Raw genomic sequence first — 144,179 nt, 5'->3', positions numbered from 1 at the left:
TGCTAATTCTTTAACTTTGGTAAAGATATTTCTTCGCAGTTAGATCTTCCATCTTTCAATGGAAACGATCATAGTCGCCAGATTAGCATCAAGAGATTTTGTTTGTAGAAGTCGGCTTAGTGACAAAGATAGTTTTAGTATGTGAATCGATGAGATCATTGACACTAGAAACTCAGATGTGCTTAAAGAATTAAGCAAAGTTGAAGCGAGTGTGGCAGTCTTTTGATCTTGGGGTCTAAATTTATATTTTTTCAACGTAGTACGAAGTAAACGCTTCTGTTGTATGTATGTAGGTATATGAATTTATTAAAAAGTCTTGAATGGGTTGCATGTGAGAGTTCATTTTAAATGAAGTAAAAGTCAAACTTACTCTCAATCTTTATTATAACTTCCGACGACCGGTTTCGCTCTTTAAAATTTGTAGAGCATCTTCAGGTCAAAGGTAACAAGTTACAAAATGCTACAAACAAAAACAAGAGTTAGGACATTGTCTGGTTGTAAAAGATGCTAAAGATCCATAAGATCAAGCCAATGTTGAATAACATACATAAAAGTAGCGAAATAGCATACCAATGCACATGCATGCAATCATGGAGGGGGGGGGGTGGTAAAACTTCCCCCAAGCGCACAGACATGTGCAGAAGTATGCTATATATAATCATGCAATCATAACGTGTCGTACTTACATTCGGATACAAGGTGCTACCAACTCAATATTCATTATCATGATGTTTCTGTTGAAGTTATGTTAACGGGATATGGTGGAATAGACGGAGGATGCAGCAAAGTTAAACAAATTTATGGGATTTAGGAATTCTTGAGGGTGATGAGACCTAAAGATCTTTGACCTAAGGACCTTTGACCTGAAGATGCTCTACAAATTTTAAAGAGCGAAACCGGTCGTCGGAAGTTATAATAAAGATTGAGAGTAAGTCTGACTTTTACTTCATTTATTAAAAAGTCTTTAAATTTTTTCCAAACGACAATGGAAAATCACAAAGAACACAAAACGTTTTCGGTCAAAACTGACCATCTTCAGTGTGAACGTCCAGTGTAATGCGGGCCAACCCGGCCCAATAAAAACACACATTGTATATTAAAAGTTTTTAATAAACATTAAATATAAATCATCATACTTATATTTATAAAAACTCAGCTAATTTAAAACAGTAAATTAATATTAATCCTATCGTTTTTCATACTAACATAATTGATTACTTTACTCCAGCAATTTTTATAAATAATGAAAATCAAAAATTTTCTACATCTAAATCTCCAGTCATAATTAAAAACCTTAATATCGAACACAAGAACACAAAACGTTTTCGGTCAAAACTGACCATCTTCAGTGTGAACGTCCAGTGTACAAGTGTAAGTACATGTATTTGGAACTAGCTACTGTAGTATGTGTGAAAACCTTTAAATTACATTGTTACATTAAAAAGTCTTTATATTTTATCCAAACGACAATGGAAAATCACAAAGAACACAAAACGTTTTCGGTCAAAACTGACCATCTTCAGTGTGAACGTCCAGTGTACAAGTGTAAGTACATGTATTTGGAACTAGCTACTGTAGTATGTGTGAAAACCTTTAAATTACATTGTTACGTAACATACTTAACATTATAAACTTTGTGACATTAAGTAGATGTATTAAGATTATTATAAAACATGTGGATGTATTTCATCCTTGCTCTAATGACGCACGTAGTGCTTAGGTGAGAGGCGACGAACAACAATTTATATTTTTGTAAATTCTCGGGAGGGGCCATGGCCCCCATGGCCCCCTCTCTGGATCCGCCCTTGCTGTGGCCTAAAATGGGTTCCAAATTTTGGCCCACCGTGTATATTGTCATTACATATTTTTATTATGTAGATAGTTATTATTTGATTATTAATTGAATTTGTGATATATTTGATATGATGCAGTATATATAAATATGTAGGTTTATGTTTATATAAAATAAAATTATATTTCCACTAAAACCTTATCACCCTGATTTCAATTTCCTTAGCTCTCAGTTGATCAGCTGATCAGTTGATCTTGATTCTGGGTAATGTCCGTATATAAATTATGCGTGATTTTGTTTTTCCTAAATGGCATTGCCACAAGAAGCATTAAAGGGAAAAAATATAAAGTAAACTCTGTGAATCCCGAGGAAAATGGAATTTATTTTGAGGGTGACATCGTATTACCTGAGAAATCACTGCGAAGTGGGATAGTTGGAGATTACTACAGATGGCCTAAAGGAATCATTCCATACGTAATAACTGGAAATTATACTACAGAACAAATAGAAATTCTACATCGAGCATTTGCCACGTTTCATAAATATACGTGTATCAAGTAAGTTTAAAATTGGCTTATAACCCGATCAAAAAACAATCTGACCCCCAAAAAAATAAGGGAAGGATGAAAAGTTGGGAATAGGTAATTGAAACTGTCTGTTATTATATACGAAAAAGTTTACAATTCTACATCCCCTCCATTTTACAAAAATGGAGGGCAAAATCGCCCTCTCGAAGGTGAAAAATATACATTCAAAATAAGTCCGGAATTGGATAAAATGACTAATTGTAAGCAACTTTTGTTCTATAGAGTTTTTTCCTTAAGTCAATACTTTTCGAGTTTTTGCAAGTGAATAATATGTTCATTTTTAACAGAGAAAACATGTTTTTGGACGGTTTTTCGGAGATAACTCAAAAAGTACCTAAGTATTTCAGCGAAAAAAAATATTCTTAGCAAAAATATAGCTTATAAAAAACTGAAAAAAAATGGTGCGTGCTTGAGGTATGTAGACCCAGTAGAAGCAGAGTTGTAGCTAATGAAAAGTAGGTTCTTCTTTATCAAATTCCAAATCGAATATTTCACTGTGAAATAACCCAAAAACAAAGCAATTTTCGGGGAAAATTCATTTCAACTTTTTTTAAATTGTTTAAAAAAAGGTTTACTTTTGTTTTTTAAAAAACTTATAACATTAAAACTAACTTAGTGGCGTGCAAAATATTGCTGGTCACTTTTATTTTTTGGTAAAAAAATCGCGACAGTCACTTCCTAATTAGCATCACAAATAAATTTTATCATTACCACTTCACAAGTTACTTTACTTATAGTCCAGGGCGCATCTGTTTTGAGATGGACGTTGAGAGGTGACTCAAATTTTTTTGCAGAAATTGCTTGAAAATAAGTCAAATAATAATATTTGAGTTATCCTCCTTCTCAAAAAGGTCCGGAACATTGTTTAAATAATGGCAAAATGGCAAAAAATGAAGGAAACATTCGATTTTATTCTTCGTTTTTTGATTATAACTTTAAAAGTATTCATTTCCGAGAAAAGTTGTACTAACATAAAAGTTGAGTAATTAAATTTCCTACAATATAGAATTAGTTAAAGATTTAAAAAATGGTCACCCTAGTTGCAAAATAGCAATAATTGCGAAAAAAACATACAAAATCAAGTATTGGCATTTTACGTTTTTCAACCATTTATGCTACACTTAGGACCTTCATGTTTCACCCAGAAAAACTTTATGATACAGTAAAACAATACTGTAAATTTCTCATTAAGATCGGTTTAATAAATTTTGCAAAATAAATTTCGCAATCCAGCTTTCGCAAAAAAAATTCATTTTTTCAAAATGTTTTTTCAAAATTAATTTTTTGCTTATAAAAGTGTACTGTACCTTTCATTTGCAATTTGCAAAATTAAAATCGATTAATTACCACGGCGTCAGGAAATTTTTTAAATAAACATTAATTTTTGGTGCTACGCGCAGGACAGCGGTGTTCGATTCACACAAGTTGATTTCCACCAAAATTTCTTCCAATCTTTATCTAATATATTATTTTCTTACTCTATATTTTGTTGTATTTTAATATTTTAATTCCACCAAAAATCAAACTAATTTTATTATTGTTTGTGAAATATTGTTTAAACAATTGCATATATTTAAAAACAATAAACTTTTATTCTCTAAGTTAAAATATATGAACAAAGAAAGTTTTTGCTAATAAAAGTGTTATTTCAAAGGATATAGTATGTGTTTTTATTTTGCAATAAACAAATTTATTTATTTATTTACATCGAAATGTAATAAAAATTAAAATGTATCAATCATTATCAAAGGTCATTGGAATGACCAATCAGAGCAAACTATCCGCTGTCCTGCGCGTAGCACCAATAATTAATGTTTATTTAAAAAAAATTCCTAACGCTGTGGTGTTAATCGATTTTAATTCTGCAAAATTGCAAATGAAAGGTACAGTACATTTCTATAAGCAAAAAAAAAATTCAACTTGGTATCTGCTTTATTTTCAGTCCTGTAACATTTAAAAAAAATGAATTTTTTTGCGAAAGCTGGATTGCGAAATTTATTTTGCAAAATCTATTAAACCGATCTTAATGAAATTTATTGTATTATTTTACTGTATCATAAAGTTTTTCTGGGTGAAATATGAAGGTGTAGCATAAATGGTTTAAAAACGTAAAATGCGAATACATGTTTTTGTTTGGTTTTTTCGCAATCATTGCTATTTTGTAACAGGGGTGACTATTTTTAAAATTTTTAACCAATTCTATATTGTAGGAAATTTATATATGCAACTTTTATGTCAGTACAACTTTTGTCGGAAATTAATACTTTTAAAGTTATAACCAAAAACCGAAGAAAAAAATCGATTTTTTCCTTAATTTTTAGACATTTTGATTATTTAAACAATGTTCCGGACCTTTTTGAGAGGGAGGATAACTCAAATATTATTATTTGATTTATTTTCAAACAATTTATACAAAAAAAATTTGAGTCACCTCTCAACGTCCAAATGTACTAATATTTTTACAGATGCGCCCTGGTCTATTATGTATTACTTAAATATGATCTGTAAGTTTCATCGGTTCAAAATGATTATTTTTGAAAAAGCTGTAGTTAAAATGGCTTGGACGAGTAACTAATCACGAGTTTAGGCAAATTTTGAACAGCCATAGCATAACCAATTTTTGTCTAACAAGAAAACAAAACAGCAAAAATATTCAGAAAAGCAAAACGTACATTTTATTACTCTTTAAGATTTTTGGTGTTACTAATAATTTTTAAGTTAATTCCGTTAACAATTCCATTTTTTTTTTCAAATTAAAAAAAATGTTTTATTTTAAACCCAGTTTTTTTTTAAAGTGAGCACTTTGAACTAATGAAACTTATAGATAATATAAACAATAGATAAGTAAAGTAACTTGTGAAGCAGTAACAATTAATTTTATTTGGAAACCTAATTAGGGGGTGATTTTCGCGATTTCAACAATATTTTGAGCGTAACTCACTTATTTTTATTGTTAGAAGTTTTTTTATAAAACAAAAATAAACTTTTTTTTTAAACACTTTTAAAAATTAATGAATTAATAAAAAAGTAATGAATTAATAAAAAAGTAATGAATTTTCCCCGAAAAATGCTCTGGTTATTTCACATTAAAATATTCGATTTGGAATTTGACGAAGAAAAACCTACTTTTCATTAGCTACAACTCTGTTTCTACTAGGTCTTCAGACTTCACGCTTACGCCAATTAATATTTTTTCCCTAGATTACTTACTTTTTGAGTAATCTGCGAAAAACCGTCCAAAAACATGTTTTTTTTTGTTAAAAATGAACATATTTATTCGCAAATAACTCGAAAAGTATTGACTTAGTGAAAAAACTATATAGAACAAAAGTTGCTAAGAATTAGTCATTTTATCCAATTCCGGGCCTATTTTGAACGTATATTTTTTCACCTCCGAGAAAATATTTTTAACCCCGTATTTCCCAATCTTTGTAAAATGGAAGGGATGTAGAATTGTAAACTTTTTCTTATATAATAATAGACAATTTCAACTACCTATTCCTAAATTTTCAACCTTCCTTTATTCCCTGATCGGGCTATTAATATGATCTTAAAGTGCCGTCCACCAATCGGAGGTTGGATATAATTTTCATTATATTTATTCCATTTTTCTCTCCTCTTAAATGTTACGTGTACTCAGTGCTTCTCTACCGAGTAGAAACGTGGACATTGAAGGCAGAAACTCTATCGAATCTTCAGGCTTTTGAGCTATGGTTGTACAGAAGGATCCTGAAGATACCATGAACAAACAAAGTCACCAATGAAGAACTACTACGGAGGATGAACACAATCGCAGATTTAGTCAACATCGTGAAGGGCCGTAAGCTGCAGTACTTGGGACATATAATGAGAAATCAAGGCAGATACTAGCTACTCCAATGCATTTTACAAGGTAAAATTGAGAGAAAAATGGTCCCAGGATGAAGAAGAATATCCTGGCTTGCTAACCTGAGAGCAAGGTATAGAAAGACCTTAACACAACTATTCGGTGTAGCAACCAACAAAATCATTATATCCAGAATGATCGCCAACGTTCGGAATGGACAAGCACCCTAAGAAGAAGATCAGCCCGAGTTGACTGATAAAGCGGGGACACTGAAATAACAGATATATCACTATATACTGATATCGATTCGAACGCGGAAGGTTTGACTAATTTGTACTGCAATGGTTGAATGCCATAATATATTGGCTTTTAATTCGTATATAGTATGGTGCAAATGAAAGGAATAAATTCGTTATTTCGTAAACCAGCGAATTTAAGAAAAAATCCCGAAACAGGTCGATTTTTATGTTTTAATTATGATATTTTGGCATATATGTCATACCCACTAGTGACGTCATCCATCTGGGCGTGATGACGTAACCGATGATTTTTTTAAATGAGAAAAGGTATCCTGTGCTATCTCATTTGAAAGGTTATTTAATTATCTATTCAATATAACCATTTACATAATTATTTATGCCGAATGTAAAAAAAAAATTTAAATCAAATTATTTGACAAAAAAAGAAGTATATTATGTGTAATTTTATTGATTCAAAATTTATTTTATTGCTGTCAGAAATCACAAAAAAAAATTTTATTTCACAGAAAAACATTGATTTTCGGTTAAATTAAATGTTCAAACTTCCAAGAAGCAGGTGGCTGGCGGGAGCTGGCTTCAACATTGAATTTAATTGAAAAGCAATGTTTATATGTGAAATAAACATTTTTTTCTATTTTCTGGCAACAGTAAAATGTATTTTCAATTAAATAAATTAAATCATATTCTTCTTTTTTTGTCAAATAGTTTAATTAGAATTTTTTTTGGACAGCCTGTACAAATACTTATGTAAATGTTTATATTAATGAATAGAGAATTGAATAACCTTTCAAATGACCTAGCATACGATCCCTATTCCCGGAAAAAAAAATAAATTCATCGATTAACGTCATCACGCCCAGATGGATGACGTCACTAATATATGTGAAATATATGCCAAAATATCAATTTAAAAATAAAAGTCGACTTGTTTTAGGATTTTTTATTATGGTCGCCGGTTTAGGAAACACGAATTTATTCCTTTAATTTGCGCCATACGCCATACTGTATATTTATGTATTTACAGATTATATTTATAGATGGTTATATTATATTTAGGTTTATTCCTCGAAGGTCTAATGATACAGATTATATTAACATTACTGATGACGTGGCTAGGTACTGTTTTACTTCAACAGGAAGAATTGGTGGCGAAGACATTTTAAATCTGGGTAAGCGATGCTTTAAAAAATTTGGAACCAGTATACATGAGTTAATGCATAATATTGGTTTTTGGCATGAGCAAGCTAGAACTGACAGAGATGACTACGTTGACATTCATGCAGAGAATATTAGAGATGGCAAGTATTTTTACTTATAATTTATATTATGCACAGTGCACAAATTCTAAAGGTGCCGGTGGGGGATTCTAAAGGGTCTCGGTGTATGAGAGAGAACTTATTCGAAATAATGAAATAACAAATAATATAAAATTTGTCTTTTTTTTCGTTCTTTGTCTAGTTTTTCCTTTTGTTTTTCTTCCAGAGCATCTTTCACAGGTGTGCTGAAAAGGATCAGAGAAGGTAGTTTTTTTTCTACAGCGTCTATTTTTTATGATTGCTTGAGGTAAAGGACGTAATCCAATTGTTGTTTAGATTTTCTTGGTTGGGGTTCGTGACGACTTGTGTGGCGAGGTGTGCTGGAAAGGATCAGAGAAGGTAGTTTTTTTCTACAGCGACTACTTTTTATGATTGCTTGAGGTAGAGGAGGTAATCCAATTGTGGTTTGGATTTTCTTGGAGTTGAAGTTGAAGGCATGGGATGACTGTCTACTAATGGTGACGGCTTAGCGATGTTTACTCCAGAAGTTGAAGGCGCTGACTTTGGCAAGATATTAGCTTTCACAATTTTATGTATTGGGGATACACGGATACAGAAGGAGTAACCGAACCATGAGAGTACTTTGCTACGCAGATGATGCTATCTTAATAGCTGAAAACGAAGATGAGTTACAACGCTTACTACAAAAATTAAAAATAACCGCCAAAAAGTATAGCTGGAGACTATGAACAGAGAAAACCCAATCGATGGTAATTAGCCCAGTAATATGAACGGGAAATACTGCGATACCGTGTAATTTTCAGGGGCAACTCCGAATTGCATGAAAATTTGGATTTAGGTTCTACTTACCAACCCTCCACTTCAAAGTTGAATTTGTGCCGTTGGTTGCTTTTATTTGGTAAGTGATTTTTCACCCCTTCTCGAGGGTGAAAAAACATACGTTCAAGATAAGTCCGGAAATGGATAAATTGACTGATTATAAGCAACTTTCGTTCTATAGAGTTTTCTATGTAAGTAAATACTTTTCACGATATTTACGATTAAAATTGTTTATTTTTCGACAAAATAACTACGTTTTTAAACGGTTTTCCGCAGATACCTCAAAAAACTAAAAACATGGTGTATCAGTCAAGTCTATAAACCGAGTAGAAGCAAAGTTGTAGCTCATAAAAAATACGTTCTTATTCGTCCAATTAAAAATCGAATATTAAAACGTGAAATCACCGAGAAATTAAGCACTTTTCTGGAAAAATCCATTTAAACTTTTTTAAAGTGTTCATTTCACAAGCTTCATTCTAATTTTTTATAAAAGTTTCTAGCATTAAAAATATGCGAGTTACGCTCAAAATAAAGTTGGCCCCCTTTTTTTGGTAAACAAATCATGAAAATATCTCCTTGTTTAGCTCCCCAAATGAAATTAATAGTTACCGCTTTACAAACAATTTACTTTACTTTTCTATTTTTAATTTGTTCTGTCTTAAGTTTTTTGTTTGTCTTTTGTTTCTCCGGTTTAAAGTACTTATTTTTGAAAGGGTTATAATTGAAAGGGCTTAAACAAGTCACTATACACGAGTGTATGCAAATTTTGAATAGCCATATCTTAACTAAATTTTGTCTTACGGAAAAGCAAAATGAAACTAGCATATTTATAACAGCAAAACCTAAATATTTTTTCTCTTAGAGATTTTTCGTATCGCTAGTACTTTTATTTCGAAAAGAAATTTTTCCAAAATTTTTGGAGATTTTTTTTAATATACAACCAAATTTTTTCAAAATTAAGCACTTCAAACCGGTCAAACTTACAGATCATATAAACAATATACCTACAGTCGGAAAATTAAAGAATACCCGTGAACGAACATATAACACACGCTGTATTTTCCTGTCACCGTGTCACACAAAAAATTGGCAAGCGCAAGTACATGTAATAATAATTATTACATGTACTTGCGCTGGGCAATTTTCTTTGTGACACGGTGACAGGAAAATACAGCGTGTTTTATATGTTCGTTCATGAGTATTCTTTCATTTTTCCGACTATACATACAGTTAAAGTAAAGGGTAAAGCGGTAACGATTAATTTTATTTAGTGTGCTCAATAGAGGGAGATTTTTACGATTTTTTTTAACAAAAAAAAGGTGCCAACTCTTTTTTCAGCGTAGCTCGTTTATTTTTGATGCTAGAAACTTTTGTAGAAAATAAAAATAAAGCATTTTTTAGATACTTTAGAAAATTTTAATCAGTTTTTCCCGAGAATTACTAATTTTTTGGTGATTCCACGTTGAAATATTCAATTTGGAATTAGACGAATAAGAACGTATTTTTCATGAGCTACAACTTTGCTTTTACTCGGTTTATAGATTTTACTGATACACCATCTGTTTAGTTTTTTTATAAGCTACACTTTTTCTAAGAATATTTTTTTCGATAAAATATTTACTTTTTAAGTTATTTGCGGAAACCATCTGAAAACGTCGTTTTTTTGTCGAAGAATATAAACATTTTCAATCGACTATTTCACTAGACTGTTTTTAACTGATTCTTTTTTTAACCTGTCAAATTCTGACGTTTTTGCTTTTTCAGCCAATCACCACGCGTCGTTCTAGCCAATCATTGTGTGTAATACTGATAAAACAGCCTCTTCCTTGATAAAACAGTCTCTTCTCTGATAAAACTTAAGGTACCCTAAATTTAAAAATATAAAATAATTTATCTATAACCTACTTAAGACATTGATCCTAGTTGTCTTAAAAATATTTCACAGATGCCCGTATTTACTAATAATACATATTGGTTCACAAAATAATCTTTTCAAATACCACTCGTCCGCTAAATTTTGCTTGATAAATTTTTTCGTTTTCATACTTAAACTTCTTTATTTAGGGTAAAATCACTCAAACAAACCGAAATGGATAAAATCACTCGTCCTTCGGACTCGTGATTTTATCATTCGGTTTGTTTTCGTAATTTTACCAAATAAAGAAGTTTTCGTGAAAACAAAAAAAATTATCGATAAAATTTAGAGGACTCGTGGTATTTATTACCTTTGATAAAACGGCATAGCAACGCATTGTTTTCCACTGACAAAACTCCTTAGCGACGTGATTTCTCAGCGACAAAATTATGACAGATCCGTCACGAAAGTGTCTGGTAATAACAAATAAATAAAGATTATATTTCGTTGATATGGTGCATTAATTGTCTCGTGAAATAGTCTTGTCGAATATTATTCGAGAGAAAATTATTTACCGGCAAAATTTTCTCCTGGTTTCATTCAAGTTCGTTGCCTTTTGGTAATTTTCGCTTATGAAATTTTGACAAAATCACTCGACTGACGTCTCGTGATTTAAGTTAAAATTTAATTCGCGAAAATTGCCAGGCAACAAACTTTCATACCATTCGAAAATATTGCCGGCAAAATTTTCTCTCTTGTGATATTATATACGAAAATATCTCAAAAAGTATTGACTTACATAAAAAACTCTATAGAACGAAAGTTGCTTATAATCAGTCAATTTATTCATTTTCGAGCTTATCTTAAACGTACGATTTTTCACCCCCGAGAAGGAGTGACTTTCACCCCCCAAGTAAAAGCAACCAACGGCACAATTTCAACTTTGAACTGGAGGGTAAGTAGACCCTAAATCCAAATTTTCACGCAATTCGGAGTTGCCCCTAAAAATTACAATCCAAAACGGTCATTTATTGGGCTAAATATCCAAGAACCCAATTAGATGTAAACTAGCAGTGGACGACCATATATAATCGAACAGGTAATGGATTGTAGATACCTGGGGTAGAAATATCTAGCGACAGGCATCTGTGGCAAGAAACAAAACAGCACACAACGAAAGCAGAGAGAATATTTGCTGGTTTCATGAGGGATATAATCTGGCGGAATAAATATATGAGCACGGAAAGCAAAGTTCCCATTTAGAACACATGTGTTAAGTCAAGGGCCGAGACAACAAAGACCAATCAAATAATAAGAACAACAGAGATGAAAACCCTAAAATCCAAAAGAGGTATCACACTCAGAGAAATTGAAGAAAATCTTCTGTGTAAAAGGTATATTTATTTAAAACCCCAATAAAGGGCTACATTAAAAGACAGAACGTTTTCGCTCTTTTAGTTGGCTTTTACCTTTCTCTTTGTGATGACAGACAAATCAACTCAACCACCCACATACACGTGGTATAGTCATATGATGCTTTGAGGTATATCTTGTTTAAATTTCACCCATCGCTAGGGTTTAATATACTGGATGTAACAAAAATACAGGTCATACATTAAATCACATATTCTGGAACCAAAAATAGTTCGATTGAACCTAACTTACCTTAGTCCAAATGAGCATACAAAAAAAGTTATAGCCCTTTGAAGTTACAAGATAAAAATCGATTATTTCCGATATATCGAAAACTGTTAGAGATTTTTTAATGAAAATGGACACGTGGCACTCTTATGGCAGGAACATTTTAAAAATAAATTTTAGTTAAATTTGTGCACCCCATAAAAATTTTATGGGGTTTTGTTCCCTTAAACCCCCCAAACTTTTTTGTACATTCCAATTAAATTATTGTTGTGGTACCATTAGTTAAACACAATATTTTTTAAACTTTTTTGTTTCTTAGTACTTTTTCGAAAAGCTAGTTTTTATCGAGATATTTTGAATATTTGTCAAATCCACCACATATTTGTATACTGTTACGTACGATTGCAGAGACCTGGTAATAATATGATTTTTTTTTATAAATTACAGTTTGAGGTATATTTTGAACCATATTAGAAAAGAAGCCACATCTCGATAAAAGGTGCCTCATCGGAAAAATACTAAGAGGCCAAAAAGTTTTAAAAACATCCTGTTTAACTAATGGTACCGCAATAATAGTTTAATTGGAACGTACACAAATATTTGGGGGGTTTAAGGCATATAGCCCCCATAAAATTTTTTATGTAAACATATTAAAAAAGAAGCCGCATCTCGATTAAAACTGGTCTATCGAAAAAATATTAAGAGGCAAAAAAGTTTTAAAAACATTATGTTTAACTAAGAGTACCACAATAATAATTTAATTGAAACGTACAAAAAAGTTTGGGCGGTTTAAGGGAACAAACCCCCCATAAATTTTTTATGGGGTGCACAAATTTAACTATAAATTATTTTTAAAATGTTCCTACTATAAGAATGCCACGAGTCCATTTTCATTAAAAAATAGCTCTAATAGTTCTCGATATATCGGAAAAAATCGATTTTTATCGTGTAACTTCAAAGGGCTGTAACTTTTTTTGTGTGCATATTTGTACTAAGGTAAGTTAGGTTCAATCGAACTATTTTTGGTCCCAGAATATGAGATTTAATCTATGACCTGTATTTTTGTTACACCCTGTATAACACGCCAATGTAAGACTTTTGGTCGGCGTTTTAAGAGTTTTAACCCATGTATTTTTGGTGGCTTAGCATGTAGAGCTTGCTTAGAACACTGATGATGCTCTCTTTAGAGCGAAAACGTTCTGTCTTTTAATGTAGCCCTTTATTGGTGTTTTAAATAAATATGCCTTTTACACTGAAGATTTTCTTCAATTTTTGTAATTAATAGTATACAGCCAATTACAGGAAAATTTTTCCTTATGGAACTCAGAGAAATAATACGAAACGAAGACACAGTGAGAGAGCTAGGAGTTTAAGACGTAGTAAGATGGACAAGAGCACGACGACGCATGTGGAGAGACCACGTAGATCGGATGGACCCTGAAAGTATGGCGCAATGGGCGAAGACACAGAAGCTTAACACCAAGCGATCCATAGGAAGACCCCCAAATAACGATGGTACGAGAGCTGGAGCTCCGGATCGCAGCAGAGACTATAACAGAAGAAACATGACATAACCATACAAAAAGAAGAAGAAGAAGAAGAAGAAGAAGAAGAAGAAGAAGAAGAATTTCCTACAAGTTGAGTTATGGTTGGCAAGATTCTCCTATTGGCGTTGGAGTTAATTCTCTTTCTGTTGTTTTTTATGCTTCAAAATCAAGTTCGGTGAATATTTTGTGAGTCAAATGGTTCTATACCGGTGGCTCTAAAGTAACTTTGGCATTTGCAACCGTTGCAACTTGGAAGTATGATTTACCAAAAATGGAGGCCATATCATATAGAATAGCTTTACCGGGATTATTAAAACGTTTTTATATACTTCACTTGTTCTTTGTCTGTTTCTTCGTTACTGTGCCACTTTGTCACACTTTGTCGCTGAAAGTTAAAAAAAAAGAATGTGCGTGTACTTTGTACGCACGTAAGAAGTTATACTTCTATTATAATATGATTTCAACGAAATAAAATACTTTAAATAGTTTATTTTTATTAAACTAATTTTAATACTTAGCACTTTCCAAAAATTAAAAAAAAGACAGCAATTATGCGCATTTGAACCCGGGACCTCTCGATCTCTAGTCGAATGCAGTACCAATGACGCTACGAAGGCATTGTTTTTACGGTTTCTCGGACATTATGACAAATCACGGTAACAAATAGACGAAGTGAAGTATTAAATATAAAAATGTTTTAATAATACGCATTATCTTCCTCCCGAGGAAGACAAATCCAAAGACACAAAAATTATAATAAATATATTTACAAAAGCACTAATATACTTTTTCCACGCCTTTTTTGGACTGATACATACTACATACATAACTTAAAAGATTTAGCAACGAATAACATACTCTCTCTGTGCGCATGCGCGCAGAATAATAAAAATTCACTCCCTATCGCGCCTAAAGAAGTATAACTTCAAAAGTTGATTACAATTTGTGGTTTACTTCTAATAAAATTTGCTATAATTTTTTTTATAAAAATTCCTATTACTAATAAACTAATAAACTAATATTACCTATGTATTGTTTTTTTAAGGGATGGAATCTAATTTTGACAAAAAAATTGAAGATGTTAATTTTAATCAACCGTATGATTATGCATCTGTACTGCATTATTCTCCTAAAGCATTTTCTAAAAATGCTAACTTCACAATAGCTCCAAAGGTAAGCGATCTACATTAATACTGAGTAGCAAAAATTAATTACAGATCATACAGATCAGTTAGAAATCTTAAGGGGAGTGAGGCAGGGGTGCATAATTTCACCGCTGATATTTAATTTGTACTCAGAGCATATTTTTGAAGAGGTTCTAAAAGCTATTGATGACGGCATCTCAATAAATGGAGTCAAGCTCAGCAACCTGCGGTATGTAGATGATACAATAGTGTTTTCCAATACTGTGGGGACCTCTAAAAATCTACCCGATCTTAAGACAAACCCCCGAGATTCGAATTTAAATAAAAGACTTTGTACTTTTACTTTCTATAATCAGCTTTAAGAGTTAACAGCTTGCAAAATTATTAAATGACGAAAAATTAACCGTATATCTCTAAAATGGATAGTTCTAACACACCGCGTATAATTAAAATATTAGTAAATACCATAACCCGGAATATCAAACGTGCATTACAGTATTTCTTATCGAACTTGTTATTACCACTCGCAGTATCTTAAAAAGTTCCCTATTTTCCGACGATGAATCCCTGAAATATTCTATGAATAATAAAAAACAACAATTAATTAAATATTTAAATGAATCGAACAAATACCATAGAAGGACTGTAAAACTTAATGAACAAAATAACGGAAACAAGTAGAACATATCGACTGAATATAAACACCAGAAAAACCAAGCTAATGGCTTATCAGATTATCAGCAAGATTATCAGCAAGGAAAACATAACTAAACTACTTTTAAACTACATATAATCAATGAGTCGTGAGACAATACCCAAGAGGGAAGATGTCGCATCGGAAAGGCAAAAAGGTCATTCTTGACTATGAACTCTATGTTCAAGGGCCATGACCTCACCCCAGAAACAAAAATAATGCTCCTTAAATATTACGTATACTAAGTGCTTCTATACGGAGTAGAAACGTGAACATTGAAGGCCGAATCTCTATCGAAACTTCAGGCTTTTGAGCTATGGTTGTACAGAAAGATCCTGAAGATACCATGGACAGACAAAGCCACCAATAACGAAGTACTACGGAGGATGAACACAACCGTAGATTTATTTAACATCGTGAAGGGCCGTAAGCTGCCAGTGGCGTGCTGGTCATATAAATGAATCGGTGCAATCACCGAGAGGCCGCGGCCTATCGAGACCGGTCAAATAAGTTTTTTTCATAAAAAATTTTGGATGTAACCAATTTTTTTTAATTTCTAATCGAATGATATTAACATAACATTTCAAAAATATTTTATTTCCATACATAGTGTTCGAGCCATTTGAATAATGTTGCATTAATTCCAGTTGTCTGTTTTATACACACGCTGTATTTCAAAACGGTTAAAATTAAGACGTTCAATTGAGCCATGAATACGTATTATTCGGCTGATAATATAAACACAGACTTTTACACAAAATTCGACTCAGCAATTGTATATATTTTTTAGATATGTGTTTCTGGGAAAAGTTCCTCCAGTTTTTTTGGATGTTTTCGGTTTTGCTGAGTGGACAGAACCAGGCGATGTATCACGGTTATCTTGAAATTAGCGAGGATAGATCCATTAGAAATATATGTTAAATAGAGATTATATAATACTTTCTATAAATGGAAAAACAACTTAAAACAATCTGCTATGCAGACCATGCAATACTAATGTCTCAAAGTGAAGATGATTTACAACGTATCTCTCTCTCTCTCTCTCTCTCTCTCTCTCTCTCTCTCTCTCTCTCTCTCTCTCTCTCTCTCTCTTGTAGTTTCCACATTACTGAGGATCGTGATTTCTTCCAATATTCCTAACAATTTTATTCCATTGGTCTCTATCTTCAGCTGCTCTAAGTGCTTTGCAGAATGCAAGTGTTTACTATTTGGTATTCCTGTTACATGTTAGTCAGTTGAATAGTGTCGAATCTGTCGACCACCATTATTTTTGTCTTAGCTTTATTGATTTTCAGACCAACTTTACTGCTTTCGTACTCAACTCTTCACAGGAGATCAAACATTTGTTACAACGTATGCTGCACCAATTTAACATAAACGCCAGAAAATTTAACATGTTAATTTCCCCAAAAAAGACAAAATGCATGGTTATAACAGCAAATTCAATATGTAAATTGGAGCTGGAGGGCTAATAGAACAAGTGATGGAGTTTTAATACTTACCTAGACATCACACTATCTAGCTACGAAAGAGTCTAAACAGAAGTGGAAGATCAAGTGAATAGAACAAACAGAGCAGCAGGTTGTCTGAATGACACAATATGGAGAAATAAAAATATCGGGAAAGAAATGAAAGGCAGAATTTACAAAACAGTCATAAGACCAATAATCACATACACGACAGAAACACGACCCGACACAGAGAGGACAAAAAACCGTTCGAAAAATCGATGGTAAGACTCTATGGGACACAGAGCTAGAAGTACAGATATACAGTGGAAATTCAAGGTGGGCAATATTAATAACTGGATAAGAAATAGAAGAATAGAATGGAATGACCACATACGCCGAATGACAACAAATATAGTAGTAAAGACAGCGAGAGACGGTTCCCCAATAGGAAGACGATCAGTGGGAAGACCACGAAAACGATGGAACGACAACTTACTAGAGGCACATTGAAAAAACAGATAGTCATGTTTATACAAATAGAAGAAGAAGAAGAAGAAGAAGTATTTTTGTCTTATAAATAAGAAATAAAAATTCTGATAATAGAAGATAAAATAAGGATGGGAGGCCGCTTTTCTATAAAATCACCGGGCCGCTTAAAACGTTCCAGCACGCCACTGTAAGCTGCAGTACTTGGGACATATAATGAGAAATCAAGGCAGATACTAGCTACTCCAATGCATTTTACAAGGTAAAATTGAGGGAAGAATGGTCCCAGGATGAAGAAGAATATTCTGGCTTGCTAACCTGAGAGCATGGTATAGAAAGACCTCAACACAACTATTCTGTACAGCAACCAACAAAATCATCATAGCCAGAATGATCGGCAACGTTTGGAACGGACAGGCACCCGAAGAAAAAGAAAAAATTAATTTTATTGTAAAGTTGTCATTTTGTAACGTCTCTTCCATATTTATACTTAGATAGTTCTAAGTTCTATACTTTCTCTACCTTCAGCTTTATTTTCTTCATTAAGTAGCTTACTAAAGGCATGCCACCTTTTCAGTTCTACAACTCAGTACCCTACTCTTTCGTTCAACAGAATTGCATTATGAGCGTTGACTTGGTTCGTTTGTGTCTCGAAAGCTTTTTTTTTATGTAAACTTGTTTGTCACATTTTATGTGTTTGTGTTCTCTATTTAAGTTTTCCATTTCTTTGAACTATTTATTGATCGTTTAGCTGTTTTTTTTTCTGTTTGTGTTTGTGTTTTGGTTCCTTACCTTTTACTCGATATTCTTCAACAGTGCTCCTAGTCTTTTTGTTGATCATTTTCGTTTGCCTCATTCTTCTCTTTGGTGACTCGTTTGCATTCCTTGTCAAACCAGTTATTTCGTTGACCTTTGGGCACCTCACCCAACACTGCATTTGCAATCTTTTCAGTTTTCAGTTTATGTATTGTTCAGTGGTATCCAGTGGCGTAACAAACTCCGTCGGGGCACCCCCCGCAGAATAGGAAATGGGGCCCCCTTTAAAAAATTACTAAATGCGACTTGTACAAAAAAAAAACGTGTATGTGTTAGTGTATTTATGCACTGTTTATCTTCTTCTTCTTCTTCTCGTTGTCCTTATGCCCTATAAGAGCGTCGGACTTTGGTATCACCTATCCATCTTTTGGATAGCAAGCTATCGGAGAGGCCTTAAAATCAACATTTCAAAAACAAAGTGGATGGCAGTTGGAAAGATTAATATAGATCAAGATCAGCTTTCTCTTGATGGGGAGGAGTTAGAACGGGTAAATCATTTCAAGTACCTTGGCAGCTGGTTAAATGTAAATTGTGACTCTGATGAAGAGATAATAACTAGGATCGAAATATCACGGAAGGCTTTTATGACCTGGAAACCAGTTTTATGTAATAGAAACCTGTCGATGAATATTCGAAAGAAGGTGCTGAAATGTTATGTGTGGTCTATCCTATTGTATGGTTGTGAGACATGGACGTTAAAAACCACAATGTTAAACAAAATAAAAGCATTCGAATTGTGGTGCTATCGACGAATCCTAAAGATATCGTGGGTTTCGCACACTTCCAATGAAGATGTTCTTCAAATGATGAATTCGGAACGTCTGCTCATAAGCATCATAAAGAGGAGAAAAACAGAATACTTCGGCCATATAATTAGAGGACCTAAATACCATCTGCTTCGCCTTATAATACAAGGAAAAGTGGAGGGAAAGAGATGGATTGGTCGAAAGAAACTTTCATGGCTGCGTAATATTAGACAATGGCGTGGCTGCACAGTAGAAGAATTATTTCGCGCAGCAGCCGATAGAGAGAGATTTCAGGAAATTGTAAACATGATGACGGCAACGTCTGAATACAGACACGGCACCTAAAGAAGAAGAAGATCCATCTTTTACCCATTTCTTCCACGCCTTCCGGTCTCCTGCCATTTCCTTCATCTGTTGCACTATTTTCCCTCTCTTTGTCCCGATTTCCTCGATTTGCTCCATCCTCTCCTTTCTAGGTCTGCCTCTTCTTCTTTTCCCCTGTCTTTTGGCATCTGTTACCTTCTTTACTAGTCTGTTCTCGTTCATCCGCACTGTTTATAAAAACTTATATTTTTGATCTTTATTGGTATAGAATAAAATAGAACAAAAATTGAGAGCGTTGGCGCAAAATTTCGTGCCAATGCTTTTTAAATTCATTTTTTTCGAATCCCGAGAAAACTAGTAAGTATTTTTGAAAAATTTAAACGCAGAATGAAAGATTACATAATATGAACCCTGAACACTTCTATAATGTTTAATTTAATAAGTTACAGGGGTGAAAAAAAGAGAATGTTCAGTATGATTTTTAATTTCAAATATCCCATTCAAAAGAAACTTTTTGTTTATTCTAAGCAACTTTCAGCCCTCGGTAATAATGTAATCTTTCTTTCTGAGTTTAAACTTTTCAAAAATTGTATTACTTTTCTCAGGATTAAAAAAATGAATGCATTTAAAAAGCACTAGTCCGAAATTTTGCGCCTACACTCTTTAAATTATTCCATAGTATTATTCCATGAGATGAACAATTTTCTTTGTGCACTACTATCAGCGAATATATCTACAATTATTTTATTAATATCTATCTGATGGGCAACTTCGTTTTCAATACTTATAAGCGCTAGAGAAGATAACCGTGCTTCTGACATTGTACTACAAAGATATGGTTTTATTAATTTAAGTTTAGAAATATATATCTCTGAACTATCGGTCATAACAAGCATAGGCGTAACCAGGATGATCCTAAGGGGGGGGTTACATCTACCTGAAAGGGGGGGGGGGGTTACAACTACTGGAAATATCTGAGGGATATGATGTTAAGCGTATAGAGCTGAAAGTACATCCCAATGGGGGGGTTACAACCCCCAAAACCCCCCTGGTTACGCCTATGATAACAAGTAAAATTGAAAACAAGGTGTACGCATGACACACTTCTGGTACGCAAGATGCAAGCACTAGTGCAATAAAAATCTATAAGAATAATTTTGGCTGCATCATAAATTGGGTTCGCTGATTCCAACTGTGTCCTTAATGATTTTCTAACAAATTGCAGTTGCTCCAAAAACTCATTACTTAAATCTGACTGGTACGCAGCAACTATTTTACTGGCTCCTGCAAAAACTTCTGAATCCGATTTGAAAAAATATCCATTTCTAAGATCTTAAAAGACCTTAAAATCGTTGTTTACTTTGTACATACTTATAAATCCAGCTTGAATTTGTTCAATGACTACATCGAGATTTCCGAAAAACACGCCTACTCTATAATATTATATTTCTTCAGGGTTTGAGATGCGTTGATTATGTAATAATTCATCAAAATATTTCTTAACTCTACCAAACCTTTTGATTTTAAAAGTACAGGGAAAGTCACAATTAGTAGCAAAATCTTTGGATTCTTGCAAAATGACGTATCGCTTTGCCTAAAGATTTGACAAAAATTCTTTAGAGTTATGTAAAAGTACTACTGTTTTGTAAAATAGATGCGAAGACATATTCAAACTGTTGCATTTTACTTTTTTAATTATTAGTTGTCATTTTCTACTCACGATCTGTGGTAGTTAATATTATTTTAGACAGTGCTTTTAAAATTTTCATGTAGTTCTGCTTTACACCAAGCAGAGTTTGAAATCTGGATGCCCACCTAGTCACCGATAACGTTTTTAGAGTAAGCGATTTTGGTTGGACGTTTTTCTGCATTCTTTGGTAAATCGAATCGAGGAAAGTTTTTGAAGATTTCCAGGCACTGCTTAAAAACGTTGCATATGCATGCGTAAAATAATATATTAATAACACATTTTTACATATATTAGACGACAAGATCTAAGCATATTTGAAAGTTTCCTATGGCATTGTCCTAAGGCAAGGCGCTTACCAACGTGGAAACCAAATGGCGTCGAAGTGGTGTGGTGACTAAGTGGCAGGTTGAATTGCTAAACTTGTATAAACATAATTATGTAGTCTCACGTCGATAGGTCGCATATATGTTTATACAGGTTTAGCAATTCTACCTGCCACTTGGTCACCACACCACTTCGACGCCATTTCCACGCCATTTGGTTGCCACGTTGGTGAGCGCCTTGCCTAAGTGTGAATATATTTTGAATTTATTTTTTTAATTTCAAATTTCTGATTTCTAGGATATATCATTTATAGAATACATGGGTCAACGAAAAGGATTATCGAAGATAGATATAACTAAAGTAAATCTTATGTATAATTGTCCTGAAAAGACCGCCACCATTCTTAAAAATAAAAGAAAATTTTACTTTGCTGGAAAAGATGAATATAGAGATTATTTATATCCTAATGAATATTAAAACTAGTTTATTTTATTAATATTACTATTAAAGTTTAATACAAATTTTGGGTTTTTCTTCTGACTCTAAGGGATAATAAATAAACGGGGTGGGACAATAAATAAATGAAGATTTGCACCTCTTAACTCAGAAAAACAATTTATTGCTTGGACAAAAATCGAAGAACCAGTCGGTATCTAGGGGTACACATTTTTATGAAGAATTCTGGAAAATTTAACCCTGTGCTGGAGCTTGAATCCCCACCAACCCCACACAAATTTATAAATAGATAAATAAATAGTTTTTTTTGGGTAGGTATAAAATAGCTTTAGAAACACAATAAACAATATTAAAGATGTTCTAATTCATGAAGAAATAACTGATGGAACCCTTTAGAGATGTAACAACGAATAAAGGTAAACAGTTTGCAAAAAAATTAACTTGCGAAGTGCCGACAAAAGTGAATACTTCTTACAGATTCGATTATATTCGGTTCCAGTTGGGGGTTTCCATTTAAGATTTTAAAGTTACCACCCACCCCACCTCCAGGATGTGGAGGGGATGTCGTCTTTGGTGTCATTCGATATATTTTGAAAAATATTGTACACGTATTTTTCAGTTTTTCGATCCCATGTTCATTTCGCGAAATATTCGATCGTTTCGCTACTTTTGGGACACTCTATATGAGGCGCTAAGAGTAACAGTGGCCTAAACCCAAAAACGGAAGTTTGAGATAAATGTAATCTTTGCATTAGTATTTCCATTATGCTTATGGAATGGCGCTACAAATTATATAGCGCCATTTACCAAATATAGAAGATTTAATGTTGCTGCTTTTATTGAAATATTAATCTAAAAATGGCCAATTTGTGGCTTAGCGCCACTGTTGCTCTGAGCGCCTCATATACAAACACAATAATTATTATTTGAATATAACATAATTTGTTTAAACAGTATAATTGTTGTATTCAATTTAAAAAATATTATTTTAATATAACGTACCTACAGTCGGAAAAATGAAAAAATACCCATGAACGATCACATCAATCACATATTTTGTATTTGCTGTTTTTTTCCATAAATAACAAACGAGAGAGACAGATTATTAATAATCAGTAGTAATTGTACAAGAGCTCTAAAATTCTATATTAATTTTAGAGATCGAGTGCAATTTGTTGCGATTATTTCATGAATAAAACTGTTTAAAACCAAAATTTTATTGTAGTTTATTTATGTAAGTACAAATTAGTACAATTAAACACACAGTTGTTATAAATATTTTACGGTTGAAAGTCATCACTTTTATAATTTTTAAAACATTAATTGTCATTAATGTCACTGAATGTATTTTTTCATAGCAACGAAGGGCATCTGACGTAATATACTTCACGACGGGAAATAATCAGTAGTAATTGCAAAAGAGCTCTAAAATTCTATATTAATTTTAGAGTTCGAGTGCAATTTTTTGCGATTATTTCATGAATAAAACTATTCAAAACCAAAATTTTATTGTAATTTATTTATGTAAGTACAAATTAGTACAATTAAACACAAAGTTTTTATAATAATTTGACGATTGAAAGTCATCACTTTTATAATTTTTAAGACATTAATTGTCATTAATGTCACTGAATGTATTTTTTCGTAGCAACGAAGGGTATCTGACGTAATATACTTAACGACGGGCAATTATCAAAAATTATCGATTTAATTCAGATTTCTGTAGCTTTCTATTGGTCAGAATCTCCTATGAATGAAATAATCAAAAATTATGAATGAAATAATCAGTAGTAATTGCACAAGAGCTCTAAAATTCTATATTAATTTTAGAGACCGAGTGCAATTTATTGCGATTATTTCATGAATAAAACTGTTAAAAACCAAAATTGTATTGTAATTTATTTATGTAAGTACAAATTAGTACAATTAAACACACAGTTGTTATAAATATTTTACGGTTGAAAGTCATCACTTTTATAATTTTTAAAACATTAATTGTCATTAATGTCACTGAATGTATTTTTTCATAGCAACGAAGGGCATCTGACGTAATATACTTCACGACGGGAAATTATCAGTAGTAATTGCAAAAGAGCTCTAAAATTCTATATTAATTTTAGAGTTCGAGTGCAATTTGTTGCGATTATTTCATGAATAAAACTATTCAAAACCAAAATTTTATTGTAATTTATTTATGTAAGTACAAATTAGTACAATTAAACACAAAGTTTTTATAATAATTTGACGATTGAAAGTCATCACTTTTATAATTTTTAAGACATTAATTGTCATTAATGTCACTGAATGTATTTTTTCGTAGCAACGAAGGGTATCTGACGTAATATACTTAACGACGGGCAATTATCAAAAATTATCGATTTAATTCAGATTTCTGTAGCTTTCTATTGGTCAGAATCTCCTATGAATGAAATAATCAAAAATTATTAATGAAATAATCAGTAGTAATTGCACAAGAGCTCTAAAATTCTATATTAATTTTAGAGACCGAGTGCAATTTATTGCGATTATTTCATGAATAAAACTGTTAAAAACCAAAATTGTATTGTAATTTATTTATGTAAGTATAAATTAGTACAATTAAACACACAGTTGTTATAAATATTTTACGGTTAAAAGTCATCACTAAAGCTCGGATTATAGGCAAAATGCCTTTTTTGCCTATTTTGCCTATTATAATTGTTTTTTGCACTTTTTGCCTTTTTTCGTAAATTCCGCCTATTTGTGCCTTTTTTAAAATTTCATGGTACTACCCATGATATTATTCTATTACTAAACCATTCTATAATATAATTTTGGGTCAATAATAAAATATCAATGGTTTGTTTATATAACACATTTCTAGGAAAATGTACCTGATCGAGACTTGAGGGTTAACTATTTGGAAATCCCTAAGCTTTATTAGTTTATTATCAGTTGTACAGTCGGTTACTGTATCAGAGTTTAGTCACAAATTGCTATATCCTAGTTTAGTTTTGTTGCGTATACCGAAAAGCAAAGAACACGTTTTAAAACGTTTTAGACATTTGTGTGAAAAGATGACATCTAAATTAAGGCTATGGATCGCACCTTATTCGGAACTTTCTCTAGAAGGAGATGGAGCATTTTGTAAACCATGCGGCAAATCGGTAAGTTTTATTTTTTCTCTTTTTTTCTCGTCCCACAACATAACTAAATTCTAAAGCGGTTTTAGAATTCTAATATTTTTTTTAGCTCTCAGATTTCAAGTAGAAAAAAGTACTTTATTGACCAGCATTGTGGAACCCCACTTCATAAACGTAATTTGGAAAAATTAAATTCCTCTAAGTTAGCCCAAATATCCCTGAGGGATAGTTTAAGCAGTTAAAAAAAAAGGAGGAAGACGCATTTAAATTTGATTTATGCCAGATGATGATTGCATCCAACATTCCTCTATATAAAGTTAATAACCCTAGTTTTAAATGCTTTTTCGAAAAATATCTTAATAAATCCTTACCGGACAAGAGTAAATTGAGAAAACATACTGTGGAAAAATGTTATGTGGAATGTATTTCAAAAATTAAGCGGGAGATAGAGGGCAATTTTTTGTATATTATCGTGGATGAAACGACAGATGTATGCGGCAGGTATATAGCTAATTTAATGATTGGAATTTTGAACGAAAACTTTGCGAGAAAACCTTATTTAGTTGCCGTTAAAGAATTGGAAAAAAACAAACCATTTAACAATAAGTCGATTTATACAAGATAGTTTAACAAACCTCTTTTTAACCAACCCTATACCAGTGAATAAAATAGTTTTAATGCTTTCAGATGCTGCGGCATATATGTTAAAAGCTGCTGTTAATTTAAAGATTTTTTATTCTAATTTAATTCATTGCACTTGTGTAGCCCACGGGGTAAATAGAATTGCTGAAAAAATAAGAAGTCTGTTTCCGTTGGTAAATAATTTTATAAATTTTATGAAAAAAGTTTTTGTAAAGGCTCCGTTGAGGGTGCAAATATATAAAGAAAGACCCGGTGTCCCTTTGCCACCTAAACCAGTAATTACAAGGTGGGGAACCTGGCTCGAAGCAGTTTTTTTTTACTTTGAACACTGCAATGAAATAGAATTAGTTATGTCAGAATTTGATGATGATATTTCCGAAGCCATTCGAGAAGCAAAAAACATATTAAAAAATCCCAAATTGAAACAGGAACTAGCTTATATCAATGACAATTATAAATTAATAGTTACCACAATTACCTTATTAGAAAAACAAGAGATAAATTTATGTGAGTCAGTAAAATTAATAAATAATTTAAAGACGAAAATTAAATCGGCACCTGGAAGTAACGGTCAATTAATTAAAAAAAAAAAAAAAATGAAATATGTTTTCGACAAGAATGAAGGTTTTTCGTTTTTATCTAATGTTGCTAAAGTTTTGAATGGGACATTTTCCGAGGAATTACAAATTATGCCAGATTTATTATCCGCTCTGAAATATGCTCAAATTACATCTGTCGATGTCGAACGTTCGTTTTCAATGTACAAATTAATTTTAAGTGATCGAAGACATAGTTTTAAGACCGAAAATATTGAAAAACATTTAGTTGTTTCTATTAATGATAAAATTTTAAGTGGTTACAATGTTTAATCATTAATTAACAGTTATTTAGTTACTAGTTTATTTATACTAATGTGTAAATATACCTGACTTAAGTGAATATTACGTTAATTCACTTTGTACAATAAATAATAAGTTATATTCCTTTCTTGCCTATATTTTGCCTAAGTGTTAATATTCCTGCCTTTTTTAATACAAATCTTTGCCTATATAGGCACCTTTTTCTTCAATTTTTGTTGCCTATAAATCCGAGTTTTAGTCATCACTTTTATAATTTTTAAAACATTAATTGTTATTAATGTCATTGAATGTATTTTTTCATAGTAACGAAGGGCATCTGACGTAATATACTTGACGATGGGAAATTATCAAAAATTATCAATTTAATTTAGATTTCTGTAGCTTTCTATTGGTCAGAATCTCCTATGAATGAAATAATCAGTAGTAATTGCACAAGAGCTCTAAAATTATTGAATTTTTCCCGAGTGACACTTTGACAGTTTTAATTTCACGAGCCGAAGGCGAGTGAAATTATGTCTAAAGTGTCACGAGGGCAAAAATTCTATAATAATTTTAGAGATCGAGTGCAATTTGTTGCGATTATTTCATGAATAAAACTGTTCAAAACCACAATTTTATTGTAATTTATTTATGTAAGTACAAATTAGTACAATTAAACAAACAGTTGTTATAAATATTAATTTGACGATTGAAAGTCATCACTTTTATAATTTTTAAAACATTAATTGTCATTAATGTCACTGAATGTATTTTTTCGTAGCAACGAAGGGCATCTGACGTAATATACTTGACGACGGGAAATTATCAAACATTATCGATTTAATTTAGATTTCTGTAGCTTTCTATTGGTCAGAATCTCCTATGAGTGAAATAATCAGTAGTAATTGCACAAGAGCTCTAAAATTAATGAATTTTTCCCGAGTGAGACTTTGACAGTGAAAATTATGTCAAAGTGTCACGAGGGCAAAAATTCTATATTAATTTTAGAGATCGAGTGCAATTTGTTGCGATTATTTCATGAATAAAACTGTTCAAAACCAAAATTTTATTGTAATTTATTTATGTAAGTACAAAATTAGTACAATTAAACACACAGTTGTTATAAATATTTCACGGTTGAAAGTCATCACTTTTATAATTTTTAAAACATTAATTGTCATTAATGTCACTGAATGTATTTTTTCGTAGCAACGAAGGGCATCTGACGTAATATACTTGACGACGGCAAATTATCAAAAATTATCAATTTAATTTAGATTTCTGTAGCTTTCTATTGGTCAGAATCTCCTATGAATGAAATAATCTGAATAATACGTCGTGATTGATGTGATCGTTCATGGGTGTTCTTTAATTTTTCCGACTTTATATATTATGTTTTAATACCTATTAGATAAGTTTAAGTAACGTACCTAAACGCCTATACTTACGGCGAGGAGTAACCGCAACGTAACCTCTTACGTCACGATTTTTGAGGTACGCCCAATACGATTTTACACCCGCCAAAATTCTCTACCGACCGATAAGAAGTATTCACTTCAAAAAAAAAACAGAAACAATTGAGGCACACACCACTAGCAGTAAAAATCACCAGATTTTTCAAAAGTGGGAAAACATATTAACAAATTAACGAATAATTCACTAAAGACAATTATTCAGAAGTACTAAATATTTGTAATAATGGTTTATTAATTAGGATATCCAGTATTAAACTCAATATGTAAATTGAATGACAATAATCAATTACGCCCATCGATAATGAAGCAGAATAGCAAAATAAAACTAAGCAATAATTGTTGCCATTATCCTTTGATGATACAGGGTGTCCAAACTAAAACAAAAGATAGTCGTTATGAGTCGTTTTTGACAAACATAACAAACGTAATACTAAGATACTAGACCAGTAAGGATCTGTTTTTAAGTGGATGTGAGAGGTGGCATTCAGATTTTTGCGGATAAAGTTAGGTGATCACTTCGTTAATAATAATTGATTTATGCTCCTTCTCAAATATGCCCGAAACATTAATAAAAAAAATAAAATATTTAAAAATTTCAAAAAATTTCGTTTTTTTTCTAATTTTCTTGCTTATAACTTTAAAACGATTCATTTTGGAACAAAGTCGTATAAGAATAAAACAAAGATAATTAAATTTTCTATCAGACGCCATTGGTTAAAAATGTCTTAATTTATCACCCTTGCTGCAAAATAGCAATAAATATAAAATAAGGGGGCAAAACAAGCCTGTCATTATTCAATGATTTTCCATCACTTAGGTTACACTTGGAACCTTCCTAATTCGCTTAGAAAATTTTTGTAATGTGCTAAAACCGTATACCAAATTTCATTAAAATTGACTTACTAGATTTTGAATAATAATTTTGCAATCTGAACTTTTTTTAAAAAATTAAAATTTTTTTAAATCTTGCACAACAAAAACTAGAACATACAAAGATTTGTCAATTTTTTTACGTATAAAGAAGCACTCCACCTATCTACTTCACTTTACAGAATTGAAATCGGATTGTTTAAGCAGCTTCAGCAATGTTTTAAAGTTATAAACAATTTTTTGTATTTACTTACCCAAGATTTTTATGTATTTTTTGACCCGTAGAACACGATTTTTTTGGGTAACAGTTGATCCGGATGTCGATAAGATTGTTATAAACAAAGAACTTGAGGAATTACATAACATCGATTTTTCGCAAAATAAAACTTTTTTTGTATTTCTTGGGTTATTCTAAGCAAAAAATGTTTTTCCTAAAAGTTTTTTCGTAGGATGCATAGTTTTCGAAATAAACGCAGTGGAACTTTCAAAAATTCGAAAAATTGCAATTTTTGAACGCGAATAAATTTTGATTAAAAAATAAAATAGCAATTCTGCTGACAGCATTTAAAAGTTTAAGTCAAGTTATACCGGTTTTAATTATTTGCATTGCTAAAAATTAATTTTTTTATTATTAAACAAAGCTATTTTTTTATAAGCCAAAAAATTGTTTATAAGTTTAAAACATTGCTGAGGCCCCTTAAATAATCAGATTTTAATTCTGTAAAGTGTATTAGATAGGTAGAGCACTTCTTTATATATAAAAAAATTAGCCAACTTCTAAATGGTCTACTTTTTGTTCAAAAAGATTTTAAAAATTTGAACTTTTTTAAAAACATTTATATTGCAAATTTATTATGCAAAATCTATTAGGTCGATTTTAATGAAATTTGGTACACGGTTTTAGTATGTTACAAAGAATTTCCTAAGTGGATTACTAAGGTTCTAAGTGCCACTAAAGTGGTTAAAAACATTGAATAACAACAGGCGTATTTTATAAAGGTAATACGTTAAGGGGTCATTCCATTTCAAATCACTCAATTTTGGAGCAAAAAAAATTTTGGCCCTCCGATTTGTCTGAAAATTGGTATATAGCTTCTGCGGGACGTAAAAATAAGGTATTTAAGGTCAAAAAATCTTCTTCAACTTTTTTTCTCAAAATGTTATTTTATGCGATTTTACAGTGATTTGGTCTTTATTTATACTTTGCATTTTCTATGGTAAAGTATCAATGGAAAACATAATATTTTAATAGAAGGGACTCAAAAATGTCATTATATGGCATTATAACAAGTTACTTTGATTCAAAACAAGCTTTTGATCAAATTTTATAGTGTAGAAAACGTTAAAATACCGTTTTTTACATTTTTCTCCGTTCCCAAAATACATCATAATCAATTTGGCTGAAAATTTTCCCACAAATAGACAAAACATAGGACTTTAAGTGGTGAGAAGGATTTGAATTATATTATAAAACCAAAAAAGTTACATGCAATATTATAGTCAAAAATATAGGCGTCTACTGTAAGTACAATTAACTCGAAAATCTCGACCTCACGACAAAAATTGTTAAAAAGAAATTGTAATAATTGTAAATACGACTTATTTGGAACAATTTGAGTTCCTACCATTTTTGTCGAAAAGTTAAAAATGGCGGATATATTGAGCAAAACAGGTTCTCCTTTAAAATCAAGATGGCTGCTAACGTAACGGAGGAATTCATTCGTGATTTTAGATTTAGGCTACTATTGACTCCCCCAAAAATGAGAAAAATAAAATTTTGGGCAGCTCGGCATTCAAGGTCAAATGCTATCCCGACTTGACTAATATATACTTTTGAGTCTAATATTACTGCATGTAACTTGTTTGGTATTGTAATATAATTCAAATCCTTCTAACCACTTAAAGTGCTATCTTTTGGGTATCTGTGGGAAAATTTTCAGCCAAATCGATGATGATATATTTTCGGAATGGAGGAAAATGTATTTTAACGTTTTTTACACTATAAGATTTGATCAAAAACTTGTTTTGATTTAAAATAACATGTTATAATGCCATATAATGACATTTTTGAGTCCTTTCTATTAAAATATGTTTTTCAATGATACTTTACGACAGAAAATGCAAATTTCTTTAAATAAACACCAAATCACTGTAAAATCGCATAAAATAACATTTTCAGAAAAAAAGAAAAAGAAGATTTTATGACGTTAGATATCTTATTTTTACGTCCCGCAGAAGCTATATACCAATTTTCAGACAAATCGGAGATCCAAAATTTTTTGCCTGAGTGATTTGACATGGAATGTACCTAAGACATTTTTGACCAGTCGTATATCATACAAAATTCAATTATCTTTATTTTATTTCTCTACGACTTTGTTCCAAAACGAATCGTTTTAAAGTTATAAGCAAAGAAAGCAGAAAAAAATCGACGTTTTTCGAAATTTTTAAATATTTTAATTTTTTTATTAATGTTCCGGGCATATTTGAGAAGGAGCATAAGTCAATTATTATTACTGAAGGTGTTACCTAACTTTATCTGCAAAATTCCGAATGCCACCTTTCACATCCAAAAATAGAGGTTTTTTCACAGATCCTTACTGGTCTATACAGGCTCCCATATCTATGGAAGGAAGCTCATGTAAACGTGATACCAAAGGCAGAAAAGAACCACATATTTCTGCAAAATTACAGGCCGATTAGCTTAGTTGCAGCAGTCATAAGACAGTAGAGCCAGACATCCAAACCAGCAGACAGGTTAAGATTAATACCAGAAGCACAATTGGGATTCAGAGCTCAACAGTCCAGCGAACTACAAGCACTCAGACTTACAGAATACATATCAGCTGGATTCAACGACCAGCAATAGAAGCAGTCTTCCTGGATGTAAGCAAAGCCTTCGACAGAGTATGGCACGAAGGGCTAATATACAAAATGAGAAATTATGGATACAGCGGGGCCATGATGAAACTCATCTCCTTCTACCAAAGGAGTTTTAGGATTTATTTAGAACCATTTCTATCTGAAAATGGAATCTCAAAAGCTGGAGTACCACATGGAGCAGTCTTGTCGCTCACATACATAAACTAAAACAATATTAAGATAAGTAGGGCGTAATATTTTTATTTGACATGCTTTTATTTAAGCTATGGAATAAACATCAATGTAAAAAAGTTTCTTTTTCACTGCAATAAACTATTTATATGGAATATAAATATAATCGTGACCCATATCCAGATGCAGAGCTTCAACTAAATAGATAGTCTGGGCTGATTATCGGAGAATAGGCCATTTTTGGGAAAAGTTATTTACCAGCAATTTTATTGCTGGAATCGAATTATAAGATCCTATATATTAATAATATAGGTATGCAAAGTCCTCAGATAGTGTGCTACTTTTTTTATAAACAAAATGGCGCCCGAAAATCGTGTTTTTTTCAATTTTTGCTCTATAACTCCGAAGATTTTAACTTTACAACAAAAACACTCAAATAAAAATTCACCATGATTAAATTCTGCATAGAGACGTATTTTTCCCGATCTGCTCCGACGAAAATTTTCCTCGGAAAATGCGGGATTTCCCAACAAAATCTTTAATTTTCAAATAAAGTTTTAGATAAGTAATTATTTACCAATAATTAAATAATTTGGTGACTTAAAAGCCTTCTTGGTTTAGATTATAGTTCCATAAGCTGGTGAAAATTAAACGAAGATTTTAGCAACAATTTAATTTTTAATTATTAATTTCCGGTCGCAATAATAACCAAAATAATTATGATACACTGATCAAACTTTGAAATCTTATAAAGATGAGATACCTATTTAACATTTTGTCGACAAAATATAAATTTTTTATTTTTTTGCCTAATCTTTAAATGTTTAAAAAAAATAGTTATAAACAAATTAACGTTTCTCAGAAAGTTTTTATTATATTATAATTTTAAAAAATAGCTAAAATGCGCATTTCAAATATCTTGAAAATGAATGCTTTAAAACTTTTTTGCAACCATTTGCAAAAAAGTTATGAAACAGCAAAGTAAACATACGATTACTACGGTGTTAATAATTTTTTTAATTCTTTCAAAGCGTAGAAGTGAGTTTAAAGTACAAGCTAATTAATTAGAAAACAATGTCGATTATCAGCTTAATGGTTATATTTTAATTAAAGATTATAAATATATTTTTTTGTAATTTACACGCGCGAAAGTAGAATAATACAGTACCGTAGCTAGCCGCCCACATACACAACTCGCGCGAGTTTAAGCGTGTCAGTCGCTTCGAGTGAACATTTTATCTCCGGCTCTGTATCAAGCCTACTTTCGCGCTAAAAATTACAAAAAAAAGTATTTTTTCCGCAAATCGCCAGGAAATTTTGACATTCCTGTCAAAATTTCTTGAAGAAAAAGTCAGGACTTCCTTACTGTAAGGAAATGTCATTTCCTTACGGTAAGGAAATGATATTTCCGTACAGTTGTTAGTGTTCTACATAAATGATAGAAAATTATTAATAATCCATAAAACGTCTGTATGCATTTTCGTACTTTTCTCTTGATTTCTTTGGCAATAATTCTAATGAAGCAGTATTCACTGCCTCAACCAGCTCTGGAGGAGTCCCAGGAATGGAAATTTCATCATCACTTATCATTTTACTTTCGAGAACACCAGCAATTAAATTTATAAGCGTCAAGTTTGACAATTCAACCTCAATACGTTTCCATAGTAACCCAAGTAATTTTATTAGGAATTTCAAAGCACCATTTATTTGGGAATAAAATTATCGCGTTTTTTTTAAATCAATCAATATCTGTCGAATTTTAAACGATTTGCGGAAAAATAGTATGTTTACCTCGTAGGAAAAGCCACATTCCTGGACTCTGTGTTGCTAAGTCTCGGCTTGCGCCTCGACTTAGCAATCTTCACAGTCGTCCAGGAATGTTAAGCTTTTCCTACCCGGTAAACAATGTACTATTAATCTTTGATTAAAATATAACCATTGCACTAATTTTTGACATTCTTTGTAAGTAATTAGATTGTACCATAGACTCACTTTTAAGCTTTGAAACAATTAAAACAAATTATAAACAATGGAGATATCGTATATTTATTTTGCTGTTTCCTAACTTTTTTGCAAATGGTTGGAAAATTTTTTTAAAGCATTCACTTTCAAGACCTATGAAATACGCATTTTAAGTATTTTTTTAAAATTAGAATATAATAAACAATTTCTAGGAAATGTTAATTTGTTTATAACAATTTTTTTAAACATTTAAAGATTATGCAAAAAAATGAAAAATTTATATTTTGTCGACAAAATATTAAATAGGCATCACACCTTTATAATCTTTTTAAGTTTGACCAATGTCTCATGATTATTTTGGTTGTTATTGCGACTGTAAATTGTTAATTAACAATTGAATTGTTGCTAAAATATTCGTTTCATTTTAACCGGCTTCTGAATTTATAATCTATACCAAGAAAGCCTTTAGTTCACCAAGCTATATAATTATTGATAAATAATTACTGGCCCAAAAAAATTATTTGAAAATTCGAGATTTTGTTGGGAAAATCCACGTTTTCCGAGGAAAATTTTCGTCGGAGTAAATCGGGAAAAACATGCCTCTATGTAGAATTAAATTGGGGTGAATTTTTATTGGAGTATTTTTGGTGTAAAGTTAAAATCTTCGGAGTTATAGAGCAATAATTGACAAAAATACGATTTGTTGGCGCCATTTTGTTTATAAAAAAAGTAGCACACTATCTGTGGACTTTGCATACCTATAATAATAATATATAGGATCTTATAATTCGATTAAAGCAATAAAATTGCTGGTAAATAACCTTTCTTTGTACTTTACTAATTAGACCAACGTATTATAACTATTTTTTTTTCAAAATTTAAAGATTATGCAAAAAAAAGAAAAATTTATATTTTGTCGATAAAATATTAAACAAGCATCTCATCTTTATAATCTTTATAGGTTTGATCAATGTATCATGATTATTTTGGTTATTATTGCGATCGTAAATTGTTAATTAACAATTGAATTGTTGCTAAGATATTCGTTTAATTTTCACCTGCTTCTGGAATTACAATATATACCAAGAAATCTTTGATGTCACTAAGTTATTTAATTATTGATTAATAATTTCTTACCTAAAACTTTATTTGAAAATTATAGTTTTTGTCAGGAAATCGTGAAAAACATATCTCTATGCAGAATTTAATTGCGGTGAATTTTTATTTGGGTGTTTTGTTGTAAAGTTAAAATCTTCGGAGTTATAAAGCAATAATTGAAAAAAATACGATTTGTCGGCGCCATTTTGTTTATAAAAAAAGTAGCACACTATCTGCGGACTTTGCATACCTATATTATTAATATATAGGATCTTATAGTTCGATTCCAGCAATAAAATTGCTGGTAAATAACTTTTCCATGAATTTTGCTAATTAGCCCAGAGTAAGAGTCCAAGTTCACAAAATGACAAACTAGATCCAAACATAGAAATAAAACGTAGAATAGCAATGACGAAAAGTACTTTTATGAAAATTAAGTCATTTCTTTGCAATAGTCATCTCAGTTAAGAACTAAGACAAAGAATGGTTACAGTTCACCAAGAATAGCTGAAAGTCTGAAATTCTAACTGCCTGCGCGAACAATGAAGTGAGAACGCATTCGGAAGGAAAAAGATAGCCTGTACGCGCGGGTGAACTTTAAAATATAAGTACAATCGGAGACACAAATATAGAAACGTACAGTTTGAATAGTTTCTAATAGGTCCCGTACCCAATTATTATTACTGTCATTACTTTTCTTCAGTATATTTGTAGTATTTTTTTACAAAGTGAGATGTAATAAAATAGATCCAACAAAAACCGCTTGTGTTGCTATAAATTATGGCATTATAAACCAAAAATTATATTTTTATATTGACTATTTATACTTTATATTAAGTACCATTATATTGACCAAAAGGTTTCGGAGAAAAAGGGCGTAAGCAGTAGGGTAATAAAGTAGTAATAAAATCGTTTATTGCAATACTAATAGAAATTAGATGTTCGGTCCCGGTGAAGCATAAATATGGTGTCTTTGTACCAGTACCTTTTGTTAAAAGAGATATTTATAAACTTTCACGTATCCATTTCCATAGCATTTGTCGTCATCGTTTTATTCAGTCCACACAAACTTTCCACTAATTTAAAATCAAAACTGACATTTTTTTCAGCGACATATTGCTTCATAGAAGCCCATACTAACTCTATAGGATTCAAATCCGGATGATACGGGGGTAACCGTAAAACTGAATATCCTCAAGTATTTTGTCAATTTCATAGGTTTTAAACCGAGGTTTGTGTAATTGTATAATGTCGTATAGTTCAAATTTCAACATGTCATCTGTAAAGGAAATATTTCGCGTTGTCAGCCACTGCTGCATTTCTGCTTTCCTTGAAGACATAGTTGGACATTTCTCAGTTTGTACGTTGTGATACGGTGCATTATCAATCACTAAAACGCTGTTCGGGGGCAAATTTGGTATCAGTTTATCCTGAAGCCAGTTTTTGGTAATTGTCGTAGTTCATTGCATCATGATAATCTCCTGTTTTTATAGTAGGTTTGTAGCGCAGATAAGCGTTATTAACAAAACCACTTTCACCTCCAGCATGCACTGTTACAAGCATCTGTCCTTTAGATACTGGTTTTTGTATGCCCTTTGTTTGAACTATCAGACCAGCTCTTTTGGTAGGTATGAGATGAATGGACGTATGTTTCATCCATGTATATAATTGGGCGATTTGCGTTCCTGTAACGTTTTATACTATGCAACAAATTCAGTCTAAGATGTTGAATATTGGGCTTTTCCATTAATAATTTTCTATTAGGTCTGGTTTTTCGCCAACGAAATCCCATCTTTCTAATTACTGTTCGTAGGCTTTCTATGGAACCTGAGTAGTTGTACTCCTCTGCAAATGTTCTATGTATGCGTTTCACAGTTGGGACTTGTTTTTGTGTTATACAAAAATCCATTATATAACGTCGAAGACGCCCTATATCATAATCGTCCAAGCACGTTTTTGAAGCGCTTTTTTTTCTCTTTTTGTTTGGAGTTGCAAATGAGGAACATTCGCCATCTTCAATTAATTGCATTTCCCGAGCAATTTTTGAACGCTGCTTAAACTAACACCTGTTGCCAATACCACACGTTCCTGCACTTTTTTCAAATCTCTACACGGTTCATTGTTTTTCGCTTCATTTCTCATAAAATGTATCACGTTTGCTATCACTTCCCGTGTCTGATTATTTAAAACTTTTCCCTTCAGATTCGATTTAAACTCCATGTCTAATATAGGTACACACCACAGATTTTCAAATTTTAAATTGACTCTCCTTTGCGGTTCGTACTTACAAAAATGTTTCGCAGACTGTACTGACTTGTTCTCCTCACAAACGGTAGATATTAAGTGAACGCTCAGTGCGAGATTCGTCTCGTCGGATGACGAATGCGCATCATGGGCGTGGTTATTTTCAGACTTTCAGCTATTCTTGGTGAACTGTAAGTGCTATGTTTGGTCCGTACTTTTGTATAGTGCAGAAGTGTGGACGCTAAAAGTATCGATCATGAACAGAATTAAAACATTGAAAATGTGGATTCATAGACGGATGCTGAAGATATTTTGGACAGCAAGAAAAATTAATGAAGAAGTACTAAGGAGTGTAAACAAAGATAGAAAACTGCTGAAGACTGTTTAACACCGGAAATAGTATATGGAAATAGTATAATAGTAATTGTAATATAGTAGTCACGTGGATAATAGCTCATATTAGCCTTGAAAATAATGAAAAAGTAGATCAGTTGGCAAAAGAGCATTTTCAGTGGCGAGGAAACATTGAATGATATTGGACTTCAAGAATGTACAGTGCAATGCAAAAAAATCGATCAACTAAAAACTTGGTCATGGTGAATATAAAGTTCTTAATTGTATGTCAAACAATGTGCAATAACTACGTCTTAAAACCCACCAAATTTGATTTGCATATCTCAACTGGTTTTAAAGCAATAAATAAATTGTCAGTTTGTAAAAAAATATTGAACATCCCGTATCTCGGAAACGAAGCGTTTGCGGACATATGATTATAAAGCAAATTGTGATTATTTTCTCATGTAAAATTACCCCTTAAAGTTTGTCACACTTATTTAGAAACACCCTGTACTGATGACGAATATGACCAGTTGTTAAAGTACCTAACTTTTCATTATCCAATATAAGCGAATGAATCGAGAGTAGGGAATGCAATCCCGACTCGGGATCGTAAAGTCGAGATCCCTCGGGATTAGAAATGTCAATCCCGCGGGATCCCGAAATTTACGGGATCTGGTCTAGGTAAAAAAATATCTAATAATCACATGACTGAATACGATGAAAACTGCTTATTTGTGATAGTGAGGTTAATTAAAAATATTATTTGAAAGAAAACAAATGCCTTTATTCTTTAACTTTTACTAACTAAATAATTAAGTAACAGTTTTAGTAACACGAAGAACATAATCAAAACAAAAGTAAATATAGTGCTCAAGGAGATCAAAAAGTAGTTACAAACTTTCAAAAGAGAGAAGAAGTTACTTTCAAAATCACCCGTAACTTACGGGTGATTTTGAAAGTAACTTCTTAAAAAACAAAGTGTATCTAGAGTACTATCTGCTAACCGGCATCTAATATCCGTTGCAATGTAGCCAGCTGCTGAGAATGCCCTCTCAGACTCAACACTGGTTGGCAACAGCGTGATTAAGCAATTATATGCAAACTGCAAAAATCTCCCCCTTGTTCCTCCACACTCAAATAAATCCATTTCTTTTTTTATTACGGACTCTAATTTGTCTACGTGTAAAAGGACTTTTAGACGCTCGCAGAGTTTCTTCTAATTCCTCTTGAAGTGAAGTAGGATTAGTTTGTGTAGCTACTGCTACTGCACTTAAATTTAAATCCTCTGCAATCATAGAAAGTGGCAAGTCATCTTCGTTTAATACTGTGGTATTAATCTCTACTTTGTGTTCAGTTCAGGGTCTTCAAATTCTTCCACTTCATTAGATTATACATTCTTCTTATAAATGACATCTGTTATACCTAATTGTACACCGTGGGCGTAGCAAAGCTGTTGTAGTGGTTCAATCAGTCGACCAACTTTCTTGAGGACGCTGGCTCCATCGGTCGTTATACCGACTATGTCGTTATCCAGGGATAAATTAAATTCTGATAGTTTTTCTTTCAGAAGCTGAACACAAGACTCCGACGACATACTTCCAAAAATGCGCGCTAGTCCAATATTCCATTGAGTAGGCTCACTGTTAATAATTGTGTGTATATTAACATTTAAAAATCGCCGATTCATTCCAGATGTCCATTCATCTAACGTAACTGTAAACCTATAATCTTCATTCTTCAACTTTAAAAGATCTTCCTTCACTTTCATTTTGAGCGTCGTTCCATAATTCATCACAATTTGTTTAATTGTATTTGGTGAAGAAGGCAATTTGTAATTGTTACCTTTCGCAGCCAAAAGACTCTTCATGTCCTCGGAACTACAAAATACGCTAAATGGTAAACCATCTTTGGCAACCATTCGGGAAATCATTAAGTCTTTTGTTACGTTAGATTCGGATGGAAAATAATCACTGATTTTGATTTTCTTCTGTGGTATTTGGCAATTTTCACGATCTTCTGGTGTAAATTGAGCCTCAACATCAATAGGCGACCGCGCAGCTGACGACGATGCTCTAGTAGACGCTGAAGACGTCGAAGGTAGTGATACATTTGACTCAGGTGTACTTGATGTTCTTCCGACTCCCGCAATTTTTGTGTCGATTTTATAGATTGCCATCATATGGACGTGTAAACCTTTTGTAGACCCGGATGAGGTTTTGAGAATAGATTTACATAGTTTGCACTGAGCAGTTAAATTATTAACGGCTTTCTTGAAATATCTCCATACCGGTAAACGACTGCTAAACTCCACGTAGGCTTGATCTGGATTGTTTTTCGCCATTTTAAGTTACTGGTAATCACTTATTACTTATAGGAAACCAAAAGTTATATTATTATGTATTTAACTCACATAAACAACATAAAAATGCGTAATTTAAGGAAAAACAATTACTAAAACTGCACGAGCATAACTTAAACAATTAGGTAGGTAAACAAACAAATGGCTGCCTGCCCGCGCACGCATGCATGATGCATCCCTTTCTCCCTCCCTCTGCAGTGCTATTCGGCACTGCACTCCCGCCCGGCCGTCAGTCAGTTCAGTCGGCGCACCGCTCGCGTCCCGAGCAGATGTGCGTAACATCGCTGACCATTGCCGCCCAATAGGGCTTTTCATTCACAGTCATTTGTTTCGAGCTTCTGTCATGTGTCACATAATATTAATATATCTACGTCGTACGTTATTGGTATATACCCATGATACAAACCAAAGACGTATGACGTAGATATATTAATATTATGTGACACATGACAGAAGCTCGAAACAAATGACAATCGATGAAAAGCCCTATCCCGTCAATGTCGAACGGGATCTCGTCATATTATGCTTCGGGATTGATCCCGAAAAATTACACGGGATCTCGCGAGATCGGGATCCCGCGAGATCGGGATTGCATTCCCTAATCGAGAGACAAAATGTTAAGAAAACCTGGGGCTATAGTTAGGTTTTAATTTCAGTATTTAATAAATGCTAGAATAGTCCACAGGGTGATGCGAACTTTGAGAAAAAGGCACAGTTTGATTCGTACACCCGGTATACAATGACAGTTTGAATGTCTAGCAACAATATTATTACAGCGATATTGTCAATGAATAAGGCTATAACGTGGTAAAAAAAAATCACTTAAATCCAACAACAGGTTTAGGAAATTCGAAACTTCAAAAATGACCAAATTTTTAGTGGATCGATTTTTTGCATCGCAGTGTATAACCATAAGTAAAACCAGACTACATGATAACTGGAAACTTCAATGGAATCAGTACTGTATAAGTTGTCCGACAAAGTATACTCTTTTACATCCGAAAATACCGACAGTTTATTGGCATAAAAATTTAGATTTTTCAAGACACGATATTGTTACTATCTCTCGACTAAAATGCCTGCTATCCCGCACATCTATATAAAATCAATATAATACGGTCGGATTTGTGCGAAAATTGCAATACAATAAGTGACTTGGATCATATATTTTTTGCATGTGACAAATATGTGACACAAATAAATCTATTGAATATGCAGCTATTGCAAGAAAACGTTTATCCCCCATAATATAATCTGATGAACTTACTACCTTTGAATAAACCGTCAATCTGTAGGATTCTTCTAGATTATGTTAAGTCGTGTAAATTGAAACTTTAGATCATAAAATTAGTCGTGTAAATTAATAATACCCCGTATCCCTACTTAGTCTGTGGTTAGTCACCCTGAACGACATGGGTGCGAAAAGTTTTTTTTTTCCCTTCCCTACCCTTGATTGTTCGATTGGATTTGATTTTAAGAAGTGTTGCTGGATAAATGGGCGCAGTTCCCAAAGGCCAATAAACGAAAACAAATGTCTTATCTGGGACACATAGTGAGGGGAAATCGATACAAAATATCACAACTGATCCTTAAATGCAAAATAGAGGGCCGTAGAGGTGTGGGAAGAAAATAAGTTTCTTGGTTAACATTCGTGAATGGACTCAGATATCAAATGCAGGACAATTATTCCATATTGAAGGAGATCGAGAAGCCTTCGCAATGATGATCACTAACGTAGGATAATTCTGATATGGCACGTGAAGAAAAGGATGGAATATGGGGTGGCCAAGCTCCTTGATAGCCAGAGCCACTTTTTACAAGTTAAAATTTTTCGCGAGCCGCAATTAATAACAATGTTTTTTAACAGAACTTTTATTTATTGAAAACAGAAATAAAATTACGAAATATTAAAACTTAATTACATTTGTTTTCCTTATTCTTCTTCTCGTTGTCCTTATGCCCAATAAGAGAGTCGAACTTTGCTATCACCTATCCATCTTTTACCCATTTCTTCCACGCCTTCCGGTCTTCTTCCCATTTCCTTTACCTGTTGCGCTGTTTTCTGTCTCTTGGTTCCGATTTCCTGGATTTGTTCCATCCACCCCTTTCTAGGTCTACTCCTTCTTCTTTTCCCCTGTCTCTTGGCATCTGTCACTTTCTTTTAAGTCTGTTCTCGTTCATTCTAGTTATACATATGTCCAAACCAATTCAGCTTTTTTTTTCAATTTTTTTCTCTATTAGTCCCTGTCTTAGCATGTTTCTAATGTTTTCGTTCCTTTCCCTGTCCAACATTTGTTTTCCTTCTTTTGGTAATTCTTTAAAATTTGGTGAATAATTTGTGGTAGCACTTCTCAGTAAATTCTTTCAGATGCTAATTAGTAAATACTGATATGTGTTAGGATTTCACGAATTTTAAAATGGAATTAAATGGTCCATACAAGTACGTTGTTTCTAATATGGAAGTAATTCGACAAGCATACTATTTTAATTTAGAGTAAGTACTTCGATTTTGGTACAAATTTACAAAATTCGGTAATCGGCGTCGACTTATAGTTTTATTTTCAAGCTTGATCTTCTTGCGTCTCTATTAATTTTAATTCTCCAGATATTGTTTGGGTCATATTATGGTAATAAAAAATTCACCTTATGGACCATGTTTATTTCAAATTAATTCAGAAAAAAATGAAGAGACGATTTAAAATATTTTAAGTCTTGAAATAAATTTTGGACTTCGGTCAATATTCCTTCTGGCTTTATTATTTACTCGTTAATTTTTCTAGTTTAATATTGTAACAAATTTTTTTAAGTCGACTAAAATGACTAAATATACAAATCGGTCTGGAGTGGGCTGATTACTGACTTTTTTGTCGCGCCACTCTTAATATTCTTTCGCGCAGATTTTCTATTTGTCATATCACTCTTAGCTTTAATGGAAATGGAATTTGTTATAAAGTTGCATTTGGTCTTTCATATTTGTTGTCAGTAATTTAAAAAACAGTCTGAAACACACATGGGACGATAATAATTTTTATAAATAATAACACAAAATTGAAAAGGATCTCGGGTAAATTTATCGAGAGCCACCAGTAATTCTTCAAAGAGCCGCATGTGGCTCGCAAGCCACAGTTTGGCCACCCCTGGAATATATTGTTATATACCAAATAAAAATAGACGGTTTCGTTTTGATTCAATTCGAATCTCTTGCCATCCCTTGACATGTGTTTCTAGGTTTACCCGTTATCAAAGAAGACTGAAGAACCCTTTTACCCGTTGCAAGAAGACTGAATTAAACTAAAATGCACCGACTCGTTGGTAAATATATTTAAATATTCTACCAACGTATGTAATGGCTTTAGCGACCTCTAACAAGGTAAGATGAAGTGAGTGTCGATAACGATTCAAGTAAACTGTAAACCTAAGGCAATTAATGCCATCGGGCGATGTTGGGAATTTATTCCACTAGAACATCAGCAGTTTACCCATCTTAATCGCCATCATTTTGTACTCTGCAGCCGAGTAAAGCGTGAAACCAAAAAAAATGAAAAGAATATTTTTAAGAAACGCTTTTCTTTAGTTACGAGTGACTAAAATTAAATATATTATAATAAAATCAACTAAAAAGCCAAAAATAAAAAACAATTGAAAAAATCTAACACACTCGTCAAAGAAAAGCGTGGCGCGTCTTCATCGAATAAACGGTTTTCGCACCACCCTTTTCTTTAACGAATGTGTTAGATGTTAGATTTTTTCGTTTTTTTTTTATTTTGGCTTTTTAGTTGATTTTTTTATAATATGTTTAATTTTAGTCACTCGTAACTAAAGAAAAGCGTTTCTTAAAAATATTTTTTTCATATTTTTTTTATTTTTTACTTTTTAGTCTTACACTTTTCAAACATTAAAATATATCGTCATGTTTATTAAAATATGTATAAAACATATGATGTACAAACATGAAAAGTAGTCGGAATCAGCAAAAAATTTGAAAATTTATTCTTTATTTATGAAGCATAACGTAAACAATTGACGTAAAAAGTGAAATTATGTATAGTTCATATAATTAGCTACAATCTGTAAAATTTTCAAGTTTCTACATTGTAAAAAACAAGAGAATTTAAGCATTTTCCATTAAAATCGTTTTTTTTTATTTAAACAATTGATAAACATAAATTTTTTTTATTGACTATTCGTGTATTGTTCCCGCGAATGCATATGTTCTGCAAATTTTCATTCATTTGCATTTAAGAAAAGTCAGTCAAATTAACGTCTAAAGATTTGATGAAAACTATTGAAATAAAGAAAAGCGTTTAATAAAAATAGACGGTTTCGTTTTGATTCAGTTCGAATCTCTTGCCATCCCCTGATATGTGTTTCTAGTTTTACCCGTTATCAAAGAGGCTTTGCAAGAAGACTGAATTGAACCAAAACGCACCGATTCGTTGGTAAATATATTTAAGTAAATATTCTACCAACGTATGCCTTTACCGACCTCTATCGAGGTAAGATACATGTATATTTTTATATACAGTTCTGTTCTATGAGACAGAAAAATTTGACCAATTTCTTACAATTTATAATATTCATATTTTTTGAGTGCACATATGGAATATATAGTATGAAATTATCAGTTAATTGCAATAATAATTTTTATTAATTATATTGTATGATTATAAACAATTATGTTAATTAAAATTTTAACTATTCATAACTTTTAAGAATAGTGTGTAGGTTAACATTAAGTTAAAGCAAATAATTATATTGGCAATAAAAACGTTTTCCCGACTTTAAGAATCTCTTTCACTTAAAAAAAAGAATTTGCTTGTATTTCCGGAACATGTCGAAATATATGTTTTTATTGATAGCTTTGATTCTAGTTAGGGATATTGCTAGCAAGACCGTTAAAAAAGCTTCAGCAAAAAAATATAACAATCCTGAGGAAAGCGACGATTTTTATGAGGGTGATATAGCAATGCCTGAGAGCTCATTGCGAAATGGCATAGTTGGAGAAATATTTAGATGGGATAAAGGAATTATTCCGTATGTAATAACTTCAAGATTCACTGCTGAAGAACAAAGAATTATTCGTCTAGCATTCGCCACTTACCATAAATACACGTGCATCAAGTAAGTTTAAAATTTATTTACTTTTTTGTTAAATATTACGAATAGTTGATAGTCAACTATTCCCCTTCGGTCATGATGGTTGGGTGATATGCCCACGCCATGAACAAAGTTTTGATGTGTTTGTAACGTTTGTGTCACCATTTTTTCATATTTTTTATGTCTAGAACTTTGCTTTCATTATAGTAGATGTTTAAAGATTCTGTGAGAAAGTAAACACAAAGGCTGTAGATCTATTTATAGTAGGAGAGAATTGGATGCAAAATTTGCAGTTACTAAAGCGTCATCTCTCTCTCTTTCTGGATCTGTATAATAGAGGGCGAGTCAAGTCTCACAGCATTTAGGCCACGATTGACCCATTGTACATCCTTCTCAGGGGGTTGTCGTCCTTAGTTCATTATCCATCCTGCCATTTCCAGGAAGGCGGACAAATCACCAGGGGACATCTCATGTCGGCAGGCAGTGGCGTACCGATAGATCAGCGGGCCCTGGTTTCAGTTGGGATGCGGGCCCACCCACCCAATAAAAACTCACATTGTATAACACGAGTATCGAGCATCTAGCCTATTGTATTGGGATTATTTTTATGACCCACCGTATAAAACTTGCATTGAATATCTCATTTTCCGAATTTCTGCAAGTTTGTAGTTTACCTACCACTTATTCATGGATCGTGCTAATATAAAAAATACAAGTGTTTGAGTTAGCACGTTAGGCAGGCACCGGCCGTTAGTCTTTAAACAAGGACTTCGGCAAGCAGGTAAAACGAGCAAGGAACCTTACAAAAGCGTTATCTGTGTTTCTTAATAAATTTTGATTTCAGATTTTTTGATGAATAGTTATTCTTCGTTTTTATTAATAAGTAGTGTGTACTTGTGTAGTTCAAAATGTCCCCATCAAATTAGAAACAAAAGAAGCAAAAAGCGCTTAAGAGCGGGCCCCTGCGGGGCCCTGGCCCTGGTTCCGCGGAACCATGCTCAGTACGCCACTGTCGGCAGGTTAGGCCCAGACTCGCCGAACGCATACTCTCATATTGAGGATAACTTTGGACATTCACATAGGACATGCTCGACAGTTTCGTCATATCGTTCACACTTCCTGCACAGAGGTGTGCCTATTAGCCCCAGCGTGTGGAGGTGTTTTCTTAGTTGACAATCGCCAATTAAAAAACCAACTGTCAAGCATAAGTTTTTCCTGGTCGTTCTCAAGTAATTTTCTGACTTCCCAAGGATCCTTAGTGTTACCTTGGCAAGTCTACATCCTGGCCTTTCTACCCATCTTTTCACGGTTTGCGTTTGGAAGTGACATTTGGCAATTTCCGCGATTGTTGCAGTTGACCAGCCAAAAAGATAACTAGGTCCGAAAAGTTTTAGGCCTGTTGCCTTTCTAGGTAGCTGGTCAGCAATGCGGTTGCGTTTATTTCCGTTGTGTCCTTTAACCCACCTCAGGATGATGTTGTTACCATAAGCCTGGGCTAGTGATTCATGACACTCCATTATTAGCCCTAATATGACACGTGGTCTGTTTAGGGTTAGTAGCGCTTGTCTGCTGTCTGTGCAGATTATTATGATTTTACATAACATAGTTTATAAATTTTGCATTATTTTTGACGTTGTAAAATATGTATAAGTATCTTTTAGGTTCATACCAAGAAGACCAAACGATAAATATTATCTCAATATTACTAATGAGGCTAAGTCGTTCTGTTTTTCCTTCATAGGAAGACAACCAACCGGACCACAACTCTTAAATCTTGGAAATAAGTGTTTTAAAAAATTAGGAACCACAATACATGAGTTAATGCACGCTGTTGGATTTTGGCATGAACAAAGTAGAACTGACAGGGATAAATTTGTTAACGTTATTATGAGAAATATTAAAAAAGGCAAGTATTCAAGTTCAAGTGTTACGAATTAAGCAATAGGTTCATCATTCAGCCTATACTAATCCACTGCTGAACGTAGGCCTCCGGTGTGTTTACCTCACAAATTCCTGTCCTGGGCCGCTTGCATCTAATTGTGGCATATCCGCTTTAGATCATCTGTCCATCTTGTTGATGGTCTTGTTGGTTGTCGTCCTCTGCTTCGAAAGGTATTCTGTCCGGGTTTCCACTCGAGAATACGTTTTGTCCATCCACCGTCCTTCGTTCGCTCGACGTGACATGCCCAGTTTCATTTTAAGGTCGATATTCTTTTGATTGCGTCGGTTACTACCAATCTACGACGGCGCAATTCTGTGTTTGCTATTCGGCCTCTAAGGGTTAATCCCAACATGGACCGTTCCATTGCGTTCTGTGTTGTTCGAATGTTGTTTGCGGACGTCTTAAGCCTCGGTTTCCTCGACAGCGGCACCGATAAACTGCGAGCGTAACACTGCGATGAATGACGTCATAAAAAACTGTACCACGCAAAATAATAGCGGTGGTATCCAAGGATGCGTTGGAAGAAACCGCTTGCTGAGTTTGCACATTCCATTGCCGCAGTGGAGAACCTTGAATTTTTCACCGTCATCTGACGTAATTCATCGCAGTGTTACGGTCGCAGTTTGTCGGTACCGCTTTCGAGGAAACCCAGGCTTTAGTGAGTGTAAGCGGTTCCGCACCAAAGGTTAGAACCGGCAGCAACCATTGATCAAAGACCTTTCTCTTTAGGCAGATGGGAAAAACTGATTTAAAACGTCTTATAGCTTTCCATAAGCCGCATAAGTCAATTCTATTCTACGTATTAGTTCGTTGGTCTGGTTGTCTCTATTTAAGCGAATTTCATGCCCCAGATATTTATATGCTGATGTTTGTTCCTTGTTGTTGATGATTCGATGACTTGTTCCAGCTATGTTGATGTTCTCACCCAGAACGAGGTTTGTCATCACTTGTGTTTTTGAGTGGTTGATCTTTAAACTCACTTGTTTAGACGCATGGTGGAGCCTTTCGCACATTTCGATGGCATGATCAATGCAATATGTTATCAATAATATGTCTTCCTCGATCCTAAGTTGACTAATTTGCTCTCCATTTATGTTTATGCCCTTTTCGTCTAGGTTTGCACGCTTACACATGTATTCCAATAATATTGTGAACAGTTTTGGCGAAATGGTGTCACCCTGGAGTACTCCACGATGAATGTTGAATTTGTGTGTACCTTCATTGAGTCTTCTGGTTGGCACCAGAGCAGGGACCACTGTAATGATCTCGGGCAACACATTCAGTTGAAGACGGGATTCGTTTTTATAAGACATTTATTTTAAAACCAAACATACAAAAGATAAGGTAATTAGCGTTAATTAGTTGTTAATTTCGTTACCAAAATATATTTACAATCTACATATCGGACTTACCAGTAACTGAATTTGTACAGACAAATGGGATACTAACTGAGACATGGGAAAAATATTTCAGAGAACTCTACAAAGGTAAAGGCGCCAATGACGAACACGATTACAATACAGAAGACAGATATCTCACTAAAGAAACTGAAGTAGAAGTGAGAATGAAGATCTTAAAGAATAGACGATCGCCAGGTACTGATGGAATACCGAACGAACTGCTGAAATACGGCGGTAAAAAACTCACTAATTGTCTCACAACATTGTTTAACAAAATCTTAGACAGAGCAGAGATACCACAAGATTGGCACAGTATTACAATACCGATTTTTAAGAAAGGACAAAGATCATGCCCGGACAACTACAGAGGAATAACTCTCTTAAATACGACAATGAAGCTATTCACAGGCATACTCAAATTGGAATCACAGATAAAGAACAGAGAAGAACAGCAAGGATTCAGAAAAGACAGGTCGACGACGGACGCAATATTTGTCATGAAACAAGTGAAAGAGAAGTCGATAGAATATAGCAAACCTGCATATATTTGCTTCGTAGACCTAACGAAAGCATTTGACAGAGTCTGACTTAGCAATATAATAAAGAAAATTAAGCAAAAAACGATACCGGCAAACATTGTTGAAGTCATAAAACAAATGAATAACAACACGACAAAAATTAAAACAAACGACACCACTACGGTCAACATACCAACACCAGGAGGAATCAGGCAGGGAGACAGCCTCAGTCCATTTCTATTCAATATGCTAATGGATGAAATAATAGAAGATGTGGAATCGCTACAACTAGGGTATAGTGTGCTATGCGGATGATGCAGCCCTGAATGCAGAGAACGAGGATGACCTACATAGACAACTTTATCGATTCTATCAAGCATGTCGACGACTCAACATGAACATATCCACGCAGAAAACAAAATGCATTACCATTGCGAAAGACCCAATTAGATGCAAGCTCGTGGTAGAGGGGAAATCCATAGAACAGCTAAACCAGTTCAAATATCTAGGTGTAGAGTTATCAAGTTATCATGACCCAGCCAGAGACCTAAGAGGACAAATTAACAAGGCTGCTGTCTTGTCCGGATATTTCAGAGATGTGGTTTGGAATAACCCATATATGAGAATGGACAGCAAAGTTAGAATTTATAAAACTTGCATCAGACATGTTATGACCTATGGCATTGAATCAAGAGAAGACACTAATAAAACCAAAAGCATGCTACGAACAGCCGAAATGAAGACACCAGGAGCAATCGCAGGGAAGACAAGAAGAGAAAGAATACGAAACAACATCATCAGGGAACAATGTGGCGTGCAAGATGTAGTCAGATGGGGCAGGCAAAGACGAAGAGAATGGTTCAGTCATGTAAAAAGAATGGAGGAGCAGACTACCAAGAATTGCTCTAAAAGGAAAACCAGCAGGCAAGCGTCCACCGGGGGACCACCAAAAAGATGGAGAGATAGCTGGCAGTCTAGCTCTCAAGAAGTACTTCAACGTCGGAATTAACAGATCGACAGATCTACAACAAGTATAAGAAGAAGCGACATATCGGACTTACGTAAATCTCGGGTCGATGTGACGATATTTGATACACGAATACATGATATCAAACGACAATCGAGTGGATTAGGAATTGCATTTTTTTATTAATACGGAATGGATATATAAGGAGAGAAAATCTCGCTCAACTCGCGAGATGGTACGACTTGTAAGGATCTGTAGCTCGGGTAGCCTGAGATTGGGTTGTGATTAGTCGAATTCGCTCAGTTCGCCAAGACGACGAGGTTCGGAAGGTTTCCGAATATGGTCGGGATACGGATTATACCTAGTTGGGCATTCTTCGTTCAGCACACAGAGGATAATCAAATGGTTTTCCGTTCCGTCTTTTATACTGTAAGAGACGGTATAAAAACATGTTTTGCTTAATACATTGGCGTTCTCTAGACGATAAAATTATATTATCGTCACAAATCCATTTCAAATATCTTCGTAGCTGGTTCGATGTAAATTATAACTTTGACGAACAGATAATAACCAGGATCAAAATATGACGTAAACATTAACTTTTTTAGGTATGGAAAGTAATTTTCAGAAAAAGCCAACTGATGTTAATTTTGGCCAACCTTATGATTATGAATCAATATTGCATTATAATCCTAAAGCATTTACCAGTAACGGAAATTACACACTAGTTCCAAAGGCAAGGGTAAGTAAATATTTTTTTGAAACTAGTAAGGGTAGGGTAAGTATCATGGCAACATCAACAGTTTTAAATATGGGGTTTTTCATCGATTGTCATTTGTTTCGAGCTTCTGTGAAAGTGTGAAATGTCGTATAATCCGTAAATAATATTAATATACACGGATTATACGACATATGACAGAAGATCGAAACAAATGCCTGTTAAAAAGTCGAAACTTTTACATGTACTCCTATTATAATAAAATATGAATAAAATATTACTAACAAATGTTTCAAAAGCTTTTTTCATATATTTTGAAAATGTTAATCTTTTAAATAAATGTGAAAAGTACAGTTAGTATTGTCTGAAATATTTATACTTCCGTTTTTGAAATGTGAGGAAATGCTGTTCAAAATACTACTATACTACCGACATTCTCGGAAGCCAATGAGGTTGTACTTCCATTAATGTTACTCCCAATAATGTTTGAAACATTCTTCTTACTTATAATACTCTCTTTAACGTAACCAGTCGCCACAGCTGCGGATTTCCATCCTATTTGTAGTTGGATTTGATCACATTGTCATACCACTGTTTGCCATAATAGTCCAGTCGGATTAGACGAATAACAGGCCTAACCTTGCATTAGGAGCTGCCCCAAATTTTATTTTTTTAATCTTTAGGGGGGTCAATAGTAGTGTAAATTTAAAATCTCGACTGAATTCCGCCATTGCGTTAGCCGCCATCTTGATTTTAAACGAGAACCGTTTTTGCTCAATATCTCCGCCATTTTCAATTTTTTGGACAAAAAGTATAACAACCAAAATTGTTGAAAACGTAATTTTCGATCATTTCTATTTTTACAATTTTTTCGTGCCATCGATATTTTCCGAGTTATAGCGGAAAATAGTGACAGTTATATATAAATAGAGCATAATTATTGAATTATCTCGTTTATTGTTAGTTTTACGACAAAAATGTTCCTATACAAAAATAGAGACAATTGAACTCTACACAATTTTGGTTTCTTTCATTTTTTTGCTAAAGTTAGTATTTAAGGTAGTATGTATGATATAATGGCGCGAGCGTAATACCTGATTGATTTTGTAGCAATTGTTTTTGTTCAATATCTACGCCATTTTCAACTTAAATTGTTCCAAATATGATTTCCTACAATTTCTTTTTAACAATTTTTTTCATGCGGTTGATATTTTCTGAGTTAAGTGGGAAAATAGTAAAAAGTGGTGGGGGAGCATAATTACTGATTTGAATCTTTTTTCCGAACTGAACCAAATTTTATAATTCTATCCTTTAGGGAGATCAATAGTAGTGTAAATTTAAAATCTCGACTGAATTGCGCGGTTGCATTAGCCGCCATATTGATTTTAAAGGAGAACCGGTGTTGCTTAATATCTCCGCCATTTTCAACTTTTCGACAAAAACGGTAGGAACTAAAATTGTTGGAAATGCAATTTCCTACAATTTCTTTTCCACATTTTTTTTATGCCATCAATATTCTCCGGGTTAAGGAGGAAAATAGTGGAAGCGGAGGGGAAGCATAATTATTGAATTGTCCCATTTATTATTAATTTTACGACATAATTGTACATAAACAAAAATAAAGAGAATTATATTTTATACAATTTTTGAAACTTCCAATGAAACACCAACCAAACTAAGTACATAAAAGACATAAATAATAACTTATATGCATTAAGTTCACTTAATTTTATTAACTAGCGGGTTTAATTGGTTGAATTTGTCTGTCGATAATTAAGTTTCATGTCAGCTAACATATTTTAATATTTCAACATTTTTTGGGGGGAATTTTCCCATTCCCCCCTCTTAGATCCGCCACTGGTTCTCTCGAAAAATTGTAGTAAATCGTAATTGCAACAATTTCAGTCCTTACACTTTTTGTCGAAAAATTGAAAATGGGAAAGATATTGAACAAAAACAGTTGCTTTAAAATCAATCGGGTCTTACGCTCGCGCTTTTACCGCCTACGTACTACCTTAAATATTGATTTTATCAAAAAAATGAAAGAGATCAAAATTGTACAAAATTTAATTTTCTTCATTTTTGTATATGTTAAAATTTGTTGTATAAGTAATAATAAACGAGATAATTCAATAAATCAATAATTATGCTTAAAACTGTCACTGTTTTTCCCCATAACTCGGAAAATATGGACCGCATGAAAAAAATTATAATAAACAAAATTATATAAAATCGTATTTTCAACAATTTCAGTTTATATAATTTTTGTCGAAACGTTGAAAATGGCGGAGATATTGAGCAAAAACAGTTTTCGTTTAAAATCAAGTTGGCGGCTAACGCAACGGTCAAATTCAGTCGAGATTTTAAATTTATACTACTATTGACCCCCCCTAAAGATTAGAAAAATATAATTTGGGGCAGCTCCTAATGCAAGGTCAAATGGTATCCCGACTGGGCTATAATTTTTAGCGGACGTACGTCGAAACGCATGTCCCGTGTATTTCTCAGGATCGTCCAATTTTAGATATCGTGCAATTCAATTAATTTTAGATTCTGCTTTACTATTTAAGTAATAAATATTAGAACTCATGGTTAAGCAATATATCACCAGTAACAACAATTTTGGTTTTTCTCATTTCCATAATAACCAAAGGTATACTGAAGTACATCACAAATTCAACCATTTTACATTATTAGCCCTTATTTCAATTTTCGATTTCAAAATGTACCAATAAAAAAATAGTGAAAATTATTCATGGATAACTGGTCTTTAAAACACTTGCTCGATTTTGAAAAATCGCGGGTGTTTTAAAGACCTCAATATCCACTTATACTTTAATATACATACCTACTATTTTGAAACTACAATGATTTTGATTTGCAGGATCAAAAGCTTCTAAAAGACATGGGTCAACGAATAGGATTGTCGAAGATTGACATAGCTAAAATAAATCTAATGTATAATTGTACTGAGAAAACCAGAAAAATTCTGAACAGCCCTAAGAAATTTTTTGTTGTAACAGGAAAACAATAACTAAGGCACTACATTGGCTTTGACGCGAGAATGCAAATATTGGAGTTTAGAAATTACATATAATTGAGGCGTTGCCATTAAAAATGGAGTAAGTGCCAAAATTTTTAAAACGTTGTTTTGCAAGTGACTTTCTTGTCTCTGTTAGTTATAAAAAACGCCAAGATAGAGCTCTGGTAATAACATCCTCGTAGTTGGAACAATAATTTTTTGCTTCTCTTGTGAAATGTTGTTTTTGGCACTTACCTCCTTTTCATTGTCAATACCTCAATTATATTAGGTATATAGATATACTTTATAGTTTATGAAACAATTTTTTGTTACTCAAATCTCATTAAAATATTTTTTATATTGAGCATATCTTGAATATTTTTTGTTTTTTTTTTATATTATCTTGAATTCAAAATATAATTTTGTTAGATTAGGTTAGGTTCAATGTGAGTGGGCGCTTAACAACTCCACCCAATCGACCCAAACCTATTGTGACTCATCCCTAGGTTAAAATTATCCCTGCAGCCCAGTGTTCTTAACAAAGTCTATTATGGCTTTAGGTGACACTTCTACGAAGTCATAGAAATCAAGTTGATAATGCTCAAATGAATAATTGAGCTTTATCCTAACCAAATGTTACGAAAAAATTTCTTTAAACGAAACTGTTACGGAAACTGAATTCTTAAAAAAAAATAAATGGTACGCCACTGAGATATTTCAAATTATAAATCATTTTTGAAGTCATCGTTCAATTTGTGACAAAAAATCTATCTTCCCTTTTTTACATATAGTCTAAGAGCTAGTGAACCCTCCGACTAACGGTCTTCCTGTAAGGCTAGAAATTTGTATAGTGATAATTCATAGCACACCAAGACTAAAAGCCATTACCTGGCAGGCATCAGCCCTGCACGTGTATCTACAGGGTGAATCGAATAGTGTATAGTTTAGGTTTAGGGGAAAAATAAACTTTCTCCTATAAAGTTTAAACTTTAGTATGTGTTTAAGTAAGTCATTTAGAAGAAATGTGTACAATGCCAGGCGATTCTGAACAGCATAAGACCTTGCCAGGCGCGGGGAAAGATTAGGGTTTTTTCTTAAAATTATTATTTTTGCATCGAACAAAGTTTTTGAAGTTACACTTCTTTAGGCACGAGGGTGAAGTTTTACATTCCCTGGCGCATGCGCACACCGACAGTATATTAGTCAATTATCGTTATAATATGACAGTATTGTTATGCTCTACTTTTTCTATTTATTTAGATTAATTAGCAAATTCTTAATTTAATTGATTATTAAATTATTTCATTTCTTGCCTATGTAAAAACACAACTAAATTCCAATTAAATTTTCCAATCAATTTTAATCTCAGGGTAATCTTGTATTTGATGCAATACCTGTGATCTGTGGCTTCTAGTATTTCTGGTTGCTAACTTCTTCCAGGGTAGAAACAGGGAAATTGAAAACACTCAAAATCATATGAATGTAATCTATTATTTTTATCAAATAAGCCGTGTACATAAGATTCAAAAAATACTAAAATTTAACTTTGTTGCAACAATCTCTAACTTAATAAATTAAACTCTAACTCTGATATCTCCTTGTTTTGACAAAATATTTATTTGATTAGTTTCTTATTTACTCATACTAAATTAAATGAATTTAACTTTTCTTCTTTTGAATTGATTTCTCAAATTTGAAATGACTACTGCGTTAAAAATTGTTCAATAAACAAATATGGTTTTGATATAAATAAATTTTCTCAATTCCGACAAATGATTGGAGTAATCTTTTATTCTTCACTCCCTCGTTTTCTGGATTGCGCCGTCTTTGATTCTCTCAACACGTACTCTCTGGATGTTGCGAAAAAGTCGCTCTCGTCCAAACTGCTCCCAAGAAAAACACACAGGACTTGCTCGAATATCTTGTGCATAAACGGATAATAATCAGCTACTCGTTCTAGACAAAACAAAGGAATCTCCCTCGGACCAGGAAAATTAACTCTTCAACCGGTCGACGATTTGGTTTTAACTTGATTCTGCTCGCAAAGGCCGATCACACCACTCTACACTGATTCTACACTTTATAAAAAATTGGACTGCTCTCTTCCGATGTCAATTACACAGTGTCTTTATTTTTCTCTCAAATCCATACTCTCACGTACATTATCCCTTCTCCTGATATTTTCCATCCAATAGACAACAACCTCTCTCAAACCATTTATTTCTTAAGAAATCCAATATTCTTCCAACAACTTTTACAATTTGTCAAATTTCAAAGAATATCATAATTAGTTCTTTACTACTTTCTACTTTTAAAACTAAAAGCTAATACAGTTTGTTTACCACATTAAAATACCTTCCCGGAAGGATCTTAAAAACGTCTTTGTTTTCGTCAACGATGTCCAACTCTCTAATCAGCGAATTTGTTTGTTCATGTCCCGTGCATTTCGTCGAATCACTTATTAGTCGTTTCACTTTTTCCCGAAACACTTGCTTAATAGCAAAATTAAATTCTAAACAATTTTGGTGATATACAGGGTGATGAAAAACTATGATTTTATGGTCGTTGATATAAATTTATTTTTTTTTTGAATTTTCTTAAAAAAAAACAATTCCACAACAGTATATTTAGTCGTTCAAACGTTATACGGGGTCGTGTTGGGTGTTAAAATCATCTGTCAATAATTGTTCAATATGGAGATTATAGATAAACAAAAATGTTGTGTATATTAGTTTTTATTGTTGTGATGGCAGAGAAAAAAAAAACAAGTTTATAAGTGTAGTGACTTTTTAAATAGTTTTTAAAAGCGACAGGTACGTAATAATTGTAAATGTTTCAGTATCCTAATAAAATTACATAGGTACCTACCTACCTATTTGGAAAATTTAAAATGAACCTTTCAAAATAGCATGTAATGCTTTGATTTACATAATTTGATTACCATCAAAATTTCTGTCAATATTCACCTAATATATTGTTTTCTTACTCTATGTTCTGTTGTATATCAATATTTCAATATTCTACAAAAATCAAAATAATTTGGTTAAATTCAGAACTGTCAAAAGTTTAAACCGTTCAGTTTGTCGATCTTCCCACATGATGCAGGTGTCTCCGTGGGTAGAAGTGTAAGATGAATGAATTCCAATACTAACTGTACCTACCCCAATAGAAACTTTTATTTTTTTGTTTTTTTTTATACATTTTATGATTGTAAGTGTATTTTTTATATAATTTTTTTTTCAAAAAATACGTATTTAGTTAAAAAATTGTCCGACAATTATTGTTCAGAAATCATTTGTGGCATTTTTCAATGTGTTTGTGTGTGTTTTATTCTTTAATTTTTTTAATTTTTGGTACTGTTTTATTAGAAAATTTTGAAAAGTAGTAAGTATTAAAATTCGTTTAATATTTAAATTAAACATAAATAAATTGTTTAAAGTATATTAATTTCGTAGAAATCATATAATAGAAGTATAACTTCTTACATGCGTACAAAGTACACACACATTCTTTTTTTAGGTTTTTTGAATCATTCCAAACCGAAAAGGTCTTTAAGGTCTTTCTCTTAAGTTAATAATTTTTGACATGTAAGCGATTAAAAATTTAAAAATCGCGAAATCGGCCATTTTTAACCTTGAATCGGACATTTAACTGAAAATTTCAATGTTGCCAAGGTAGGTAGATATTCTTTAAATGTCTATTGATGAAATCCCGAAGAGTTTTTTGCAATACAATATCGAAAACCCCCTTGTTTTTTAATTGCTAATCAAGCGGGCGCGACACCAGTGGCGGCTCGTGGCCTTAGAGACAGGTCGGCAAGATTTTTTTGTCTCCTCATATAGGTATACCATGAAATTAAAAGACTTAAATCATCATAGGAGATTTTTTTGTTTTTTTTTGTTTGGTTTACTTGACATTCTCTCTTGTCATAGTGTTTCGACAATACGTTTTGATTATTTTGAGACAAGAGAAATCCCGTTCATTTGAGGTAGAAATTAGTGGTAATAAGAGAATTTATGAACAGTTTGTTGTAGTGAATTGCAGTACTTACTATATAAAATTATACATATTTGTAACTTATCCTACTTTCCGAAAATATTTGAATCAGCATAATTTTTAAGTAACTTGTAAATAAATATATTGGAAATTTTTTGGCAAAGGTAACTTTTAAATTTTTAATTATCAAAGAGGTCAAAAATTTGCAAATCATCAAAATTCGAAAAACGAGTATCTATTTGCATAATAGCAGGTACCTATCCAAAATTTCAAAATATACTCGTTTTTCGAGATATGTATCATGCCTTTGTCTTTTTTGGGGTGGTTCGAAAATATCAAGCGAATCCAAAACGTCACTGCGTATATATTGGAAACTTGTATCATTACGAAAATCTCTGAATGAATATCAAATGGGTTTGGCAAACACTTTCTTAAAAATATCTAAAAGAATATTAAAAGAGTAATCATTTAATAAAGTTCTCAAACCGATTGCTTCACGGATCGAGATATCACTGCTTTCAAAATCGTCGCCTTCGATAATAAAATAAAAAACTTCCAAAAAGCCGTTCACGAAAATTTGCTACAGTGAAAACTAACCGAGATTTAAAATTTCATCGCGTCTGGCAAACTGTTTGCATTTTTTTTTAAACAAATTTTTCTAAAACAGTAGTCCGTTTAGGCGAGCTAAAATGGCAAGAAAAGACGATATTCTTTAATTTTTTACACGTATCCTGCAAAAATATATTCATTATATGCGCATGACAGTGAGTAAATAAAGCTTGTGGTGTAATAGTTTTAACTCTTGCCTGGAGACCATTCAATTCACCGGACATCACGGCAGCGTAGTCGTAAATTTGCCTTACCAATTTATTTTTGATATCCAAAAATTTTAATCTGATCTCTGATCTGTCCTTTAAAACACCAAAAATATATTCTGCCTTATTGCTTTACTGACGTCTGTAAAACCTAAAAACCTCTCATAAATATTACCACGTAACGCCTATCGAACAACAATTGATAGTTGTGAATGACATGATAATTAGAAGTTTTATCTACTTCTAGCGAAAAGCAAATGGTTTTCAGAATCTCAGATTCAATAACGTTATTCAAAATGTAACTAATTGATTAGATTAGTCCATCCTGTTCTGTTTTAGACGTGCCGCTAAATATCTTCGAATCAGAAAAAAATTGGAAAATTTCAAATCGTATTTCTTAAACAATTTTATTAGTTCTCTATAATGACTTTGATTTAACGAATGCTCCGATTCATAATGTCCTGTAAATGATAATTCCTGACAACTTAAATAAATTACAATATCAATTAAACGACGTAAAACGGCGTGATTATTTTTTACAATTTCTGCCGATGCTTCCAAATGAAACATCGGCAGATTTAAATGTGCCGGACCTACCGCTTAATGCGTACGGAGAGAAATATACGTTTGGTTGCTCTTCGACTCGTATTTCGAAGAGCTTTACGAGTAAATCGTCAAGCTCCAGATGAGCTGCGGTCGGCTTGCCGAAAACAGTCAAATGAATGGTTCGGATCATTCATTTTTTGAAAAGTCTCTTATGCGCAGGGATCACTTAACGCTCGGATTGGCCGAATCCTTTTAAAAACCACGAACAAAATCCAGTCTGTATTGTCTGACAGATTTTTTTTATTTCACAGATACAAATGACAGATACATGATTAAAAAAAATCTATATCTATAAATGTATGGATCGGCACTGCCGACCCTGCCGACCCTGACCGGCCGCCACTGATGTAGCGATCGAATAAACAACGTAAGTCAATTTATTTATATAGGGTGTCCCAAAAGTAGCGGAACGGTCGAATATTTCGCGAACTAAACATCGGATCGAAAAACTGAAAAATACGTATTTAGTCATTTTCAAAAATCTATCCAATGACACAAACACCAATTCCCACTACACCCCCTGGAGGTGGGGTGGGGGGTAGCTTTAAAATCTCAAATAGAAACCCCCAGTTTTTCTTGAAAATTTGGATTTGTTACGTAAAAGTAGTCAACTTTTATTCAAGACATTTTTTCGAACTGTGGATAGATGGCGCTATAATTGGGAAAAACGATTTATCCTGATACCATAGGTAAATTATAGAAACGGTCTAATATCTCACGAAATACACTTCCAAATGAGAAACCAAAAAACAGATTTTTAATCTTTTTCGAAAACCTGTCGAATAACACCAAACATGACCCTCCAACCCACCCCCTGGAGGTGGGGTGGGGGTAACTTTAAAATCTTAAATATCAACCCCAACTTTTTATTGCAGATTCGGATTCGTCATAAAAAACTAAGCAACATTTATTCAAAACATTTTTTAAAATTCCTGATAGATGGCGCTAATAAATCGTATTTTTCCAATTAAAGCGCCATCTATTAACAATTCTAAAAACTGTTTTGCATAAATGTTGCTTAATTTTTTATGACGGATCCGAATCTGTAATAAAAAGTGGGGGTTGCTATTTAAGATTTTAAAGTTACCCCCCACCCCACCTCCAGGGGGTGGGTTGGAGGGTCACGTTTGGTGTTGTTCGAAAGGTTTTCGAAAAAGATTAAAAATCTGTTTTTTAGTTTCTCATTTGGAAGTGTATTTCGTGAGATATTAGACTGTTTCTATAATTTACCTATGATATCAGGATAAATCGTTTTTCCCAATTATAGCGCCATCTATCCACAGTTCGAAAAAATGTCTTGAATAAAAGTTGCTTACTTTTACGTAACGAATTAAAATCTGCAATAAAAACTGGGGGTTTCTATTTGAGATTTTAAAGTTACCCCCCACCCCACCTTCAGGGGATGTAGTGGGGGTTGGTGTTTGGTGTAATTGGATAGATTTTTGAAAATGATTTAACACGTGTTTTTCAGTTTTTCGATCCGATGTTTACTTCGCGAAATATTTGACCGTTCCACTACTTTTGGGACACCTTGTATAATTATTTCTGACTTCTGTGAAAATCATTGAAGAAAAAAAGACTAGTTCTCCCCCTTTTTTGAATTTATTACTATTTTTCATTAAGGGTAACCGATTTAATTATTTTTAGCCAGTTTTATCTTCATAGAAAATTATAATCTAATTTTTTTATTAATATTCTCCCGACCTATTTGAAAAGAAGGGAATTCTATTCTTCTTGTTTTGATGTTGTTTATCACCTCGCAATCCTTTTGTAGCCTTCACAATCCACCCTGGTCTAATTATCATTGGATTCATCATGTCATCCTATTAAAAAAAGAGTGGTTGTATTTTTATATTTAATATATGAATAGTATGTAGGTTTTTGGTTAAATAATAGCAATTTATATTTTCAATAAAGTTTCATATACAGTATTGAATTCTTTATCTTTTAGTTTATATGCAAATACTTATTGTGGGATATGTCGAAACATATATTGCATGTGGTAATACTCGTAGCTTTGGTTTTCGTTGAGGATATCGCTAACAAAAGAATTAAAAAATCAAGATCTAATGTAAACTATAAGAATCCAGAAGAAAATGACGACTATTTTGAAGGTGACATCATATTGCCACAGGATTCACTGCGAAATGGCCGAGTTGGAGAAACGTGGAGATGGGATCAAGGAATCATTCCATATCAAATTGATGAAAATATTACTGTTACACAAAAGGAAAAGATTCATCTAGCAATTGCCACGTTTCATAAATACACATGTGTCACGTAAGTTTGAACAATTTATTTATATTTATTGGCAATAAATATTCTTTCCATCAAATTAGCCCATAACATCCATCTTCTCCCTCTCCTAATTTTCCAGATTTCTCTATCTAGTACCATTTATATAAATCTAAGTCTAGCATGTGGTTTTATTTAAGTACTATTTTTATTGATTCAGTGAATTTGTACTCTACACTCTACGAGCTCCCTAGTGGGAAAGTTTTGGGGTAGTTCTGATTTCTTTCATTATATATGGATTTTGGGCTGCTGAATCCGAATGAGGTTTTCGGACAAAATTTCTTGCCGGAACATTGAAAAAATCGCAAAAAAATCGAAAAATTTCAGCTTTTTTCCGCTTTTTTGCTCAAATCTCGAAAAACAATAACTTTTAGTAAATGGCCTGTTAACAAAAATTAAAGTACTTAAAATTATCTACAAAAATCACTATTTACTTTTTTTTTCAGACGAACAGTTCGGTCTAAAGTGCAAGTTGAAAATTGCCAATTTTTAACGGTCTTGGCAAAACCCACTTTTTAATTCCAAAACTTTATTTTTTATTAGAATGCTGTCATTTGATAAATTTCTCCTAGTTTTCTGTACAAATAATAAATGTTAGTTCATAATATGAATATGGTATGTCTCTTCTCACAGCTTCCATGAATCCATTCCATCCTAAAATACCGATAATGTCTCTGCTTTTCCCTTAGAGTCACAGATCAGGCACAAATGGAGTTACAGTTTCAGTTGGTGTGAACATTCCCTTCGGATTTTGATTTCTGATAAACCTTGAGGTTTTGTCCTTTCAAAATGTTTTAGTTGAACAGCTGTCTGACTTCCATAAACCTCAGGTGCGGGTTTAGTTTTTAGCCGAGGAATGGATTGGTTAGGAGCTATTGCATGTTTTGGTGCAATACAATAAATGCCATCCATGACGTAAAAAGTGTGGTATCTGTCGATTGTATGTACGTTAACCCTTTCTGTCCCAACGCTGCATATATATGTTTTTGAAAAAGTGGGTCTGTATTCCCAGCCGCCGTATATATACGATCAAGGTGTTATGGTATCAATTTACCAAAGCCGAAAATATGCGTTGCTTATAAAATTTTAGACTCATTGGTGTCCCAATGCCGTAGAAATATGTCGGAAAATGTTAGATTATTGTTCCCAAAGCCTCAAAATGTTGGCACCTAAGACAGGTCATGCGGACCCATTGCCGTATATATTTGTTCACATATTTTAGATATATGCTATATTGTAGCACTGGTGGCAACGCTTATAGGTAGCTGCTAGAAGGTGAAGCGTTTGTAGCCACAGAAAAGACCAGAAAAAAAGAAGCGGATCGAGATACATGTGTGCAAGATGCGGAGTCTGCCTTTGTTGCGTAGTGTCACGTTTTGAGGAGTACCACACAAAAGAAAACTTTTAATGTTAATTTACATTACATTATCTTTTTTAAGTTAGTTACATTTTTTCAAGTTGGTTTGCTCTCTGATGAGTATACTTTTAAGAACTTTAAACTTTAACGAAAACGTTTAAGTTGGTTAAAAAAAAACTCATTAAAAAACCTGTTTTGGTCATTTATTTGTTTATTTATATTCGACGTATATATAAGGCAATGGGACTCTAAGCATGAAAAAACCTTTGGGATTGAGATACCAACATGCAAATTAAGGCCTGGCATAGAAAGGGTTAAAATCAGCGTTTTCGTACACCTGTTGTGTAAAGCGCGGCTGGTCAATTTTCTGCGGATCGCCTGCGATTGCTCAAAGTCTTGTAGCGGCAGTAAGGCCCTAATAGTTGGTCTCACCATTCCTTGCAGGGTTGGCCGTTTTCTCTAGAAAAAGTACGGCTCAAGAAAATAGGTTGATGTAGTTTTCTCTTTGGGGTTTTGTTCATCCTATACAGAAGCTGTTCGCCTGGAAGTGTCAGTATTCGCAGGCGATCCGCAGAAAGATGAGGTGCCGTGCTTTACATAGCAGGTGTACGATAACGCTGATTTTAACGTACATGCCAAAACATGCAGTAGCTCCTAAGCAATCCATTCCTCGGATAAAAAAGAAACCCGCGCCTGAGGTTTATGGAAGTCAGGGAGCTGTTCAACTAATTCATTTTAAAAGGACGAATACCTCAAGGTTTATCAGAAATCAAGATAATAGATCCGAAGGAAATGTTCACATCAACTGAAACTGTGACTCCATCTGTGCCTGATCCTTTGTGGCTCTAAGGGAAAAGCAGAGACATTCCCGGTCTCTTAGGACGGAATGGACTCATGAAAGCTGTCACAAGAGACATACCATACCTATGAACTAACATTTATTATTTGTACAGAAAACTAGGAGAAATTTATAAAATGACAGCATTCTAATAAAAAATAAAGTTTTGGAATGTAAAAAGTGGGTTTTGCCGAGACCGTTAAAAATTGGCAATTTTCAACTTGTACTTTAGCCCGAACGGTTCGTCTGAAAAAAAAAGTAAATAGTGATATTTGTAGATAGTTTTAAGTACTTTCATTTCTGTTAACAGACCATTTACTAAAAGTTAATAGCTTTCGAGATTTGAGCAAAAAAGCGGAAAAAAGCTAAAATTTTTCGCTTTTTTCGCGATTTTTTCAATGTTCCGGCAGGAAATTTTGTCCGCAAATCTCATATTCGGATGCAGCAGCCCAAAATCCATATATAATGAAAGAAATCAGAACTACCCCAAAACTTTCCTAGTCAAAACACAATTTTATTGAATCATATTGTAAATAAGCCACTGCTACTACTACATGTCGGTTTATAACGTCCTCCGCCGTTCTTTGACTTCCAATCGCCACATCGTCCGGTTTTCCATAGGCTATCTTCTACGATTCTTTCTCCCAGCTCTTTGTCTATTCCTTCGCTCCTTCCAACTCGTTCTCGGTCTATTTAGTTTTATCTTTCCTTCTAGTTGCCATTTTAGTATTTCCCTTGGTATTCGTTGTTCATCCATTCTTAATATATGTCCAAACCAGTTAAGTTGTTTTGTTGATAATTCATCTATGATTATTCGTTTATTCCCTTTAAACAGGGTGTTTCATTGGGAAACGGAAATACTTTAATGGTGAATAGAGATCACCGAGGCGGTTCTAGATAGATGTACTATATTTTTTGCCCTACCGACTTTTATAACCGAGTTACAGGGTGTTTTATCGATTTTGCTCATTTCTTTTCTAAGCCATAACTTTAGAACCACCCTGTATATGTTTTTTGATATTTGGTACAAATATGTCTCATTCAAAACCCAAACGACCGACATACTAATCACTGGAAAAATCCAGGTCCGGATTAACAAAAAATTATAAAGTAATTGTGACTAATCAACACCCTGTATATTGAAATTTTGAAAATCTGTTTGCATATTTGAAAAGAGCACAAAAAACTAAGTTTATTGATTCGCTTCAATTTTTCGGCCAGACAATTTTTTGACTTTAAATTTGAAATTATATTGAATTTTTTAAGAACTCTGAAAGTAAAAAGCAGGTATTATTGACTTTTAATTATAAATTATTAAAGTTAATGAATAAATACTCATTTTAAAAATAATCAATAATTATTTACCACATTGAAACGACCCAATTACTAATAACAAGAAAAATCCAGGTCCGGATTAACAAAATAATATAAAGTGATTGTGACCTTGAACCAACACCCTGTATATTGAAATTTTGAAAATTGGCGCATTTTAAAAGAGCATAAAAACTGTGATTAATAGTTCATTTTAATTTTTTGCGCAGATGATTTAATTACATCAATGTTGAAATTATATTGAAATATTAAAGAACTGTGAGATTAAAAACCATGTATTATTAACTTTTAATAATTTAATGTTAACCCTCGTAAAGCGGTGCTTAGATTCTTACGTAAACGACGGTGCGGGGTGCAATTGCACCCCATCCGTATATCCATTGTTTTTCATATTTGAACGTCGGGGAAATTGATTTGAAAGATAAATAGGACTTGCTTATTAAACTATGAAATATATTTTTACAAACAAAGTACTCATTTATTCTTTAAAAAAATTATTACCGTTGCATTACAAAGACATCAAATTTTTCACAGAGTGAGCAACACAAAGTTTTTGCACATAATACAGTTATGTCGGGGCTTTCTGTCTTTTTCTGTGACATAAGTAACACCGACCTTGCCCCTTAGCTCTGTTAGCTCCAGGTGGAACATCAGAAACGTAAAATTCAGGATATGAAATTTTCATCATATTATGCACCCTACAGTCATTTTTCCAAAAAAACACTTAAATGCAAAGAGTTTTAAATGCTGTAATGGGTGGAGTGCGTTTAGAATTGAATTTAATGCGAATAAAAAAATGGACAAAAATAAAAAAAAATATTAAAAAAGATAGGTGAGAAAAACGAGGTCTGGGGTGCAGCTGCACTCCGCACCGTCTTACGAAGGTTAATGAATCAATAACATTTTAAAAATACTTTATACTTATTTACTACGCTGGCTTCATGGATTCTCTTAATTTGTAGCTGTATGGACATCATTAAAAATTTTAATCATTTAGTAAAGAATCAAAAAAACAGCTATGTCTAATAAAATGAAACTCGTTATACAATTCAACAATTTAACATAAATTATAAATATTTGAACTATACGCTCTGAGCTTCGCTGGTGTCGTTCCGAGCGGTTACTAATTCTACTTTTACTGGTAATTTTTAAATTTATTATTTTAATTGTTATCGCTTAATATTTACAACGCAAAAAAGTAATTAAATTGTAATCGATTTTTTTAAGATTTTTCTAATCATTTTGACGTTCTATTGATAAAATATCAATTTCTTACTTCGGATACTTTGACAATAATCGTGTAGATGGCGCTAAGATTATAATAGATTATTTATTTATAATTAGATATTACGGAACATTAAAAAAACTTAAATTCAGTATTTAAAACGTAAGTATATTTAAGGTAAAAATATATACCACAGCTTTGACCAACTAATATTGTTTATAATTAATGTTTTTAATTTTAATTTTAAATTAATCACTTTGACATTTATGTCAAATTTCCGGTAAACGTTTACAAACTTGTCACTACTGGCGTTCGCGAATTTGTAAATATCCCCTCTACGTACGAGCTCACAGCGTATACCAGTTGCTTAAAACGTCCGACATTTTGTTCGATGCATTTCCTTGCTCGTTTTAAAAAATTTCGAATGGATTTTCTGATTACATTGGGATTGTTCTTAAATTTTCTGGCAGCTTCTTGTCACCTTGACAGAATTAATGAATATGATTTCAAAACTGTCGTAATTAAATTATTTGCTCAAAAATGTGACATGCCCCTTTTAACGCAGTTTTTTATGCTCTTTTAAAATGCGCCAATTTTCAAAATTTCAATATACAGGGTGTTGTTTCAAGGTCACAATTACTTTATATTTTTTTTTGTTAATCCGGACCTGGATTTTTCTTGTGATTAGTAATTGGGTCATTTCAATGTGGTAAATAAGTATTGATTATTTTTAAAATGAGTATTTATTCATTAACGTTATTAATTTATAACGAAAAGTTAATAATACCTGCTTTTTAAGGTCAGAGTTCTTAAAAATTCAATATAATTTCAAAATAAAGTCATAAAATTGTCTGGCCCAAAAATTGAAGCAAACCGTTAAACTTAGTTTTTTGTGCTCTTTTGAAATATGCAAACAGGTTTTCAAAATTTGAATATACAGGGTGTTATTTTAAGGTCACAATTACTTTATAATTTTTTGTTAATCCGGACCTGGATTTTTCTCATGGTTAGTATGTCGGTATTTTGGGTTTTGAATGAGACATAGGTGTACCAAATATAAAAAAAATAAACAGGGTGGTTCTAAAGTTATGGCTTAGGAAAGAAATGAGCAAAATCGATAAAACACGCTGTAACTCGGTTATAAATTAAAATATATTTTAAAATATATTTCTTTCTTTTCTTTAAAATATATTCTGCGTTTAAATTTTTCAAAAATATTTATCAGGTTTTTTCAGGATTCGAAAAAGTGAACACAATGTCCGTGGTAATATTTTCCAAATCTATCTTTGTCTTACAACGCACTCAGTCGAATATAATGTCAGTCAGACAGTGACAATCATGCAGTGACAATTTTAAATATTTGACATGGCATCGGGAATATTTTGAGTTATTGATTAAATAATATTAATATATAGGGCCGGTTATTCGAACGTTAATCAACAATGATCACTATCAAATATTTAATTACTGTCACCAACTGTCAATGTCAACTTTGATTGGGTTGCTAAAAACATAATTGATTATAACTATAAGATTAGTTAATCAATTACCATAACAATTATTAATATAATTTTTTAACTAATTTCATAATTGTAATCCATAATTATGTTTTCAGCAACCCAAACAAAGTTGACATTGACAGTTGGTGACAGTAATTAAATATTTGATAATGATTATTTTTGATTAGCGTTCGAACAACCGGCCCTTGTGTATTTGATAATAAATAATTGATTTAAGACGTGAACTTAATAAAAAGTTATTTATTGTGTATTATTTGTGAAAGATCCAAGCAGAGAATACATCAGAATAATATATTCTGTGATCCAAATCCAAGTATTTTGTTGTTAAAGATGTTCAAAATTGTAAGTGTTCCATCTTCTTCTTTAGGTGCCGTGTCTGTATTGAGATGTTGGCCATCATCATGTTTACAATTTCTTGAAATCTCTCTCTATCGGCTGCTGCGCGAAATAATTCTTCTACTGTGCAGCCACACCATTGTCTAGCCATGAAAGTTTCTTTCGACCAATCCATCTCTTTCCCTCCACTTTTCCTTGTATTATAAGGCGAAGCAGATGGTATTTAGGTCCTCTAATTATATGGCCTGTTTTTCTCCTCTTTATGATGCTTATGAGCAGACGTTCTGAATTCAGCATTCGAAGAACATCTTCATTGGAAGTGTGCGAAACCCACGATATATTTAGGATTCGTCGATAGCACCACAATTCGAATGCTTCTATTTTGTTTAGCATTGTGGTTTTTAACGTCCATGTCTCACAACCATACAATAGGATAGACCACACATAACATTTCAGCACCTTCTTTCGAATATTCATCGACAGGTTTCTGTTACATAAAACTGGTTTCCAGGTCATAAAAGCCTTCCGTGATATTTCGATCCTAAATATTATCTCTTCATCAGAGTCACAATTTACATTTAACCAGCTGCCAAGGTACTTGAAATGATTTACCCGTTCTAACTCCTCTCCATCAAGAGAAAGCTGACCTTGATCTATATTAATCTTTCCAACTGCTATCCACTTTGTCTTTGAAATGTTGATTTTAAGGCCTCTTCGATAACTTGCTTCACTGACTAGATTTAGTAGTGTCTGAAGATCTTGTAAATTTTCAGCAATAATGGCTGTATCGTCAGCGTATCTAATATTGTTGATTACTTCTCCGCCTAGCCTTACTCCCTCTTGTCTGTCATCCAAAGCCTCCCTAAAGATTTCTTCAGAGTACAGATTTAAAAGGGTGGGTGATAAAACACAACCTTGTCGTACTCCACGTTTTATCGGCAGATTTTCAATACGACTGTCTCCAATTTGGATAGAGGCTACTTGATTGTAATATAAGTATTTCAGCGGTCTTATATCGTAGTGGTCAAGTCCTGCTGCCTGCAGGCAATCGAAAAGTGTATCATGTTGTACTCGGTCGAATGCCTTCTCGAAGTTGATGAAACAAACATAAACGTTCTTTCGGAATTCACAACTTTTTTGTAATAGAACGCGCATACAAAATAGTGCTTCTCTAGTTCCTAAGACCATTTCTAAATCCAAATTGCTTATTACCCATTCTAGTTTCGCACAGAAGGAATACTTGATTTTGTATAATACGTAAAAGTATCTTAAGTGTGTGACTCATCAAATTGATTAGTCTACAATCGCTGCATTTGGTGGGCCTGCTTTTCTTTGGTAATGTTATAAACAGTGACTCCAACCAATCATCTGGTATTTTCGTTCCTTGTAAATTTTGTTAAAGAAAGTAGTCAAGTAGGTAATGTTTTCCTCATCTAAAAGTTTAAGTAGCTCAACAGGGATTTGATCTGGTCCAGGTGCTTTATTGTTTTTGACTTGTTGTATTGCTTTTATGACTTCTGACTTCAGTATACTGGGACCTCTGTCTAATTGGTCGTCACAGGTAGTATTTGGAGTATTTTCTCGAGAAGCATCGTCAAAAAGGTCACTGATGTGTCTCTCCCATTCTTTGCACTGTTGTTCGTGATCACAAATTTTTCCGTCTGCGGTTTTAAGTACGTGAGCATTTTTCTGTTTTCTAATTCCGGAGGTATATTTAAGTTTCTTGTGGAGGTTGAAAGTGTCATACTTTTTTTTGGAGGTCTTCTATTTCTTTACACGAATTCTCGAGCCAGGATTCTTTGGCCTGTTTAATTTTTCTTTTTATGAGTTTGTTGATTTCACGGTATTTGATAATATTTCTATTTTCCATAGTATTTCTATGTTCCATAGTAACGATATATTATTAAAAAATCACTTTAACACTTTTCCTTTTCTTTTCTTTATTGAGTATTAGTTTTTTTGTACATATAAATTATTACAATCACTGAATACATAGTTAGTGAAAACATTATCACATTTATTAACTGAATTAATAATTTGCAATTATACAAATATAACAGTTATCCAAGAACATTCAAAAACCATCTCTTTAAGTTAATGATGACATTTTCAAGTAAAATGACATTCTAGTAATGTTTACATATCCATACTAGTGTGAATATTACTACACGTAATTTGCCGTGTAAAGACAGAAAAAAAGAGGGATAGCCGTAAAATATTTGCGAATTATGTACCGATAGCCTTAAGAGACTTTTCGCTTTTCTATAAGAGATGTCGTCGGAAGCGTCCCAAAAGTGGATTTTAAACTATTTTTAAAATTCCGCTTAAAATAGACAGTTTTTGATTCAGAGGTGTGCAGGCAGCTCTACTGAAGAAGTCTGTAAGACAGAAACAGCTATCTAGAGATTTTGCATCGCCTCTGAATCGAAAGGAAATAGAAATTGTCTTTTTCATTGTTAATATATATTCAAGTATATTCAAATGGGAAATAAGCCACAATTTTACCTAAAAATGATTTTATTAACGTTTCGACGCCTATTTTTTGTATTTTGACAACGACACCCGACTTGGGCGTCGAAACGTTAATAAAATCATTTTTAGGTAAAATTGTGGCTTATTTCCCATTTGAATATACTTGATTATAAAAATGCCACAAGAAAATAGCTTCAGAACAACGTTAATATATATATTTAGATTCAGACCTGCTCAGCCTGATGATAAGTATCGTATCAACATTATACACGAAAAAAAGAAGATCTGTGCTTCTCCCGTAGGAAGGCAACCTGCTGGATACCAAAACGTCACTCTAGGCGACAAGTGTCGATTGGGGAACATTATACATGAATTTATGCACGTAATTGGTTTTTGGCATGAACAAAGCAGAAAAGACAGAGACGACCACATCAATATTATACTCGATAATATAAAAGAAGGCAAGTATTCCATTCTGAAATAAATTTTAAATACACATAGTAGTACGTTCTTTAACGGTAAAATATTCCAAAACCTCTAAATTTTAAAGAACCACTTGTATTGACATGAAATTTGGCACACACATATCTAACAAGTCAAAGAAAAAAATGGATATTGTGCCGATATGTGCTTTTGCCCTGGAGGTGGTTTTCACCCCCTTTTGGGTGTGAAAACTATTCGTCCAAAGTAAGTCTGGAAATGGATAAACTGACTAATTCTAAGAAACTTTTGTTCTATAGAGTTTTTTCACTAAGTCAATATTTTTCGAGTTATTTACCAGTGAATATGTTCATTTTTTCAACAAAGTAACCACGATTTTAGACGGTTTCCGCAAATAACTCCAATAGTAAGTATTTTGTCGAAGAAACATTCTTAATAAAAATATAGCTTGTAAAAAATTTAAAAAAAATGGTGTATATATCACGTCTTTATATCTAGTAGAAGCAGAGTTATAGCTAATGAAAAATAGGTTCATATTCGTCAAATTCCAAATGGAATACTTTAACGTGAAATAACCAAAAATGAAGCACATTTCGGGGAAAACTCATTACAACTTATTTAAAATGTTTAAAAAAAGCTTCATTTTTGTTTTGTAAAAAAAATTTCTAGCATCAAAAGTAAACAAGTTACGCTCAAAATAAAGTTAGTCCCTTTTTTGTTGGTAAAAAAATCGGGAAAATCACCCCCTAATTAGTATCTCAAATGAAGTTAATCGTTACGACTTCACAAATTACTTGACTCGTGTATGTATTGTTTATATGATCTGTAAGTTCCATTGGTTCAAAGTCCTTATTTTTGAAAGGGCTGTAGTTAAAAGGGGTTGAACGAGTCACTGGTCACGAACGTATGCAAATTTAGAAACACCAAATCTTAATCAATTTTTGTCTAACATAAAAACAAAAAAATACATGATATTCAGAAAAGCAATGCTGACTTTTTTGTTTTTCGAGATTTTTGGTATCTCTAACAATTTTTTTTAAGTTATTTTGAAAAAAAAGCATATTTTTCAAAATTAAAATTTTTAAAAATTTTACTTTAAAACCAAATTTTTAAAAAAATAAGCATTTTGTATCGATGAAACTTACATATCATATTAACACAACATAAGTAAAATAATTTGTGGAGCGCTAACGATTAATGTCATGTAAGTTGCTAATTAGGGGGTGGTATTCCTGATTTTTTTGCGAAAACAAAATGGGACCAAATTTATTTTGACTGTAACTTGCTTAAGCTTAATGCTAGAAACTTTTTATAAAAACAGAAATAAACACTTTAAAAAAGTTATAATGGATTTTCCCCAAAAAGTGCTTAATTTTTTGGATACTTCACGTCGAAATATTCTATTTGGAATTTGGTGAATATGAATCTATTTTTCATTGGCTATATATAACTCTGGTTCTACGAGGTCCAGAGACCTAACGCGTACACTATTTTTTTTTATTTTTTTTACAGGCTATATTTTTGCTAAGAACGTTTTTTTCGACAAAATACTTACTTTTTGAGTTATTTGAGAAAAACCGTCTAAAAATGTGGTTATTTTGTTGAAAAATGAACATATTCACTCGCAAATAACTCGAAAAGTGTTAACTTGGCGAAAAAGCTCTAAGGAACAAAAGTTACTTAAAATTAGTCAGTTTAACGATTTCCGGACTTATTTTGGACATATATTTTTTCACCCCCAAGAGGGGGTGAAAGTCACCTTAAGGGCAAAAGCACACATCGGCACAATATCACTTTTTTTCTTTGACATGTAAGCTATGCGTATTCGAAATTTCATGTCAATCCAAGTGGTTCCTTAAAATTTAGGGGAAAAACCGTGAAATAATGTACTATAGGGGACTTACATAGAATTTAAAAAAATGCTATAAATCACAACGGAACATAATTTAAAACATATACCTATCAAAGAAAACTATTTTTTTTGTCTTTCGATTAAAAATACGATTCCTAAAGACGATTAAAAATTCAAATTATAACAGCCAGCCCAAAACGCACCCTCATTGGTCGTGACGTCATATCATTGTGTTATTGGATGTACTCGCCATTAATTCATTAGGTTTGACAGTCGTTTTGACACTGACACTCAGTTTTATATATCTATATTTTAATATGTAGTTGCTAATTCTGACTAATATTTGAGTGTTTTTGCTGACAATTTCGAACTAATATTTTAAGCGCATACAGTAGCGATCAACAGGTAGCAACAAACGAGGTCCAAGATTGCGGCTGTAATTTTGAATATTTTGTCGAGATATTTGGCACACATATTCGTAATATAATAAAAAACGGCGGTACAGAGCCCAATTTGAGAAATATGTTAGTATGTTAAAATTACTCTATAACTAAATACAATATTGCAAAAAGGAGCCTGTACCGCCACTAAGAAGAACAAAAAAATACTTTCTTCAAATAAGCTTTTTTATCCCATGCCTAGATTTTGTGTCACATTGGATCTACTAAAAATCGATTTTTTATAACCAGAAATCGAACGTGACTGACTCGGCAACATTTCGCGCATATGAGTACAAAAATTATTGTGTTTGATAGTATAAATGTCACTGTCAGTGTCTAATTACCGACGCACTGTTGTCTCACTGTTGAAAGTTTGCAGAACTTTAGAAAAACAAAAATATTGATGACGCGCTACTGTCTACTCTTAGTGTTTTTGTTAAGACAATTTGTAATTAATAGTTGAGTGTTTTGATTACTTAAGACAATTTTTTTAAAATTACCGAAGAGGATTTTTCGAAAGGCCAGTCTGATAACTTACCTATAGTAAATATGTGTATGGTGGCCACATATTTTCAAAAGGGTGAAAATTCTTCCGTTGGAGAAGTTGGGGAGTTAAAGCAGATAAGTAAATATGTAGATATATTATACGCCGTTTTTTATCGGCTGGTAATCCAATGAATACTTTATTGGGGTTTTTAATAGTTGTACTTTTACAAAATGGCACTAAACGACACTTAAATATAGTGTTTCCTCTTATTTTCCAAAGTATTTCAAAAGTAAACCTTCTTTCCTTTCCTTCAAAAACTGTATCAAACTAAAATCTCAACAATCTGGTATTTATTATTACAATGACATACGATAAATATCATTAAAATGTAAATATAACCATAATCATAAATAAAATAGAATTATGTTACGTCACGGGTCGCTTGAAATATACACAGAAGATTTTAAATTTGTACTTCTAAGTTATTATGAGTTTTTGAACCGTGAAATTTTGGAACATCATTTTTAAACAACACTGAACATCATTATTTTTATTAAAAAAGTGTGCAAGTTCTCTATTATGTATATAAAGTATGTCAATTTGAAAAGGTGGCATCCTCTATGATTTAGTCCCTATAGAAAATCTAAGAATTTGCAAAACCTCTTCAAATTTATTTGTGTGGAGAACATTTTTTGGATTAGTTTTCAACTAAATTACATCAACCCTCTAGTGGGGGCGGACGCAACCACCAAAATATTTAATGGAAAGGGGGTTGAGTGATACCTCATTTTAAAGGTCGTTTAACCAGGCCCGGACTGGCCCGCCGGCCCACCGGCCCTTGGGCCGGTGCGCCTTTTGCCTTAGTATCTATCCATAAAAAAATTAAATGCTGAAAAAAAAATTTTTTGAACCATTACACAAATATGATGCAGCTATTATTCCCCTAAAAATGTTTTCACTTGCCTCTGATTTCGCCGTTTAGCCCCGAGGGCGCACCAGAAACCTACACAATGAAGCCAGTCGGTACAACAAAATACCAGGTATCAGGTATCAGATAATCAAATAGCTTAGATACGGCGCCCTCGAAGACCATTTTTACGATTTGGGCGCCTTTCGTAGCAATCAATATCCGCTGTTTCTTTTATAATAAATATGTAGCTTTGATGCAAGGAGCGGCGCCCCAGAAGAAAATTTTTAGGATTCGGGCGCCTTTCGTAAGTATCAGTTTCAGCTGTTTCTATTCTAATACATAGCTTAGACGCGGCGCCCTCGAAGACAATTTTTACGATTTAGGCGCTTTTCGTAGGTATCAATTTCCGATCATTCTATTATAATAAATAGTTTAGATGCAACGTGCGGCGACCTCGAAGACAATTTTTAAGATTCGGGCGCCTTTCGTAGGTATCAATTTCTGCTGTTTCTATTATAATAGAAATAGCGAATATTTATACCTACGAAAAGCGCCCAAATCGTAAAAATGGTCTTCAAGGGCACTGCGCGTCACATCTAAGCTATTTGATTATCTTATATCTGATATTATTGTAAAGAGTGTTACATTCCACAATTGGCCTAAAATATATAGGTGTAGTTTTCGGCGCTCCATAACTACATAGATACATTATACATACAGGATTTTTGCGCCCCAGAATCCTAAATATTGAAGCCAGACAATGAACAAAATACAACTTGTCAACTTGTATCAGGTATCAGATAATCAAATAGTTTAGATGCGATGCACGCCGCCCTCGAAGATCATTTTTGCGATTCAGGCGCCTTTCGTAGGTATCAATATCCGCTGTTTCTATTATAATATAAGAGTGTTACATCTCACAATTGGCCTAAAATGTATTATGAGTAAATTCATCTCGTATCAGGTATCAGATAATCAAAGTCTAGAACACATAGCTCGAAAATGGTACCCAGGGCTTTATGTTAATAGTCTAGATGCAACGCGCGGCGCCCTCGAAGACCATTTTTACGATTAGAGCGGCTTTAGGTATCAATCTCCCCTGTTTCTGTTATAATATAAGAATGTTACATCCTACAATTGGCATTAAATCTACATGTGCAGTTTCCTGAGCTGGTTAACTACATACATTATACACATAAGATTTTCGCTCCCCAGAATTTTACATAACGAAGTCGGTGAGTACAAGCAGCGCCCTTACACTTTAGGTTTTGTGTTAAAATAGTTAGCGCCAATTAGTATAGTGTAACCAAAACCGTGGACCCAAATCCTAACAATGTTTTCTAGTACGCTGCTTTTTGTTCTCAATACGATATACCTGTATAAAAAAATAATAGCTGTGAATTTTAAAGTTTAACACATGGGTTTAATTTAGTCACCATAGGATTTTTCTTCTTCTTTTTGTATAGACATGACCTTGTCTGTTTTTTCAATTTGCCTCTAGTAAGTTGTCGTTCCATCGTTTTCGTGGTCTTCCAACTGATCGTCTTCCTATTTGGGAACCGTGTCTCGCTGTCCTTACTACTCTATTTGTTGTCATTCGGCTTATGTGGTAACTCTATTCTATTCTTGTTTCTTACCCAGTTATCAATGTTATCCACCTGTCCACCTTACATCTCCGTCGTATATCTGTTCTTCTAGCTCTGTCCCATAGAGTCTTACCATCGATTTTTAGAAGGGTTTTCATCTCCGCTGTTTCGAGCAAACTTTTTGTCCCGTCTGTGTCGAGTCGTGTTTCTGCCGCGTATGTCATAATTGGTCTGATGACTGTTTTGTAAATTCTGCCTTTCATTTCTTTTCCGATATTTTTATTTCTCCATATTGTGTCATTCAGGCAACCTGCGGCTCTGCTTGCTCTATTCACTTGAACTTTCATTTCTGTTTCGAGCCTTCCGTAGCTAGATAGTGTGATGCCTAGATATTTAAACTCCATCACTTGTTCCATTATCTGACCATCCAGCTTCAATTTACATCTTATTGGATTTACTGTTGTAACCATGCATTTTGTCTTTTTGGGTAAATTAACATGTTAAATTTTCTGACGGCTATGTTAAAAATTGGTGCAGCATTCGTTGTAAATCAACTTTCGATGTCCATCTGTGTGGACACGCTTGCCGTCTCCTTAGTCGTTCATTCCTCGCCGGATTTTTCCACTATTCTATCTCGTTTCTCAATTCTGCTGAGGGCGACTTGTCTGAAAGTGCCCTCCATGTCTTCGGTGACTCTCTTAAGGTTTTTACCGCATTCTTGATCTCGACCTTCGTGTCTGTATTTTTGGGACATTAGTTTCACTAAATTATTTGTAACTCTGGTAAGTTTCTCCATTGCTGTTATCATAGCCTTATGTCGGAGCCCTCTTCCTTCTCTCTAGATCTTTTTTTCCCAAATGAGGAGCTCCTTTCAAGTTTGCCTCCTTGGAAGATCCGTCTTGGTCAGGTCCCTACCCCTGACCGACGATCTTCTAACCGAAGACCCCCTTCTCCGAAGATTATAGTCTCCTCCTTCCTCTTTTCCTCTTCGCTGAGTACTTTCCTTTTGTACATTCATAGTTTGTTCCAGCTGCACCACCACTGGTGACTCGCTCCATTGTCTCTTCGTTTTGTTTTATTTCCTGCGTCAGTTCTCCGAGGGCTCCGTTTGCGGCCGTCTGACGCTAGACCGCTAGACCATTCATCACTAACACCAATCATCATAATTTTTGTCAAATGTTTTTGAACCAGTAGATTATTCTGTAAAAGCAGTTGAAAAATTATTAGCACTTTTCAAAACCAAAGAGCGTAACGGAGTAAAAGGAATACTTGAAAACTGAAGCTATATGTTTGTGGCATCTTAATATAATTTACTATTCCCAATAAAAATAGTAAATTACTTTATGGATTTAAATTTAAATTACATTTAAAAAAATTCACAAGTAATATTGATTTACTTGACATAAAAAGTTTGATGTAAAATCTTAGGAGGGGGGTCTGGCGCCTTTGTTTAGAGATTAGGTTGGCGCCTTTTTAGGATTTGGGTTGGCGCCTTTTTCATGAGCCAGTCCGGCCCTGCGTTTAACTACCTTTTCAAAAATACAACATACATTATATTTCTGTAAAGTACCTTTGGAAAAATCTTGGACTAAATACTCCAAAAAATTCTACTTGATTTTTCCAAAAATACGCCAAAAATACTCAAAATAATCCAATACTCAAAAAAAAATTCAATTTGGAGGTCATTATTCCAAAAAAACTTTGGAGTTCTGAACTCTACGCTTAATATCTTTACAGTTTTACTTGATTTTTACAAAAGTACTAAAAAGAAATATAATATACGTAGTATTTTTGAAAGGGAAGTTGAACGACCTTTAAAATGTGGTATCACTTAACTCCTCTTTCCATTTAAGATTTTGGAGATTGTGTCCGCTCCCGCTAGAGGTTTGATGTAATTTTGTTGAAAACTGGTCTACAAAAAGTGTCCCTCACAAATAAATTTGACGTTTTTTTGCATATTCTTAGATTTTCTATAGGGACCAAATGATAGGACATCCTCTATTTTTGGAGTTCCGAACTCGATACTTAATATCTCTACGGTTTTATTTACTTTTTCAAAAATACTCTAAAAAATACTTAAAATATTTCAATAGGTACACAAAAAAAAATTCAATTTGCAGTTGAATACTTCAAAAAAAAATTTTGGAGTTCTGTACTCGATACCTAATATTTGTACGGTTTCACTTGATTGTTACAAATAAATATAATGTATGCGGTATTTCTAAAAAGATAGTTGAACGACCTTTAAAATGAGGTATCACTCAACCCTTTTTCTATTAACGATTTTGGGGGTTGTGACCGCCCCCGCTAGAGAGTTGATGTAATGTAGTTGAAAACTGGTCTACAAAATGTCCCCCTCAGACGTGTCTTTACATATTTTTTGATTTTCTATAGGAACCAAATTATAGAGGGTGGTACCGTTTCAAATTGACACTGTATATGGGTGCATGCAGGTCTTCAGCAAAAATCTTGCCGAACGCTATAAATGCCGTAAGAGCACAAATCGTTAAACCTTCTGTATGTAAACGATTACCAATAAGATATAAGATATACATGTTTGACTATGCCCTAGCTCGTCAGTATACGGGTAGGTGCGAATTCATAAACAAACAGTTTAATGAATTTGTCTTCAAACTTCACATCTCAGATGAAAAAGTGCTATCTGATGGCGAGGTACTCAAAAAGCAACTTGAATGGAGTGGTTTTCAATCTCTTGTCCTAATATGAAAAGTTGCGTTCACGCAGGTCTCCGGCAAAAGTTTGAAGACACATTCGTTGAACCGTTTTCTTATGAATTTGTACCTACCCGGATACTGACGAGCTAGGCCATAGCGATAAATGTGTACCTTATTGGTACCCATTCATTTACAGAGGTAAATTAATTACTTACGTCATTTTTATTTGATTTTAAAATCACATGAGGAAAGCCATATAAAAGCACGAAGACAATTTTTATTAATACTAAAATTTGTATAGAACGCTTATTTAATACTGTTTTAAATTAATTTTTTGTAGGAAGCCAAAGGAATTTTGAGAAAAAAGATGATATTAATTTTGGCCAAATGTATGATTATGAATCCATTATGCACTATCATTCGAAAGCGTTTACAAAAAACGATAATATTACAATAATTCCAAAGGTAAGATAGGTATACATAATTTCATAACCTATTCTTTACAAATAAACAAATACAATGCTACAAAGTCACAAACTGTGGCAACATCGGCTAATTCTAAATAGTTGTTGCCATGTACAGTTGTATACAGTTGAGTCCGCAATTCTTTACCCGTGCGTCATTAATACCTGGCAGATAGAACACATACTTTTTATGTAGCATCATTCTCTTCCACGCATGAAACTAATGACAAACCAGCTGCCGCCTGTTATTAAGTAAAAACACATGTTATTTTTATGAACGATCTAGACTCAGTGCATTGAAAAGAGATAGGTACAAAAGAAGACGATTCGGTAGGTTTTCACATATTTTAAGTACAATTTCTGGCGTTTTGGTTTATCTACTTTTGTGGCTGTCAGTTTGTTGAATTTTTTGTTGTTATTTTGTCGAATTTTTGGTATTTGCATGAAGTTTTTTTATAGTATACAAACAATTGTTTTCACAACTAATTTTATATTGGAGTTAGAAATTTTATGATAAGTTTATGTTATTTTACGATAAATTTTGACAACGTACAAATAACTTCATTGTTGACAAAGTTAAGGAATGTTTGTGTTTAATGTTCTGCCAAAGTGAATAAAATAACAAAAAGAAAATATGTTATCGAATTTTTTTATAAATTGTTTATTTATTTATTAATCAATGATAATAAAATAATTTATTAGCACAATTACAAGCTGTAATTTTGCACCAAAATTTTAAAGCAAAACTTAAATTTGACATTCTATTTATTTGATAACGTCAAATTTTATACTATAACCCGTGATCGGAATAATACTTATTTTTTGTCACTTACTGTTGCGTTTAGTAAATTTCCGACTTGTTTCGTATGCTTTAAATGATGACGCACGGGTAAAGACACGGGGACTCAACTGTACTAACGGTTTACCATGAATGTGATTTAATGCTTGAGAAATTTCGTATATCCAGTCCCACAAAACGGATTGCTCAAACATATATCTGCAGACAAAATCAGTCAACTGATTTGCAATATCTAATGAAAGGTCGTACGAAGATGATATTGCTGAATAAAGCATGATAGCACGACGATACTTTAGTAATAAGAAGACATAAAATCTCAATAGTATATAACGCGCTATAAGAAGTAGTCACTTCTGTCGCAAGTGCCACGTGACGTTATTAATTGTCTTTAAAATTTTAAATATATCTATAGCATGTATAGTAAAAAGTAAATTAGAGTGAGCGAGAAAAAATTGGCGAGAGTTAGAAAAAAATGGAGGATGTGAGATGAAATTGGTGGGTGCCAGAAAAATAGGAAGGAGTCAGAAAACATAGGAGGCAGTAAAAAAATTGAGTGCAGTGACTGTAGGGGGCAATTGATTGTATCCCCCGTCACATAGCGACTGGTCTATTTTGTTTATCTCATATATTCTTCTATTTCTACTATATTATTATATTTATTATATCTATTTTCTGAGCATCTATTCTTATCTTCATATTGTCTTTTCTAGTCGTCATCACTATCTACTTTGATCCACTGTTCTTTGACAGGCATGCAAATTGGCCGTATCCATCCTTGAGTGTCAACTTGTCGTTCTCTTGCATATATCGCTAGCCTAACTTCCTTCAGTTTGCCTCTGTTTATTCATACTTCTGTTATTAGTTTATCTATCTTTTCATCTTTGCATCTTCCTCTACTAATACTACTGCAAAAGTAGTATTTTGTTACATCGGCATCTCAACGTAGAAGCCACGCATTTTTGTTACTTTTTAGCTACATTAGCTGATTAGTTTTTTCTTTTTCCTTACTTATGTTGGAGTTTATCATTCTCTTTAGTTTCACTTTCACTCAGGAAAAAGAAAAAAAACTAGATGTAACTTATGGAACAAAAAATGAGTGGCTTCTCGTTGGAGAAGCCGATGTAACAAAATAACGCTTTTGCAGTAGTATTAGTAGAGGAAGATGCAAAGATGAAGAGAGGGAGATAAACTGATAAAATTAGTGTGAATAGATATATGCAAACGGGATGGAGTTAGGCTAGCGATATGTGCAAGAGAACGACAACTTGTCACTCAAGGATGGATACGGCCAGGAATATAGGAGATAAATAAAGTAGACTAAGTTTCGGGCGCCAGAAGCTGGGATCGACCAATCTCCCAGGTGTCTTACACTGCTGTCAAAACTATATCAAATCAATAAGTAAATGTAAATATAAAGGAATAAGAATAAATGATATATAAAATAAATAAATTGATAAGTTTCCAATAAAAATACAAAATTCAACCTAAAATGTGAGCTGTACAACTAAACTAAAATGAGGTACCGAAAATAAACTAATCAAAAACAAAGAAGCAGTATAAGTCTACCTGTTTATTATTAATAAAAAAATAAAAGACAAAAATAAGTCAGAAATAACATGTATACAAATATGTCCAAGAAGTAATAATACAGAAAATTTAGATAAAAGAAAAAGAAATGGACTAATAGAACTACTGTCTTAGAACCATAAGGTGGGCACCACGATGGGCACGCCAATGTAACAAAAAAGTCACTAGTTCTAATAATAATAAATGTCACTAGCTCTAATAATAATGTTGTGATACAGTGTTTTCTTGTGGCATGTCTAACTTAGGGCTTGTCCATATGTGGGCGGTTTGTCAACGTCGACTGCGAAGTTTACCTGTTTTAAGGTACGATTCCGAACAAGACCGCAAACCGCAAACTGCAAACCGCAGACCGCAGACCGCAGCGACAGACCTACTTGTTCATATGGCTTCTTATGAGCTTGATGTCGAGTAGAGCGGCACTGTCGCTGCCGCACGCAGAACGTCGCCACCGCAGACCGCAGTACTGCACCAGAACCAGTAGGGTCGCCGACCGCAGAGCGACAACATGTATTTTTATTGTTTCCAAATTGACTGAAAAGTGAAAAGAATTGAATTTCTTTTAAAAATGAGTATTTCAAATGAAGAAGAAGAGCAATTAATTAAATGTGTAGCAAAATATTCAGTTATTTACGACGCAAGCTTCCTTCAAATTGTCTATTTTTAAATAGAGACCTAGTTTACTTCCTTTTTCTTTTATAATGTAAAAGTAAAAGATCGTCGTCATCTTCTTCTTCCATCAAATAAGATATAACATTAATTCATCGTTGTTCATTGCGTCTGATATCCTACTTATACGACTTTTAATATTATACTATTATTATAAATTCCCATCGTGCAATGCTGTTGTCGCTATTATGTAGATGCAGTGCAGTTCTGCTCGGAATTGATCTGACCGCAGACGACACTGTCGCTGCAGTCTGCGGTTTGCGGTCTGCAGTCTGCAGCCACTTTCGGAATCGTACCTTTACTTGATTTCACACTAATGCCGCGGTTGAAGTTTCACCCTAAAGGCAAGCGTCCACAGACCCGCATCGTACGCATCGGACGCATCGTACGCAACGGATTTTAGTTTGCCTTGTACAGAAACTTATGTAACCGCGTCAACTGATCCGCATCGTACGGATCGCATTATCGGTAATCATTGTAAGGCAAACTAAAATCCGTTGCGTACGATGCGGGTCTGTGGACGCTTGTCTTAATACTAAGAAAACAAGGGCAAAACAGGTAAACCGCGCAGTCGACGTTGGCAAACCGCCCGCATATGGACAAGCCCTTAAGTATTATGTTTGTAGGAATGTGCCACAATTATTGGTGTAATGAAAATTACATTTTTAATTAATTAGTGCTTGATGTTTCGATTTCCGGAGTGCTCAATAAACATTATTTTGAAAATTACTGAATTTTCAGAATAATCTTTTTAGTCTGTAGGCGCTATATTTAAATGCTGTATTTAAAAATCTACTTTTTCCGGTGGTTTTTGTTGTAAATACTCGATTATTTCTGTAATATTAGACAATTTTTAAGTGACCAGTGACCACTTGTTTTTTTGGAATGTATATCTTTACTTTTATATACATTTTAATAAATCTGCTTTGCAGGATACGTCATTCAATAAAAAGATGGGTCAACGAATAGGATTGTCGAAGATAGATATAACTAAAATAAATCTAATGTATCATTGTCCTGAAAAAACAAAGGCAATTAGTGACAGTCCTACAAAATATTTTGTCGTAACAAGAAAGGAATACAGAAAAGGTTTAAACCATACTAACCAAACTAGTTGAATTAATTTTGATATTAAAGATTAATCAGAAATTTACCGGATCTACCTTTATTTCTAAATAACCTAGATATACATGCTCTAAATCCTGGGGGGAGGTGCCAACACATGGCATTCTTCCAAATCATGTATGTCTTTTTAGTTCAATGCCTCGTTGGTAGGGATGGCGGTTGTTGACAAAACACCGGTTTCGGTAATACCGGTTTTTTTACTTACGGTTTAACCTGGCGGTTATAACTGGTCAAAAAAACCGGCTATTACAAAAACAGGTTTTCGGTTTTTTGAATCAATATCCAATACCCAATAGGTTACAACGTTACATTTTCATTGCATTTTAGTTTTCGATGCTCCAGTCGAATCGATATCAATATTATTCATATCCATACTACCGATATCGATACCGCGATAATTGATCGTTATACATATAAACGGCGTCAACGTGAATTGGGTATTGCGTAGTGGAATAGGAATGGTGGAACTGGAAGTTCAAACTAGCCAATTGGGATCGACAATAGAAATCAGTCATTAGTGTTGTCAAATCGGTTTCCGATTTGATTATTTTTAGGGCGAAAAATTTCCCATTTTTTTCTAGTGATCGGGTTCTCGAATACTAAAAAGCGAATAGTATTATACTATAGCGAATAGTCTCGAGACTTAAACCTCTAGCTGGCGAAGCCTCTAGTTTATATAAGGTTTAGCTAACAAAAACAAAAACCGTAAAATAAAAGTGAGAGATACCTCAACCCAAGTAGTCAAGCTTAAATGGAAGTTCGCAAGACATACCCTAACGCAGAACGATGAAAGATGTACTAAGATCCAGGAACCACAAACCAGGAAGATGTACCAGGAGACGAAGGAACCACAAACGAAAAAGGGGAAGGCCACAAATGCGATGGTCAGATGACCTGATGAAACAGGCTGGGTTCAAATGGATGCAAAATGTCCAAGGTAGAGGGGCATGGAAGAAGGAAATGGAGGCCTATATCCACGGATGGACGTTTAGAGCTGATTAGATAGAAAGCTAAGATATTCGGTCTCGGTACTCGGATGTCAGCAGCTATTTTTAAAAGCGGATGCCGATTTTGTGACAGTCATTACCGAATATAAACATTAAACAAATCAAGAATATCGATTAATTTAAAACAAACAATAATTTTTCTCCGAATTCGTTATTTTTTTCGGAGGTATAATAACTTATCCGGTTTTTCACCGGTTAGGTATTACTTTAAAAAGAATAAACCGGTTATAACCGGGACAAAAAACAACCGGTAAAACCGGTTATTTCGAAGTAAAAAACAGGTTTAGGTTATAATCGGTCGGTTTTTCCCATCCCCACTCGTTGGCTAATATGTAATCAATTTAGTTTTTGGTTTTCCCGTCTGGGCTTATCGAGGTCAACCTTCTATTTATTTACTAAAAACTGTGTCCATAAAAATAGGTTTTGCACCTATTTTTTACGGGTAGTGGCGGTTAGTATCCGTTCTCCTCTTTTGTTTGTTATTTCTAGACCATATATTCCTCTATTTGTTATGCCAGTGTTATGCTTCCCTACTTTGGCGTTAAAATTTCCCCTGTTTATTATGAAATGAGATCTTTCTGTCATTACCTTGAAAATGTCTTGATAAAATTAGCCTATTTCTTCATTTGTTAATTGGCTAGGCTGCAGGGAGCTACTACTTGAATTATTTGGATGCTGCACCTTCTGATAAATTAAGAACAATGTATAAGACCCTCTTCGGGAATGCAGCAGTTTTGTGACCAGATGTTTGATTCTTTTATTGGCCAATACTGGGTAGACCAATGGACCTTCTCCTTGTGGTGCTGTTTCCTTTAGTAAAGGTTAGCAATCACATTGGCAAATCTGTATCTGTCCAAAGCACCTCTAAACAAAGAAGTATAATCAAGGCCGGTCCAGTCTCTCATATTTTTAAGCCATGATATCTGGCGTCTATCGGGACCCTGCTTTCCTTAAATCTTCGCCTGGATGATCAGTTGCGTGAGGCTGTACTTTCCGTTTCTCATAATATGCCCGATATAACTAACTTTTCTATGATAATCTTAAGCAGTTCCCTGTCTGTACCTGTTCTCCTCAGGACATTTTCGTTGGTGGTGTAGGTTTCTCCAATGTATTTTCAGGATCCTTCTATAGAGCCAGAGTTCAAAGGCTTCTAACTTGTTCATCAGAGTTAAGTTGAGTATCCAGGCCTCCGTTCCATACAATAGTATCGACTATACACAACAATGGAGAAAACGATGTCAATGCTACTGTAGCTTTTTATAAAAATAAGCGTTTCATTTTGATAAAGCCTTATCAGGCTACCTCTGTTCTCGCTCTTATTTCTTGTTTATAATCAAGTTGATTTTTAAATCAGTAGTCAAGATATTTGTATTTGTCTACGTATTCAAGCTGTTGGTTCACATATATTGGAAGGGGTAAACTTTTGATCTTTGATATTTTCATAACTTTGGTTTTTTTAGTATTGAGCTTCATTGAGCAGTCATTAAAACAGAGTGTCATCTGCATGGCGGATGTTAGTTACTCTTTTTCCGTGTATCCTGATACCTTCTGTAGAATGCGATAAAGAGTTTGCAATATTACCTCCGAATAGACGTTAAACAATATCGGTGATAGCACACAACCCTGTCTGACACCTCGTTGTACCACTAATGGACCAATAGATCATTATTACTTATACTTTATTAAGGTACTAAGAAAAATCTGTGATTTCTGTTTAATTTACTTTATTTCGTTTACAAAAATACAAAAGTAACGTAAACAATGAAAAATAAAATGGAGGCAAGTATTACAAAGCGTGTTTATAAATTAGTGAAACAATGAATAAACTTTGAAAATGCATATTTTGCAATAATTTAAATATTTAACAATTTTTTTTAATATGTAGGTTACTTCATATTGTTTCTAACAGCTTTTTGGCGCCTGCGCAATAGAACATAAACTGTATAGATACTTTCGACACCAAATTTTTACTACCTGCTGCTAAAAAGATTTTCTGTGAGCTTTTTTAATCAGTTTTTGAGTATAGAAGGGAGAAAAAATAAGAAGGAAAATTTAGTTGATTCTAGAAATTAAGCTTTGGTTGTAGTTGCTGCAGCGTCTTCTGGGACTGGTGCAACGGTTGGAATTTCTGGGTATTCTAATTTGGCTCCTTCTTCACAAGTAAATTGTGGACAGCAGTAAGGGAAGGCTGCGGTTTTGTTGGTTTTTTCTGAAATAAAAAATGAATATTACAAAATGATAAATATGTATTAGAAATAATCATTTCGTTGTAAAACGAAACAAGAGCCGTTTTATTTTATCTATGAACCACTAAATTCGGGCCGCCGGTATCGGTTTACAACGAAATAACACGATGGAATGGATGCCGTGGCGGCATCTGCTAAAGACGAATGAAAGTTTTACTTTTAATATGAACAATATCAAAAATAAAATTTTATTAGAACTAGTCTTCTGGTTACACCATTCGTGGCTTCTAAAATTTGCAAGCCAAAGAATTGCTGGAGCTGAGAAGACCGAGGGAAATCTATCAAGTTGCATTTCACTTCCCACCTGTCAAGCACGGTAAAATTCCAACAAATTCCGGCAACTGCACTCTCTGATGAGACCCTAAGAAGGGGTGAAACTAGTTAGTGTGCTTTTGGCGCTCTCTGAACTAACTAAAATAAGACACCTCTTGTTTCGCTTCACAACGAAATGATTATTTATTATTTTTAGTTCTACTCCTAATCTGAGTATTGGGAACTAATTTTTGTTGGAATTTTACCGTGCTGGATAGGCGGGAAGTGAGATGCAACCTGATAGATCTCCCTCGGCCTTCTTAGCTCCGACAATTCCTCCTCCTCAGTCGTTTCCTCATTGCTGAGTGTCGTGATTCCCTATAATACGAGCAACTATCTCTTTCCATCGGCTTCTGTCCTGAGCTTCCCTCATGGATTCAGAGAATGTTTTTCCACTGGCTTTCTGTACTTGATCCGTCCATCGAGTAGGTGAGCGACCTCTACTTCTGCGCTCTTCAACGTTTCCCGAAATTATAAGTCTCAAGATTAGCATCACTTCTTCTTGCAATATGGCCGAAAAATTTTAAGACGGTGGAGAGGCAAATAGAGGAAAGTCGAGTCTGAATATTAAGCTCTTCGAGGATTGAGTGATTTGTTCTGTGTTCCGTCCATGAGATTCGAAGCATTCTTCTCCAGCACCACATTTCAAAGGCGTCAATCCTTTTTCTGTCGTCCGATTTCATTGTCCATGTTTCGGATTCGTAATTAAATATGGGAAAAATTAAGGCACGTACTAATCTTATTTTGGTGTTCTTCGACAAGGAGCGATCATTCCAGATTTTCGATATCGACTCGTAGCGTTTTTGGCCATGCCTATTCTCCTACGTATTTCTGTTTCACAAGATCCTGTATTACTGATGTAGGATCCTAGATAATTGAACTCGTTAACCACTTCAAACTGGTCTAAGGCTCCTGTTGTCTGAAGTGAATTTGAATAATCTACAATAATAATTTTTGTTTTTTGTTTATTGCTCTTGAGACCACATCTATTGCTTTCGGCTTTCACTAGCTGTAGCAGACTGGACATTTCTTCTTCGGATGCAGTTATTAATGTTTTATCATCTGCATATCTGAGATTTGAGATCTTCCTTCCTGCGATAGAAAAAACTTGTAAGTTAATTGATCTTATTGAAAATAATGGTACACTAACAAACAGTCAGCGTCAATGGAGCGATGTTGTAAAAACGAAAAAAACAGAACCACTTATTATAAAACCAAAAAATCAAAATCAAAATTGTCTAACAACAAAAACTGTATTAGCACAAAAATTTAGTCCAGTCGATATAAATGTGTCGGTTGAAAATGTTAAATCTTGTGCTAAAGGGTCGATTGCAATTCATTGTAATAATAAGGAGTCTTTGGATAATTTGAAAATTAATGCTGAAAAAGTTCTTGGAGCAGATTATGAGATAAAAATTGCAAGTATATCTAAACCTAAGATCAAGATCATAAATGTCCACGAAAAAGACATTGAAGATATTGACAGCTTTGTTGATAGTTTTAAAAAACAAAATTTGATTGACGGTATAGAAACTTACATTAAGATATTACGTAAATATAAATCGAAAACTAATAACCGTAATGCACTTAATGTAATAGTGGAAATTTCAGCAGATATATTTAATTATCTAGTTAGTGAAAAGGAAAAAATACATATAGGATGGAATAGCTACAGATTTTTTGAACACGTAAATATTATTCGTTGTTTCCGGTGCTGGAAGTTTGGACATTTTGCAGATAAATGTACTTCACAGGATGTTTGTCCATTATGTGGAGGTCAACACAAAAAAGATGAGTGCAGAATTACTAACGATAATTTTACTTGTGTTAACTGTAAATATGCAAATGAAATTCTTAAACTTAAACATGTTAATTATAACCATAATGTATTTGATAGAAATTGTAGTAGTTATCAAAGACAGTTATTAAAAGCCAAAGAAAGAATAGGGTATAATATCTAGCCATCAAAGACGCCTTCAAATATTACACGCACAAATAAAAAGTGTATAGATAATCTTCTTCTTTCTTGTATTAATGCTGAAAGTTACTATAAACATTGCGATGAAATCAAACTTTATGTTCAGGTATATGACCCACACATTTTATGTTTAACGGAAACTTGTATCACTAGCGATTTTTCAGATTCTGAGCTACAGATCCCTGAATATGTAATGGCACGTTGTGATTCTAGTAGTCGTCATACAGGAGGAGTTCTAATTTATACGAAAGAATACATAAAAGTCAATAATATCAAAACATTTATTATTGACAAGAGTTTGTGGGTTTTGTCTTTGGATGTTGTAATTAATGGATCATATTATGGAATAGTGGGTATTTATAGATCGCCAAGTGGTAGTATAAGTGAATTCATTGATGTATTTTTCAAGTGGATGGATGATTATTATGAATCACACAGTAGTTGTAGTATAGTCATTGCTGGAGATTTCAACATACATTATGATAAAAATTGTCAGGGTAAAAGTAAATTGAAAGAATATATAGAAAATAATGGAATGCAGCAACTTGTAAATGAATATACAAGAATTTTTAAAGATTCAAAATCTATGATTGATCTTGTCATAAGTAATGACTATACGTTAACTGCTCATGTAGAAAAAAATTACATAATATCTGATCACTGTATTGTCCATGTGCTCAATAATAAAGTAACTAAAAGTGACGTCATTGAAACAAAACAAATTCGTTCTAAAATAATATATGATAATATGGTAAACATGTTGATTGAAAAAGATTGGGCATACTCTTCGGTAAGCATCGATGAAGTTACTGATACTTTCGTCAGTAATGTCGTAGATGTTTTGGATAGAGTGTCACCAGTTAAAACTGTGGAAGTTAAGAACTTTGGTAATAAATGGTTTGACAACACTTGTAAATTGGCAGTTAAGAATAAAAATATTGCTTATAAAAGATTTTTGTTTACAAACGATTGCGTAGATTGGAATAACTATAAAATTGAAAGAAATAACTGTGTTAGAATTTTAAAACAAGTTAAAATTAGATTTTATGAGTCAAATATTGATAGGAATAGGGGTAATTCTAAACAAATGTGGAAACATCTGAAACAGTTAGTAGGAACTAATAAAACTATATCACAATTTCAAAGTCTTGAACATGAAGGTGTAACATATAGTGTAAATTTGGCAAACATATTAAATCAATATTATGTTGATAGTATTAAAGATATTATTGTAAGTTTTGACCAAAATAGTGATATTAATTTAAATTTGCAGACAGTTGTTTCATCTGATGTAAATTTTGAAACTTTTGAGAGCATATCACTAAACCAACTATATGATATAATCAAATTACAATATAAAAAAAATAGTACGGATGAAGTAGGTCTTGATATTATCAAAAATCTATTTCATGTGTTAGGTTATCCTTTATTAAATTTAATTAATATGAGTTTAGAGAAGGGTCTGGTGCCCAAGCAATTTAAAATATCAACTATAGTTCCTGTTCCAAAAGTTCCTAATACTAATAAACTTGATCAATTACGTCCAATAAATATGCTCCCATTTTGTGAAAAAGTTTTAGAAATTGTGGTGTACAATCAGCTGATTAAATTTATTACTTCAAATAATATCCTGTATAATTACCAGTCTGGATTTAGAAATTCTCATTCATGTGAGACCGCATTACAGTTAGTTGTCTCAGATATGAAAAGTATTTTAGATACGACAGGGGTCGGCATATGCGCAGTTTTTATAGATCTCAAAAGAGCATTTGAAACAATAGATCGTCATATACTTCTTTTGAAATTAAAGAAATATGGTTTTAACGGGACAGTTTTTAATTGGCTGGAAAATTATCTGTCAAATAGGTACCAAAGGACTAAATTAAATAGTGAAATGTCACATCCACAGTTAAATGATATTGGTGTGCCGCAAGGCAGTGTACTTGGACCTCTACTTTTCATATTATACATTAATGATTTGGGAAACGTATTAAGCAAATGTAAAATTCATCTTTTTGCTGATGACACATTAATATATTTTTATGGGGAAGATTTTGTTGATGTAGTGGACACGATGAATCGTGAATTGCATTTATTAACTGAAAGATTTAAGTTAAACAAATTGAAAGTCAATGAGTTAAAATCCAAATACATGTTTATTGGTAATAATACTCTTTTCGGGAAATTCTTAAGTTTGGATGTTCACATTAAATTAAATAATGAAAAAATTGAAATGGTTCAGGAAATAAAGTATTTGGGATTCATATTGGATAGGGAACTAACTTTTAGTAAACATGTTGATTACATTTGCAGAAAGATAGGGAAAAAAATAGGTTTTTTTCGAAGAGTATCACCATTTTTGACACTTCAAACTAAATTAACAATTTATAATTCGTTAATATTACCTCACTTTTTATATTGTTGTTCATTGATTTACACAGGATGTTCTAATTATGACAGGCTTCAAATTCTCCAAAATAAGGCTATGCGAGTAATATTGACATGCAATCGATATACTCGAATTCAAGATATGCTGAAAACTTTAAATTGGTTAAAAGTTGAACATTTTATGTATGTCCAATCTATGACATTCTTATTTAAGATGGTAAACCATTTATTGCCTGAGTATTTGAACAGTCAGTTGGTCCCGATAGCAAATGTTCATGAGCATAGCACTAGAGCTGCAAATTCAATAAATTTTTATGTTAGAACAACCAACAAGTCCAGTTCAATGAAAAGCTTGTTTCATAAAGGAATTGTACAGTTCAATAATATACCTTATCACATTAAAAATAGCCCTAATGCAACTATCTTTAAGAGATTATTAGTCCATTATATTAAAACTAAGACCTAGAAACCAATTGGCAATGTTTGTTGTACTTCCAGTGTTTTTATTTTTATTTTATTTTTTCTTTTTTTATTTATATATTGAATGTTTCTGATTAATTGAATTTGACAATGCTTATTTCTTTATTTGTTTAGTCTCATGTTTTTAATTTTTGTAAAAATTTTTTGTAATACTTTATGATAATTATACAGCGCTCCTTGCCTTGACAATTCTTATGTAATTTGTACAGGTGTGGAGTGCAATGTTTCTGTTTTGTGTATTATCTATTATGATAAATAAATAAATATCTATCTATAGAAATACCGCCATTCCATTTGTCGAGTGCTTTTCTCATTATATATTCCCCATAGAAATTAAAAAGACTTGGAGATAGAATATATCCTTGTCGGACTCCTCTACCTATTTTAAAAGGATCGGACTTATGGTTTTCAATTCTTATTCTGGTTTCACTGTTTTCATATAGGCTTTTCACCAGAGCTGACAGATGATCAGGAACCCCCATCTCATGTAGAACTTTCCACAAAACTGTCCAGTCTACACAGTCAAATGCCTTCTAATAATCCAGAAAGCAGATGATCATCGGAATTTTGAATTTTCGTGCTTTCTCAATGAGTTGTCGCATATTAAGAATTTGCTCCCTTGTGCCTTTACCCTTCACGAAGCCTGCCTGTTCTTGTGGTATTTGTCTATCCAGGTATGTTTGCATGCGACACTTGATGATTCTCAACAGAATTTTACTTGGGTGTGAAATTAGTGAAATGGTTCGGTAGTTACTACATTTTGTGGTTACGCCTTTCTTATGAATGGGAGTAAATAGTCAGGCAATTGATTGGCTTGCAAATTTTAGAAGTCACGAATGGTGTAACCAGAAGATTAGCTGTAATAAAGTTTTATTTTTGATATTGTTAATAGATATTAAAAGTAAAACTTTCATTCGTGATAAATACGTATTTATCATATTTATCTTATAAAAAATGGAACTGTTAATTTGACCAAATATATAATCTTAACTTTCAATAACTACACAAATGGTGAAAACATACCAGAAAATTGGAAAAAGGATTGATAACCCCAATTCATAAAAATAGGGTAGTAAGGAAGACTACAAGAGCTACCGCTGTATTACTTTAACTAGCATCTTTAGCTGATTATATGGAAAACTTTGAAAACTCTAATAGAAGATGAATAAACACCTTTAGAGATCGAACAAAAAGCAGGATTCCGAACAGGAAGAGCCTGCATCGACTACATCTTCACGCTCAACCAACTGAACGAAAAAAAAAAGTAGCCAGAGACAGAGAAATACATTTACTATTCGATCTGACTAAGGCATAACTACTGTACCATTGTGTAAATTATGGCAAGTCCTCGAAAAATCCCCTATTAATATAACTTTAATAAAAGCAGTGCAAAAGTTCTATAACAACACCCCATCAAACATAAAAATCAACAACAGATTAATTATCCGATAGCTTCATGGTGAAAAAGGTACTACGACAGGGATGCAGCTTATCGTCAACACTGTTTAAAATCCATAAAAATAAGGTCTTAAATAAATGGCCGAAATCATGTTCTGGCATGGGGATCCAGCTAAGCGACGACTCAACTCTATATACACATTTCGCTGATGATCAGGTGGTAATTGTCCAGGATAAAGATGATCTTATACATATTTATGACAAACCGGCTATTTCGAGAATACAAAAAATGGGGCCTATACGTCAATATAGAGCAAACCAAATATATGTCTATATAAGGAGAGCAAAATGAGTCACAACTAGAGGACGATAAGGTTAACAAACCAAGCTCTGATTACGTAGGTATACCTTGGAATGAGAATCCAACAAAGTTAAGGGACAGAATTTTAAATAGAGGAAAGAATTATGAAAGGAAAGAAATAATAGGATCTTTGAACTCACTACTTTGGTCAAAAACCATATAAGCGCGGTACTGTATGGATGTGAAACCTGACAACTTAATAAGCGAACAGAACAGAAGTAGCTCGCACTTCAAATGGACTTCTGGCGAAGATCTCTAGAGTCTCACACATAACGAATAAACGATTACGAGATATTATGAATAGGAAAATAAGCATAATCGACGAAATCCAGCAAAAACAACTTTGTTGGTGTGGCCATGTACAAAGAATGGAATAACATCGACTCCAAATGCTGATAATGGAATGGAAACCTCCGGAAAGCAGGAAAAGGGGCAGACCGAAAACTACCTGGATACATGAAATCCAAAAACCAATGTCTGACAGAAATCCGTGAATTCTCTAAATTCCTCTTTATCTTCAATTATAAAAATGTACTTTTCTTGATCTAAATATATCATTGATTGAATAGTACATACCTTCGTCAAGTTTGCATTTGGGGTTAGCCAAAGGAAGTGGTCCACAGTCTTCTACCAATTCCAAGAGACGTGGTGGTTTGTCTTCAGAAACGACGCAGGTTGAGCGACCGCAGAATGGTGTAAGGTCCCATGATTTACCTGGTTCAACTGTTGCGCATTTGGTGGAGGCGAAGCACATTCCAGGGAAATCTAAAATACAATAGTTTACAAATTAGTAATGTGCTTTTAAAAATCGAAGAACGAAGATAGAAAAAGCTCAATCCAAGTTTATTCTTGATGTTGCTCAAGCAAAAAACAGAGGGAGCTAAGCTAAGACCAACATAAATTCCACTCAGTAGTATATGAGCCACTTGGATGAGACAGTCAGACATGGTCAGATGGACATGACGCCAATGTCGATAAGTATTGCATCTGCATTACCGGCCGAGCTTGGTCAAAACATGAACCCAAGCCAAAACCGGAACCAGTTGTAAACTAATAGCAGGCCGAATCAGTGCCGGATTAACCATTAGGCACAGTAGGCAGTTGCTAGGGGCCTCGCAGGGCACAAGACGAAAAAATAATAATTAGAATTAAATAAAAACTATAAATCATATTATGTTTGAAAATTCAAATATCGCGCAATACAATAAAAGTGATGGACGTATAAAACTACATTACAATGCATACTTTTGTTCACATAGAAAGTCTATGTTGTGAGCATAAATCGCTAATAAATGCCCTTTGGTAGAATAAGGAACTACAAATGGAAATAAGAAAAAAGAACGAAAGTGTAGTATAAAAATACAAGAAAAAGCAGAAGAAAGAAAAGATCCTTAAGCAAGATCTAAAACGGATGCAAAACTTATTTAAACTCAGTTGAACACGGAAATCCATAGCGAGTGAAACTGTAACCAATGAAAATGCACATGAAATAGTAATAACTGAGAGAAACATAGCTTCCGTAACTGAAGAAGATGAAAAAACAGATAACTACAGTTCTATTCCAGTTGAAGAAGTTAAAGAACCAGAAACCGAAACCAAGTTAGAAATTGAAGTTAAAGATAAATTGGGTCCTAAATTTGGAAAACGACATAGGATTACAGAATACAATAACTGAAGAAATAAGGAAATTTTGGAGTGGGAAAGGTCTTCAGATTGTAACAGAATAAAAGTGTTTCAGCATCAAAAATAAACTTTGAAGGCATTACAAGATTTTTACACAATCTATGGTTTTTCGAAAACAAATCAGTGGAACAAAAATTAAAAGAGATTGGCTGACGTATTCTCCCTCAAATAAAATATCGTATTTTGAGTTTGTTCAGTCCGTGTACTACTTTTTTTCAGCCCCTACTCACCGTGGGAAGTTATGATCAAATGCTGATATGAAACTCCACTAAGCGATCTCATTCGCCACGATCTAATCCTTAAAAGAAACAGCAACACAAGATGGACTGCAAGGGCACATACAACAAGACCTTTGTCTTAAAGATTACAACGCTTTCAAATCTGCTCTTCATACTCTTGCTGAAGACACTAATCAGAAAGCTAAAACAGTTCATGAGGCTAAGTGTTTGAAAATAAGAAATAAGAAACATTAATAATGAATGAGTTTTGGGCAACAATTAACACATCTACGCTGTCAGTAAATTAATACAGAGAAAAGAGATTGAAATTCAAACTGCAGTTTAGCTTCTAAATTCATTTTTGGAGTTCTTGAAAATCCAAAGAGATAATTTTGCTTACTACGATCAGAAGACCTGCGAGTAAACGAAAGCGAGCAAGAAAACTATATTTCGATGATAAACTAATTCCAAGTTTTTCTTCAGGGTGGACAAAAGTTAAAAGTTGAAACTTTTCTATAACCAATGTTCTTTTGTGTGTTTTTACAGAATTGAGTGTTACTCAAATAAAGGATTGTGTTTCAAAACTACATGAAAACTATCCTGATGATATTGAATCTGAACTTGAAGATGAACTAGAGAAGTTCAAATATTTTATAGTCCAGATTTAAGACTTGCAGGGAAAAAATTATTCCTGCTTCACAGTCGTTTTGGGTTATTTCGCAACATGCGAACGGACATTTTCAAAAATGAAAATTATTAAAAATTGAGAAAGCCTAGGTCTCTTAAGGAGCCTCATAGCTTGGGTTGCATAGGGACCTCAAGATTCTTAATCCGGGACTTCAGGCCGAAACAGCACTTTTATTAGAATATTATACAGACTGTAGTTAGAAATATACATTTAGGCTATTCAATAAATTTTGGCGGTTCGAAAAGAGAGGGAGTTGCTTCTAGCCTAAATGTTTGTTATGTTGGTACACTTTTTATATGAACGTATGTGAATCATATAATAACACAATAAATTAGGCCAGGTCCGAAAAATAGCGTAACGCGGAGCAGTTCGGGTCGGTGGTCTATCTATCTCTCTCTACGGGCGCTTAGCTTTCTCTCTTTAGCATATGATGGCCGCTGCCTCTGTGTCTGTGTCGTTCCATTACTCCCACCCCTTGGTAGATACGCTCACAATAGTACGACAGACAAAGATAGCTAGACCACCGTTCTTGATATTGGCGTTACACCCCGATGCATTGAGTGGCATTATCCCTAGCCTGGTCTATCGTTAATATGTCTATGATGTGAAGTCTCACTTCAATCTGTCAATTCATTCGTTGTATAGAAGCCATTTAGGATCGACGTGCCACAGTATTCTTTTACAGTGGAAAAATCAAGTATCGTGCAGTGCAGGGCGGCGCCAAGGCTTTCAAGCGCCCCGGGGCAAGTAATTTTAGGCGCCCCTTTCCTCCTTCCTTTGTACGTAGGTTTTTGTAGCTTAGTGAATCGTTATACGGTATACCTACAAACTATTTTTTATGTGTTTGGAAAGTATCATCATCATCATAATCTAACCGTTAGCTTCCACTGCTGAACATAGGCCTCCTCTAAGTTTCTCCATCTCTCCCTATCTTGAGCTACCAGCTATCCAGTTCCCGGCAGTTCTCTTTACATCGTCACACCAGTGCGTTGGTGGTCGATCTCTGCTTCGTTTATCCGATTGTCCGCCCGCGGTCGCTATTCCATAATCTTCTAGTCTAGCTGTTATTTGGTATTTTGTCTCATTGTGATTCTTAGCATGGCCCTCTGGGTAACCCTTATCTTCTGCTATTATATTTTCAGCAGCAGGAAAGTAATATACTGATAAGTTATGATGAATACTATAAATATTTACAAAAAACAACGATTACATTATCAGAGAACAAATAAATATATAATTATTATTATAGTCCATTTGCTCACGGTTTTTGCTCCGTATTTTAAAGAACCGCTTGGATTGACATTAGATTTGGCATACGCATAGCTAAATTTATAACAAAGAAAAAAATTAATATTGCGTCGTCGGAGATGAAAAAATATATTATGTTAAAATTAAGTCCGGAAGTGGATAAACTGACTAATTCTAAGCAACTTTTGTTCCATATACAGTTTTTTCACTAAGTCAATATTTTTCGAGTTACTTGTGAGTGAATTTGTTCAATTTTCAACATAAAAACCACGCTTTTTCGCAAATAACAAAAAATGTGTATTTTATTGAACAAAATGTTCTTAGCAAACATATAGCTTATAAAGAAATTAAAAAAAAAACTTGCGCACACATGAAGTCGGTAGATCTAGTAGAGGAAGAGTTCTAGCTCGAGAAAAGTGGGTTGTTATTCGTCAAATTCCAAATCGAACATTTCAACGTGAACTAACCAAAAAATTAAGCACTTTTCGGGCAAAACTTATAACTTTTTTAAAGTCTTAAAAAGCTTTATTTTTGTTTTTTAAAAAGTTTCTAGTAGCAAAAGTAAGCCAGTAACGCTGAAAATAAAGTTCGTCTCTTCTTTTTGGTAAAAAAATCGTTACAGCTTTACAATTTACAGTAAAACCTCGATATAACGGACAAATTGGGAGGACGGGTTATCCGTTAAAGCCGAAAGTCCGTTATAAAAAGATACGTTTAAAATGAATCAAAAAACTTTTTAAGTTTTGCTTGCACTTTTGAAGTTTGGTCTTTTTTATACTATGATTAGAAATATGTCCGCATTATGCTATAATAAAAATTTTATTGAAATTCTTTGTAAAATACAGAGACGCTTTAATTTTTTTCACATTTGAGCGGATTTTTTTGTTCGTTATATCCGAAGTCCGTTAAATAGAGGTCCGTTATATCGAGGTTTTACTGTACTTCACTTATGTATATTTATACAGGGTGTCCAGAAACTCTACCAACAAACGAAGACAGGAGATTACTCAGATAAATTTAAGACATTTTAACCCAATTCTTCTAGTCTGAAAATGCTTCCTTTCTAGAGTCTTGTAATTAGTTTTTCTTAAAATAAAATCAATGGGAAAATCCCAATAGTTTTTCTTAAAATCCCAGTAGTTTTTCTTAAATAACTCCAGATCGCTTTTATTTAGAAAAATGAAAATTGGTACGTATATTTATCTTCTAGAGATAAATGGATTACATTTATTGTGAATTTCTAGTACCGCTCATAGGCGTCCGTTTTGGGTAGGGTAACGGTTATTTTATCGCATAACTTTTATGTTTTTAACTTTTAAGCATTTTTAATACTGGATTATTAAATTATGAGGTATGCTAGTACTAAAAGGTACTCTTGCTTTAAGTCGGTAGAACACACCGTTTTCTAGAAAAATCGATTTGAAAATTTTTCGTTTTTTGAATTTCCAAAAAAAGTTTCAAAAAAAAACCATTTAGAAAAACGAAAACTGGTACGTTTATTTATATTCCAGAGACGAATCGATTTCATTAATTGCGAATTTCTAATACCGGTCAAATGCGTCCGTTTTGGGTAGGTCAAGGGTTATTTTATCGCATACCTTTTTTGTATTTAATTTTTAAGAATTTTTGACTTTAGATTATTAAATTGTGAGGTATTCTAGTACTAAAAGTTACTGTTTCTATAAGTTGGTAAAATACACCGTTTTTTTTAACTTTTTTCCATTTTTTTTTTCCAAATTCAAAAAACGAAAAATTTTAAAATCGATTTTTTTAGAAAACGGTGTGTCCTACCGACTACTTAAATCAAGAGTACCTTTTAGTACTAGAATATCTCATAACATAATAATCCAGTATCAAAAATGCTTAAAAGTTAAAAACAAAAAAGTTATGCGATAAAATAAACGTTGCCCTACCCAAAACGGACGCCTATGACCGATACTAGAAATTCACAATGGATGAAATCGATTTATCTCTGGAAGATAAATATGCGTACCAATTTTTGTTTTTCTAAACAGAAGCGTTCTGGAGGTATTTAAGAAAAACTAATTACAAGACGCCATCTTCAAAGAGCTCTAGCTCCCTTAGTAAGCATTTTTGGACTAGATTAATTGGGTTAAAATTGTCTTAAAATTGTATGAGGAACCTCCTGTCTTCGTTTGTCGGTAGAGTTTCTGTACACCCTGTATGATCAGGAGTTTCACCATTTCAAAGTGCTTATTTTCGAAAAAAAAAAATGGTTTTAAATTAAAAAAAAAATAATTTGAAATTTTGAAGTAAATGCCTTTTTTTCAAAATTTTTCCCAAGAATATATTTTCGATAAAATACTTAATTTTTGAGTTACTTGCAAAAAACCATCTAAAAACGTGTTTTTTTTTGTTGAAAAATTACCATATCTATTCACTCTCAAATAACTCAAAAAGTAGATATTGACTTTATAAGTAATATAAAAACTTTATAAAACAACTTAACTTTATAGTTACTTACAATTCGTCAGTTTATCCACTTCCGGACATATTTTGAACGTGTACTTTTTACCCCCGTGAAGGGGTGGTACTCCTCTAGGGCAAAAGCACACGTCGACACAATATCATTTTCTTCTTTGACATGTTAGCTATGTGTATGCAAAATTAATGTTAATCCAAGCTGTTATTTAAAATTCAGAGGTTTTGCAATATTTTACCGTGAGTGAATGGAGTAATAGTTCAGTTTTATGAGAGAAATAACGGTTTGTACACATTGGGGATCAAAGTAATAATATCTGCTATTTTTATATCTACATACGATTGGTAAATTTTCAATTTTACAAAAGAATAAAATATTTCTGGTAATTTCGGTATTACCAAATTTCTTTTTGCACCTACCGGCCCCTTTTTCGTTCGGCGCCGGGGGGCACCGCCCCTCTCCGCCCTTATGGACGGCGCGGCCCTGGTGCAGTGGTTAGATTGTTATTTTTGAAAGGTTTAAAAAAATGTTGAAAGTGTAATAAAAAAAAACAAAGAGTGGTTGAGATTGGTTCTTCAGCTCCAAAACGAGTTCGTGTCCAAAAATCGGCCAAGAAGTTGTTAGCATCAGTTTTTTGGGATGCGAAAGGAATTTGGTTTGTAAACAATAAATTCTGAATATTATTATACCATAATAACCTTTTAGATTAATTGAAGGAAAAAAAATCGAAAAAATATGCCAAAAGGGATCCTTCTCTTCTGATTTTTGCCTTAATTAAGCTATTACTTTATCGCAAGAGAGTAAAATAATTTTACATTTATTTTTAGCCAACTCTTCGATAATTTTACCTGTCTTCACTCAAATATAATATCCTGAAATCCACTTTGGAGCTTATCACGTGATTCCAATGCTGAACGTCAACTGACGTCATGCTGATTTCAATGCTTTGACTTATAAAATAAATTATACTAATCTCTTGTCTCCGGTATTTAAGTCTTTATTAAAATTACTAAAAAATTACATCACTTCTTGTGGTTATAAATATCCAAAAGGATATAGACACAATTTCATTTTTCTAATTTTATTTATAACCAGTTATTTGGTAGTCTAATTCACCTCAAGTTGACAATATTTGCACAACGTTGAAATATTTATAAATAATTCATAAACTCTAATATAAAGATATTAATATTATCGATATTGTACTTACAGTTCTAATTCTGTTTAAAGTCTAATCAATCAGAAAAAATGTTTATTTCGTCCTTGAGCTCAATGACGGTTCTAGACCAAAAAAACTGGGGGGGCAAGGGAACATAACCGGTGAATAAACAAGATAACGTGCCTTTTTAACGAAGATTATAGTACAAAAGTCCTCTAGAAACTGGGGGGAAAGCTGCCCCCTGCCCCAAGCTAGAACCGCCACTGCTTGAGCTAGTTGCAAAAATAAATAACATAACAAGGTGGGACTGTACGATGTAATAGAACCGCTAAAAGAGAAGAAAACCCGCATTATAAAAACAATCTTCTTCTTTAAGTACCATCTACCAGTCGGAGGTTAAATTTCATCATTATATCTTATTCTACTATATATACTCTATCTACTGCTGCTCTCGATGGTTCTATTGAACTTCATAAATGAGTCTTTTAATTTTTCAACCATGATACTCAGCTTCGCTTGCTTAATTTTGTATTTTATTTGCTTATCCACTTTTTGTTTCATGCATCTGTTGTTCTTCGTTTTAATGAGTCATTTTGAGTCTCTGTCGCCACTCAGATGTTTTTGCTGATATAATTACGATCATATTCCATTGTTTAACTACACATACTCTATTGCGGTTCTTACAATTCTCCTGTTTTATACCTAAGGTCCCTTTAGAGCCTATGTCTCTTGACCAGTAACTTTCGTTTGGAGTTTACGTTCCCATGAAGTGAATCTACTTAAAATTATAACATCCTATAAAATTATCAATCATGTAACTTAATACCAATTTAACAACATTTAAAGGGTTTTCACCCATGTAGGTATTTAGTGGCTTTAATGTATAGGTATCTAATAGTATACGTATACTTACATATAATAGTAGTTAGTAGCAGCCCTGAATGGTCCTCTGGACCTTTTGCCCGCTACCCGTACCCAACCAGTACGATGGTCAGACCAAATAAAGGATATGACTGGTTATTTCTCCTGCGTGTTAACATGACTGGTTAACACGCACGGAAGAGGGATAATTGGACAGAAATAGTCAAACAAATTACATAACGCCACTACATCCTTACGAAGGAGAAAATATAGAGGAGGAAGATGGTTGCTAACACTGGTATGAATATAATATAGCCAATTTTTCAATAAAACATAAAAATCAAGGAGGAATAAGTTGAAATATATTTTGGCATACTCTCTCTTCCTGTTTTAATAACAAAATTCGTTGTAATAAAGCACTATTTATAGATTTTCTATTTACTAAAACATAAAAGAATAACCTGATTACAAAATATCTTTTTAATTACGGATATTAATCAGTAAGGGGAAATAATAGTAACAAAAAGCAGCATTGAGTAACCGGCGAATTACGAAAGCTACTGTCTAGTTTTAAATTGGTTTAATTTCTCGATTAGTATATAGGTAGGTATATAAAGATAGTGTTCTTTGTCAAAATATTACATAAGTTCAGGTAATACTGCAACGAATGTCTATTTGCCATATTACGGTGCAACATATGGTGGTGTATAATATAACCGTAAACGTTGGATTATTTATCTCGAAATATAATGTTTAACAGCAATTTCTGGTTTTGTTATATAATAAATAAAAATTCTAAATAAATAACTATAAATATTTTGTACTAATAGACGGAATTTTTCAAAATCAGTTTGGACATTTTAATTTGAATTTTGAGAAAGTCTTCGGAAAAGGAAATCAAAACTTCAAAATAAAAGTATTTTTACGATCATGTCTAATGAATATCTTAGAGGTAGCACCATTTGATGCCAAAAGGAGAGAGCATAAATGGTTCCGGCATGTTCAACCTCGACATGTTACTTCCCACATAACAATGATGTTCGCATCATGTTCTAAGCATATACTACCAACATTCGTCGGAGTATATTCTTTTTAGTATATGTGTAGTACAAGCATAGCATCTACCTTAAAAAACATTCTAAATTTCATGTTCTTTGCATATACTTCAGAGTATATTCTCGTACCGAATATACTAAGTATATTCGTGTACGTAGGATCTCGGAATATTCGTAAAGGTTTATTCTTAGAATATACCTTTATCGAATATTCTTAACACATACTTATAAGTACATTCTTAACACATACTTATAAGTAGATACTTTTAAAATATCTTAAAAATAATTTGTATGTATAGGAAGTATAATATTAGCCTTATAGATTATCAACTTCGTTATTTTTTAGAATACATAATTAATAAAATTTATGTATGTAGGTAGTATTGGACGAATTTCATTTCAAAATTGTTGTAGGGTAAAAAAGTTTAAACATTAATTGTATTAACGTTTACATAGATACTATTAAAAATTCGTTTTCATAATTGAAATGACTTTACCATTTCGAGTTTATCATGAATCATTAGTATTTTTACATCCTTGGAATTTGAATTTAGGTACATTCAATTCAATAGGCCATTCGCAGAACCAAAACGTGCCAAACTGCACAACCAAAGCAACCAGAGGCTTTGGCGTTGCCAACCGTCGAGTAAGCTTTTTCCGTCAACTTACCTTAAAAATTCCGACTTTTATAAAAAAAACTTCCCTCCTGTTTACAAAATCTGAGAAGATATGTTGAATTATTTTCAAATATTTTGATTTTTTCTTAATATTTTACAATTTGGACTGGAACAATAATTCCCTTTTGAGTTAACTTTTTCCCTTTATCACCTTTTATGTTGAAAATTCCCGCAAAAAGGGAAATTTCTCTCCGTTTGGCAACACCGATTTTGTTATTCCACAATACATTCATAACCCCCCCCCCTCCCCCCCATCATATTCTGACCATTTCTATTCTTATTACATGAATGGATCAGGGATAGGAAAAAACCGTAAAATATGAAAAAGAAAACAGGCATTATTTCATTATTTGTATCATCTATGGATCTATGCAGATGCAGTGTTAAGGATGAAGGCGAATGATGTAGTAGTAGGACTAGGACTAAAGAACATACATAATCTGTTTATTTTGTTTGCGGTGCTTCAAAATACATATAATCTATTTTGATAACTCAATATTACTTAAATAGGTAAGTACATATAAGTATTATATAAATTTTAGTTACTTATTATGCATAGTTTAGTTTAGCTAAATATTATATAATGATTTATATAAATAACTAAAATTTATAAATATGTACTTACTTTTTAAGTAATATTGTAGAATGTAGGTACTAACTACATTCTCATTTGCAATTAAAATATGTAAATAGATATTTGGTAGAACCAGTAGAACCTAAGACGAGATTAGGTGATGCTGAAAACATACTTCTAAGCAATATAGCACTAGATAGCACTTTCTTAGAATATTCTTAAAAATATAATATTCTTCCCATACAAAGATGTGCGGTAGTACGTTCTTAGTATATAAATAGAAGGTTTATAGCACTTCCTTGGAATATTCTAAAAAGTACCTTCTTGGTATAAACTAAAAAGATGTGCGGTAGTATGTTCTAAGTATACACATAGAAGGTTTATAGCACGTCCTTGGAATGTTCTAAAAAGAACATTCTTGGTATATACTGAAAAGAAGTGCGGTAGTACATTCTAAGTATATACATAGAACGTTTAAGTACTGTAATGTAGTATATACTCAGTATCTGCTCTGCACATTCGCAATGGTAATTACGCACATTCTCAGTATATACTTTTTCTGAAAAGTATGTTCTATGAATCTACTAAGAACATGAAATTGTTATGTGGGTTATTACTTACCCAATAAACATCAATTAAAAAATTTGAAAAAAAAAAGTTGTCGAATTATAAGAATAAATAAATGTCCGCTAAATCAATTTGTCTGTAAATGTTTAAAAGAAAATTAGAAAAATAGTTACACAAAAGGGTTTCAAAAGGAAAGAGTATTTGTTACTGGAGGATTATCGCACCACCTCCCATCCCCCGATGAAGTAACAGTGGATTTATTATTGGACCTATGGAGCCATTTATGTAATTATATCGATGCAGATGATATTTTAAGGAAAAAAAGGCTTGATTATCTAAGGTTGCATGAAGACATTATAATAGATTCTCCCCACACAGTATTTTTACCATTGCTGGCACACATAGGTAAGCTTCAAAACTTGTTGAAGAATATGGTTTTGTACAAGTACAATCACTCACTGTTACAATTCTATAGTGGTCAAGAAAAATGCTGGAAAATAAAGTAAAATGATTGGTCTGGTAATTCACAAGACCTAAATCATATTGAGAGTTCATTGCATATTCTCACGAAACATTTAGCTAAGATGCATTGCACTACAAAAGAGCTATGATAACAAGTGCTATATAAGTATGGATCCACGATGATGAAATCAAGAACATGTGGAGCTCATGCCAAGACGTGTTGTAGAGGTCATTTCTGCTAAAGGAGGACACATTTCGTACTAATATATAGATTTTTTAGTCTACTTATGGTATGCAATACTTACTTACTTTCTGTGTCCGGAACACCAACAACTTTAAATTCTATATTTCCAATGGTTGGCCACATAGATGGCCTTGACATTTGCTAAAATTAAGTCTTTTTCTGTGCAGGTCTCTCATCTCTGTGCATGATAGTAGATGCCGGCTGGTCTGGACCGCGCCACAGTCGCAGGTATCGTCCTCCTGGTAACCCAATTTTTTCAGGTTACTAGCACAACGTGAAACGCCGGTTCTTAGTCTGTTTAGCGCTTTCCAAGTCGGATACGGTAAATTGTGTCCAGCAGCCATTTCCTCTGAGGGAGGAAAATGTGTTGCGGTAGCTGACGTTTGCCATAGGCGTATTCGGCGCGTCTCTGGAGCTTCGTGGACGGATCTTAAAGTTTTCAGAAAGCTTTTTCGAAGATCTTAGTCTACTTGGCTGAGTTTGGTGGTCATATAAGAGGTGTCTTCGGTCCGTCTCCTGCTTTTTTCGTTCTACCTGTGATGTGACCTTCCTCCTGATAGGTGGTGGAGCAATGCCAGCTATGGGGTATACCTCTTTGATAGGTGTCGGTTTCAGGCAACCCGATATTATACGAACCGTTTCATTTAGAGCCACGTCATGTTGACGTTCTTTGCGTGAGTAGAGTATGCCCATGGTATGCAATGATTAAAGGCTAAGGTTTTATAAAAAAAATATTTTTTTATTTGTCCCAATTAATTCGTAAATTACTAAGTAGAAAATCGTTCAATTACATGACTAGCTTTCCTAACAAATCCAAGTAATAATTCTTATTTATCGTCTACTGTAGCTTAATTAACTTCAATTATGACTCATAATTAATATTGTGCAGTTTTTATTGTACATTTTTATATGCTATATTGGTAATCTCACACACTTCTTATTTTGTATTAACTTTCTAATTAAGTGTCGTCCAAAGATGATTTAATATCCTTATTTAACAAATATTTGATATTTTTGTAAAAGTACATGTTTTAATTAGGTCTACAAGACATTCACTATGCCATTATACACTATAGAAAGTAACTAAATCACGAAAAGATTGCACCCAGTCAGTGGCGACGCGTTACTTTTTCTAAAGTGTTACCAAAACCAGATGCAAAAAATCTTATTTACAAAAATGAAGATATGGCTAAATGTATATATGACTTTAATAATATCATTTTCTATATCACTTGAAACTCTCGAATAAACAGTTGATGTTTCTAGATGTTGGCAAAATTTTTGATCTTTTTTGGCAATTAATGTTAACAATTCCGTGCAATTGCCTCGATTGTCAGAGTCGTCTCCCTCAAAATGAACACGAAGCACTAGTTCTTGTTTGGCCCAAAAACATACGGTATCTATTATAAGTGTGCAAAGGATATACCTATCTATTTTTTTTAACAAACTTATTATGTTTAGCAATATTTGCTTTAAAAGCTTGCTTAAGAAAACTTTCGATTCTTGTTTTCCCAAACTGAATCAAATTGGCTATACATCTTACATGTAGGTAGCGGAGAAATTTCATGTCTCCTTTTTAAAACTCTAAAACTATTTAAATCGTGAACTCGGCTACTGGTCCACCCATTTTTTCTGTAGAAACAAGAAGACATGGCCAACAATGCAGTCTATTTTTCTGGAAAAACCACATAACCAAGGATTTTCACTGTACCAACTAAATTTAAAATATCGAACTACAGTCAAAACCGTTTATAACGAACTTCAAGGGACTGCCGGTTTTTGTACGTTGTAGCCAGTGTTCTCTGTAAGCAGTTCTATCTGTTATAACGAACAGGTTGCTATAAACGATATTACACTGGTAGCAACAGTCAGTTCGTTGTAACTTTATGATGCAAAAATGTGTAACTTAATCTATAGGTACTTATGATATGTTATAACATATTACACATATGTTAATATGTTATTAATATATGTGTTTATTGTACTTACGTAAATCTAAATATGTACATACATACATACATATAATAAATATGAAGATATTGGAATTAGTACAGGTAGTCAATAAACAATACTCATAATATAACGAGTTCTCAAAATCGTTGTATTATAAAACTATGGGCATACATACAATATTTATTTTTAAAAAGACCAAATACTGTCAATTACACCATTGGGCCTTTTGGGCCAAATGGTGTAATAATGTAAACAAAATCTTGTGATAATGGACTAGGAAGTCTAGTGTCTAAAGGACTTACATGTGAACCCTGCCCGGATGTACCATCATAACCATAAATTAATAAAAATTTTGTTTTCATTTCGTGGTAATATCGGTACCTCGGAGAAGTACAATACAATGCCCATTTTCGTAACTTTACAGGAAAGCAATTTTAAATTTTTTTCAACAGAAAGTGTTATTGCTAAAGTTATTTATTGGAATATGGAAACAATAGTATATTAGGACATTGTCTAATCTATTGGCATTTAAATCATGCATTTGTTATAATTGTTTATTATATAGTGTGTAAAAAGGTCATAATTGAAAAAAAATGGATGTTGTATCTCTCCGAGGTACAGATATGTATGCTGTAACCAATATTTCAACTGCTAGTGTTCCAAGAGATATGTTCGCTTTAACCGATTTGTTCGTTATAAGCAATGTAAATGCTTTTTTTATATGTCATTTCACGGGACCTACTATTGTGTTTGTTATATCCGATTGTACGTTGTAGCCGGTGTCGTTGTAAACGATTTTGACTGTACTTTTTTGGATTCCTTTTTTAAATTGTTTAAAATAGGTCTTCCATTTTCAATAATCTCATTTTTTTTCTTCAAAATTATACAAGGAGAATTACTTTTCAAGTAGTTGATCGATTACGTAGCGACACTCATCTATGGTTAATTGCACGCATACTGTAATAGGTACTGTAACCAAATCAAAATCTGGTAACAGGCCTACTGATAATATACACAGCGCACCTACGCCGCGCCGTCGGTCCTTCAAAATTTTCAGCCACTAGCCGGTCCCGACCGGCAGCGAGGATCACCAGGGCCCCCGCTACCATATGTGCAAAGTGTGTAATGCACACGGGCGCCATCCTTTAGGGGAGCCAAAACCGAGAGTCAAAAATTGCAAAAATATTTACGAAAAAAATCAAAAAGCAATAATTAATTTTAAAATAAAAGTTGGGAAATCAAATAATTCAGTTTTAGTTTGTTTGGATGACATCTTTCTGTAGATATACCTAGAATAAAAATCCCCGCTATAAAAATAACAAACACCCATTCCGTAGACAAAACTGTAGATAAGAAATACCTAACTATGCCCTGATTTCGTGGAAAAATTCCAAACATGTAGGTACATTAGTTCAGCAATAGTGCGTGGGCGGTAATTTTATCTCATCGATAAGCAAACGATTGTGTGGCGCATGGCGCTCAAATGATGAATCGACAAGATTTGAAAATCGCGTAACTCTGGGTCGTCATCTACAAAAAGGTTGGATGTTGTGAGAAAAAATGTTCTCGGGTTAAGTTTAAACCCTATAAGGGTGACAAGATGGTCCAGCAGAATTGATTCAATAAAGCCCCTAAGGTTTGCGAAAGTCTTCTAGAAGTAACTGAAGATAATTCCTTTCACATTGATGCAAGACATATTTCCAAGTTCCCTCTTAACGGCTGTACGGAATTTTCAATTTATTTGTGGAATTATTATTTAGCATGACGTTTCATTTCATATAAATATTGTCAGCAAAACAAATGCAAAGTGTTATAATTCAAAGTATGCCAAAACTACCTAAAAAATTTATTAACCTGGGAGCAGTCGCGCCGTTACAAAAATCTCACATTTAATCATTTTCCGTGATAACTTGATGACAAATTTTGCAACATAACTTTCCACTCGTAAGTGCCTCGAGGAAGATTGTAGTAAAACGTGGGAAGTTTTTTTATTTTTTTTTTTTGTGGAATTTATGGCTTTGGTGAGCACCAATTAGCTTTAAAATTACGTGACAGAATTGAGCGCGACTGCTTCCGGGTTAAAGACCGCAATGAATTAATTTTTTCTTAAAAATCATAGATCAAACTTTAAGCTCTCTAAAAAACCAATTTGACCAATAGAAACCTACAAGAATAAAAACTACAGCGGGAATTTTTTTCGATAATTTCCCGTCGTCAAGTATTACGTCAGATGCCCTTCATTACTACGCAAAAATGAACATTCAGTGACATTAATGACAATAATTAATGTTTTACAACTTGTCAAAGAGAACACCATTGACAGGTTTAACAAATATTCAGGCGAAGATATCAATAAAATATTAGTTAAAATGATTTAAAAAACAATTTTATTCATGAAATAATCTTACCGAATTATATTCGAGCTCTTATAAATTACCGATTTATTTTGTCCTCGTGACGCTTTGACATAATTAAAACTGTCAAAGTGTCACTCGGGATACAAGTCGATAATTTTAGAGCTCTTGTGTAATTATTATTGATAATATTTTCGGGTTTTTTAGTGGCATTGTACCTATGGTACCTAGATGTCGTTTTTTATTTTATAACGAAGTTACCTAGCTAGTTTTTATCAGAAGTATCTGCATATTTTCTAAAATATCTAAGTATAATAATGTATGAATTTAATGTATGTAGACATTATGCAATATCTGTGTTATTTGTTTCTATTTTGCTTTATTTCAAGCACTTACCTACCTACCTTCAAAAAATAAATAAAAAACATTATCAAAATGCCTTAAGGGGCCCAAAATCCTTTTTTGCACACAGGCGCCAGTAGTTCTTACGGGGGCCCTGAGGATCACCACATTGTACCACATGTAACCACAGCCGAAAGTGGTAACAACGTATAATAAAGTGCAACTGAGCCACATAAACTCGTTAATATTTTCGTGTGTTTACGAGTAGTTGGCTATTTACTGAATTAGATACTATTAACACATATATTTCTATTGGTAAAAATTTAAATGGAATTATTTCACAGTAGTCATAACATATTTATTTGTAAGATTTTTAACTGTTACTAACGGTAACAGTGGTTACATGAACGCTTCGCCAGTGCACCCAGTATCCATTCACTTTGTGGTCTCCTCTTCAAAAGTAAAAGAAAAATTGTGAATGCAAACTGATACTGAAACTGAATTTCAAGAACTGATAAAATTTTAACAAGAGATAGCAAACTAAATCCAAGAAAGACAACAACAGGCCTTCGAAGAGTTGAGGTGAGCACTTAAACTGTGCAGAAAAGGCTTCTGGAATTTGCGTAAAAGGCAGGTTGATGAATCGCATTTATTTGTGCAGGGATATAAATCAAGTTTTGTTAGACGATGCGAAGATGAACCCCTGCGATGAGATCATATCCAACACACTGTAAAATACCATTCTAAACATATTATGTTTTTGGGGTTTTTTCACAAGTGGCACTGGAAGCTTTAGTTTCTATTAAAGACATGATGAATTCTGCCAATTACATTGAAATATGCTGATGGATGGATTGTTCCATTCATGGAAACATTTAATAGAGCATTTAAACATGACATGATCGACTTGTCACAATTCGACAGTGGTTAGGAAAAATGCAAGAAAGTAAAGTAAAAGTGCTTGATTGGCCTGGTAATTCATCAGACCTAAATCCCAATGAGAACTTAACTTACGGTATGTTCTCTCGAAAGAACTACAATGATGAACTCAAGAAAATGTGCGCTAAACTAGTGATACTAGTCGGGTCTACCCCAAAATCCCGACAGCCACAATCTGGCAGGCCAGAATCCCGACAGGTTTGATAAGTTTCTTTTTAACATATAATTACATTTATTTCTTGTTTTTTGTTTATGGCCATCTGTTTTTATTTTGTGTTACTAAACAAAATTATTTACCATTTAATATGAACTAATTTTCTAAATAAAATTTCTGACATGGGTATATGAATTAAATTTTTTTGCCCATATATAATCCAATAATATATGTATAATCAAATCCTGAATTCAAGTTTACTTTCATATAATAGATATTATCATGTCACTTACAACTTTACATTTCAGTAAGTATAGCTTTTATATTATAAAATAAAGTGTTTAAGTATTTTTTTTCTTTTAAAATACATAATAATTAGTACCCGTACTTATTAGTAAGTAATAATTTTTCAATTTCAATACTCTATAATATCATTTGGTATTGCATTTGAAAAGGAAACAATAAATATTCAAAATGTAGTGGTCGGAATTTTTACTTATGCGAGGATTGTTGCATGTCGGGATTTTGGCCTGTCGGGATTCTGGCGTGTCGGGATTCTGGCGTGTCGGTATTTTGGCCGTCTGGATTTTGGCTGTCGGGATTTTGGCTGTCGGGTTTTTCAGCGGCACCGATACTAGTCAATACCAAGACTTGTAGAAGAGGTCATTGCTGCTAGGGGAGTAAATCCATACTTCATACTAATATATAGATTTCTCAGTCTACTTATGGTATGTAATGGTTAAAAGCTAAGGTTTTATAAAAAAATGTTTTTTTCATTGTCCCAATTTGACACTGATTAAGAAAAATGCAGGAAAATAAAGTAAAAGTGCTTGATTGGCCTGGTAATTCACCAGACCTAAATCCCATTGAGAACTTAACTTACGGTATATTCTCTCGAAAGAGCTACTATGATGAACTCAAGAACATGTGCCCTAAACTAGTGGATGAGTCAATACCAAGACATGTTGAAGAGGCCATTACTGTTAGATGAGTACATACTTCGTACTAATTTATAGATTTATCAGTCTTCTTTTGCCATGTAATGGTTAAAAGCTAAAGTTTTATAAAAAAAAATTTTTTTTTTCATTTATCCCAATTAATTTGAATAGTTCAAAGTGTTGTCAAAAGATGATTTAATATTCTTCTTTAACAACTTTTAATTAAAACTACAAGATCTTCACTTCGCTATTATAGAAACTGCCACTATAGAAAGTGATTAAAAAACGAAAAGTAAAAACGATTGCACGGAATACTCATTCACTTTCTGGGTCTCCGACGAGTTAAGGGCCTTGATTCACTTTCGCTAACTTTTACTTAAATCTTAATATGTACCACACCGCATGTGCATCACAGCTGTAAATGGCACACTTATTTTTTAGCAGTGAGATTTTAATACCTTAACATTTATGCATGCGATTTTACATGCAAATTGTGTTGCAATTTTTTGCCGTCCAACGCAACAGTTCACAGGGAGAAAGTAGAGAGGATTCGTTGTAGGTGTGTCTGAAATCAGTTGACTTTTATTTACTACCAGAATGCTACCAGCTAAACGATGTTTCATGTCACACCCTTCAGTATTACCCAATATGTTATCACGTGTACATATGGTTTTAGTGGATTTCCTCAATTCCATATAGACACCGAATATATTTCTAATTTTGCACTGAAGAATATCAGTTAATTAAAAAAAACAGATGATATTATCCTAGCTATTGTATCTGAATTACCTATATCCATTCTTAAAATTCCATTAAATACCACTAAGCTATCTTTCATATTATTTTTTTCTGCTTCTTTATTAAGTGCCGTTAGTCCAGAGTAAGGACACTAGTAACAAGGACAGACTAAGGATTTTCTCGGGACACTCAAAGATCCAGGTTGCTGACTACTTTTTTAGTTATTGTAGACCTATAGGAAGAAAACCTACCTGTTTCCTGACTAGAGATCGCGTCCTTTTTTTTAATTATTAACAATTTAGTGAAAAAATCGCGATTTTTTTCGATTTTTTGCACTCCATTCAAAAGCTAAATAGTTGACATAAAATTACAAAATTCAGTTTTTTAGAACATTGAAAAACCTTCAAAATGCCGATTTTTGAAAGTTAAAAGTTAATTTGTTGCTACGCAAACTGCAAAATAAGTGAAAATCGTTATTTGTTAATAACTTTTACTAAAACTACCTTAGAACATACTTAGAATAAATAGTCCTGTCGCCAGGGGGGGTACAACGGCCTCCTTTATTCAGATGGACTTACCCAAGTTTTTTCATGTATTTTGACCCGTAGAATACGAATTTTTTGGGTAACAGTTGATCCGGATGTCGATAAGATTGTTATTGACCAAGAACTTGAGGAATTACATAACAGAGGTTTCTCACAAAACAAAACATTTTTTTGTATTTTTTGGGTCATTCTAAGTAAAAAATGTTCTAACAAGTTTTCCCGTAGGATGCTCAGTTTTCGAGATAAACGCGGTTGAACTTTCAAAAAATCGAAAAACTGCAATTTTTAAACCCGAATAACTTTTGATTAAAAAATAAAATAGCAATTCTGCTTAGCGCCTTTGAAAGTTCAAGTCAAATTATATCGGTTTTGATTATTTGCATTGCTAAAAATTATTGTGTTATTGTTAAACAAAGCTACAAACACCTAGTGCGTGAGTGATGTTTTCTATGATTTCTCATTTAAAATCTAACGAGTAGGTAGAATAGGTACTAGTGCAATCGAGGCTATTTCTACGTAGCATGCGTTAAAATGCATGTAAAGGCACGGGAAACACTATGTGTTTATAGCTTTGTTAAACAATAAAAAAATAAAGTTTTTGCAATGCAAATAATTAAAACCGATATAATTTGACTTAAACTTTCAAATCCGGTAAGCAGACTGGCTATTTTATTTTTTAATCAAAAGTTATTCGGGTTCAAAAATTGCAATTTTTCGATTTTTTGAAAGTTCAACCGCGGTTATCTCGAAAACTAGCCATCCTACGAAAAAAATTGTAGAAACATGTTTTGCTTAGAATGACCCAAAAAATACCAAAAAATGTTTTGTTTTGCGAGAGATCGCGGTTATGTAATTCCTCAAGTTCTTGGTCAATAACAATCTTATCGACATCCGGATAAACTGTTACCCAAAAAATTCGTATTCTACGGGTCAAAATACATGAAAAAAACTTGGGTAAGTCCATCTGAATAAAGGAGGCCGTTGTACCCCCCTGGCGACAGGACTAAAACTAACTTAGAATAAAAAAATAATTAATATAGTCAAAAATCCTAATGCCAAATTTTTTAAATTTTGTAGTTTATAAACATTTAGAATAACTTTAAAAATGTTTTCCCTAGAAACAATATTTTTATATATTCGAAAAGATAGTATTTTAACACGAATTTTCAAATAAAAAAATTTAGCCTGGGTACATTTGGAACAAAGTTGTCCATATGTTTTTTGAAATTATACTTCTTTACGATCGAGAGTGAAATTTTATAATGCCGGGCGCATGCGCACACAGACAATATGTATTTCGTTGCTAAACTTTCAAGATATGTATGTATCAGCGCTGTCAGCGCAAATAAGTAATATTATATCATATAAAAGGATATATTAGTGTTCTTAGTAAATGTATTATTTATTATAATTTTTGTAAAATAAAAATGTATACCATTTTTATTCAGTTGCAATGCGAAGGCAAAACAATCTTACTTTTCAATTAGAATACGGAGTGCAGTCCAGTCCATTGAATCGCGATTTTCGGCTCTTATTGGAGCCTTCATCGGAAGGAACGTAGGCACTGTTCTCCATTCCTTCCTACGTTCCTTCCGATGAAGGCTCCAATCAGAGCCGAAAATCGCGATTCAAGGGACTGGACTGCACTCCCTATTCTAATTGAAAAGTAAGATTGTTTTGCCTTCGCATTGCAACTGAATAAAAATGGTATACATTTTTATTTTATAGTCGTATTACTCCGTAGAGTAACTAGGTGCATTTTTCCGTTGGAACTTTACCATCTGCAGACGGGGGATGTGAATTGCATAGTGTAGAATTCCTTCCCTCTCGTCTTCACTGCAGCATCCATTTGACTTGCAAATTGTAGAAGTCTTGGAGGTGTCACCAGGAAAGTGTACCAATAAGTTTTCAATTTAAAAATCTTTTAGTAACATTTTTAATATTTTCAATATTAATAATTTACTATTAGGATTGAAAACTACTTCGTCTATAATTTTTGTGTCTTTGGATTTGTCTTCCTCGGGAATAAGATATTTTATAATAATACTAAGTATATTAAAGTATTTTTGTATACTTCACTTGGTCTATTAAATTTGTCAGTATGTATGAGAAATCTTGTAACCTGTCAAAGCAAAAGGAATATAGCTCAGTGGTAGAGCGTGTGACCGGAGATCAAGAGGTCCAGGGTTCAAATCCCGGACGATTCATATTCTTTTTGTATATATTTTTGGTATCGTTTTAATAAAAAAATTTTAAAAGTGGTAGGTAAAGAAAGTTAGTTTAATATTTAAATAAAATACAAATAACCTGTTAAGTATATTAATTTCGTTGAAATCATAATAACAGAAGTATAACTTCTTACGTGCGTACAAAGTACACACACATTCTTTTTTCTAATTCACAGCTAATTTGTTTATAATAATTAAGGAATCTCATTAATGCCATTTTAAAGAATGGGATTTGTATTTTTTCTTAAAAAATTTGCTCAAACATTGTACCTTCACAGCACCCTCTACGATTTTTCAAAAATGTAGTTCAAACGATTACTAGGGGGAACCTACAAATCCACCGAGTTAAAATACCGAAAAAGCAATAATTTCAAACGAATTAATTTTCTGTATCTCCGGATCAACTCAATGGATTTTGATCTTTCTTTTTTTAATTTGTATGTAATTTCTACGTAGGTACATTACAAATATGCAATTTGTTTATAAATTTATTAATTAATAAACAGTCTAATTTGTTTAAACAATACTTAAAAAAATATGTTTTTTCAAAAATCTATTTTTTTAATCATAGTATAATTAATGATCATAGAAAAAGTTAAAGTACACTTTAATAAATAAATTATTTTTATTAGATAATTATTTATTAAAGATAATTTATTTACTAAAGTATACCCTAACTGTTTCTAACGATAGAATGATAAAAATCATGGATTTTTGGGAAAAAATTATTTTTTTCAAAAATTGTTTAAACAAATTAGACTGTTTATTAATTAATAAATATCTAGATAAATTGCATCTAGTCTAGACAAAATATATTCAGTAGATCCCAAGATATAGAAAATGATAGTAGTTTTAAGTTGCCTTTTTTAGTTTTTCAACTCGTGCATTTGTCGGCTCCCAGCTCCCCCTTCACTTACCACGACTAGTCACCAATTGAACTACATTTCTAAAAATTCGTGTAAAATACCAGCTTTTCTAATATGAAAAATGATTCTTTTTACGGACAATATTTTTAAAGTTATTCTAAATGTTTATATACTACAAAATTTCACAAATTTGTCATTAGGATTTTTGACTATATTAGATAGTTTTTTTATCGTTTGTAGTACAATTTGATAGCATCAGTTTTTTACTTTCATTTGGCATACGCAGAATTGCCCTATCTTCATTATTTTCTGTCTTATGTTATTGCAAAATAAAGGTCGCTGGAATAAACAATTAGAATCGGTCTCAAATTTTGAGGGTTTGTTAAGTACCTCAATACCCAACTTTGGGTGAAACACTAAAGTTCTAAGGTAGTTTTAATAAAAGTTATTAACAAATAACGATTTTCACTTATTTTACAGTTTGCTTAGCAACAAATTAACTTTTTAACTTTAAAAAATCGGCATTTTGAAGGTTTTTTAATGTTATAAAAAATTAAATTTTGTAATTTTATATCAACTATTTAGCTTTTGAATGGGGTGTAAAAAATCGAAAAAATCGCGATTTTTGAACTAAATTGTTAATAATTAAAAAACAGACGCGAACTCTAGGCAGGAAACAGGTAGTTTTTCTTCCTATAGGTCTACAATAACTAAAAAAGTAGTCAGCCATCTGGATCTTTGAGTGTCCCGAACATGGTCTATTTCTAGCTTATTTCTCTGGAGTATATCGAAAACACGTAACATCTTAAAGCTCTTAGTTCTAATCTACTGTTAGTTCTAATCTAAGGTATTAATTGCAGAGAATTGTTTTCATTTTTACAAACGCATTTATTTCGATTTTTATCCTGCCCCTTATTTCGGTTGTTTGATTATTATTTTCTGAAATCCAGATTTTCAGGTATTCGTATTTTTCACTAATAACTTCGAGACTAAACCTGTAAAATATGATCTCTGTTGTTTCTTCCTCTAAATTTTCTCTAATCTCACAGAAAATGTGTTGGAAATCCTCGTCTCACTAATTAATGATTCCTTCGAAAAAGGTCAATTTCCAGAGTGCCTAAAGACAGCCATTATTATTCCTCTTCATAAGGGTGGCGAAAAATCTAATGCCTGCAACTATAGACCTATTGCCTTACTACCGGTACTCTCCAAAATTATTGAGAGACCCATTAAAACTCGACTTATGTCTTTTATCGTTGATAACAACATTTTATCTCAAAATCAATTCGGCTTTTTAACTAATAAATGTACCACTGATGCCATGTTTTCTGTACTACATGAGGTTTATCAAGCACTAAACAATAATTTTTATACTGCCACTGTTTTCTGTGACTATGCCAAAGCTTTTGATTGTGTAAATCACGACATCTTGATTAAAAAACTAAATTTCTATGGAATTAGAGGTATTTCTTTGAATTGGTTCCAATCCTACTTGAATAATAGGAAACAACTAGTTAGAGCAAATGATACTGACTCTAGTCTCAAAAACATTGTATGTGGAGTACCGCAAGGTTCAGTATTGGGTCCTCTTCTGTTCCTTATCTTTATAAATGACATCACTAATTTAAAAATCGATGGAAAAATTTTTCTTTTTGCTGATGATACCAGTATCACTTGGAGCAACTCAACTATAGCATCTCTTCATGAAACTATAACTTCGGATCTACTGACGATAAAGACCTGGTCTGACTCTAATTTACTCTCTTTTAATGTAGATAAAACAGTAGCATTATCCTATAAAGGAGCTCTTTAACCTTTGCCTCTTAATAACAGTCAGATCAGTACCGTTGATTCTGTAAAATTTCTTGGTATTTTTTTAGACAGCAACCTCAAATGGTCCCTTCATATCGATTCGTTAAGTAAGAAACTGGCCTCAGCTTGCTTTGCAATAAGATCTGTCTCAAGGGAACTCAATTTAGCATCTTCTAAAATAACATATTTTTCATTATTCGAGTCTACCTTCGGTATGGTCTTCCTTTTTGGGGTTCTAGTACAGCCGCTCAATTTGATGTTATTTTTAAATTTCAAAAAAGAGCAATAAGGTATTTGTTTGGCCTCAGAAGATCTACGCATTGCAGAAGTTACTTCAGGAATCACGGAATTTTAACACTTCCATCTTTATATATTCTAGAAACGGTTTGTTTAATTCGTAAACACCTTCATGCCTTTCCAGCAAGGCCCAATCATCTTTACTCCACCAGAAATTCAATCTTTGATATTTATTTACCGATCCCATGCACTGAGTTAGTAAAGAAATCTATATTATATTTCGCAAAAAAACTTTACAACCATCTGCCTTTACAACTTAAATCTGCAACATCTTTCCCAAAATTCCGTAAACTGACAAAAGCCTATCTATCTGAAAGACCATATTATTCAATAGAAGAATTTCTTAATGAATAACTAAGAAAATTGGGTTTGATACGCAGTAGCTTAAACTGTCAATTCCTAATGTTGTATTTTAGTTGTTGTAAGTATGTTCAACTTTCAATTTGCAATGTATATAAATTTTGCAATTAATTGTTTTTGTCTTTGGTTTTATATCTTATTTACTGTATATTGACGATTTATCTAATTTTATTGAATTGTAGTTGTTATTTGTTATTTCTTGTTGATATTATTTTTCTTTTGACTGTATGTAAGCTTTGTCCATAAAATTGTAAAAATTTTCAGTGACAATAAAGCATATTTCTATTCTATTCTAACTTCAACTGTCTATTCAGCTTATAGTGCCCTGCTAGAAGACCTACTATGGCTTTGACTGTTTTTCTGTCTTTGCTTGTTAGGTGTGCCATTTTTGGCGAATATTCTATAATCAACTGTTTCGCATGTCTTTGTCGTCATGAATTCCTACATCATTCCGGAGATTCATTTATTAAAGATTTATTAATATTTATTAAATAATGTTTGAATTTTTTTATTAATTTAATAGTAACCCAAAAAGTGATGGAAAGAATAATGCAGGGGATAACACGACGATATATGACACCAAACAGGATAGGAAGAAAAACAGGGGACCTATGTCCAACAGTGAATGCAAGAGGTTGACAGATGACTTGTGTTTATATGATTACTCGTACTTATATACGAATATCTGTCAGTTTCATTTTACATTTTAATGATAATTTAACCGTTTCTTCATTTCTATTTTAATTTTTCTACTTAATACTTTATGAGAATATCAAAAACCCAAAGAAATAACGACAATATCGAACGAGTCGACCAATATGCATACCTTGGAACAATGATCAACTCCACATGAGATTACTTAAAGGAAATCAAAATCAGAATAGAGAAGGATAGAGCAAATTTTAACAAAATGAGAAAAGTACTCTGCACAAGAGATTTGAAGTTGGAGCTAAGAGTTAGGTTGGCTAGGTGCTACGTTTTCTCGACCTTTTTTTATGGAATGGAAGCTTGACCTTGAATGCTGCATCAATAAAAAAACTAGAATCATTCGAGCTGTGGGTCTACAGAAGAATTCTCAAAATATCATGGACAGAACACGTCACAAACAAAGAGGTTCTGAGAAAGATGAATAAAGAAATGGAGATCTTAAATACATGGAGATCTCAAAACAAGAAAATTGGAATATCTCGGACAAATTACACGTGGAGAGAGATACAACTTGCTCCAATTGATTATGCAGGGAAAGATTCAAGGAAAAAGAAGCATAGGAAGACGCAGAATGTAGTGGTTGTGCAACCTGAGAGAATGGTACGGATGTACATCAAATGAACTTTTCAGAGAAATCGTCTTTAAAATCCGAATAGCTATGATGATGGCCGACCTCCGTCGCAGAGATGGCACTTAAAGAAGAAGAAGACTTTAATGCAAAAATCCTCCCATCTAATAATTCATGGAATTTTTCTCACTGAATAAAAATTATGAATTTATTTAAAAAATATATTTAATTATTTAATACTACAATTTGGATGTAAATTTTCATAATTTATTACTATGTTACTATTAACCATAGAGTTATATATTAGCATAGAGAGAGTATCATTCAGAGCGAAGTGACGACACCATCTTTTTTATTTGGATTAGTGCTGTTTCACTCTTACGCATAGTAAAGCTGCTATAGTTGTCCTCCTCTTCCGTGCCTATATTCACACTGAATGTCATCATAGATTTTCGATACAATGTGTTAGAAAGAGATGCAGCAAACCAGTCCAAGAGATCTTGTCGTCAGGAAGCGCGGAAGGTAGGCTCCCTCTATGTTAATATATACCTCTATGCTATTAACAGCATTTATTCTATAAATATATATTTCTACAGTATACTGAGATATAGAGATATAAATTATGTAAAGAATTTATAAAAATTACCTTCACCTTGACACTTGAACATTCTCTTTGAAAACCTTTCGCTGAAAATTTTAAATATCACAAGTTTAGTACTCGGAGATTCTTTTTTAAATTATTAGTTTTTATCTATTACTTAAACATGAGATTAAAATAATTTATATCAATACATATATTTGTCTCATCGATATTTATTCTTAAATGGGTATACTCGTATTATTATGTATTACTTTCAACTAAGCTTTGACCTGATATTTATTGTGTTTTTAATTCCATATCCAACCTATTGAAAAATGGCATCGAAAAATGTTAAAATTTTTTTTTCGGCATTTTTGATGATTTACGAAAAAATTTCAAAAATAACATTCGTCTTAAAATTACGCAAATTATTAAAAAAATGGTTTTGAAACGAAAAAAGAATTCGTTATCATTTATTTCAAAAATTATTAAAAATAAATAGGTTGCCATGGAAAATTTTCGGTAAACTTTGAAACATAACATGGCATTATAACGGCAGGGCAGAGGCGGCTTTACCTATTGTGCAGGGTGTGCGGTGCACACGGGCGCTGGGATGTTGGGGGCGCCGAATGCCAAAGAGCGAGTCCTTTACTTTGTTTCAACATAAAATATACTTTAAAACGATTAACTATGTTCAATGGGAAATAAGCCACAATTTTACCAAAAAAATGATTTTATTAACGTTTCGATGCCCAAGTCGGGTGTCGTTGTCAAAATACAAAATAATACTGTAATAATAATAATACAAAATATACTTCAGTATTATTTTGTATTTTGACAACGACACGCCGAAACGTTAATAAAATCATTTTTTTTTAGTAAAGTTGTGGCTTATTTCCCATTGAAAATAGTTGATTATAAAAATGCCACAAGGAAATAGCTTCAGAACAACATTTAAAACGATTAATGAAAAATTACATTGGCACTTAAGCGCGATTTGTTAAAATTTCTAAGTCATAATGAACATACTTCATATTCTCTTACTCTCTATGTATCTCAATGATATTGCAATTATCAGTAGTAATTGCACAAGAGCTCTGAAATGATTAAATTTTTCCCGAGTGACACTTTGACAGTTTTAATTTCACGAGCCGAAGGCGAGTGAAATTATGTCAAAGTGTCACGAGAGCAAAAATTCTATATTAATTTCAGAGGTCGAGTGCAATTTGTTGCGATTATTTCATGAATAAAACTGTTCAAAACCAAAATTTTATTGTAATTTATTTATATAAGTACCATTAAACACACCGTTTTTATAAATATTTGACGATTGAAAGTCATCACTTTTATAATTTTTAAAACATTAATTGTCATTAATGTCACTGAATGTATTTTTTCGTAGCAACGAAGGGCATCTGACGTAATATACTTAACGACGGGAGATTATCAAAAATTATCGATTTAATTCAGATTTCTGTAGCTTTCTATTGGTCAGAATCTCCTATGAATGAAATAATCGTGAGAATGTGAATTTATCGTGACAATGTTATAGTATGTGCGTCCTGTAGTGATTCGTTAATAAATTATTATTTTTTTATTAATCACAAAGTTGTTCTTTTTTATTCATCTAATCAATTCCTTCCTATAAGTACTACATATTTACTCGTGTACTCAAACCCAAACCTCTCAAATTTTCTCAACCAATTTTCAACCTTACCTCACAGATAAAAAAGTTAATTTTTAATTAAATATTTTTAACAGATTTGGGTAGGTTGTTCTGATGCCGTGAATACATATTGGCTCCCGACATCATTTAATATTGCACTATTTGCATCTGGATTTTTGTTTACCTTATAAGCGTACCTAATACCCTCTAATACCCTATGTACTAGTACTAGGTTGGTACCTATTCAACTATTCCATTTTGACTGCGAGTCTACCAAAGGGCGCCAGGGCATCGACTGCACACGGGCTCTACATGGGCTAGAGCCGCCTCTGCGGCAGGGGAGCCCAAGCGGTGATTTTTGCAGTTACTCGAGCACGTCAGATTATTACATGGGGAGATACCTTGAACCCTGAAAATGTACCTCTACCATATATTAGCTCTTAATGCAGGGGAGTTCGTTAAGGGGGTCTGAAAAAAATCTATCCTTAGAAAAACTCGAAATCGTCAGATTAAGATAAGGTAAGTTAAGTAGGTACAGGAGTTCTCATTATATTTTGACCCCCACTTATTTTCCTTAATTTCGAAAATACAAACAAAAAGTTTCAAATAAAAGTTATATTATTTTATCTGTACCGACCAACAGTGTAGCAACAGACCAAATTTTGTATACAGGGAGTGCCCAATAAAATGCATCTTCAATATTTCAAATGGGACACCCTGTATTTTTTATAGTTTTGAGTAGCCCTGCATTTCCTTATTACAAATATATAACATAGTGTAGCATTAGTTTTGTTCTATAATGGAGTATGGTACTACAAAAGGGTAACCATAGGCTATGCAACTGACATGTCAAAATGAAACAATTATTCATTTATTATAAACTGTCAGTCCTCATACCGAAATGGGTCATATTGCAGATGAAAAAGTAGATATATTTTCGATTTATGTAAAAAATAATAAAAACAAGCAAGCGGCAAGAAGAGAATATAGGCTGATTTATCCAGATAGACAGACTCCTTCTGCAAAATCTGACGCATTAGAAAATTTGAGACGAAGATATTACTTGTGCATTGATAACAATGGAGGGCACTTCGAGCATCTATTGTAATTCTAAATGTAGTATTGTATCTTAAATGTAGTATTGTATCTTAAATGTAGTATTTAAGTCATTAATTTTGTTGACTTTCTAAATATATTTTTTTTTTATCTTAGTATAGTATAGTAGTACCATACGCCATTATATAACAAAACTAATGCTACACTATGTTATATATTTGTAATCAGGAAATGCAGAGCTACTCAAAACTATAAAAAATACAGGGTGTCCCATTTGAAATATTGGAGATGCATTTTATTGGGCACTCCCTGTATATAAAATTTGGTCTGTTGCTACACTGTTGGTCGGTACAGATAAAATAATACAACTTTTATTTGAAACTTTTTTGTTTTTCCAAAATTAAGGAAAATAAGTGGGGGTCAAAATATAATGAGAAACCCTGTACATGCAAAACAGTGTATATTTCAAAAATCTGACGATTTGAGCTGGGCGTAAGGAAATAGGTGCGTCCCAAAGTTTCACAAGAAAAATGCGAATATTTCGAGAAATTAATGACAGATCGAGAAACTAAAAAATAGGTAAAAAAGAAAATAATCGTTTCGTTTTGATTCAATTCGAGTCTCTTGCCATCCTATGATACCTGATGTTTCAGAATCTATTCCTTATCAAGAAGATGGTGCTAATATTAAAATATTTACACCGGAGTATGGCTAGACTGTCCTCTAACGAGGAATAATGAAATGAGTGAAAAGTAATTTCGACCACGAATTAAGTAATCTGTTAACCGAGGTACACAGTACCAAGCGGCACCGCTAGGAGAACACTCCAATAATGCGTCGCAGATTACTTATATGAAACGTGGTCATTTTTTACTCTAATACAGAGTATGGTGTGACAAGAAAGAAAATAATCGTTTCGTTTTGATTCAATTCGAGTCTCTTGTCATCCTCTGACACCTGATGTTTCGGAATCTATTTCTTGTCAAAGAGGCTTTGCAAGAAGACTGAATTGGACCATAACGAAACGAAGAATATGGTGCAAATATTAAAATATTTGCACCGGAGTATGGTTAGACTGTCCTATAACGGGGAACGATGAAACAATTATTTTCTTTCTTGTCATACCATACTCTGTATTAGAGTAAAAAATTACCACGTTTTATATAAGTAATCTGCGACGCATTATTGGAGTGTTCTCCTAGCGGCGCCGCTTGGTACTGTGTACCTTGGTTAACAGATTACTTGATTCGTGGTCGAAATTATTTTTCACTCATTTCATCGTTCCCCGTTAGATGACAGTCTAACCATACTCCGGTGCAAATATTTTAATATTTGCACCATCTTCTTCGATATTCTCCGATATTCTCACTAATTTTGTCTTCTTGACGTTCATCGCTAGACCGTATTCTTGTCTAAATTCCGTTATTCTTGTCACCAGCCTCTGAAGATCCTCAATATTTTCGGCTAAGATGACCTAATGTTGTTAATGGGAACTCCATTTACCTTTATTCCAGTTGTTTCACCCATTAATCAATAAACAATCTTAACAGTTTTTTATTCAAATATAGGTACTGTTAATCCTATTAATTTGATTGTATAAAGAGTAGAAAGTTTGGGCTCATTAAAATGATTATTCAATATTAGATATGGAGATAATTTGAGCAATTTTTAACTTTTCGAACTGTAACATTTGTAGCATTAAATGCACTAATTATAAAATTTTATTGTAAAATAACGGTTGCGGGACTGCCAAATAAACTATCACTAAAACTAACATACTAGAGAGCCACATGTTCCGCTTTGGTGCATTTGATTGTGTGTTTAATCTGTATTAACTCTTTTATTTCGAATGTACAATTTCCCGTTTTGTATTGTTCTCGTTGTTTCAGCAAGTTTGATTTTAAACAATGCCTTTTATGAGCACGCCCACACGTGATATTTGTACTACAAACGACAACTTAACTTTTAAATAAATTGGCAATAGAGGTCATTGTCATTAAGGTGGTTAAAGTTCTGCTACTTGATTCCTAACAAGATTTGTAAATGAGTATAAATAGTATTTAATCAAGTAAAACAGTAGCTGCAGAAATTTTCAAATACTTGGGAGTCCAAATAACATCAAAAGCAGGGAGTAACGATGAAATATAGTCCAGGATTGGCCAAGCAAGATCAGCCATCAGACCGCCACAGCTATTGTGGAAGAATAAAATATCAAAAGAAAATACAAGAAGAATTTACAAAACAATAATAGAAATTATCGGGTTGTACGGCGCCGATCTCTGGGAATTAAACCGAAGAAACAAATCCAAAAAATTAAGGCAATGGAACTGAACTATTGGAGACGATGTTGCCGGCTCACTAGACTTGATAGGTTGAGAAATGAAGATATTAGGAGAGAAATAGAAATTGATCTAGACATTATAGACACGATCGAAGTTAAAAGACATAACTGGTATGGACATCTTCAGAGAACGTCTGAAAATAGATGGCAAAAAAATGAAAATTGATTCTGCCCACTAGAAGAAAATGAGGTAGACCAAGACGATCCTGGAGAGAACACGTCGAAAATGCAATGACCACCAGAGATCTAAAAACTGAAGATAGCTTCGACAGAAAACGCTGGAAGTTAGGATGCGAGAAGCGGCGCCAGCTGTAGGATACTCGCTTATTATTATTATATTACAGTAGATGCATCGTAGAAGTAAATCTGAAATACACCAAAATTTAGTGTCATTGAAAAAAAAAAGGAAAGAAAAATTACCGTCCTTGTATCCATATTACATTCCTTGTCTTTCATAAGTTAACAACAGTAATAATGTCTTTCTGTAAAAAGTAAGTTTAAAAATATGATGACAGCTTGAGTCAAGTAGTTTCAAAATTGGCAGTTCCATTTTGATTTGATATTGCAAAAGTCAGTTTAAGGAATCCATAAAAAAATTGATATAAGTACTGTTGCGTTTCGGAATATACAGTATGGACAGTATGGTGCAAATGAAAGGAATAAATTAGATCCTGAATAAAAATCCTGAGACAGTTCGATTTTTACTTTTAAATTATGATTTTTTGACATGTATATCATACTAGTGACGTCATCCATGTGGGTGTGATGACGTAATTTATAAGTTTTTTGAAGATATTCTTCTTTAGCGGCGAATCGATTGAGGGTAAAATTGTACATGATCCGCGCGCCTGCGCACACTGACAGTATGTAGTTCATTGCTAATCTTTCAAGATAGGTATGTATGTATCTGTAACCGTGCAAATAAGTCATTAAAAGAATATATTAGTGGTTTTAGGAAATGTATTATTTATTATAATTCTTGTGTTTTTGGATTTGTGTTTCCCTGTAGTAAAATAATAAAATATTATGTAAGCATAACATTTTTGCACTATATGTCGCCGTGTTGTGTAATTATATCCGAAACTTACATGTCTATTTCTAGGGCCTCGCTGGAGTAGTGGGAAATGCGTTAGCACTGAGATTGGAAGGTTGCGGGTTCAATTCCTGGGCGATTCATATTTTTTTTTATTTTTGGTTGTTTTAATAAAAATTTTTTGAAAGTGCTAGATAAGAAAGTTAGTTTGATTTTTAAATAAAATACAAATAACCTTTTAAGTATATTTACTTCGTTTAAATTACCTATTGTATAATAGAAGAATATCTTCTTACGTGAGTACAAAGTACACACACATTCTTTTTTTAAATCAGAATAGGGGTTGTGTGCTAGCTCATTTAAAAGGTTATTCAATTCTCCATTTAGTAATATAAACATTAACATAATTATTTATACAGAGTGTCCAAGAAATATTTTTATATTAAATTAATTGATACAAAAAAATAATGTATGCAATTTATTTAATTCAAAATACATTTTACTGCTATCAGAAAACAGAAAAAAATGTTTATTTGACTAATACATAATATTGTTTTTCGCCTAAATTCAATGTTAGCGCTGCCACTCACCTGCCTCAGTTTGAATATTGAATTTAAGCGAAAAGCATGTTTGTAAAATACATTTTTTTTTGTTTAATTGAAAGAATATGATGCTATCTTATTACAGTAAAAAATGTACCCAATGTTTAGCACGAAAACCTGCTACAGCATGGAAAAAATATTTTGTGGAACCAACAAAAGAGTCTTCTGTTTTTTAGTACTTTATGACCATTCCACACGAGCAATTTGAAAGTGATTAATTTGACTAGAGAAAACTTCGTTTCTGTAATTTACCTATCTAAGGTAACAGAACTCTATCCCTCTGATCTCTGATGTAGACTTTATAGCCGAAAATTATGTAGTCGAAAAACGTCATTGCACCCAAATAAAGTGGATATAGGAAGCTTCGATGAGAAACCAACATATCTTTCCCCAAAGTAGCAACTTCGGGTTCTCTGGAAAAGAAGAACCACATCCTACCAATCCCGAATACATTAACCAAGCGCCCATAGAACCATCCATGTGATTTTCCAGGGAGACTTCTCCAAGATTTGTGTCACCTTTTCAATATCTCCCACTCGTAGACGAAAATGTTCCGAATCACAAATAGTTAACTCGTCTCCGTACAAAACTGACTTACAAAATTCTCTCAATAAAAGTCCAAGCAAAAGACTTGGTGACGTAGAAAGAAAATAATTTGGAAATTCAGGAAATAAGGGTTTAACATTGCCGACTGAAACTAACTTCCAAATGAAATAAAAAAATTTAGAAACTAGCAGTGAACCAGCAGTATTCTGCAGCATCTGAAGAATTTTTCCCAGGTGGCGATGGTGTTGACCTTGAGAAAGTTATAAAAGGCACACTAGACCAGCGGTCTTCAATCTGTGGTACATGTACCACTGGTGGCACATATAATTATTTGCTGTGGTACACAAAACGCAAAAACAACCAAAGTCAGCACCATTATTATAGTTAATTACATTACCTAGCTAGATAGGTATTTCATTTAGGTCAGGGGTTCTCAATCTGTGGTACATGTACCACTGGTGGTACATTGTACATTTCATTAGATGCGGTGGTACACAAAACGTGAAAACCACAGCCAAAATTCAGCATATTTGTAGTTAATTAGATTATCTACCTCCATAGATACTTCAGTTAGGTGGTACCAAAAATAATTATAAGAATTTTGGTGGTACATGGCTCAAAAACATTGAAAACCACTGATTTAGGTGGTACGCAAAATAATAAAAAGTATTTTGTGGTACATGGCTCAAAAAGATTGAAAACCACTGCACTAGACGACCAAGATGAAGAGTTCGTATTTTGTAAGGGGCGGTTTAAAGAAGACAGAAAGGGAGAGCTTTGGATTCAATGCCTTATGTGTAATTTGTGAGCATTTTTATAACCGATGTTCGAGAGTTTAAAAAGTCTGTGGAAATTGAGAAAGTTACTTTTATACTAAATTTACCATCAAGATGCAGTAGAAATAAACAAACCAAGACACGTTAAATGCTACTAGGATCACTCCCAAATCATAATTTACAATTTATATACAGTGAGGACGTTTGAGTTGGAATAAATTCATTATCTCCAGAATCGGCGAATTTGGAGAGAAATCCTGAGACACGTCGATTTTTATTTTTAAATTATGACTTGTTGGTAGATATATCATACTAGTGGCGTCATCCATCTGGGCGTGATGACGTAATCGATGATTTTTTTAATAAGAGTAGGGGTTGTCTAATAGCTCATCTGAAAGACTATTTAATTCTCTATTCAGTAATATCAACATTAACATAATTATTTACAGGGTGTACACAATTTTTTTTATTAAATTAATTTACACAAAAAGAAGAATGTTAGCAATTTATTTTATTTAACATACATTTTACTGCTGTCAGAGAAACAGGTAATAATGTTTATTTCACAAATAAACATTGCTTTTCGCTTAAATTTAATGTTCAAACTGCTAAGAGACAGGTGGGTGGCAGTTTTAACATTTAATTAAAGCGAAAAACAATGTTTATTTGTCAAATAAACATTTCTTTCTGTTTTCTGACAGCACCCAAACGTATTTTGAAATAAATGAATTACATATATTCCTCTTTTCGTCTCCATAATTTAATCCAAAAATGTTTTTTGGGCACCCTATATAAATAATTATGTTGAGGTTTATATTACTGAATAGAGAATCAAATAACCTTTCAAATGAGCTATCACTTGACCCTACTCTCATTTAAAAAATCATTGATTACGTCATCACGCCTAGATGACTGACGTCACTAGTATGATATATATGCCAAAACGTCATATTTAAAAATAAAAATCGACCTGTCTCAGCATTTGCCTCCAAATTTGCCCCTTCTCAAGATAATGAATTTATTTCAACTCAAACGTCCTCACTGTATAATACATTATTGTAAATCCCAAATCATGATTTGCAAACTTTATACATTGTAAATTATGATTCGGGAGTGCTCTTAGTAGCATTTAACGTGTTTTGGTTTGTTTATTTCTACTGCACCTTGATTGCAAATTTAGTATATATCCTCGTATTTCCAAAGCTTTTTTTTATTAAGCTTTTTTTCTTTTTTTGTTTTGATTCTGGCCTTGGTTAAATTTTATTAAGCTAATGCCTCGACAACTAATGGCCATTGGCGTGGTGATGGTACTGTATGGATTTTTCCAATTATGTACCTAGTGTAATGTGTAGTGTGTGTGTTCAGTAAGTGTCTTGTTACTTTGCAAAATCGACGTCATTGTCTATGCAAAGAGACGCTAATTGTATCCGAACGTCTGCGGTCAAAGCTTTTTTAAATAAATAACTGTTGAGAATTATTAATAAATGTTGAATCTAAGTGTAAGTATGCTATGTCTAATTTCACCATAACTATCATGAAAGAGGAAAATATTTGAAAGAAACAAAATGGGAATCCATATTAAGACCTTACCCTCTAACATTCCATACAGCCAGACAGAAGATACTTCTTAAATGTACCTATGTATAATTATTCATCCAATTAGATGAATTTAAAAAATTTAATATCATCATCACACGCTATTAGTTTCTTCTATCTTTATTCAGAATATCCTGTTAATTTAGCAATGTATGTATATCACCTAGCCCACGTACAAGAATAAGTTTTTGTGCCGTTAATAGTTAAACTAGGTTGGTTGGTGAAATATTTAGACTAAAAAACGCGAAGTCATTCAAGTAAATACCAGCAATTCAGAAAACTTTCGTAATGCAAAATTTAACTTAAAACTACTTCCTTTTCATCCTTCACATTTAGTTCACTAAGTGTAAAAATTGTGTAGAAAATGAGATCACCTCAATTTACCACACGAGGAAGGTCATGCGACAAACATTAAGTATTTCAAAGCAGAACATGAAATCTACATAAAAATAGGTGCATATAAACATGCATAAGAAACTAGAATAAATTGCCTACTCCATTTCAAAGTCAAAAGAGACAATTATTATGATATTAAGTAAAAATGTTGGGTAAGTACGTGTTTTTTATGTTAAGAATAATAATTATAAGAATGCAGACATTTATTAAAAAAAGTAAAAATAAATACAAACTAGGCAGTTTGTTTGCATTCGCTACTGTTTCTTAAGACTTCTTTCTTCTCTTTATTTAAACTTTTTTTATAATTTGACTTAAATAGACAGCTTGGTTCCAAGTCAGTATGCACAATAACTGAAGAAAAACTAACTGTAAAAGGCAGATTTTATAAAATAAGCAATTACTCACAAGAACTTATAAGTAAAAAAAAAATAGAATGCGAAAAAATAGAATCCATAACATATGGATCAGTAGTTTGGGGCCAAACCTGTAAAACCATCAGGAAGAAGATTTAAGTAGCACATAACCACATTATAAGGGAAACCAAAGAGGTAGGGAACATTGATAAAGTGAATGAAAAAGCATACAGAAACGAACTAAAAAAATCATTAAAATGAAAGTGTAAGGAACTTGACAAACTACGACGAAAATAGACCCGTAAGGCACAGAAGACTCAGACACCAACTAGTAGGATATCAACTTGTAGTCCAGAGAAATAAGATTTTTCTCGTGATACATCCCCCTCCAGACCGAAACCAAATTTTTTGAGTAGTATGGACATATATATTAATAACCTTTATGTTTCCTGCGAGAGGCGAATTGAGATAGCGAGACAATCGTTTGTCAAAATGAAAAAGTTCCTATGCAGCCGGGACATAAATATATACTTAAGAACGAGAATGTTAAGGTGCTATGTTTTCTCCGTTTTGCTGTACGGCATGGAAGTTTGGACTCTGAAAAAGATAAACATCAAAAACATTGAGGCATTCGAGATGTGGTGTTACAGAAGAATGTGGAAAATACCATGGACAGAAAGAGTAACAAATCAAGATGTTTTGCTGAAGATGGGGAAGGAATGCGAAGTCATAAAAACCATACAAACGAAAAAAACTGGAGTATCTAGGCCTCATAATGAGAGGAGAAAAGTACTCTCTGCTTAGACGCATACCTAATCCAAGGAAAAATCTCGGGAAAGAGAAATGTGGGACGTAGGAGGATTTTCTGGTTGCGAAATTTAAGGGAGTGGTATGGGTGTATTTCAATACAGTTGTTCAGAGCTGCAGCCAAGAAAGTTAAGATTGCTGTGATAGTAGCTAACCTCCGATAGGAGACGGTACTGCAAAAAGAAGATGTTTCCTGCAGCCTATTTTGATGATATACATATGTATTTAGAAACAAATGAAGATAAAAAAACGGTAAATTTTCGATTTTTTCGTCTATAACCAAAAAGTTAAGCATTTTAAACAAATTTGAGAGTAAGAATCTCATAAATCGTCTAAAAAACTTCAATATGGCGTTCGCTGAATATGTCTATCCTTATTGGTTGCTTAGAAAATTGCAAAATAAATCATAAATTTTGAGTTTTTATAAATATTCATAACTTATGTAAAAATTAACTTAGAACCTTCTTATTACACGAATTGCTGAGACTTCTGGTGATTAAATTATTTTAAATTTCAAATCAATTGGTCAAATAGTTTAAAAGTTATTTAATTTTTTTATCCCAAATTAATTTTTTTCCAACATTGTAAGTCAGAAAATTATGAGGTTACAGTAAGACTTCTGACAGTTTATAGAAGAAGCAAATTTATATTATTAACTTAATTAAAAAAAAATAACAAAAAGTAATTTTAAACAGTGTAAAATTATTTTACAAAAACACGTCGATTTTTTGCTTACTTATAAACAATTAGAATAACTTTTTAACCGTTACCCGTAGAAAAATTATTTTTTCATATTTGGAAAGAATGAATTTTTATACACATTTAGAAAAAAAAAACAATAATTGTCCTAGGACCATTAGGGACGAAGTTAACCCCCCTTTTTTTAATTCGCATTTTTTGCAAAATAATTTTGCAGTATTTAGAATTATTTTTTGTCATTTTTTTTAATTGAATTAATAGTATAAATATGCTCCTTTCATAAACTATCTAAAGTATTAGTTTATACTTCATCATTTTCTGACTTATAGCGTTGCAAAAAAAAAATTAATTTGGGATAAACAAATTAAATACCTTTTAAACTATTTGACCAATTGCTTTGAAATTTAGGGTATGATTTAAGCACCAGAAGACTCAGTATTCCGTGTAATAAGAAGGTTCTAAGTTAATTTTTACATAAGTTATGAATATTTATAAAAACTCAAAATTTATGAATTATTTTGGAATTTTCTAAGCAACCAATAAGGATAGACATATTCAGCGAACGCCATTAAATGTTTTTATCCGATTTATGAGTTTCTCACTCTCAAATTTGTTTAAAATACTTAACCTTTTGGTTATAGACGAAAAAAGCGAAAATTTACCGTTTTTTGATCTTCATTTGTTTATAAGTATGTATATCATCAATATTGGCTGCAGGAAACATATAGGTTATTAATATAGATGTCCATACTACTCAAAAAATTTGGTTTCGGCCTGGAGGGGGTTGTGTCACCAACAGGATATTTTTTTCCTTATTTCTCTGAACTATTGATGAATTAGTTAAATATGAAAAGTTAGCCACCTTTTTTCTTTCTGAATTTTAGGTCATTCAAAAGAGGACAGTAATTTTTCCTTTCACAAAGGTACTCCAGATATAGCAACCGCGATTCCTGAGAAATTGGGTCGTGTACCGTTAGGCATGAACTTGATATGTTGTATTTTGAGAACGATTTCCGAAGTGGAAATCGAAACTTCAAATAAACTTAATTTTAAAGTAAAATTCTGGCTTATTCCCAACAAAAAAAGTAAATCATGTAATTTCATTATAATATGTACAAAAATGTATTCCAAGCTAATATCATTGATAAATTCTATACAGCTATTCAATGAAAGTGAAAGCGTTGGATGAAAAATTGGAATCTGTGACAGTTTATACGTACCTACAGCTTACCTATACTCTTTTATGTTTTGTTTCTATGTATTTAAATTAGCAATTTGTATAAACCAACACACAATTCAATCTCATACCGTACTCTTATCATATTTTACTGAACAGTTCGATACTAATAGACCAGGACCAGGGCATTTTGCACAAATAAATCGATTTTTAAATACAGCACCTAGAGACCATTGTGTTCAGGATGACGCCAGGAAAAAGTCGATTATAGAAAAATGGGTAGAAACGCATAATTGTATTTTAAAGTGCATAAATATATTGAAATCAGTATATTAAGGGACAGAATTTTTATTCAGGGGATTTTTGGGGTCACTGAACATGAATACGCAATCAGAACTGACCCTCCAAAGCACCTAGTGCCTAGGGTTACTGCCAGGGCATGTCATCTGGAGTTTTGAAAGTTTTCGGCACTCAACTGATGCAAACAGATTACTCTAATACTTTTGATATCGCCGAACGCGAATACGTCATCAGAACCAACCACCGAAGAAGGTGGAGTTTAGAGGGTATTCGGCACTAAATTGATACAAACAGACTACTCGGGGGGTTTTTGAGGTTGCTGAATGCGAATGTACCATCAGAACTTACCCTCGAAGCACCTAGTGTCCAGGATAACTGATATGCACGTCATCTTCTGGAATTTCGAGGATTTCCAAAAGTAAATTGATGTAAATAGATTACTCGACGGATTTTGCGGTGCTGAACACTAATAAGCCATCAATTTGTATCAATGTAATGCCGAAAATCCTCGAAATTCCAGAATAAGGCGTGTCTCAGCAGTGACCCTGGATACTAGGTGCTCCGAGGGTCGGTTGTGATGACGTGTTCGTGTTCAGGGATCCCAAAAACCCCCGAGTAATCTGTTTGCATCAATTTAGTGGCGATAATCCTCGAAACTCTAGATGACGTGTCTTAGCAGTAACCCTGGGTACCAGGTGTATGGGGGGTTCAGTTCTGATTGCGTATTCGTGTTCAGTGACCCCAAAGCCCTCCCGAATAACAAAATGTAGCCCTTATAGACTGATTTTGACATATTTATGCACTTTTGGATGTCATCCATTTTATCCATTTTTCAATTGTAGATTTTTTTTCTGACGTGAGCAAGTCTCTAGGTGTTCTATTTAAAAGACGATTTATTCCTGTGGTTTTAGTGATAAATGCCCTGGTCTATAACAGAGCTACTGATATCAGTTTTCACGTAAATGTTAATAAATTGAAGTAACCAACCAGTTTTTAAACTGTTATATTTGCAATAACTGACATTTAAAATACTTTTAGTTTAGGGCGTGACTATAATCCAAATCAATTTTATTCAAGATATTGTTCAAGTGAGTCAACTCTTATGCAATATGTATTGAACAATAATTATTATTCTGTGTTAGCGTTGAATATGGCAGAACTCTTTCGCAGACTGCTAATTGGCAAATTCAACCAAAAAAAGACGCTGACGAGCATTATTATTATCGAAAGGATTTCCTCATGATCTGGTGATATGATTATTAAATCAATAGGTTATTGTTATGCACAGACATTGATTGCTTGTTATTTATATCTTAACATTAATTGTTTAGTGATACGGTGTAAATTACTTAAGCCAATAGTTTTAGTAATTATATGCAAGACGATTTTAATCAGCAATTTGAATTAACAAAGAATACATACAGAGTGGGGCTAAATTATGAAATAAATTCATTTTCTCTAAAATGAACGAATTTAGAGAAAAATCCCAAAGCAGGTCGATTTTTATTTGTAAATTTCAATTTTTTGGCATATATTTCATACTAGTGGCGTTATCCATCTGAGCATGATGACATAATAGATGATTTTTTTTAAATGGGAATAATAGGGGTCCTTCGGTAGCTCATTTGAAATTCAATTCTATATTCACTAATATAAACATTAATATCATTATTTATACAGGCTGACCAAAAAAATTATTTTTGAATTAAATTAATTGACCCAAAAGAAGAATTTATGTAATTGATTTAAGTCCAAATACATTCTATTGCTGTCAGAAAATAGAAAAAAAAATTATTTGGCAAATAAACATTGCTTTTCGCTTAAATTAAATGTTCAAACTGCCAAGAGGTAGGTGGGAGGCTGTTTGTGATTTAATTTAAGCGAAAGGAAATGTTTATTTGTGAAAAAAATTTTTTCTATGTTCTGACAGCAGTACAATGTATTTTGTGTTAAATAAATTACATAAATTCTTCTTTTTGCGTCAATTAATTTAATTCAAAAATTATTTTTTTGGTCACCCTGTATAATAATGTTTAAATTACTGAATAGAGATTTGAACACACTTTCAAATGAGCTACCACACGACCCCTATTCCTATTTAAAAAAATCATCGATTACGTCATCACGCTCTGATAGATGACGTCATTAGTATGATATATGTAACAAAAATCACAATTTAAAATTTAAAATCGACCTGTTTTGGGTTTTTTCTCAGAGTATAATAAGAAATAATTAACGAACTAAATTATTTACTGGTTAAGCTCTAATTTGTCCTTTAATTTCGAGAAAATTATTAGAATATTGTTCATAATTAAAATCGCAACAATGAGGAAAACCGGACGTAATAATTATTTTTTTATAAAATGTTCCAGAATGCAGAACATGTTTTTCCAATGCATAATAATATACTTTTCCTCAAATTATTTATGCGATTCGTAATTTTCTTCAATTTAGATCCAATTTTTTTAGTAGATAAAAGTGCATTAAATTATTTATGAGGTTTGTACAGGATGTTGTAAGTTCAATGGTCTCTATCGATAATTACAATGCGATATTTTCAATTGTAATTTACATGTATCATAAAATTTGATTAGCCTTGTCCAATTAATTTATACTATAGCAACAGTATTGCATTAAGAAAAATAAAAAAATATTTTAAAATTTAACATGTAAACTAAAACAGTTGTCTAAATTTATATTTTGTGACACTGTGATTTAATTATATAGAAAAAAATTTGTGACACTGAAAACGATATAATCACAAATACATATAGAATTCTCAAGGTTCTTTCTTGATTTATGTGCCACAAGGTGAAGGGGTTTCAAAAGTGTTACAGGACGATTTGTCGAAAAAAGAAGGAAATTTTTTTAGAAATTTTGGCAACATCCCTATAAACTTAATGCCTTAAATACTAATGAAATAGTAAAAAATAGTTTTTAACTTTTGGTGATATAAACGAAAAGTAAAAAATATTGGTGATATAAAGGGAAAAATGGGTGACCAACAATTGTGGACATTTTGGTAAATATTTTTTCAAGTTCTGTAATGAAAAAATAAATACTTGCAGCTAATCTTAAAGCTATTTAGAACATTGTTTGACAAAATAACAAAGATGGACGAGAAACATTTAATAGGTATTGGAGACCATGTACCACGTGAACACAGTCCTAGTAGAGAACGACCACAAAATCGGTGGCTAGATGACATCAAAATGGGGAATAATTGGTACCAAATGGCACAGAACAGAGACGAATAGAGAACTCATGGGGACATGGGGATACTTTTGTCCAGAAGTGGGTAGGTTGAAGAAAAAGAAGATCTTTTACTGAGCAAATCTCACATATATATGTATATTCGACATGCAGTTTAGTTGAAAATATGTCGACAAATAATTGAAAATATTTGTAAACAGATAATTCCTAAAAGAATCTTTGACATGTTAAAATTTATTCATTCTACCTTTAGAAGAACTCTTCTGTTCCAAATTGTTATATCTGCCGTAAACTTCTGATACACGGTAATAATAATAAATTTTCTTAATTAAATTAAACAGTAGCTTCAATAACAGAAAAGAGAATAAAAAGTATTAATTATCTTCTAAGTTGTTCAGATAATTACATTATAAACCTCATTCGGCGTCTTAACGAATGATAAAATTAATCAATAATTAACAAGCTTTCACTTTTGCTCAGCATATTGCCTGGTTGTTTATTAAGAAGTAAATAAACATTAATTAATTACAATTTGTTATTTATTGTTAGAGCAAAACCAGAATTAATTGAATGCATTGTGTTACACAAGAATAATATTTATATCGAATACAAAAAAGGAAATGGAGGAAATACTGGTATAAAAAAATTTACTGACATTTACTGAGTGACCTTCTATATTATAGCAGCCATACAACGAGGAAATTGTATGTATAACGTTCAGTAGTACTACCTACTATATAATATCTAGGTACATAGTATAAAATACAACATAAAAATTTAATATAGAAAATACAACGAATTTAAAGTAATTAGAGTTTATAAAAGATTTATGGATAGATAGATAGTTTATTGATAGTAATAAACGTGCCCTGCCCTGTGGCCAGTAGGCAGGGCACGTGGTCAGCATGCATGAGAATAGAATCCTCAAAAAATTGCTAAATGCAAAAATGCAAGGAAAAATAGCTGTTGGAAGATCAAAAAAGTGATGGGAAGACTAAGTAGATGAGGATGCCAAAAATCTCCTAAAAAAGGAGTTCAAGGAAGAGAACAGCAACAGCAATAAATCAAAATGATTGAAGAAGCTTGCTGAAGGTCCGGCTTGGGCTGTAGTGCCATTGGATGGATGGATGGGTAATAATTAATTATTAATAATTCAAAAATTACTTTTTTTATAAATTCTACTAAATTTTTTTCGGCCAGGGCAGATATTATTTTAGATAGTTTGAATCATTCGAAACAAAAAAGGTCTTTTGTAATTCTATTTAGTTGATCGTTTTCGAGCTATAAACAATTTAAAACTGAAAAAATAACGAAAAATGACGATTTCCAAGGCTCAAAAACTCAAGTAGAAAATATTGTTTTTGTAATTCTCAAGTACCTAAATTCAAGTTCAAACGAAATTGAAAATGGTTATTCATTTTTGATCAAGTTTAAACCTTCTTCTATCAGTTTCCGATGAGAATAATTTTTGCCATGTTTTATTCTAAAATATATGTAGGTTTTCTTTAAAGACGATCGTAATTAAAGTCCGTTTGATGTTTAATAGTTTTAATTAATAAAATAGATAACTAAATTATTGTTACTATTAACTTATCGAAATGTAAAAGTGTAAAAGTGTACTTTGCGACCAAAATTCTACGTGTTCTTATTTTTACAAAAGAAATGTATTTATCGATAATTTGCGTCTAATCAATATAATACCCGTCTTAGTATTATCCCTATGCGTCTTGTAATCAATAACACGTCTAATGTCGTTGAGATCTTAAAATCGACTAAATGTATTCGTTCCCACACAACCAAAATTCCCTTACTGCTAATCTTCCCCTTTTCATGGTTTAATTCGCTTTCGCGGGAACTAGCCTATTAGTAATAAAAATTGGGTCAAAGGGCTCTACTTTGTTATTTTTATGTCTTAAAAATAAACAGAAACTGCTCACTTAAACTACCCCTCGATTAGATACGCCCACCCATCTGTGCATTTTAGAGCCTCGCCGACAACCGCTCGTTTCGTGTTTGTAAATACGAATAATTAAAGAAATATTATATACAGGGTATCTTAAAAATTAAGATAAAATATTTACAATCCTACATATATATTTTTAATTGTTAGTGAGGAAGGTTCCTTATGGGAAGACGGGCGACTGGGCTGGATTAACAACTAAATAACAATGTTTTAAAATGAAATAAGCCCAAAATATTTATCAAGATCTGATAGAATAAGGTTTGAACTTGAATTTAGGTACTTCGTAATTTCAAAAATGATATTTTTACTTGTGTTTTTGAGCCTTGATAATCGTCATTTTTATTTTGTTTTATTTAAATTGTTTATAACGCAAAAACGATAAACTTAAAAGAAAAATTACCAAAGACTTTTCTTGTTTCAAATGATCCAAAAAATCTAAAATAATATCTGCTATGACAGCAAAATTTTTAGTAGAATTTATAAAAAATATATTTTTTTTAATTATTAATTAATTATAGTCTGGGCTGGGGAAAATGATATCGGACACCCTTTGTTTTTTATAATTTTTAACATACTAAATTATACATCAAATACTTTTTTTCCATTAAACAGATCGTTGAAGGTCGTTCTTATATTGGATCTTTGACTAAATGAAAAAAAGTATGTTTTGATATATGTGTCAAAGTTCAAACTCACCCCTAAGAACGTCAGCAGGGATCAACCTCCTGTAAGTTTTCGGGCCATCAGCCTTGGCTTCTTCCTCCGCAGCAAAGGCCACGGCCAAAAACATAACAACGAGCACTACGTAGCTGTTCATTTTTGAAAAATTATGTAGCAAGTTGTTCAGGGTGCCGACCCCTTAAATTCTATTATTGCGAGTTATGAAAGGACTGAGTCAAAGTCGGTTGCATATTCTGTTATATAGGGTTCTTTACTCGATGGTAGATGCCCCACTATCGGCGCTCGGCGCTGCGATGCTGACGAGTGATCGTGTTGGTGAAGAGATACGGGAGTAAATGGATATTTTCTGTGTAATTATTCATAATGAAAGATAGTATCTTGTGTTGAAGTCCAAATAAATGAAAGTGGTTTTACTTCATTATTACAGCCGTTATTAAAATATCAGATTTTGTTGTCATCAATGAGGTGATCTGCGTCTCATAAGTCAGATTATGTAAATTTTTTAATAATTTCAAAAAAGGATAAATTTTTATTTTTATTTCCTGGTATTATTAGATCCCTAGTATTAATATAAACATAGTTTCAAAAGTTATGCATCACCTGAAATTATGCTCATTTTCATAGTTGATTTTTTCATGAAGAAACTAACGGATTCCGCTAATTTTTTATTATTTTAGATAAGAAGATACGAAAAGCATTTCTTTTCTTCCACCCGGTATAAGTTCAAAAAAGAAGTTTAAGTAAACCTTTGTCCAACTGTATAAGTACCAAAGAAAACTCTAAAATAATGCATAACTATTGAAACTGCGTATTACTACTCGTCTAAATGTGTCCCAATAGAGAGAAAATAATATAAATGGAAATAGGTAGCTTAGTCCAATGAAATGAAGATGAGCATTTATATTTAATTTTTTATGCTTAAGATTATGTTTTGTATCAAGCGTCTGTAACAAAGCCCCTTTGGTAGCCAGAAGAAGTGTTGTACCAGATTTTCCAGACAGCCAGCATCGCCCAGTCATTGTAAAGATAGCCACACAAATTCCCTTAATCAAGTCAATTCTAAGACCAAGATGGTACTTTACACGAGCAAACTGGAAAAAGATCGCTTCTGACCTTGACAAGTGCCTGGGCTGGATACCTCCTGACAGTAAGAACTGATTGACAGAGGTGGTAAGTACAGTCAACAAGAGCATGCCTAGAGGTTATCGAAAAGAATATATCCCGGAATGGTGTCAAAATAGTGATATGTGATATATTATAAAACCTTTCTTGATACTGCAGACCAAGAGAACGCAAGATTTTTAACACTGAACTCAGCACGGATGCAAAAAATGGATTGAGAGTAGAAAACCACTTTCACAAAACACATCGGAAAGATTGGACCGTAACAAGGCTTGGAGATAATAATAAATATAAACCAAATTTCAGTGGCATCTCATATTGTTGCAACATAAAGATCGACTAGATATAAAGCTCACACAATGGGGTTTTTAATTTAATAATATTTTCATCATCATCATCATCATCAACCCGTACTCGTCCACTGCTGGACATAAGTCTCCCTCAGCTCTTTCCATCTTTCTCTGTTTTGTGCGGCTTGCATCCAGTTGCCGACAATACGCTTCAGATCGTCAGCCCATCTGGTTGGTGGTCGTCCTCTGCTCCGTAGTGCTTCCTCTCGTGGCCTCCACTCGACAATACGTTTTGTCCATCGGTCTGACAATTTGGCGACGTGTCCTGCCCAATTCCACTTGAGCGACATGATTCTTTCGACGGCGTCCGTTCTTTTTGTTCTACGACGTATTTCTTCGTTTGGGATTCGGTCCCTCAGGGAGACTATGCGAATCTTGTTCACTACCTTTTTTGTGAGTGTTAATGTTTCCGCTCCATAAGTGAGTACAAGCAACACACACTGGTCACAGATTTTCCTTTTCAGGCATATGGGTAAGTCCGATTTAAATACATAGCTCAGTTTACCAAACGCTACCCAGGCTAATCCTATGCGGAGAAAGTGGACTTCGAGAAAACGTTCGATACCATTAACCAGCAGAAAATGTTAAAAGCATTGACAGAATGCCGAATAGACCATCGCTACACTAACGTGATAAAATATATCTACCACAATGCAACGGCCAGCGTAAGACTCTCTGATCAACAAATTAATAAACTCTGTATGCAGCGAGGAGTACGGCAAGGAGACACCATCTCACCAAAGCTGTTCACAACCCTGTTGGAGAGAAGCTGTCATTTGAGATTCCCAGATGACATCGTCCTTATAGCCGATCGTATGGATGATGCAATAATAATGTTGAACAAGTTATATCACACTTCCTTAGAGGTCGGACTAAAGATTAACATCAACAAGACGCAAATAATGACTAATCTGGTGATAAATCATAATATTGTTGTTGATGGAATGGATATTGAGCAGACTGCATCTTGGGACATGAAATTCGGTTGGGAAGAGATAACCAGACGTGCAAGCTCCCACGTCGCATAGGATTAGCATAGGAATACCTAATATTTTATAATTTATTAAATTGAAAACTTTGACTTGTATCTAGCAGATGCCGCTTTGACACACAGGCCATTTCATTAGTTACAATTCTGGGCTAGTCCATTGAATAATTGTTTCAGTTTGTTTTTCAAGATATATGCATTTTCTGATCAAAACTAACGAGTTTTGAAGCCGATCAGAGTGCTTATAGCACTCTCTAAGTGAACTGAAATCTAAGACGGCTTTGGCTTCGTGTTGTAACGAAATGAAAATGGTTATTTATTTTTATGTCTATTAGTATTACTCCCATCTGAGCATGTAGGGTCCATTTTTCGTTGGAATTTTTCCGCGTTTGACAGATGGGATGTGAATTGCGAATCATAGAATTCCCTCATCTTCTTTTGCTCGAGCATCTGCTTGGCTTGCATTCTTAGAAGCCACGGAGGTGACACCTAAAAAATGGCCCCAATAAGATTATTATTCGTAATGCTTTTGTTCCGTTTGCCCTGACAAACAGCTCGCCTTGGAGTGACGTAAATTCTTAAAAAAATCATGTTTAGACTAAAATTTGGTAATATAATAAATACAATACAAATAGTATTGTTTGTGTGTCTGGAATTACAAAACTTGTAAATTAAATGTTTAACAATATAATACAGTATGTAGCTTGTTAGCGATTTTATGGTTGTTCATGGAAAAACAGAGATCAACCTTCAATTTCGTTTTGTTTACGCATCAACCTACAAATTCCCCTTTTTATAGAATTTAGCGATAAAATCTCAGGGCATCATTAATGTTAATTAACGTGGTTAAAAGGATTTACACAAAAAATTTGTTTAATTTGGTTGCATATTCGTGTAAATAGTACCTAACAAAAATAAAAAAAAAACCGTCAAACGCAGTAAAATTAAGTGGCGAACACAATATCTCTATTCTAGTCACGAAAGAGCTAATATGAATATTACGTGGCGCAAAAATGTATTTTCATTTTGATGGAAAATAAAATTCTAGTTTTATTTTTAAAGATTTTTCTATAATATTTGCTAAATTTGAAGTAAAAACTCTTCACAAAAGCGTAACTTTCATACAGTTTGTATTTTGAAGCCCTTTTGTGGGACGGTTTATCCCAAATTTAGCAAATATTATGGAAAAATCTTCCAAAATAAAACTAGAATTTGTTTTCCATCAAAATGAAAATACATTTTTGCGCCACTTATTTTTACTATGTTTAGCAGTTTTTTTATTCTTGTATCAGGAGTTTTTCAAAGTTTTTTATAAATTAAATGTATGAACTTAAATTTAATGTTTCTCGATTACACGTTAAGAGAAAAGGAACATTTTGACGCCTGTCAAAATTTTCAATGTACAGATATGTAAATGTAATAAGTTTTTTCGAATACTGAGAAAACTAACTTATTTTTGAAAAATTTAAACGCAGAATGAACGATTACTTTATTACCGAGGGCCGAAAGTCCCTTAGAATGAATAAAAAGTTTCTTTTGAATGAGATATTTGAAATTAAAAATCCGACTAACTTTTCTCTTAGTTTTTCACCCCAATAATTTATTAAAATAAACATAATTAGTCCAGAAAGGCACTGCGCATCCGCCAGGAAAAATATTCCGATTCGGATTTTTTGCACAATCTTACTCAAAAAGGACCCCTTTTAACAAATTTGCATGTTGCCAGGACCAAAAGTTGTAAATATTGGTAGAGAATTGGTAAACAATTTTTTAAACGTTTAGTTTTGTTTTTTTCCTAAAATTTATTTTTTTGCATGGGACAAAGTTTTTTTTAGGTTTATTGGATCATTCCAAA

At 32.9% G+C, this 144,179-nt stretch overlaps 4 protein-coding genes across 5 annotated transcripts; 3 read left to right on the top strand and 1 right to left on the bottom strand.

Moving 5' to 3' along the window:
• Window positions 1-1,992: 1,992 nt before the first annotated feature.
• Window positions 1,993-21,801, top strand: LOC126879477 (zinc metalloproteinase nas-13-like). Its single transcript, XM_050642507.1, has 4 exons — window positions 1,993-2,349; window positions 7,522-7,763; window positions 14,650-14,777; window positions 21,578-21,801. The coding sequence occupies exons 1-4, from the start codon at window positions 2,060-2,062 to the stop codon at window positions 21,755-21,757; spliced, it is 840 nt and encodes a 279-aa protein (XP_050498464.1). The 5' UTR covers window positions 1,993-2,059; the 3' UTR covers window positions 21,758-21,801.
• A 22,670-nt stretch (window positions 21,802-44,471) lies between these two features.
• Window positions 44,472-53,773, top strand: LOC126879476 (zinc metalloproteinase nas-7-like). The gene is made up of 4 exons (XM_050642506.1): window positions 44,472-44,861; window positions 46,499-46,743; window positions 50,273-50,406; window positions 53,267-53,773. The coding sequence occupies exons 1-4, from the start codon at window positions 44,572-44,574 to the stop codon at window positions 53,414-53,416; spliced, it is 819 nt and encodes a 272-aa protein (XP_050498463.1). The 5' UTR covers window positions 44,472-44,571; the 3' UTR covers window positions 53,417-53,773.
• Window positions 53,774-60,751: 6,978 nt separating this feature from the next.
• Window positions 60,752-83,256, top strand: LOC126879475 (zinc metalloproteinase nas-14-like). Of its 2 annotated transcripts, none has more exons than XM_050642505.1 (4): window positions 60,752-61,101; window positions 70,419-70,661; window positions 78,932-79,052; window positions 83,036-83,256. In XM_050642505.1, the coding sequence occupies exons 1-4, from the start codon at window positions 60,800-60,802 to the stop codon at window positions 83,219-83,221; spliced, it is 852 nt and encodes a 283-aa protein (XP_050498462.1). In that variant the 5' UTR covers window positions 60,752-60,799; the 3' UTR covers window positions 83,222-83,256. The 2 variants fall into 2 exon arrangements, with proteins under 2 accessions (XP_050498462.1, XP_050498461.1); XM_050642504.1 differs by having other exon boundaries at window positions 60,754-61,101; window positions 70,419-70,657; window positions 78,928-79,052.
• A 2,686-nt stretch (window positions 83,257-85,942) lies between these two features.
• On the bottom strand, window positions 85,943-140,185 carry LOC126879474 (uncharacterized). The gene is made up of 3 exons (XM_050642503.1): window positions 139,880-140,185; window positions 93,975-94,163; window positions 85,943-86,444 (listed from the first exon to the last, which is right to left on the bottom strand). Exons 1-3 carry the CDS (start codon window positions 139,998-140,000, stop codon window positions 86,305-86,307), a joined length of 450 nt encoding a protein of 149 aa, XP_050498460.1. The 5' UTR covers window positions 140,001-140,185; the 3' UTR covers window positions 85,943-86,304.
• Between the last annotated feature and the right edge of the window lie 3,994 nt (window positions 140,186-144,179).

Source organism: Diabrotica virgifera, chromosome 2 (genome assembly GCF_917563875.1).
Source record: "Diabrotica virgifera virgifera chromosome 2, PGI_DIABVI_V3a".
Classification (NCBI taxonomy): domain Eukaryota; kingdom Metazoa; phylum Arthropoda; class Insecta; order Coleoptera; family Chrysomelidae; genus Diabrotica; species Diabrotica virgifera.
Note: the sequence above shows the minus strand (reverse complement) of the source record. Positions and strands in the feature narration are given on the sequence as shown.

Bases quoted from the DNA above. Each gene is read 5' to 3' on its own strand.
- LOC126879477 (XM_050642507.1), top strand. From the start codon at position 2,060: ATGTCCGTATATAAATTATGCGTGATTTTGTTTTTCCTAAATGGCATT. The intron at 2,350-7,521 runs GTAAGTTTAAAA...TATTATATTTAG, and splicing joins CATAAATATACGTGTATCAA to GTTTATTCCTCGAAGGTCTA. The intron at 7,764-14,649 runs GCAAGTATTTTT...TGTTTTTTTAAG, and splicing joins TGCAGAGAATATTAGAGATG to GGATGGAATCTAATTTTGAC.
- LOC126879476 (XM_050642506.1), top strand. From the start codon at position 44,572: ATGTCGAAATATATGTTTTTATTGATAGCTTTGATTCTAGTTAGGGAT. The intron at 44,862-46,498 runs GTAAGTTTAAAA...AGTATCTTTTAG, and splicing joins CATAAATACACGTGCATCAA to GTTCATACCAAGAAGACCAA. The intron at 50,407-53,266 runs GTAAGTAAATAT...TTTGATTTGCAG, and splicing joins CACTAGTTCCAAAGGCAAGG to GATCAAAAGCTTCTAAAAGA.
- LOC126879475 (XM_050642505.1), top strand. From the start codon at position 60,800: ATGTCGAAACATATATTGCATGTGGTAATACTCGTAGCTTTGGTTTTC. The intron at 61,102-70,418 runs GTAAGTTTGAAC...ATATATATTTAG, and splicing joins CATAAATACACATGTGTCAC to ATTCAGACCTGCTCAGCCTG. The intron at 70,662-78,931 runs GTATTCCATTCT...TTTTGTAGGAAG, and splicing joins GATAATATAAAAGAAGGCAA to CCAAAGGAATTTTGAGAAAA.
- LOC126879474 (XM_050642503.1), bottom strand. From the start codon at position 140,000: ATGAACAGCTACGTAGTGCTCGTTGTTATGTTTTTGGCCGTGGCCTTT. The intron at 94,164-139,879 runs GTGAGTTTGAAC...ATTGTATTTTAG, and splicing joins CCCTGCTGACGTTCTTAGGG to ATTTCCCTGGAATGTGCTTC. The intron at 86,445-93,974 runs GTATGTACTATT...TTTTTATTTCAG, and splicing joins CAAATGCAAACTTGACGAAG to AAAAAACCAACAAAACCGCA.